We start from the raw sequence: 129,355 nt of genomic DNA, 5'->3' as shown, positions 1-129,355 counted from the left end.
GGAGGGCAGAGAGGCATCGATGGGAGGGCAGGGCCCAGGGAGAGGACAAATTGCTGGAAGGGGAGGGGAGAGAGGATTGCTGGCTATGGATGGAGGAGGGAAGTGCAGAGAGGGACAAGGATGGACATGGGGGCCCAGGGAGAGGACAAATTGCTGGAAATGGAGGGGAGGGGAGAGAGGAGGATTGCTGGCTATGGATGGAGGAGGGAAGGGCAGAGAGGGACAAGAATGGACATGGATGGGAGGGCAGGATCCAGGGAGAGAGGAGAAATTGCTGGAAATGGATATAGAGCAAGAAATGAAGAAGAAAGGAGAAAAGTAAAGAAATAAATGGAAAGGAAGCCCTGGAAATGGAGTTAAGAGGACAGATAGCAGCAGAATCAGATACTGGACCAGCATGATTGAAAAAAGAAAGTCACCAGACAACAAAGGTAGAAAAAAAATCATTTTATTTTCATTTTAGCATTTGGAATATGTCCACTTTGAGAATTTACATCTGCTATCTTATTTTGCAATGTATACCAATTTGTTTCTAAGAATATTGCTGACAATTCCTTTCAGTGTGGCAAGTGGTGAGCGATCATTTTCATGGGGGGGGGGGGGCGTGATCATTTTCACGGGGGGGGGGGGCGCCAATTGATAGTCTGCAGGGGGGCGCCAGAGACCCTAGGCACGGCCCTGTGTGTGTCAGAGAGAGAGAGAGTGTGATTGAGAGAGAGACAGAATGTGTGTGTCTGTGTGAGTGAGAGAGTGTTGTAGTGTGTGTCCCGTGTCCCGCCCTCATTTCCTGTTTCTGCAAGGGTGGGACCACAGCTGAGAGAGAGTGAAGGGCCGAGCTTCCACGCGTTTTACCGCTGCTGCTGGCCGCCGTAACCCTGACTTGGTAAGTTTAGATGACTTTTAAAAATTGGAGGGAGGGAGCCTGGAACTGGGAGGGACAACGACCGTGGAACTGGGAGGGAGGGGAGACCCTGAAACTGGGAGGGAGGGAGGGATGACAACCCTGGAACTGGGAGGGAGGGAGGACCCTGGAACTGGGAGGGAGGGACGGAGAACATTGGAGGAAGGCTGTCAGTGGCGATCGGTGGCTGAATGTCGAGTGCTGTAGCGGCTAACGCGTTCCATGCTCCCACAGTAAGTTTCTGTCACAGTTTGACAGAAGTTTGCTGTAGATCAACGTCTCAGTCCTGTTGTTTTTTGTTTTTTTGGTCACGCGCTTTCCACCTCCTGGCTTGGAATTGTAGCATCTCCTGACATCAGGCATGCAGGGTTCTACTGTGGGAGAGTGACGTCAGGAGATGGTTATGAACGCAGCCAGAGACATTGGAACGTTGCAAGAGCAAATTATTATATTAGATATGTAACTTTTCATGCAGGACAAAAGGATTGACCTGTAGGCCTTATTTCTTACTACTAGCGGTTTCATACATATACTTTTAGCAAGATATAAATGATTTAATGTTGTACTGTGGATTACATCTTATCCTAAAAGCTGTTTTCCCTAACGCGGTCCATGTGTTCATATGCCTCACTAACATTGCGCCCTTCGCTGACATTGGGGTCTATATTGTCATAGAGTTCACTTTCAGCATTGCGTATCAGTCTTTCGTACAGCACATACTGTCCAGCTTTCTTGCTAAGGGCAGTTTCAATCAAGCGTTCAACAAGTCTCCTAACACATGGTTTGATGCAGCAGCCTACAAGCACAAACACAGCAACAACAACGAATATAGTTGTAGCAGCAAAGAGGAAGAAATTTTTCCATTTTCCAAAGGCACTGTCCAGCCACCCTGTCCAAGATGTGTCAATGCCAAAATTTTCTGCAAGTTCATTGGCAAGGGCGGTGAGACCTTCTAGAGCCCTGGTAATGGTACCATCGGGTGCTGTATTATTGGGAATGAAAGCACAACAGTGGGGGCCAATCAAGGCACAGACACCCCAGTTCTCAGCTAGCATCATATCAAGGACTATCCGATTCTCCCAGGCCATCCGGCTCTTGGCATCTAGCTGTTCAGCGATACCCTTAACCACATCTCGAGTGTGGTTGATGAAGCGCTGCTGGTTATAGTAAATATAGTTAATCCAATCAGCATTTTTGTTAATGGTCACCCACCAGAAAATAGACTCAAATCCCGCTGCAATTTGGTTGCGGGCCTTATGCTCATCAGGTACCCCTTTGGCACACCTATAGAGTCCAGGTAAACTGCTTCATCGAATGAACCGGGAATCTCTTCCCTCTGTCGTTTGGCTTGTTTCGGCTTAGGGATAGGTTGTTCAGGATAGGTTTGTCACCACATTGTAACGCAATGGCAATGGGAATTATCAATTGAACTAGGGCACACTGTCCTTGCCATCTTTTTGCAAGGTCGGGTAAAGAGTTCTATTCCCAGCAATACCACCACACATCTGCTCGAGGGTGTGTGAAGTCAGAGAAATCTAGATTGCCACTGGAAGTAATGGGAGGTATGGCATAATAGATCTCCCTTACAAGTAGGGGTGTTAATCTTTTTTTTCTGCAAATGCAGGTTTGGAAGGTGGTTCCGGGAATAGGTGGCTTGAATCTTGGAGGTACCCTCTGGCTGCTTCTGGTATCTCTGGAAACAAAAGCTGAGGGATAGACAAGATTCGTCAGTAGTCTGGGTACCATGGAGTAATTTTAACATACATACAGTGCCCTATTAGTCATTAATAAAATTCAAAGGGACAACTAACGGTTCCGGGCAGGCAAAGCACACGCAATAACACAAAAATAAGGTGGTATGAATACTTGCCATGATTAGTGACTATGTTTTTCTGTATCTGTGTGTTAAGCAGATTGGAGAGATTCTTCTTTGATATGTAAACCAGACACTGTTTTGATTCTTCCAGCGTGATATTTGATGTATGACAATATTTTGGGGATTGATAGTTGTAATTCTGTATTGTCTTGGATCTACACAGCTATATGATGCAATGTGTATGTTTTTGCACCTTAATAAAAAAAAAAAAAAGAAGCACACACATAACAGTCAGTGACATTTTAGACTCTTAATAGTATATCGTACCCAGTCTAATCACAAATTTAATATCACTATAGCCTGTCTCGATGGCAAACGTTTTGCTGAGGTCAGTGATATTCAGAATTTTAATTGGGACTTTAGCTTCTTCAGGGGCTTTAGGTACTAGGGGGTTCTTGGGATCTACTCCTGGTACTAGGGGACGGAGAGTAGGTTGGCCTTTGTGGGTTCGACTACCAGGACTCTGATACAGCCCATGGGGTCTGCATTAGTGCCATCTATCCCAAGGACATAGGTGCCGTCTATTTCATGGGAGACCCCGTAAAAGGTAATGATTACTGGGTTACAGTGTTCTATCTCACAGGTAGCTTTGTGACATATGGCTTGCATATCGAGATCTTATTTCTCACGTCATAGTGCCATGTTGGATGGGATGAGTCCAGTCCTGGGGGTAATCCAGTGTACCACCACACGTCCTGGTCCCACCTACGACAAGGGTGATCAAACCAATGAGGGTGTAATGTTGGGTCAGTGCACATGTACACAGCGAATGCTGAATATGCCTCTGCCATTCTCGGCAATGCTGCAAATGTCCAGCTGGGCTGAGACCATGTCTCTAGTTAATTCGAGCCGTATAGTACTTTGGACTGGGTAGTTAGAATCTGTGTAGAAGGAATCTTTATCCCCCCGGTGTATGGTCACGGCACCATTGACAGGATTGAGCAAGTAGGCAAGGCAAGGGTAAAGTAGAAACGCTGTGTACATTTTGGGCAGTTAGTTTACTAACAGGTTGTCAAGGGATAATTTTTTTTTGTTACATTGTACCCTGCGCTTTCCCACTCATGGCAGGCTCAATGCGGCTTACATGGGGCAATGGAGGGTTAGGTGACTTGCCCAGAGTCACAAGGAATGCCTGTGCCTGAAGTGGGAATCAAACTCAGTTATGTCAGAGTCAAATACTGGGGCTATGGCCCCTGTACTGTAAGAAGGTGGGGTCCCAACCTGAACAAGTTTGAATGGTTCAATGGTTCTGTTTCCTCTTTGCATAGGAGGTACAAAGGCCAAATTCTTCCTGGCGCTTCGTACATCACCAACCAAAAGGTTACTAGTTCCCCTGTGGTAGGTATGGGTATTGGTACACTCCCTTTTTCTAGACATAAGAATGCACCCTCAAATAGGGGGGCTTCAGATATTAGGTCGAGGCCAGGTCCCGTGGTCCAGCTATCTAATAGGGGTTCACACAGAGTATTAATCTGGTCAGAGGGTCCCAGGTAGGATCATCATCATTCATTATTATCACCCCTCATCCATCCAGCATCTGCCTGCTCTCTTCCCCTTCCATCCAGTGTGTGCCCACTCTCTGCTCCTCATCCATCCAACATCTGCCCCCTCTCTTCCTCTTTCATACAGTGTCTTCTCCCTCTTGCCCTGTCATCCATCCAGTGTCTGTCCCTTTTTGCCCTCTCATGCATTCAGCATCTACCCTCTGTCCCACTCCATCCAGTGTCTGTCCACTCTCTCTCCCATCCAGTGTCTCCCTCTTTATCTGCTCCCTTCCATCCACTGTGTGCTCTCTCTCTCTGCTTCCAGCCAGCACCTGTCCCCTCTTCCTCCCCCTTCCATCCAGTGTTTGTCCCTTCTCCCCCCTCATCCATCCAGCATTTTCCCACTCTCTTCCCCTTCCAGTGTGTCATCTGCTCCCGCTTGCCACCTCATCCATCCAGTGTTTGCTCCCTCTTGCCCTCTCACCCATCCAGCATCTACCCACTCTCTCTTCCTTCCATTCAGCATCTGTGCTCTCTCCTCCCCTTCCATCTTCCAACTCTCTTCCCCTCTAGCCAGCATCTGCCCCCTTTCCCATCTTCCATCCAGTCTACCCTATTTCTCTGCTCCCTTCCATTCAGCATCTGTCCTCTTTCTCCGCCCCCTCTCTCCCCCTTCTATCCAGTGTCTGCTCCTTTACTCACCCTCCTCATCCAGCATTTGTCCTCTCTCCCCCTTCCATCCAGCATTACCCTCTCCCATCTAGCATTATCCTCTTTCTCTGATCCCTTCCATCCACCAATGTGCCTTCTCTCTCCCTTCCATCCAGTGTCTGCTCCCCCTCTCTCCCCCTCATCCAGCATCTGTCCCCTGCTTCTCCCTTCCATCTAGTGTCTCCTCTCCCTCTTTCATCCAATCTGCACACTCTCTCCCCCTCATCCATCCAGCATCTTCCCCCTCTCATCCATCATCTGCCCGCTCATCCAGTGTCTGCCCCCTCTTTCCCTTCCATCCAGTGTCTGCCCACTCTCTCCCCCTCTATCAGCATCTGCCCCCTCTCTCACCTATCTACCCTCTTTCTCTGCTCCCTTCCATCTAGCATGTGCCTTCTCTTTCCCCCTCCCATCCAGTGTATGCCCCCTCTCACCCCTATATCCATCCAGTGTCTGCCCACTCTCTCCCCTTCATCCAGCACCTGCCCCTCTCCTATCTTCCATCCAGCATGGGCCCCCATCCCCTCCTCATCCATCCAGCATCTGCACTCTCTCTTGCATCCTCATCTAGCGTCTGTCCCTTCTCACTCCCCTCATCCATCCAGTGTCTCTCTTACCCTTATATCCAGCATCCCATCCTCTGTTCTATCCCCCCCCCCCCCCAAACACCACTGCCATTGCTGCTGCTTTTCCAGAGCAGCAGTGACAAAAGAAATGTAAAATGACTGAAGGGCCATACTGTTCCTACTTGTGGCTGCCAGCTCTGTCCTGAAAGAGGAAGTGATGTTGAAGTGGGTGGGACCAGCAGCGTGAATATTATCAGTGCAGCCCCACGATCACTTTGCTGCTTCTGCTGGTCTGGAAAAGCAGCAGCGAGGATGACTGAAGGGAGTGGGGCAGATCCTGGTGTGGGTGCTGTGCAGCCTAGAGGGAATTTTTTTTGGGGGGTGAGGGGGGTGATATGGCACTCCTCCCCCCGATCTGACACCTATATGTCCGTCTTTGTCTAATCTCCCATAACAAAACAGCAGTTGGAGAGGTTGTAAATATATTGGCACGTACTATCATCTTTGGGGGGAATACCAATCAATACAACAGTTTTGTACTACCTTTACACAGACTATGACTGAACTGCTGGCAGGTTTCCATACTCTTGGATCCTAAGCTGCTCCTACTACAATAGCAACCTCCTGATTTTCCAGATTCCTGAGTTCAGATTTTGTTAGTGTGCTTGGCCATGGCATGTAGGGAGATAGCACAAGCATGGACTACCAAAAAATTGCTCACTATATCTCAAATTAAAAGTTGTGATGGCATATCTACTCTCTTAGCAAGCTATAAGCCATTAATTGAGGCTACCTGGCTGTGTTTGAGTGATGTTGATAACTTTATGAGCTATGGTATGCTTCTGACTTTGGAGTAGGTTTACTAAGGTACGTTAGTGTTTTTAATGCGCCTTTAAAGTTAAGGCGCGTTAAATGCTAACGTGCCTGTACATTTCCATGTGCACGTTAGCATTTAATGCACATAAACCATTAACACATGTTAACCACACTAACACACCTATAGAGCACCTTAGTAAACATAGGCGTTTCTGTTGCTTTTTACGCACCTGTGTTTATTTCTTGATTGGGATTCTGGAGGGCACTATAATGAATAGATTTGTATACTTGATAGAATTATAATGTACGAAAATTGTTGAATCTGGTCTACTTTGTAGTACAGGAGTTACTGATATTTTATTATGGGGTGAGGGGTTGTTTTGATATATTTTGTTTGTTTTGTAAACCTTTTAACCTAGATTTTGTAAATAAAACTCAAATTTATAAACAAAAAGTTCCATCTGGTGATTTTCATTTGCCACCACATCAGAGCTGTGGTTGTCACTTCTTAAATGCTTACAACAAAGCATTTAAACTCCATTTTGTTACTTCTAACCAGACTTGCTGGAACTCCATCTACATCTCTATGGAATGACTTAATCATCTAATTGCAGAAAAAGGCATAAACATCAAGTGCAGACAGATGTTGCCAAGTTTTGTAATTCAGAAATCTTGTTTATTGCAGAATATGTCTCTCTAATTAAACCCTTGACAAGCTTTGGACATTCTTCAATGTGAAAATAAGCATTCGTGACCTACATTGTGCCCACTCTAACATTGCTGACTGAGAAACTACAAGCATTTGAGAAAAACAACAAACTCATTATTAACAGGATTACTAAGTGACATACAGAAGAGCTTTGAAGAGCAGTTAATGAATGAGGAACGTAAAGCAGCTACAATATTACATCCAAAGTTCAAGACTGCAAGGATCAAGGACTCTAGGCAGAAATTGTTAGGAATGGATTTGCTGTTGGAAAAAAAAAAAGCCAAGAGTGGTCACAGTTAACACTACTGCACATGCCACACCTGGACGTGGATGATGATTTCTTCACTTTCAGTACTGCAGTGGCAAAGCTATTCTGTCTGCCTTTGTGAACAGTGTAAATTCTGTGGCAGACCTTTTTGGATATCCTGTTCTCAAAGACATCTTTTCTGAACTAAACACTGCTTTACCAGCCAGTGCTGCATGTGAATGTTTGTTTAGAGCTGCTACACACGTTTAGTTCAAACAGAGGTAAAATGACTGATGCCCATTTTGAACATCAGCTACTGTTGGGCCTTAACTCAGCAATTAATAAAAATAATTAAAGGACTAAAATAATTGTGTGTCTAACTTGTTAAAACGTTTTAATTTGTAATAATAAAGTAGTTTTAAGAGGCTATACTTTATTGCTTGTATTTTACTTATATACTTAAATGTATACCCAGATACACCACTAGAAAACCTCACTAATTGCCTGTGGAGCCAGGCACTGTCATTTTTCAAGATGGCACCACTGTTTGCCTCTTATTTAGGTATGATTTAGGACGGCCTGGGGGAGGAGTCAGGGTGGGGACTGCCACTAGACACTAGGGATTTAAATTTTTACTTCAGGGAAAAAGGGGGGGGGGGCATTAGACACAAAGCATTTTAAAGTTGAAAGATGTTGGAGGTGGGGAGGGTAGACAGACACCAGGGTACATTTTTTTTTTTTTTTTAAATCTTGCCGGGGAGAGGAGGGAGATCAGACCGATGCAGAGCACAGGTAGGTTTTTTTTTTTTTATATATATATCACTCTCCTTGTCACTGCCTGAGCCAATCACAGCTCAGCTACTAACAGGAAAGATGGCATTAGTTTGCATGCTCATAAGCACATAAGCACTGCCATACTGGGAAAAGACCAAGGGTCCATCAAGCCAAGAATCCTGTCTCCAACAGCGGCCAATCCAGGTTTCAAGAACCCTGCAACCCCCCCGCCCAAAAAAAAAAAAAAAAAATTTTTTTTTGAATAATGTTCAATAGACTTTCCCTTCAGGAATCTGTCCAAAACCCCCTTAAACTCCATAAGGCCAGCTGCTGTCACTACATTCTCCGGCAACGAGTTCCAGAGTCCAACTACACACTGAGTAAAGAAAAACCTTCTCCTATTTGTTTTAAATCTACCATATTCTAGCTTCATCTTGTTTCCCCTGGTTCTATTATTGTTTTAAAGTGTAAACAAACGCTTCACATCTGTCCGCTCATTATCTTGTAGACTTCTATCATATCACCCCTCAGCCGCCTTTTCTCCAAGCTGAAAAGCTCTAACCTTCTTAGCCTTTCCTCATAGGGAAATCGTTACATCCCTTTTATAATTTTCGTCGCTCTTCTCTGCACCTTCTCCAATTCCTTTATATTTTTTTTTAGATGCGGCGACCAGAATTGGACACAATATTCGAGGTGCGGTCGCACCATGGAGCAATATAATGGCATTATAACATCCTCGTGTTTGTTTTCCATCCCTTTCCTAATAATACTCAACATTCTGTGCGCTTTCTTAGCCGCCGCAGCACACTGAGAAGTTTTCAACGTCTTATCAATGATGACTCCCAGATCCCTTTCTAGGCCTGTGACTCCTAATGCGGAACCCTGCATGACATAGCTGTAATTCGGGTTCCTCTTACCCACATGCATCACTTTGCACTTGCCAACATTGAACTTCATCTGCCACTTGGACGCCCAATCCCCCAGTCTCGCGAGGTCGTAATCTTTCACACTCCTCCTGCGACTTGACGACCCTGAATAATTTTGTGTCATCTGTGAATTTAATTACCTCACTAGTCACTCCCATCTCTAGGTCATTTATAAATATGTTAAAAAGCAGTTGTCCCAGCACATATACTTCATACATTGGTATGTTTGTCTTGTTAATTTCACAGTAGAAACTGAACATTGATCTGGCTCTACTGTGTGGCTTTCTGCATCAGCCCCCAAATTCTGTTATCTGTGGTAGGTTCTCTTTGCATATATAGTTACTCTATTGTATAATGCAAGACAAAAAGCTTTGAACCGGGATGGGGGTTGGGGGGGTTAAGTCAATGGGAAAAATGTTGATGGGGGAGTTGATTGTCACAAGTTAACATTCATGTTATAAGATTTAATGGACGGCACTATGGCATTTTGTGTGATTGTAGACTGTGTTGAATCATCAATAAAAATTTTATTAAAAAAAAAAAAAGCTTTGAACCAAATCTAAGACAGAAGCTGTGAACAAACTCAACTGATGCATCTAATATACCCCCAAGAAGAAAAAGGCAGCTAGGTTAATGGAGACACTACACAGAAGGAAGTAGGCTGCAGCAGACAAGGGCTTGACAAATTTCCGTTGAATTTAGGAGCCAGCAGGTGAGACCCCTCTTAAAGCTCCCTCCTCACATCTTTGTCTCCACCAAAGCTAAAAGGTAGGAGGGTAGGGGTATCTTCTTTGAGCTCATTAGGTTTGATTTACTAAGGCTGTCTTCCCATTCTATAACAGCTTAGTTCATCAGGCCCTTAATATGCCACTACAAGGCACTGACAGCAACACACAGCACTCTTATCACTCCATAAACATGCTGCCAACTTAAACATCCCCTTGCTAGCTGTGCTTGCAGTGTTTACTTCTTGGCTTCATCTATCAGCATGGCCCAGGCCTCACCAGTTCTTAGTCTCTCTCTCATACCCTCCTGCCCTCAACTAGTCTGTCTGTCTCTCATTCCTTCCCTCCTCCTTCTTACTTAGCAGCCCCTAGTAGTCTCAATCCCATTATTCTCTAGTTGCTCCCAACTAGCTATCCAGCCTGAATCAGCTGATGGCCCACCTGTCTAGAGTTAGGCACCATTCCCCTTACTTTGTTGTTTAGTTGCATTAATGATGCCTGGCTTCCTCCCTACAAAAACACAGTTTCCAGACCTCACCTATGCACTGCACTGCTGTTATAATCCCAGTGACTTGAAGCTGAGCTGTACAGAAACAGTTTTTTTGTGTTTACTGCTTCCAGTTTTGCAAGATTTCAACAAGATCTTTCCACAGTATACAGCTCAAAATCATTCAAAGCTCATTGGCAGAGCAGCTGTCAGGAAAGCACAGAAATAGAGAATAAAGTCTCAGGTGCCAGGTTCAAATTGGCAAGTACCAATGCAACATAACTGATAGGATTTGTCAAGGTCTGAGTCAAAGCAAATAACCAGACAAAAGGTGCCAAAGCCCAAGGATTCTGCATCAAATCTTTATTCCAAAGGCAAAAGAAAAATACTACACTAGCCATTGAGAATCCAGGTTAATCCGATTTGGTGAAGATTCAATCCAAGTGGGAAGGATGATTACCATGACACACTAAGACTAAACATTTGTAGTGAGTGTCTGGTGAGGTGTGTCAATACTTAGGGCTTTTATTTTATTTTCAATAATTAGAGGCACACATAATGCTTTAAGGTGAAGTAGGCTGTTGGCAGCTCCAGCGCTGCAGTATTTCTTCTGCCGCCTCTAGCGTTTTATTCTCCTAAAACCATAAAAGGAGAGAGTCAATATTGCCCTGCAATGTTAAAAGTAAGGAAGTCCACTTATGCTCAAACATAAGTTAAGTGCCCATCTGTAATCTAGGACGTATGTCTCATTATAATGTATATTTAACTTCTGCATAGCCCAGGGGTTCCCAAACCTGGTCCTGGAGGCTCTGCTCACAAAACGCCAGATGCTCCATTGCTCCTGTTGGCGGTTTGCTCTGCTTATGTAGCTGAAAGAACGTTCTTATTACGTTAAACCCCTGATGATGCACTTTTGTGAAACACAGTGACTGCGTTGGGTTTGACGCTAGCTTCAATGGGTGAACTACTAAGCATGGAAATTGAGAAGAGTGATACTTCAAGAGTACAGCAAATGAGTCAAGTTAGCAGACATAAGTTTTTCACATGATCACTAAAGGTTCTAAGGACCGGGATATAATGATGGACATACATGCTGTAAGTATTGACTGAGCTGGTTTTTTTGGGAGTGCACTACATGATAGATATGTCATAATAATGATGACATTTGGATAAGATAGTAATCATCGACATATATTACAGTAGTGCTACAATTGCTAATATATGGAAAATAAAAAAGTAATGAAGCTGAAAGAAAAATATTGTTTAAGTAGAATGCAACTGCTATGGGTATTTCTTTAGTTCTTCAGAAGAATGAGTGTGAAGTTATTTGATGTAAGCAGCAAGGGGAAGCTGATTAGGTTAAAGTTTTGAAAAAATTTTCAATGATAATTTTTGTTTTAATAAAGTTAAATAAGATAACAGTGGCTGTATTTACTTTTGTGAGAGGTATTGATTTTGTAACTAGAGTGAAATAGAGTTACGAATTAGGAAGGGAAGCAATTAATATTAATGAGAGAGATTTGCTGCACTGCCTCTACTGCATGCAAATCTATGTCATGAATATTCATTGTGGGTATCCTGAAAACCTGACTGTTACGGGTGCCTCCAGGACCAGATTTGGGAACCACTGGCATAGCCCCTTCAGGATCACTAATATATCAGAGGCAAAAGGCAATCAGTTCATTTCAGAGAAACCAAGCAAAACATGTTTTTTTAACTTTCCCACAAATCAGCTAGAATGGACATACTTCTTTCTGCTACTGCAGGGTACAATTCTCAGATCCCCTATATTCACCTCAGAGACCCTCACAAACACTATCTTAAGTTCTCAAATCTTCTTCTTCTCTTTTTTTTTTTCTACAAACCTCTAATTCCACCCCCACCCCCGCTACTTTTAACATTTCTCATAAGAAAGTTACACCTCACCTTTACAAAACAAAAGCGAATGAAATGTTCAAACATCTTTTTGTGAGGAGTGCTATAGAAAGCCGACACTGGAATAGCAGCTAAACGCTGTAGAATAAATAATAATGTGTTTCATTAGTCAATCTTCTTACAGCTTCTCATTACTCTACTCCTCCCACAATGTTCTATTATTCTGCAAGCCTGACATGATGATCTCCTTACCCCACTCTCACATACTGCCTTTATAGCCTCCATTATTCTGTTTTCCTGACACACTGTCCCTTTACTTTGCTCCCAACACACTGCTGCATTATTCTACACTCCTGGCCCATTGCCCCCTTGTAGTCTCTTGCCTAACTCCATATACTGCATGCGTTCGTTCTTTCATACACTTCATTTTTAAAAGGAGAGAGCTTCTAGAAATGAAGGTCTCAATGATATAGAAACTTTACCCATATTAATGAAAAGAGGTTACTTAACATGAGGGGTGAAAGACTGAATGAGTGGCATGTTTAAGAAACATGAAGATCCACACTATCTTTGGGATCTTGTTCTTAATTGGTTGCTCCGTTCCTGGGAGGGGCATGGGTAGTGGGGGGTGGGGGGAGGGGAGGTTTTGTTGATTGGCGTTTCTCTTTTTGCTATTAACTGCCTTCATTGCGATCCTGACCGCATTCTTTTGTTATTGTGCTTTACTGCAAACTAAAATAAAAATAAATAAATAAATAAAAAGCCTGAATAAGTTACCTTATGTTTCATCATCCATTTTACAAAATGATGGTCAAATGGCTCGTCAGCATCCTTTGAAGGTGGAACACTTGCTTCTGTAACACACAACAGGGTAACACGTGAACACTAAGAACTGTGATAGATCAAACTTCTCCCATTATCAATCAGAGTGTACACTGCCCCTTTCTCAACCCACCACAATAAACCATTTTCATCTTTCATATGAGCAAATCCTAAATTAAATGTCAAGGGGTCCCTGATATGTATTTTGCACAGTTGGAGACACCACATTCGCCATCTTTATTTATTTATTAGGATTTATTTACCACCTTTTTGAAGGAATTCACTGAAGGCGGTTTATGGAGAAATTAAATGTATCAACTACTGTAATGGGAGAGACTGGATGCAAGGAGGGGTTCAGCGAAGATTTGGAGAACTTTTCAACAGACGCGGCATCCTGTGTGGGAGGAACTACCCCATAGAGCTCGTAGTTATTTGCTAAATTTGTGAGGTCCTGTCCTACAGCAGCAGACAGTGCATGTTTGGGGTGGTTGAGTAGGGGGGAAGGGGTGAAGGGAGAGGGTGGAAGAGTTTCCAATTCTCAGTTGGCAAGGGGATGCAGCTTCTGGTTGGGGTCATCCTGATGAAGGAGTGTGGTTGATCCCAATGCTGTGTTGCAGATTTCGGAGTTGTGGGTGGGGTGTTTGTGGTAGGCAGGAGGTTGTTTTGGTCATGACAGTGGAAGCGGGTACAGGGGAATAATAATATGTAACAAAATGGAAAGCCGAACTATTAGTAACCAATTTTGCTATTTTTTTGTACTGTGTTATATGCGTTTCCTTCTTTCTATAATAAAATAATATATATAAAAAAAATGTCAAGAGGTTAGAGGATTCACCATGCTTCATTTTATCCACCACAGAATGATGCATGATGAATCTTCTAACCCCAAAAGCAATAGAGTTACAAAACAGAGTTATGTTGGGTTGGTGGCTGAACATTGATGGAGAGGAATATGGTTCTTAAGATTAATTTAAAAACCCCAAAACAATAAACAAAAAAGATTAAAGTCAATACTGAACAGTCAAAAAATAAATACATGGTCTATTAAAACTGGTAAACTTGTGACATTATTAATATGGAATGGCATTGGTCTGTTCTTACTGTCACTTTACCTGGATATTTTTTTAATGTATTTTTCTATTTTTACAACAGCATCAGTTAAACAATGAGAATACTGATAACAGATTATATATTGTGTGTCTTTAGTACATTGCAAGGTCTCATAATTCCCACCTACCTTCCCAAGTCCCATCCCATATCTGATATTCTTAATTAATGCTTTTTGAGGGAATGTGTGCAAAGATGTCCTAGCTGGATGAGCCAGTGCTTTTTGAGTTGGCTTTTCTGTGGTTACCAACCTTACAAGGTTTTTCCTGAGTATGGTTTGTGACATTACTGAAAAGCTACTGAAATTTCAAACCCTAAATATTCTAAATGTAATATCTCTTGTTCTGTACATTGTCACAAATACTTTGCAGATTCAGGGCCCTTGGAAGAATCCCCAGTACCTGCTTTATCCTGTTTAAGTCCAGTTATCCTTCAGCAAGGGAATCATAAAGATATTTTTTTGGGATGGAGGTATTGGGAACTCACTGAAACGTGATATGTCAGCCATCATGTAGTAGGATCCCTCAGGGATGATGGGCTCCATGCCCACCTCAGTCAGACACTGAGCCAAGCGATTCCTCTTCTGCTTCAGCTCTTGGGGCAACTGCACAAAATAACTGTCTGGTGTTCCAAAAAGTGACAACTCCCTCTTGAACATGTATGACACTGCTTCCTGGCAAGACAGCATAGCCAATGAAGGAAGGGGAGAGAGAGAAAGAAAAGGGTGGTAAGTGGGGATGAAGCATGATAGAGAACCAGTGGGAAGGGAGAGATCAAAGGCAACAAGAGGACCACCATGTCGGAAGGAGGAGGAAAGTAAGGGATGATGGTAAACAAGAAGAGAAAAAAGCCGTGCAAGTATAACAGAGAGAGGGGCAATTAGCAAAAGAAAAAAAGGAAGGTCAATAGGAAAGTGAGAGCCGAAAGGAGGGGGAAAGAAACAAGGTACAGGGAGGTGAAGGCAACATGAAGAAGAGAGGAGAAAAACAGGGCCTAGTTTAAATCGAGCTGTTTTCTATAGCACATGAGTTAATTTATTTTAATTATAATTTTTATTGGAAATATAGCACTAAACAAAGTATGACAAACAATATTAAAATCAACTCTACAACCTTACATTGTTGTGTTCTTATGTTTCAACCATCAATCTTTATCCATTTATCCCCCTTTTCCTAGTGTCTCCTCCCCACTACCACTCCATTTTCAAGTTAATTAATTCAGTAATTAAACCATTCTAAAAGATATCCTTAAATTGTTTATATATGTTTAACAGCTTTATGCACAATCTATACATATCACAAACATAGCAAACATTTTCTAACACTTCCCACAATGCAAGAACTTGAGATTGTTTCCAACTTGTCAACAATACCAGTCTTGAGGCTGTGTTATGCTTATGTGGACAAACATTTTATACCCGCTTTTTCTGGTGAACAGGTCAAAATGATTCACAATAAATATAGTAATATAAAATAATAAAAAAGTAAAAGAAACAGAACTCCATTAAAAAGTAGGACAGACAAACAAGCAGAAACATTCATCGCAAGTACATTCAGGATACTGGTTTAAGCCAGATTAAAATTTTAAAGGCCAGAGTAAAAAATAAACTGGGTCTTTAAGTAGTACGATCAATGTATTTCTTGGGCCCTCTATCTCTGCAACCTAATATTCAGCAACTTCACATCTATTCTTATGGGGACCCTGCATTTGACTAAAGTCCTCCTGCTCAAGGAACTGCCTCTATCTGTCTCAGATATAAGATTTGTTCTATCTATCCCAAAATGAAACATGGTAGGATCCTCAAATCTCTAAAGCAGCTTGAATGACTGGACCAAATACGTTGAGAGAGTGTAGGTACCAGGGAACTTTTCAGCAGCTATTTAAAACACCATTTTCAATCTCACTATGGTAGAGTACCATCTCATCAAATCATTATAGGCATTTTCCACCATATGGCTGGCTACTGCAGGTTTAGATGTTCTCTCAAAAATTTCTGCCCATTCCTTTGTCCCCAGTTCTCTCCACCAGATTCCATTCCCAATTGTTGACATATAGGAGTTTCCTCTCCTTTCTGGCGTTCGGTATGGCATACAGTCTTAAAATGTTTGCTTTCCTATTCTGAGCTCCCATCAGGGCATCAAAAGGTGATTTCTCTGCCTGTACCCACGGGCAAGTTAAATAATACTCAACCTGGCGATACAGTAGATGTCCCTAGGTGCCGGTTGATTTTTACTTTGCATCTCCAGAAATCCCAGCAATCTTCCTTGTAAAAAAAACAAACAAAAAAACAAACACCAAAAATATCACCCAAAACAGCACAAGTCGGATTCCTCCCAATACTAGAATACTTTATTATGTGTCACCAGGTTAACTGCCTTATTAAATCTATCTAATAGGGATATACTGCCCTGTCACTGCAAAAGCAAGTATGTCTATTCTGGCTGATTTGTGGAAAAATGAAAAAAACACGTTTTGCTCGATTTCCCTGCAATGAACTTACTTGCCTTTTCTTTCTGACATATCGGGGCCATGCAGAAGTCAATCTACATTCTGATGGGACATACTTCCTAGATTACAGATAGGCGCTTAACTTATTTTTTTTTTCACAAAAATGGACTTACTTCCTTCTGTCTCTGAAGGGAAGTATAGCATGAGTAGCTTTGTCCTCCTGGCAAACACTTTTTGAGTAAGGCCCAAATTAGGGCTGTTCACCGATCAACATGTTTAATCAAATAATTAATCACATATTGAGGGGCATTTTCGAACGGGGACGACCATCTCTAAGGGCGCCCAACTATAAGGATGGTGCCGCGAAGGGGCGGGGCAACGCGTATTATCGAAATATGCATGATCTTGATTTGCATACACTGCCTCTATTATATGCAGATCTCTTTCATGCATACTCCATTTTGGATATCCTGAAATCCCGACTGGTTACGTTATGTCGCTGGTATCCCTTGCCAAAGACCGTAATTGGACCTATCTTAATCCTTCCTCTCCCTCTCTAAGTTCCCCCCAATGGTCTTTACCATACATGTACCTCAGTATCACCTTGTTCATACCGGAATCGGCTAACGCTGTTTACGGTACTATATAAGCCACATTGAGCCTGCAAAAAGGTGGGAAAATGTGGGATACAAATGTAATAAAATAAAATAAATAGAAACAAGATGGACGTCCATCTTTCGTTTTGATAATACAGTCGGGGACGCCCAAATCTTGATATTTAGGTCGACCTTAGAGATGATCATCCTCAGTTTTCAGCAATAATGGAAACCAAAGACGTTTATCTCAAAAACGTCCAAATCCAAGCCCTTGGGTCATGGGAGGAGCCAGCATTTGTAGTGCACTGGTCCCCCTCACATGCCAGGACACCAACCGGGCACCCTAGGGAGCACTGCAGTGGACTTCACAAATTGCTCCCAGGTGCATAGCTCCCTTACCTTGGGTGCTGAGTCCCCCCAAACTCCCCCCCCCCCCCCCCAGGTCCGCCTGCCTTGCCTGAAGTACACTGCACCCACTACAACTGCTCCAAGGACCTGTATACTGCTGTGATGGACCAGAGTATGGCATTTGAGGCTGGCAAAAAAGTATTTTTAAACTTGTTTTTTTATGGTGTGAGGGGGTTAGTGACCACTGGGGGAGTAAGGGGAGGTCATCCCCCATTCCCTCCGGTGGTCATCTGGTCAGTTCGGGCACTTTTTTTAGGCTTGGTCGTGAAAAAAACTGGACCAAGTAAAGTCGGCCAAGTGCTCATCAGGGACGCCCTTCTTTTTTCTATTATCGGCTGAAGATGACCATCTCCTAATCATGCGCCAGTCCCACCTTCGCTACCCTGCCGACACCCCCCCGTGAACTTTGGTTGTGCCCGCGAAGGAAAGCAGTCGAGGGTGTAAAAATATATGACGATTTGGATGACCTTGCGAGAACGCCCATGTCCCGATTTGTGTCGAAAGATGGGCGCCCTTCTCTTTCGAAAATAAGCGTGAAAGTGTCCCCCTCACATTTTCACCTGTATAGTGCAAAATATAGACTGCAGATGTAAATTCTCAAAACTGACATATTGTACTTCAGTTATTAAACTGAAAATAAAATCATTTATTTTACCTTTGTTGTCCGGTGATTTTCTAATTATCTTATTCCCTGTCTCTGGTTCTATTCCTCTGTATGTGCTCTGAACTCTATTTTCAGAGCCTCCTCTCGCCTCACTGTTTCTCTTCTCTCTTCCTCTCTTCTTTGCTTCTTTCCCTATAACATCTTTCACATCCATTTTTCTTCCTCCTTATATGTCTTGTTTCTATCACTTCTCTTCATCCATGGGCACTATCTCCTCTCTCCTTCAGTCTCTCCTCCCCTCCCCTCCATGAGCACCATCTCTTCCGGTCTCTCCTCCCACCCCATGGGCACACCATCTCCTCTCTTTTCTCTTTCCCTTCCTCTCTATGGGCACCATCTCTCTTCCCTTCATCTTTGTGGGCACCATCTCATCTCATTCCTTCCCTTCTTCTCCTCTCCACTGGCACAATATAATTTCTCTTCCCCCTGGGAGCTCCTGCAGCTTTTTCTTGCCAGCTGCCCCACATTCTCTCCTAACTCCCCCCTCCCCACATATACACACACTGGCAGACTTTTCTTTCCTACCACCCCGTGACACTCTCAGACTCTTCCCCACTCCTGCATATATTTTTCTCTCCTACCGATGTCCTCCTCCCTCCCCAGTGCTCCTGCATGTTCTTTCCTGTTTGCCGTACACCTGCTCACCGCCAGCCTTTTCTCTGCTGCCACCATGCTCTCTGGCATCTCATCCCACCCCCACCCCTGCCGCACGTGGCCCTCCAAACTTGCCTTGTACACATGGCAGCATTAACGACATGCTCCTCTCTGTAACCGGAGCCCTCTCTCTCTAGCATCCGATCCGACTGCTGCAGCAGGAAAAAGGAAGTTTCAACAGAGTAAGCGGGACGTTAGAAAGGGAGGGCTCCAGTTACAGAGAGAAGTGGAGAAGCATGTGCTTAATGTCACCATGTGGATGAGATGCCAGAGAGCAGGGTGGCAGGAGAGAAAAGTCTGTCAGTGTAGGGCAGAAGGTAGGAGAGAACAAGCTGCAAGAGCACCAGGGGGGGAGGGGGCAGTGGTAGGACAGAGCAGCAAGATGCGATTTATAGCATTAAAATTATTAGCACAAGTTAAAAATTTTAATGTGTTAATCACGTTAAAACGCATGAAATGAACAGCCCTAGTCCAAATATTCAGTGTAACTGAAGAGGGGTTACTTATTCGTTTCACATTTCCACTCCCACTTATAACATAATAACATAGTAGATGACGGCAGAAAAAGACCTGCACGGTCCACCCAGTCTGCCCAACAAGATAAACTCACATGTGCCATTTTTTGTGTATACTTTACCTTGATTTGTACCTGTCTTTTTCATGGCACAGACCGTATAAGTCTGCCCAGCACTATCCCCACCTCCCAACCACCAGCCCCGCCTCCCATCACCGGCTCTGACACAGACCGTAAAAGTCTGCCCAGCACTATCCCCACCTCCCAATCACCAGCCCTGCCTCCCACCACCGGCTAAGCTTCTGGGGATCCCTTCCTTCTGAGCAGGATTCCTTTATGTTTATCCCACGCATGTTTGAATTCCGTTACCGTTTTCCTCTCCACCACCTCCCGCGGGAGGGCATTCCAAGCATCCACCACTCTCTCCGTGAAAAAATACTTCCTGACGTTTTTGTTGAGTCTGCCCCCCTTCAATCTCATTTCATGTCCTCTCGTTCTACTGCCTTCCCATCTCCGGAAAAGGTTTGTTTGTGGATTCAAACCTTTCAAATATTTGAACGTCTGTATCATATCACCCCTGTTTCTCCTTTCCTCCAGGGTATACATGTTCAGGTCAACAAGTCTCTCCTCATACGTCTTGTAACATAAATCCCATACCATTCTCGTAGCTTTTCTTTGCACCGCTTCCATTTTTTTTTAACATCCTCTATACAGCCTAGCAATCTTCTAGCTACGGCCACCGCCTTGTCACACTGTTTCGTCGCCTTCAGGTCCTCAGATACTATCACCCCAAGATCCCTCTCCCCGTCCGTACCTATCAGACTCTCACCGCATAACACATACGTCTCCCGTGGATTTTTACTCCCTAAGTGCACCACTTTGCATTTCTTCGCATTGAATTTTAATTGCCAAACGTTAGACCATTCTTCTAGCTTCCGCAGATCTTTTTTCATGCTTTCCACTCCCTCCGGAGTGTCCACTCTGTTGCAAATCTTGGTGTCATCCGCAAAAAGGCAAACTTTACCTTCTAACCCTTCGGCAATATCACTCACAAATATATTGAATAGAATCGGCCCCAGCACCGATCCCTGAGGCGCTCCACTATGCACCTTTCTCTCCTCCGAGCGAACTCCTTTTACCACCACCCTCTGGCGTCTGCCCGTCAACCAGTTCCTAATCCAGTTCACCACTTCGGGTCCTATCTTCAGCCCGTCTAGTTTATTCAAGAGCCTCCTGTGGGGAACCGTGTCAAAAGCTTTACTGAAATCTAAGTAGATTACGTCCATAGCACGTCCTTGATTTAATTCTCCGGTCACCCAGTCAAAGAGTTCAATGAGATTTGTTTGGCACGATTTCCCTTTGGTAAAACCATGTTGTCGTGGATCTTGCAACTTATTTGCTTCCAAGAAATTCACTATCCTTTCCTTCAGCATCGTTTCCATTACTTTTCCAATAATTGAAGTGAGGCTTACCGGCCTGTAGTTTCCAGCTTCTTCCCTATCACCACTTTTGTGAAGAGGGACCACCTCCGCCGTTCTCCAATCCCATGGAACGTCTCCCGTCTGCAAGGATTTATTAAACAAATCTTTAAGAGGATCCGCCAGAACCTCTCTGAGCTCCCTCAATATCCTGGGGTGGATCCCATCTGGTCCCACTGCTTTGTCCACCTTTAGATTTTTAAGTTGTTCAAACACACTCTCTTCCGTGAACGGTGCTATATCCACTCCATTCTCACATGTACTTTTGCCAGTCCATTGCGGTCCTGCTCCAGGATTTTCTTCTGTGAAAACAGAACAAAAGTATCTATTTAGCAAATTTGCTTTTTCTTCATCATTATCTATATAGTGGTTCTCAGCATCTTTCAGTCTCACAATTCCCTTTTTAGTCTTCCTCCTTTCACTAATATACCTGAAGAAAGTTTTGTCACCCCCTCCTTACATTTCTAGCCATTTGTTCTTTCGCTTGCGCTTTTGCCAGACGTATCTCTCTCTTGGCTTCTTTCAGTTTCCTCCGGTATTCCTCCCTGTGTTCCTCTTCTTGAGTCTTTCTGTATTTCAGGAACGCCAACTCTTTAGCCTTTATTTTCTCAGCCACTTGTTTGGAGAACCATATCGGTTTCCTTTTTCTCTTGCTTTTATTTACTCTCTTTACATAAAGGTTTGTGGCCCTATTTATAGCTTCTTTCAGCTTGGACCACTGTCCTTCCACTTCTCGTTCATCCTCCCATCCCATCAGCTCCTTCCTCAGGTATTCCCCCATTTTACTAAAGTCAGCAAGCTTGAAATCCAGGACTTTGATTTTTGAGTGGCCGCCCTCCACTTCAGCTGTCATATCAAACCAAACCGTTTGATGGTCACTGCCGCCCAAGTGGGCACCCACTCGGACATTTGACACACTACCCCGATTTGTGAGCACCAGATCCTGCGTCGCTCCCTCCCTCGTGGGTTCTGTCACCATTTGTCTGAGCAGAGCACTTTGAAAAGCATCCACGATCTCTCTACTTCTTTCCGATTCCGCAGATGGAACTTTCCAATCTACATCTACAACTCTTATATTTCCAAGTTACTCGCTTTAACGTCCTCCTTTAATCTCCAACTATGCTCCACCTCCCCCACTCATCAAAATGGTCACTGTCTTGATCTCATCTTCTCCTCCAACTGTTCACCTTCTAGTTTCCTTGCCTCTGATCTTCCCTCCTCTGATCACCATCTTATAACTTTCACACTTAAATCTCCTCCCTCCCAGTCCCGTCCTATCTTATCTAATTTATTTAGGAATCTTCACGATATTGACCCTTCATCTCTATCCTCCCATGTTTCAAACCTCCTCTCTACTGTGGCACCATCCACGTCTGTCAATGAGGCTGTTTCTTCTTACAACAATACTCTATCCTCTTCCTTAGACACTCTTGCACCTTTGATGACCCGCCCTGTAAGGCGTACAAAACCCCAACCTTGGCTGACTTCTAATATCCGCTACCTACGTTCCTGTACCCGCTCCGCCGAACGCCTCTGGCGGAAATCTCGGGCCCTTGCTGATTTCTTACACTTTAAGTTCATGCTGACCTCCTTCCAATCTGCTCTTTTACGTGCCAAACAGGATTATTATATCCAACTGACCAACTCTCTTGGCTCTAATCCTCGACTTCTCTTCACCACATTGAACTCTCTCCTCAAGGTGCCCCCTCCCCCAACTCCCCCTTCATTATCTCCTCAGACCCTTGCTGAATTCTTTCACAACAAGGTTCAAAAGATAAACCTTGCTTTCTCTACCTCACCACCTCTCCCTCCACTAGTCCGTTCCCCTCTCTCTCCTTCCCCTCATTCCCTTTCCTCCTTTCCTGAAGTTACTATTGAGGAAACTACACTTCTCCTTTCTTCCTCAAAATGTACCACCTGTTCCTCTGATCCCACTCCCACCCACCTTCTTAATGCCATCTCTCCTGTTCTTATTCCTTTTATCTGTCACATTCTCAACCTCTCACTTTCCACTGCGACTGTCCCTGCTGCCTTTAAACATGCTGTGGTCACACCTCTCCTTAAGAAGCCTTCACTCGACCCTACTTGTCCCTCTAATTACCGACCCATCTCCCTCCTTCCTTTTCTCTCCAAATTACTTGAGTGTGCTGTTCACCGCTGCTGCCTTGATTTTCTTTCCTCACATGCTATTCTTGACCCACTACAATCTGGTTTTCGCCCTCTCCACTCAACCGAAACTGCGCTTACTAAAGTCTCCAATGACCTATTACTGGCTAAATCCAGAGGTCAATATTCCATCCTCATTCTTCTTGATCTTTCCGCTGCTTTTGACACTGTCGATCACAGCATACTTCTCGATACCCTGTCCTCACTTGGATTCCAGGGCTCTGTCCTTTCCTGGTTCTCTTCCTACCTCTCCCTCCGCACCTTTAGTGTTCACTCTGGTGGATCCTCTTCTACTTCTATCCCTCTGCCTGTCGGCGTACCTCAGGGTTCTGTTCTTGGTCCCCTCCTCTTTTCTATCTACACTTCTTCCCTTGGTTCATTAATCTCATCCCATGGCTTTTCCTACCATCTCTATGCTGATGACTCCCAAATCTACCTTTCTACCCCTGATATCTCACCTTGCATCCAAACCAAAGTTTCAGCGTGCTTGTCTGACATTGCTGTCTGGATGTCTCAACGCCACCTGAAATTAAATATGACCAAAACCGAGCTTCTCATTTTCCCCCCCAAACCCACCTCCCCGCTCCCCCCGTTTTCTATTTCTGTTGATGGCTCTCTCATTCTCCCTGACTCCTCAGCTCGAAACCTTGGGGTCATCTTTGACTCTTCTCTCTCCTTCTCTGCTCATATCCAGCAGATTGCCAAGACCTGTTGTTTCTTTCTTTACAACATCCGTAAAATCTGCCCCTTTCTTTCCGAGCACTCTACCAAAACCCTCATCCACACCCTTGTCACCTCTCGTTTAGACTACTGCAATCTGCTTCTTGCTGGCCTCCCACTTAGTCACCTCTCCCCTCTCCAGTCGGTTCAAAACTCTGCTACCCGTCTCATCTTCTGCCAGGGTCGCTTTACTCATACTACCCCCCTCTCCTCAAGATCCTTCACTGGCTCCCTATCCGTTTTCGCATCCTGTTCAAACTTCTTCTACTAACCTATAAACGTACTCACTCTGCTGCTCCCCAGTATCTCTCCACACTCGTCCATCCCTACATCCCTTCCCGTGCACTCCGCTCCATGGATAAATCCTTCTTATCTGTTCCCTTCTCCACTACTGCCAACTCCAGAATTCGCGCCTTTTGTCTCGCTGCACCCTACGCCTGGAATAAACTTCCTGAGCCCCTACGTCTTGCCCCATCCTTGGCCACCTTTAAATCTAGACTGAAAGCCCACCTCTTTAACACTGCTTTTGACTCGTAACCACTCGCCTCCACCTACCCTCCTCTCTTCCTTCCTGTTCACATTAATTGATTTGATTTGCTTACTTTATTTATTTTTTGTCTATTAGATTGTAAGCTCTTTGAGCAGGGACTGTCTTTCTTCTATGTTTGTGCAGCGCTGCGTATGCTTTGTAGCGCTATAGAAATGCTAAATAGTAGTAGTAGTAGTAGTAGTAGTAGTAGATTGAAATCTCCCAGCAACAGCACCTCTCTCTTCTTTCCCAACTTATGGATATCTGCGACCAGATCTTTATCTAGATCCTCCAATTGTGTCGGAGGTCTGTAGACAACACCGACGTGTACAGAGATTTTATCATCACTTTTTAAGGTGATCCATATCGCTTCTTACTTTCCCCAAGTCCCTGACATTTCAGTTGCCTCGATGTCATTTCTCACATAGCTACTCCTCCACCTTTTCGACCCTCTCTATCCTTCCTAAATAGATTATAGCCTGGTATGTTTGCATCCCATTCATGGGAACCATTTAGCTACGTGTCCGTGATTGCAACAATGTCTAAGTCTGCCTCCAACATCAGGGCTTGAAGGTCATGAACTTTATTGCTTAGACTGCGAGCATTTGTGGTCATCCCTTTCCATGTACATTTTCTGGTATGTGTTTCAACATTTGTGATTTGGGGTTGTTTTTTGTCTTTGGGTACCTTCATATCTCTTCCGCATCAGTTCTATTTTGAGGAACATCACAGTGCTGTAATGGAGCAAAAGAATTCTGTAGGAGCAACACTTGTGAGGGTGGATGCCTCTGTGTCACATAATGAAGTCTGCCTGAGCCTACGGTGAACCATCTATTCTTAGGTGGTTTTATCCTTTGAGGTAGTGGTGTGAATTTGGCTTGATTCTGTGCATTATGATGTTGTGCCGTCTTAGATGTTGCTTTAAGTGCATCTAATTCCTGCTTTACTTTACTGAGCTCCTGTTTTAAACTATTGAGCTGATGAAAGATAGGACAAGCCTTAAGGCTCCAGATGATTGGCCTTGAAACTAAAGCACCACAATTATTACAGAGAATAAAAGTCATCCTGATTTGTTGGAATGGGTATGAACAGGTATGCTATAATGGGGTTTAACCGTGTGCAAGATTAATTTTACTCCTCAGCAATCTGAGACAGTTGTAATTAGGGTGAAGTTAATTTGTGATAAGTAATTATTCAGAAAAGCTATTAGGAAGTGTCAGTCTTGGGGTGGGTGGGTTTAAACTTTACCTGTGGAATGTGTTTGCTGTAAAAACTCTCTCTAGGACTGTGTTAAGCCACTATTCTACACAGCTGTTTGGGACAAGGGGAAGACAAGGTTAAGAAATGCACCAGAAATGTGCAGAAACCACAGCTATAGGGTAGGGAAAGCCAGCACAATTCTGATCTGTTTTGAGTTTCCTTCATCCAAGGGAGATGAAATAATGGAAATGGGACCTAATTTTCCTGCTACATTTCCATCCACTATGATCCCTATGATCCTACTAATTCAACACTGCTCGAAGTTGAGATGCATAAAAACGCTTCTTTAACTTAGGTGCTGCAAACCCATCTTCTGTTTTATTATCTCACTTGACACTCTTGAGTGCCTTCTGTTCCCTATAAAATTAAACAATTTTCTATGGAGAATTATAAGGGAATCGTAAGGGAAATTATAGACCGGTGAGTCTGACGTCGGTGCCAGGGAAAATGGTAGAGACTATTATCAAAAACAAAATTACAGAGTACATCCGAGGACATGGATTACTAAGACCAAGTCAGCACGGCTTTTGTGTGGGGAAATCTTGCCTGACCAATTTACTTCAATTCTTTGAAGGAGTAAACAAACATGTGGACAAAGGGGAGCCAGTTGATACTGTGTATCTGGATTTTCAAAAGGCGTTTGACAAGGTATCTCATGAAAGGCTACAGAGGAAATTGGAGGGTCATGGGATAGGAGGAAATGTCCTATTGTGGATTAAAAACTGGTTGAAGGATAGGAAACAGAGAGTGGGGTTAAATGGGCAGTATTCACAATGGAGAAGGGTAGTTAGTGGGGTTCCTCAGGGGTCTGTGCTAGGACCGCTGCTTTTTAACATATTTATAAATGATTTAGATATGGGAGTAACTAGCGAGGTCATTAAATTTGCTGATGACACAAAGTTATTCAAAGTCGTTAACTCGCGACAGGATTGTGAAAAATTACAGAAGGACCTTACGAGACTGGGAGTCTGGGCACCTAAATGGCAGATGACGTTTAATGTGAGCAAGTGCAAGGTGATGCATGTAGGAAAAAAGAACCCGAATTATAGCTACGTCATGCAAGTTTCCACGTTAGGAGTTACGGATCAAGAAAGGGATCTGGGTGTCGTCGTCGATAATACACTGAAACCTTCTGCTCAGTGTGCTGCTGCTGCGGCTAGAAAAGCGAACAGAATGTTGGGTATCATTAGGGAAGGTATGGAAAACAGGTGTGAGAATGTTATAATGCCGTTGTACCGCTCCATAGTGCGACCACACCTTGAGTACTGTGTTCAATTCTGGTCGCCGCATCTCAAGAAAGATATAGTAGAATTGGAAAAGGTGCAGCGAAGGGCGACTAAAATGATAGCGGGGATGGGACAACTTCCCTATGGAGAAAGACTAAGGAGGCTAGGGCTTTTCAGCTTGGAGAAGAGACGGCTGAGGGGAGACATGATAGAGGTATATAAAATATTGAGTGGAGTGGAACAGGTGGATGTCTGTTCACGCTTTCCAAAAATACTAGGACTAGGGGGCATGCGATGAAACTACAGTGTAGTAAATTTAAAACAAATCGGAGAAAATGTTTCTTCACCCAACGCGTAAACTCCGGAATTCGATGCCGGAGAACGTGGTGAAGGCGGTTAGCTTAGCAGAGTTTAAAAAGGGGTTAGACGGTTTCCTAAAGGACAAGTCCATAAACCACTACTAAATGGACTTGGGAAAAATCCACAATTCCAGGAATAACATGTATAGAATGTTTGTACGTTTGCGAAGCTCGCCAGGTGCCCTTGGCCTGGATTGGCCGCTGTCGTGGACAGGATGCTGGGCTCGATGGACCTTTGGTCTTTTCCCAGTGTGGCATTACTTATGTACTTATGATTATTCAATCTGCAGTGATCAGTGGTTTTTAAGACACCAGGAGCCACAGGTTGAATTAAGCTTGGGATATTCAATGTCAGGCCATGTCTGGGCTCCGGAATTGAGTATTCAGGTAAGTGTAGTCACCTGCAAGTTAACCGGGCACCAGCCAACATTCAGACCAGTGCCCAGTTAGCTCGACAGATAAAATTAGGACAGCCTTTTTCGCTGTCCTAACTTAATACCCCATGGAGTCCCCCAGGGATCCCCTCTCTCACCAACATTATTCAACCTAATGATGATACCTCTAGCCAAACTACTAGCCATTCAAAACCTCAACCCCTACATCTATGCAGATGACGTCACAATCTATATCCCATTCAAACATGATCTAAATGAAATCACCAACGAAATCAACCAAAGCCTACAAACAATGCATACTTGGGCAGATGCATTCCAACTAAAACTTAACGCAGAAAAAACACAATGTCTTGTACTCACCTCACAACATAACACAAAGAACTTCACCACCATAATCACACCATACTGTTCCCTTCTGGTCTCACAAAACTTGAAAATTCTTGGAATCACCATTGATTGAAACCTCACTCTTGATACCCACGTGAAAAACACGACGAAAAAGATGTTCTACACCATGTGGAAACTTAAAAGAGTAAAACCTTTCTTCCCGAGATACATCTTCTGTACCCTGGTACAGTCAATGGTAATAAGCCATCTGGACTACTGCAATGCACTGTACGCGGGATGCAGAGAACAGACAATCAAAAAACTCCAAACTGCCCAGAATACGGCCGCCAGACTCATATTTGGAAAAACTAAATATGAAAACGCAAAACCCCTAAGAGAGAAACTTCACTGGCTCCCACTTAAGGAACGCATTGCATTCAAGATCTGCACGATTGTACACAAAATCATTTCATGCAGACGCCCCAATCTACATGCTAAACCTCATGGACCTACCTCCCAGAAATGCCACAAGATCATCCCGCAAATTTCTCAACCTGCACTACCCCAGCTGCAAAGGTCTCAAATACAAAATGATGCATGCCACTACCTTCTCCTACATGAGTACGCAGTTATGGAATGCAATACCTACAGACTTGAAAGCAATCAACGAAACAACTATCTTTCGAAAATCCCTGAAAACATTCTTCTTCAACAAGGCCTACAATTGAGAACCTATCGCCTCACTAAGTCACCTCACCAACCCACTCAATTATGAACGCCCACCTTCTATAACCACCCTAAATCACTCTCTTCCTTCTTCTCTCTTCCCTTCCTTGATCGTTACACATTACTAAATGTATCTGATATCCTGAAATGACAATGTTTACAAATCTATGTAAGCCACATTGAGCCTGCAAATAGGTGGGGGAATGTGGGATATAAATGCAATAAATAATAATAATAATAATACGTTAATTTAACCAGTTAAGTACTAACTTCACCCAAGGAGATAATATACACTCAAATGGGAACTATCTGCTAGTTTTATTATCAGATTTTTATCATTTTTTAACCTATGCACAGCAAACTTTTCTTGTTTTGAGAGTAAAAAGATTGAAAAAGGAGAAGATGAAGATCTTTTACAGGCTTTCCAAGACAGCGGTGAAGGAAAAAGCAAACTTTTTCCAGTTTTAAGTATTTCAGCAAAACATTCCAATTCTTGGCACTGGAGTAGTGGAAAGACGAAGTGAAGATTGACTTGTATTTGACGCCTTTACAATTTGGGAAGTGCAGGTTGAGATACGAACGCGAGGTGGCTATTGCGTTTCTGGGTGGGAGGTCAATAAGGTGAAGCATGTACTCCGGAGCTTGCCCGTAAATGATTTTATGAGTTAGAGAGCAAATTTTGAAAGAGATATGTTCCCTCACTGGCAACCAGTGGAGAAGGAAATGCAGAGGTTGAGCATGCTCAAAACGTGATTTTCCCAGGATTAGTCTAGCCGCAGTGTTTTGTGCAGTCTGGAATTTTTTCAAAAGATATTCATGGCAACCTGCGTAGATCCCGCTGCAGTAATTTAGGTGAGATAGCACTAACCAATGAACAAGGGTGCAAAACAGTTCTCTAGTTAGGCAATATCTAATCTGCCGAAGCCTCCACATTGCATTGAACATTCCTTTAGTGACAACTTGTACATGACCGTCCAGATTCAAATGCTTGTCCAAGTTCACCCCAAGGAGCTTCAGACTGCTAGAATAGGGAGAACGTAGTCTTTTATAATGAAGGTATCTGTTGGGCGTGTGTAGTATACCCATACACATCATTTATCTACAGCGGATAAGCTAGAATCAAGAAGTCTGTGTTCTGATAACCTCCTGGACATCACCAATAATCACACTGAATATCAACAACAAACAAATAAAAAAACCTCAACAAAGCTAGGCTGCATTGGTTAGCTCAGTAACCCTCAAAGTGTATTGAGAATCCCACTTCGAGCTGGCAGATGAAATTTAATGTAGACAAATGCAAGGCAATGCACATTAAGAAGAATAACTCAAATCATAGTTACCTGATGCTAGAGTCCACCTTAGGAGTCAGCACTCAAGAAAAAAAACTAGGTGTCATTGAGGGGCATAATTGAACGCGAACGCCTATCTCCATGGGTGTCTATGTCCGAAAACGGGTACGTGAAGAGGCGGGACAGACCATATTTTTGAAAAAATGGACGTTTTTCAGCTGGGCGTTTGTTTGTTTTTTAGCGATAATGGAAACTAAAAACACCCAGCTCAAAAACGTCCTAATCCGAGCCATTTGGTCATGGGAGGGGCCATGATTCGTAGTACACTGGCCCCCCTGATATGCCAGGACACCAACTGGGCACCCAGAGGTCAGTGCGGTGGACTTCAGAAACAGCTCCCACATGCATAGCTCCCTTATCATGGGTGCTGAGCACCCAACCCCCCTCCCCCAAAACCCACTACCCACAAATGTACAACACTACCATAGCTCTTAGGGGTGAAGGGGGCACCTACATGTGGGTACAGAGGATTTTGGAGACCTCCCATTTACCAGCACAAGTATTACAGGTAGGGGGGTGTAGGAATATGTGAAAGACAAGTGCTGCATGCATTAACTGTCAACAATTCTATGAGCTATGATGTCATTGGATATAGTGTAATGTCTTGTGGGTGTGTCCGAGTCACTCTAGTTGCTCTGAGAGTGAGTCAGTCTGTGTTAGCATAAGATGGTGTTAACAATCTCTCTTCAAGCTGTATGATAACCAACTGACAGAATTTTTGTATTCAGTAGTTTTACCATGTCTACTGCAAGTATGATGTAAATAGTTATCTGAAGAAGCTGTAAGTAAACATCATTTTTTGTTTGGAAGTTAAAGAAGAGAGAGTAATTGAATCTTTTATTCAAGAGTCTGTGTGAAAGAGAGAGAGAGAGAGAAAAAAAAATGGGAGTTTACACTTCTAAAGCTCTGCTGCGTATGGGCTAAATCTGCTGAAGTAAAAGTCTATTTTATCATTTCTCCCCATCATATTGGGTTATGGGCCCAGACCACTAAAATAAAATAAAAAAAGGAAAACATTAAGAAATTTTTTTTTCTCTCTCCACACAAAAGACAAGATGGCAGCTGCACCATTACTATGTTCTCTCAAAGTGCCCCAACTGAATGAATATAACTATATTCAGTGGGAGATGAGATTTAAATGTATTATTGAAGCAAAGAAGCTAAATATATGTTTGGATCAAGTAAGAAATGCTGACAATTTTGAAGAATGGAATACTGCAGACTGTTATGTCAGAAGTATGCTATATGAAGCTCTGACAGAGAAACAGGCAATATTGATTGATGGAACAGACACCTCAAAAGAAATATTGCAAAAATTGAAAATCATGTATGGTACTTCATATACAAAACAACAGCCTATATGGTTATCAGAAATAATTCAATTGAAGTTGAATGACAAGAAAAAATGTAATGATCATATAACACATTTAATGTCATTATTTAAGAAGCTAGAATTATCGGGTATACCTATCTGCGATGCTTTAAAGAGAGCTTTTATGTTTACATCTCTGTCAAAGTTTTGAAGTATTCAGGACAGTGAATGAAGCAATTGAAGGACAATCTTTTGAACAGGCTGTCTCTAAGCTTAGACAAGAATGTATTATAACAGAGGAGATCTGTTCACCAAGAGAGATTAACCAGAATTAAACATTTTTCCCAGCAATGCATAGTAGGAGGAGGAGCTATAATGAAAAAAGCCTGCCCAGAAACAAGCTGATTTGCTATTCATGTGGTAAAGAGGGACATGTATCAAAATACTGTAACAAGAAAAACCACACCCCTTCTAGCTCATTTAAGCCAATGGAGAATAAGCATGGTCAAAGAAAAAAGTATGACCATGACAACAGTAAGAATAAGAGCTGTATAATGACAGAAAAATCTTTTAATATAATGAAGAACACTTCAGATAAAAATAGTTGGATATTAGATTCTGGCAGCACAAAACATATAACCAATAATAAAGAATTTTTCACAGATATGAGACCAGAAGATGGTAGTCTTCACACAACAAATGCTGGCTCAACAATGATCAAAGGAAAAGGAAATGGACATTTAAAATGCATAGTATCAGATGGAGTAAAAAAAAACCTCTTGTAAAAGATGTCTTATATGTTCCACGAGCAGTTTGTAATATGCTCAGTGTATCAGCATTAGACAAGAAAGGTTTTTCAATTAATTTTGAAAATAGTAAATGTACAATTTCTGATGGTAATGAAATTTATGCTGAAGGTTATATGAATAACAATGTCTATAAGTTAAACACTACAGGTGAATCATCACATCTTATAAAAACAAAGAAGAATACAGAATGTGATCTTGAGACCTGGCATCGTCGAATGGGACACAGAGATCCAAAGGTGATCTTGGAGCTGCAAAGTAAGCAACTTGCAACAGGCATAAAAATAAGTGCCAGTAATGGTAAGATGGAAAAATGCATAGATTGTATTACTCAAAAGGGGGTAAGCCCCTCATTTCCATCATATAAAGGAAAAAGAAGTAGTAAAATACTGGACTTGATACATAGTGACTTATGTGGACCATTTAATATTCCATCACTAGGGAATAACAAATATGCATTAATATTTGTGGATGATTTCTCTAGATACTGTATGGCCTATCTATTAAAAGAAAAGAATCAAGTTGCTGATATGTTAAAGAAGTTTGTAGCCTTGGTAAGCAATAAATTTGATAAAAAACCAAAGATTCTACAGACTGACAACGGTGGTGAGTTTACTTCACATACCATACAAACATTTCTAGAACAAGAAGGTATTCAGCACATAAAGACAGTTGCATATACACCAGAACAAAATTCTGTAGCTGAAAGAAAGTTCAGATCGCTTGTAGAAATGACAAGATGTATGCTATCTGATAGTAATCTTCCAAAGAGATTATGGGGAGAAGCAATTCTCACAGCAGTATACCTACAGAACAGACTACCTACAAAAGGGACTGATCGCACCCCACATGAAATGTGGCATAGTAAAAAGCCAAATCTGTCACATATAAGAATATTTGGAAGTACAGCATATGCTCATGTGCCGAAACAGAAGAGACATAAGCTGGATTCCACAACAGAAAAAGGAATGCTAGTGGGCTATGATTCAGGTCACAAAGGTTATAGAATTCTGAATCTAAACACTGGATTTGTTGGTGTAAAACACATCACATATTTTGATGAAAATAAAAAAATTGATAAAGACTGGAAAATTCCAAATGAACCTTATCATCCAGAATATGAAAAGAAACCAATAATCAATATCCCGGTGATTATAAACACTAACATACCAGAATTGTCTGATAATCATTTTTCTGATTCTAATGAGGAACAGGAAAATGAAATAGATACAGAAAGTGTTTATACTGAAGACAGTACCACTGATGAAGGGGAAATGATTGGAGATAGAATCTCGATCTCAGATGACACGGAGAGGTCAGACCAACAAAATGTCAGACGCTCATCCAGAGAAAATCGAGGTAATCCACCCCAAAGACTATCTTATTTAACAACTTCTGATGATGCACAAGAACCTTTAACTTGGGATGAAATTGATCAAATGTCTGAAAAAGAAGCAGAAGAATGGAAAAAAGCTGCACAAGATGAAATCGACGCGTTGCATAAAAACAAAACATGGAACTTAACTGAATTACCCCATGGCAAAAAGGCCATAGGATGCAAGTGGGTATTTAAGTTGAAAAGAAATGCACAAGGACAAGTAGAAAGATATAAAGCCAGACTGGTAGCAAAAGGTTATCTTCAAAAATATGGTGAAGATTATGATGAAGTATTTGCACCAGTAGTGAAACACACAACAATCAGAACTCTCCTAAGCATAGCTGAATCAAAGAAAATGCAAGTGAAACACATAGATGTTAAAACAGCATTTCTTCATGGAGATATATCTGAAGACTTGTATATGAAACAACCAGAAGGTTTCATAGATACAAATAACAGTCATTTAGTGTGTAAACTGAACAAAGGTTTATATGGTTTAAAGCAAAGTGCAAAATGCTGGAATGAGAAAATGCATGAAATGTTAACTGATTTAGATTTTAAGCAAGGAGAAGTAGATAAATGCTTGTATACTAGACAAAAGGAAGGTCATTGTGTGTACATTTTAGCATTTGTAGATGATTTGCTTATAGCAAGTGAAAGTGAAAAAGAGTATAAAGACATTGTAAAGTGTTTAAATCAGAATGTTGAAATAACTGAACTTGGAAATGTGTCATACTATTTAGGTATGAATATTGAAAAAACAGAAAGATGGTTCTTATTTAATAAGTCAGAAACAAAAGATTAATGATCTTATTGAAAGTATGGGTATGCAGGAAGCACACTCAGTAGGTTCACCTATGACCACAGATTTTCAGAGGGATGAAACTGAAAGGGAACCATTACCAGATAACATTCTATACAGATCTGCAATAGGAAAACTTTTGTATCTAACTACCACTTACAGAGTTGATATAGCGAATGCTGTAGGAATTTTAAGTAGAAGAGTGAACAAGCCTACTAAGACTGACTGGACTGCTGTAAAAAGAGTGGTAAGATATTTGAAAGGTACAATTGACTGTAAATTGGTGATTCCGGTAAATAGTAATCAGAAATTGATTTGTTACTGTGATTCTGATTGGGCTGGAGATCATTCAGATTACAAATCCACAAGTGCATATGTGTTTATGTATGTAAAAACATCTATTTCATGGGCAAGTCATAAACAACCCATTGTAAGTTTATCATCCACAGAAGCAGAATATGTTGCTGTGTCTGAAGCATGTCGTGAACTAATGTGGATAGAAAAACTGTGTACAGATTTTGGTATAGAACAGCAGAGACCGATACAGATTTTTGAAGACAATCAAAGCTGTATAAGGTTGTCAATAAATGACAGGGTACAGTCTAGAACAAAACATATTGCAACAAAATTCCATAATGTCAGAGAATTGTCAAGGCAAGGAGTAATAAGTTTGCAATATAAACAAACTGACCAAATGATTGCTGATATCTTGATGAAACCGCTAGCTGTAAGAAATTTTGAAAATCTACGAGAAAAGCTAGGACTGTATGTATATAAATAAATATATAAGAATTGAATTGTTGGACAATAATGCATGTGAAGGGGTATGTAGGAATATGTGAAAGACAAGTGCTGCATGCATTAACTGTCAACAATTCTATGAGCTATGATGTCATTGGATATAGTGTAATGTCTTGTGAGTGTGTCCGAGTCACTCTAGTTGCTCTGAGAGTGAGTCAGTCTGTGTCAGCATAAGATGGTGTTAACAATCTCTCTTCAAGCTGTATGATAACCAACTGACAGAATTTTTGTATTCAGTAGTTTTACCATGTCTACTGCAAGTATGATGTAAATAGTTATCTGAAGAAACTGTAAGTAAACATCATTTTTTGTTTGGAAGTAAAAGAAGAGAGAGTAATTGAATCTTTTATTCAAGAGTCTGTGTGAAAGAGAGAGAGAAAAAAAAATGGGAGTTAACACTTCTAAAGCTCTGCTGCGTATGGGCTAAATCTGCTGAAGTAAAAGTCTATTTTATCATTTCTCCCCATCAGGGGGGATGGGCCTGGGTCCACCTGGCTGAAGTGCACTGCGGTACCCACTAAAAGTGCTCCAGGGACCTGCATACACGCAGGCCTCTAGGACTTGTTGCTGCTATATAACATTGGCACACCAGTTGACACCTGAAGACTAATCTCTCTGAAAACGTCCTTTATTGGAATAAGCACGCTTACTCACAGTTAACTACAGATCAGAGGTTGTGCCCCACTGGCAACGAGTCTCCCTGGTACTGAGATGAGCAGTAGGTCAGAGCTGGCAGAATGGTGTACAATGCTCTCTTTCAGCCACATTCAAGGTAAGAACTAAGTTCTGTAACGTGGCTAACACGTGAAATGGATCTAAAACTGGCTTACAAAAATGGCCACTACCTCATGGACTACCGGAAACAAAACAGGGCACACTCTGACCCAGTAAGCAGGGGGAAAAGTACCATGGGAGCAGAGCCTACCAACTACCAACATCGTGAGCATTTGCCACAAGCTAGTGGAATCACGGAGCCCAATACCCTACACCCACCACAATGCATTGCTGATGTGACTCTGCAGTGCGCATAACAGAAAAGGTGTCACACTCACCCAAGAGCCACATCAGAACCAGGGAAAGGCTGTCACAGGATAGAACACATTCTGTTGTCATGGAGGTGGGTACGGCATTTGAGGCTGGCATAGAGGCTGGAAAAAAAGTTTGTAAAGTGGGGGGTTTTTTGGTGGGAGGGGGTTAGTGACCACTGGGGGAGTCCGGGGAGGTCATCCCCGATTCCCTCCAGTGGTCATCTGGGCAGTTGGGGCACTTTTTTGGGACTTGTTTGTGAAAAAAAAAAAAGGGTCCAAAAAAGTGACCCAAAATCGCAGTAAAAACGCCTTTTTTTTTTTTTCGATTATCAGCTAAAGATGCCCATCTCTCCTCGGCCGATAACCACGCCCCAGTTCAGCCTTCACCACGCCTCCGACACGCCCCCGTCTACTTTACCCGTTTCTGTGACGGATTGCAGTTGGAAACGCCCAAAATCGGCTTTCGATTATACCGATTTGGGCGCCCACGGGAGAAAGATGCCCATCTCCCGATTTGGGTCGCAATATAGGCGTTTTTCTCTTTCGATTATAAGCAGGATTATAGACAATACACTGAAATCTTCTGCCCAGTGTGAGGTGGCGGCCAAAAAAGCAAACAGGTTGCTAGGAATTAAGAAAGGGATGCAAAATAAACTAAGAATATTATATTGTCTCTGTATTGCTCCACTGTGTGACCTCACCTTGTGTATTGTGTTCAATTCTGGTTGCCATGTCTCAAAAAAGATATAGCAGAATTAGAAAAGGTTCAAAGAAGAACTACAAGAACTCCTCCCGTATGAGGAAAGGCTTAAAAAGGTTAGGGTTCTTCAGCTTGGAAAAGAGACAGCTGAGAGGGGATATGATTGAGGTCTATAAAATCCTGAGTGGTGTGGAATGGGTAGAAGTGAATAGATTTTTCACTCTTTCAAAAAGTACAAGGCCCAGGGGACACTCAATGAAATTACATGGAAATACTTTTAAAACAAATAGGAGGAAATATTTTTTCGCTCAAAGAATAGTTAAGCTCTATAACTCGTTGACGGAGGATGAGGTAACAGCTGTTGGCGTATCTGGGTTTAAAAAAAAGGTTCGGACAAATTCCTGGAGGAAAAGTCCATGGTTTGTTGAGATGGACATGCGGGAAGCCACTGCTTGACCTGGGATTGGTAGCAGGGAATGATGCTATTAATTGGGTTTCTGCCAAGTACTTGTGACTTGGATTGGCCACTGCTGAAAGCAGGATACTGGGCTACATGGACCATTGGTCTGCTCCAGTATGGCTATTCTTATGTTCTTACCTGAATTTTCTTCCCATTAGTCCTTCCCACTATTCCAGAACCTGTGGGATGGTTGTGACCATCAACCAGAAGGTGCAGATAGAGAAATGGAAACTGAACCGAGAAATATCTCTCTTAGCACCTAGACCAGCTCCTCAGTATTTACTTAGACAAGCAGTACGGAGAAACTCAGAATAAACACAATTTAAACAACTCACTAACATAATTCTAACCAGACAAGAAAACATGTGTGGACCACTCTTATCTCTGGACAACTTATAGAGAGCAAAAGATATGCAGGAAGCAACATGTAAGGTGACAGTTGTTATTTCACCTATTACTTTGCCCCGGCTAAACAGCTCAGAAACCTCAGGCGGATCTCTGGAATACTGCGAAGGACTAATGGAAAGAAAATTATCAGTTAAGACCTAATTTCTCTATTATGTAGCTTCTCACTAAAAGCAATCCCTAGAGTGGGTGGGATCCTGGCACCGCTGCCCTGACGACTGAAGCCCCAAAACTGTCTTCCAAGCGTGCCGTAACGTTCACACCCTGTAGTGCTTGGCATGGGTATGCAGCGTCGACCACATTGCCACTTTGCAAATATCTGCCGGAGACAGTAAGGTTAGGTTAGTCTTTGCCCAGGATGTCACTGTATGCATCGTCGAATGAGCCCACAAGGCATGAGGAGCCTGCTTCTCCACAAGCAAATAAGCTGACGTGATAGTCTCCTTCAGCTATCTAGCAATTGTGAGCTTGGAAGCCATGAGGCCAAATCTATGCTTACCAAAAAGCACAAACAGTCTGTTTCATTTGTGAAACTCACTCATGACATCCACACATCAAATGAGGACTGATCGAGAAACTTCAAGGTAAAATACTGAGCCTCTTTGTCTTGTCTGTGAAAGAAGCTCCACAGATTGGCTGAGATGAAATTCTGATACCACTTTAAGAAGAAAGGAAGGAATCATGTGCAGTGAGACCCCCTACCTCTGAAAAGCAAAGAAAGGGATCCTGACAAGACAGCCTGATGCTCTGACCCTAAGTGACAATGCAACAGCCATCAAGAACTCTGTCCCATGCTCTCCAACAAACCTCTTTCCTTCTTCTTTTTTTTAAAGTTGGTGTGTTGCAAAACGAGAGTTCCACAGGAAACGGGAGAGGTGAAGGGAGGGAAGAAGTAAATTCCCGGAGCACCAGAGACAGGGATCTGAAGACCTCCAGATATGACCTGCAGACTTAAGCCACCCACAAAGCTCAACTAGTGACCAACTGGACCAGGAGCAAAGCAGTCAGAACCAGAGGCTACAAAGTGTTTCTATCCACCTGCTGGAGACAGAAAATACTAAGGAGCTGGACTGGATGCTAAGAGAGATTGGTCTCAGCTCAGTTCTCTTTCTCCACCTGCTGGTTGATGGACACAACTATCCCACAGGTTCTGGAATAATAGGAAGCTACGCAATGGAAGCAACCTTCAAGAACTGCTTCCGTCATTTACAACAACTACGCTGCCTCCCTCCTTACATTGAAAAGGCAACTCTTGTCTCAGTTATGCCTGCCATATCATCATCAAGACTGGATTATTGTAATGCCCTCTACACTGGTCTGACTACAAAGGGTCTGAACCAGCTCCAATTGATACAGAATGCTGCAGCAAGACTAGTAGAAGGTTGTAAGTGACGTGACCACATCACACCATTTTTGCAAAATCTTCACTGGCTACTAGTACAATATAGGGCTAAATTTAAAATTATGTCTTGAAGGGAGAGGAAGTGACGTCACCGTCGGAGATGGCCGCTTGATGTTTGAGCTCCGTCGGGGCAGCAGTGAAAGCAGCGATTTTCCCCCAGCGAAACCGCGATCGCGAATTTAGGCGGTCAGAGTCCGGAGATTGATGGCGACCCGAAAGCGCCTAGAGAAAATTAAATATAGCGCCGATCAGCGGGACGGAGCGGCAACATCGAGTCGCACCCCGCGCAAGGCGTGAGACAAAATGGTGGACGTGGACTCGGGCTCTGATACGGAGGGGCTGATGGAGCAGCAAGAAAGTGAAAATGAACTCACAAAGCAGGAGGTAACGCGCTGGTTTAAAGCGCTTAAAGCTGAAATGGCAGCAGTGAGGAAAACAATCAAGGATGCAGTGGTGGACATCCAGAAAGAGGTGAGGGAAATTGGCAGCAGGGTGGAACAGGCTGAGGAAGCACTGGAGCATGTGGAGGGAGACATCTTGGAGTTGAAAAATGAGATTGGCTCTCTGCGTGCAGAGAAAGATAAAATGCAGCTGGATCTTGAGGACTTAGAAAATAGATCCAGAAGAAATAATTTAAGATTCAAGGGGGTCTCAGAAACGGACCAAAATATGGACTGTACTAAGGTGGTAAAAGCAATTTGTGCCTTTATCCTGGCATCTGAAGGAGACGAGCACATGCTTGGAGATGGGACTGAGATACAATTTGATGGGGTACACAGAAGCCTGGGACCCCGAAGAGATAAGCAGCCCAGAGATATAGTGGCATGCTTTAAGGATTATAAGACTAAAGATCTGGTCTGGCGTAAGGCACGATTGTCCCAGGGAATTTCACCCATCAATCAAACAGTGCTAGTATTTCAAGACCTGGCCCTGGGCACGCTGCAACGAAGACGTGAGTTTCGGGACTTGACCAAGTTTCTTCAACAGGCTAAATACAGGTACAGATGGGTTTTCCCATTTGGCTTGCAGCTTACAGTAGAGGGCCAAACGAGGCGGGTGACCTCGCTGGCTGAAGCGTGGAAAGTGCTGAAGGAGCTAGGCTGTAAAAATTTGCCTCCTGAAGGAGATACAGGAAAACCAGGAAAAGCAGCAACCGAGAAGAGAGGATCGTCATGGCAAAAGGCGGGTTCTCGTAAAGGGCCGGGCTCCCACAGGCCAGAAATGGACAGAGTACCCTGAAGGAAAGTATGAGACACTACTGGTTTTAGTTCACCACAGTTATAGGTTGTTGAGCAGCCCTGGAGGGTTGCCAGACAGGGTTTGCAATAGTTTTCTTCTGTTATGAGTTCAGAGAATGGATGTCTATTACACTGTTATAATGTAATGAGTTTGGGAAAGGTGGAGTGGAGGGAGAGGGAATACGAATTTGGGGGGAGGGGGGGAAAACAGAGGGGGAGAAGGGGGTGCCAGCTCTGGCGAGGGGTTATTTCCTTACAGTATTAGGCTGGCGGCAAATGGTACCGCTCAGCAATAGGGGGGAGGGAGGGGGGTGCAGGGAGGGAAAGGGTTGAGGTTGGGAACTAGGAATGTGAACGGGTTAAATTCGCAGAGGAAGAGAAATTTGGTGTATCGGGAGTTACAGAGGAGTAGATGGGATATAGTCCTGCTGCAGGAGACACATATTAGGCGCCGAGAGGCACATTTATTACATCAGAGGGCTTACAGTGAATGTATTGCACACTTTGATAAAAGAGGGGGAAAGGTGGGCGGTCTAGTCATTTATATTCGGAAAGGGATTCCATTTGTAACTGATGACATTTATAGAGATGAATTGGGGCGCTGTTTAGCGATCAGAGGGCTCTTATATGGGAAATCTGTGACAATTGTGAATATCTATGCACCTAATTCAGGACAGGGAGAGTTCTTTGAGCATATAAGGGAGGAGCTTCTTCAATTTCAAAGAGGTGGGATGATTATGGGGGGAGATTTTAATTTATGGAATACATCTATGGATCACTCTAAGGGACACATTACAGTACACAAGCCTTATGCTCGGAGTTTGAGGGCACTGGCCTCGAGATTAGATCTCCTAGAGGTTTGGCGACTTAAACATCCGACCCAGAAGGCATATACATTTTTTTCTCACTCTCAGAACTCATATACACGAATCGATATGATTTGGTGTAGCCGTGTCTTATGGGAACATGTTGTGGATGCAGATGTGGGGTCTATCTCAGTCACTGACCATGCCCCAGTGGAACTTGACTTGAAGGGGTTGGGAGAAGAGGATAAACAGAGATTTTGGAGGCTTAATGAGGGAATTTTGGGCGATAAACAGGTATGTGAGGATTTACGCAAGGTAATTCAAGATTACTGTAGTATGAATGACATGGGGGTGGTATCGGAGGGAACACTCTGGGATGCCTTAAAGGCGGTGGTACGGGGTCACTTAATTAAATGGGGCGCCCGGAAAAAACGAGAACGCGAGGCAAAAGAACTGGAAGCCAGGGAGAGGCTAGCCTACTGGGAGCGTAAGCATCAGGAAGGGGGGTTAGGAGAGGAGTTGCGGGAGGTACGTAAATGGAGGGCGGCCTTGGATCAAATACAGGTTGAACGGGTGGAGTTCCTGAGGAAACGTCTCCAGCATAAGTTTTTTGAATTTGGCAATAAGTCGGGAAGATGCTGGCTAATTGTTTGAGACACCATCAACGGGACTCGCTGATTACCAAAATTAAAGAGCAGGGGGATCACATACTTTATAAGGATAGAAATATTAGGGATCAATTTTTGAGATTTTATAGTACACTATATACTAGCACTATTGGGGTGGAGGGAGGTGAAATTAGAAAGGAATTGTGCTCTCTTTGGTTGCCCAAGTTATCTCGCGAGGATTGTGAAAAGCTAGCGGCCCCCTTTCATTTACATAGTAACATAGTAGATGACGGCAGAAAAAGACCTGCAAGGTCCATCCAGTCTGCCCAACAAGACAACTCATGTGTGCTACTTTTGTGTATACCCTACTTTGATTTGTACCTGTGCTCTTCAGGGCACAGACCGTATAAGTCTGCCCAGCACTAGCCCCGCCTCCCAACCACCAGCCCCGCCTCCCAACCACCGGCTCTGGCACAGACCGTATAAGTCTGCCCAGCACTATCCCCGCCTCCCACCACCGGCTCTGGCACAGACCGTATAAGTCTGCCCAGCGCTATCCCTGCCTCCCAACCTCCAGTCCCGCCTCCCACCACTGGCTCTGGCACAGACCGTATAAGTCTGCCCCGCACTATCCCCGCCTCTCAACCTCCAGCCCCGCTATCCAATCTCGGTTAAGCTCCTGAGGACCCCTTAGTAATCCTCACATTGGAGTATTATAGAAAGTATTCTTTAAAGCTTTATTTCCAACATCTTAATGAACAGTTTCTTGGCTCTACTACTCGTATATTTCCTGATTTGTGCCAAGTGACACAGAAATGTAGGAAGGAATTCTTGGCCTTTAGGCCAAGGGTCCTGGCCTTAGGTGCCGCATTTATTTTGAAATTACAAGTGTTGTATTTTGTATCAGACTAACCTCTCTGTTTACTAATCGGCTGTGTCGGGACTAACCCATAGCAGCCGCTGGAGTGGCTTAGTAAGGGGGGGGGGGATAATTATTTTCTTTTTTTGAGTCTAAACAACTAATAGACTTTATTGTGGCTAGAGAAGAAATCGGTGTCATTATTAACTCCGATACACCTTCCTAAGGTTTAGCATGACCGGCTGTAGGTCAATGTGCTGCTCTTGGTTGTTAGTTCATTTCTTTCTTGGATCTATGATATTTTTTCCTTGCTTGACCCCTGTCATTATTGTGGGCTATGCAATTAGTATATATATTTTTTTCTGTTTGGTAGGGGTTTTTTTTCTTTCAATTTGTTTCTGTGATTTTTTTTTTTTCAAGATATAGATAAATGTATACTTGATATTGTTGGAAAATATGCATAAATAAAAAGTACAAAAAAAAAAACAATGAAAAAGGATTCTCCCATATACTCATTTTGGTACATCAAGAACTAAGGGGTCTTTAGTAAGCTGCAGGAAAAAGGGCCCTGCGGTAGCGGTGGGGGGGGCCATTTTTCCCATGCGCCAGGGCCTTTTTTACTGCAGTGGGTAAAATGACCCCCCCCCCCCCCCCAAAAAAAAAAAGCAGCCATGTGGCAAGATAAGTCTTACAGCATGGACATGCAGCGGGAAGAACTTACCACCAGCCATTGAGGTGGCTATAAGGGCTCCCATGGTAACCCAGCAGTAACTGGTCAGCACTCAGCGGTGCCTAATTACTACCAGGTTGGAGGAAATTAGGCAGGTTATAAAAGGGCTTAAAGGAGGGAAGGCCCCAGGAGTAGATGGATATTCTGCAAAGTTTTATAAAATCTTTGCTGGGGAGGTAGGGCCGTTGTTGGTAAGGGTGGGCAATGCTTGTTTTCAAGGCAGCTCCCTCCCTTCTAGTATGCATCAAGCTGGTATATCGCTTATACTGAAACCAGGCAAAGATCCTTCCGCATGTGGGTCCTATAGACCAATTTCATTAATTAATTTGGATGTTAAGATTCTCTCCAAGGTCCTTGCGAACAGATTAGGGGGTAAGCTCTCTTGAGCAGGGACTGTCCCTCCCCGTGTTTAAACTTGTACAGCGCTGCGTAACCCTGGCAGCGCTATAGAAATGCTAAGTAGTAGTAGTAGTATATTGCCCAAATTAATCCACCCAGATCAATCAGGGTTTGTGGCGGGGAGACAAGTAGCCGATAATATATGTCGTACACTGCATATTATCTGGGAGACTCAACAGAAGGGTCGACCTATGGCTTTGCTAAGCACAGATGCTGAAAAAGCCTTTGATAGGGTGGAGTGGCCCTATCTATGGGAGGTACTGAGGCATCTGGGTTTTGGAGAGGGGTTGATAGGATGGTTGCAAAGGTTATATGAAGGACCCTCGGAGCGGATCAAGGTAAACGGGGGGTATTCCAATGCATTTAAGATAGGGAGAGGTACGAGGCAAGGCTGCCCACTATCTCCCTTGTTATTTGCGATATCGATTGAACAGCTGGCGCAGAGGATAAGGGAGATGGGTGACATAAAAGGGATCGTAGTAGCGGGCAGGGAACATAAGCTGGCATTATTTGCTGATGATATTCTGTTTTTTGTCACGAGTCCCCTGACGACTTTACCAAACTTGGTGAAAGAGCTCAATCAATTTGGTAGGATTTCAGGTTTTAAGATAAATTATGACAAGTCTGAAGTTCTGGGGGTGTCAATCCCATATGGTCGACTGGTAGAAGTGCTCCAGGGGTTCTCATTTCGACTAAAGAAGGGAAATATCAAATACTTAGGGGTCCAGATACCCTCTGAGTTGAATCAGCTATATCCACTAAATTATGGGCCGTTGTTTCAACAAGTACATAGAGATATGGCAGGATGGCAGGGTAAATGGCTATCCTGGTGGGGGAGAATAGCCACAGTACGAATGAATATCTTACCCCGGATTTTGTTCCTGTTCCAGACTTTGCCCATACAGGTACCTAAAAGGGAAATAAATAAGCTTCAGGGGGAGATTATGAAATTTATATGGGGGGGTAAAGCTCCGAGAATACACAGGAAATTGATGTGGAAGTCGGTAGACCTGGGGGGAAGGGGGGTGCCCAATTTGGAATGGTATTTTTGGGCTGCACAGGTAAAGTTTGTAGTGGCATGGAGTCAGGAGGCTCCATCGGTGGTGGCTAGTTTAGACCAAGAGATGGTGCAGGGTTATAAGTTGAAGTCGGTTATATGGGCTTCAATAGAACCGAGGGTATACGGTCAAATGACAACAAACCCATTTGTGAACCATCTGTTGACCTTGTGGGCTTCTTTCAGAACAAGGTTCTGGCTGAAGAGGAAAACTTCCACACTGGCAGGTATAGGTGGGGAACCGACTTTTCAAGTGGGAATGGGTCACCAGGTTGCAGGGTGGTGGGAAGAGGAGGGATGATTTGTTTCAGGGATCTCCTGGATGACGGGGAGCTAAGACCGTTAGAGGAGATCCGGGAACAGTGTGGGGGAGGTGCGGGAGATACTTATTTTTATATACAAGTCAAGCATTATATGAGCCAACAAGGGTGGTTGAGGAGGGACCTGGAAGAATATGAGGAACTTGAAAATTTGTGGGGATCATTGGGGAAAATGAGAAGAGTTATATCTATGTTGTACAAATTGATTAGAGGTAGATCTTTTGAGAAATGTGCTTATATGATAAAATGGGAACAGGATCTGCAACGGGAGTTTACAGTAAATGAGTGGAAGGCTATAGTAGTAGAAGCCAAAAAAGCTTCGAATTGTGTGTTGTTAAAAGAAATTGCCTTTAAGATATTGTTGCGGTGGTATTATACCCCGCATCGAATACATGCTATGTTTTCCTCTGCATCCCCACTGTGTTGGAGGTGTGGAGATGAGGAGGGGACTTTCTTGCATATTTGGTGGTCGTGCCGGACTCTACAACCATTTTGGAAAACTGTAACGACAAAAATTTCAGAAAGCACGAATAAGCCGTTCCAATGCACGCCGCAATGGTGTCTTTTGGGTCTCGGTAACAGAAGAGGAACTAAATGGCAAAGACGCCGTAAGAGGATTTGTTTAACAGCAGCTAAGAGTGTCATTGCAATGCACTGGAAGAAACAGATGGCTCCCTCAGAGCTGGACTGGACTCTGAAACTTTCCCTGGTCGGGGAACTGGAGCAGCTAATGGACAAAAGAATGGGAAGGTACAACCCATCTTCTGAACTGTGGTCTCGATTTCAGCGATTAACCCAATAAGGACAGTTGAAATAGAGCTGGGAGGGGGAGGAGGGAGGGGAGGGGGAAAGGGGGGGGGAAACGTGGGGAAAATGAATAAGTTTACATTGTTGTATTGTGATGATGGTTAATAAAAATATTTAAACATTAAAAAAAAAAATAATTATGTCTTGAAGGCCCTCAAAGGAAATGGCCCAGAGTACTTGAACAGGATCTCCCTCGACACAACTCCAAGGTCACTAAGGTTCTCCCAAGGAGCATACCTAACCACACCATCTCCAAAGAACATCACACAATGTGAAACCCGCCAGCAAGCCTTCTCCAGAGTAGGCCCCACACTTTGGAATGCACTCCCTGAAAGGCTTTGCTTAACACAAGACTATCTCTACTTCAGGAAGCAAGCGAATGATTGGCTCTTCAACCAGGCCTTTAATGGAAGAAATAACTTGATAGTCACACACACAAGGTGCAACACTGGCTGTACATACTACAGCAGGACATGTTTATCTACTTTTATCCTAGCTAAGATAATTTTCAAGCACCATTCTGACATCATGTGCATCTTTCTTTAAGTTAGTCCCCTTATTTTCTTACTCCTGTTACTCTATATGTACCATCTTTGCTTACACCTTATGCTACCTATTAAAATGTTTTATCACATATTGTGTTGACACTGTAATGTAGCATACATACTATGCCATACTTTGTATTGTAATTTGAATATCTTTACTGCTGTAATTGTCTATTGCTTATGTGTTCTCTTGCTGTACACCGCCTGAGAGAATTCCTTCAAAAACACAGTAAATAAATCCTAATAATAAATAAAATTCAAAATTGGCTTGAAGATTGACACTAGAGAGCTGGAACAACACATTTAGGCAGCTATCTTGTTGTGTGATTTATCAGCCACCATAATGGGTTAATTCTCCACTGAAGATGGGATGCGCCACCTTACCTGAGCTGCTGTTGCACAGTGATACACTGAGTTCTGATGAACGGTTCTGAGGTGTTTGAGAAGATGATCAGGACCCAAAGCCCAGCCAACCTAAATGAGAAAGAAAACATATGATTTATCACACTTTAAGTGAAACATTTGGTAGCACACTGTATGTCCTGTGTATAAATGGGCAGACTGGATGGACCATACTGATCTTTATCTGCTGTCATCTGCTATGTTATGTTACATCCAGTCACAGTCAGTTGTGTCAGGGAGACAAGCCCTAAGGCAAGGAGTTATGAAAAAACAAACAAACTTGTTTTTGTCACCTTCCAGCCCGTTGCACTGAAGGATTTTCCAGCACTTCCAATGGTGATTGAGCGATCCCACATTCCAGGCAAGCTAGCTGCAAACAAAGAAAAGAAGCACTGAAGGTCTGTAGATAAGAGAGCCAGAGAAAGTTAGGAGGAGAAAGAGGAAGTACTATGCAACTGAATACAATTTTGGGTTTAATTATTCAAGTTCAAAGCAAATTAAATTCAAGTACAGTAAATATTTTCATGTCCCAGAGGACTTACAAACTAAATTAGGACTTGAGGCAAAGGAAGATTAAGTAACTTGCCCCAGGTCACAAGGAGTGTCAGTAAGTGGAGTGGGATTTGAACTCTGGTTTCCCTAGTTTTCAACTCACTGTTCAGTCATCAGACTACTCCTCAGCTCTCTGTGCTGCTCTATCCAAATTTATGCACACTACTAAAAGCAGAACACAAGGAAACTAGGGTAATGAGGATGGAGGGTAATGGGTGGTTAAAAAAAAAAAAGGATCATGTATTACCCAGTCTTTTGCTATAAGTTGTTTTTGCCTACTATTTGTTATGCTTGAGCATTGTCATGTATTTGCTTGATGTCTTTGTCATGACTTGCTGTTTAGTTGTTCACTGTTGAGTTTGTTTGATCCTGAATAAAAACCGTTAAACCATAAAAAAGCACACCACAAAGCTGAATGAATGGCAGCAAGACAGAGGTTCATTATATCAAACACCCATCCCTAACTACAATGCACTTTAACTTGCTGCATATAAGTTGGAAAAATTTGTATAGCAGGGTGTAGAAAACTGTTTGTTTTTTCCCCCCTGTGAATAATGGATAATTGAAATCCCCTCCAGTTCAAGTAATCTTGACACACGCATTTCCTCTCTATCTGTAGGTATTCTGAATATATTTTTCATATTCAGTTTTCAACTTTAAAACTAAATGGCACAATAAATTTTCTCCTTCTTCTAAGGACATTTTTTTCTAATAATGTAGGCAGGCATCATTTATAATTTTATGTTTCAACTATTTTTATTATTAAAGGTATCGCAAAACAGCTCATCAGCACATTTCATTTACAACATAATTTCAAAACACTCTCTCTAAACAGGTAGAGCGCAACACTGTTAATCTAATTTTTCTGTAACATTATACTTCCCAACCCCTCCCTACCCCCCGCCTCCTCTGCTCCCAACATTATTCCAAGAACTCTATGCGGTACATCTGTTTACTGCACAAGCCAGCATGTTTGAAAATATAAATGAGATTAAATTAAAAAATGCTACCAACAATAAAGAATGACAACGTGTATACAGCAGCTCATAGGTTTGCTTGCTTTGTTTTGAAGGGGAAACAGATAAAAACTAACCTATTGGCTTCAACTTGTTTCATTTCATTAGTCTCCCTCCTGTTTCCATGCAATCTCTGCAGCAGCTGCGACAAAAATAAAAAAAAAAGTGTGGGGCCGCAGCAGCCTTCAGGCATGCGCTGTTGGCTCTGATGTGCCCCCGCTGACGTCAACTTCAAGTTCCGGGGGCACAAAACCAGCAGAGCCGACAGCGCATGCCTGAAGGCTGCTGCAGCCCCATGCTTTTTTATTTTTTGTTATTTGCCAGGAGAAGCAGCAGCGGCGATGAGAAAAACAGTGATTCAATCTCGGCGGGAGATGACCCACCAAAGCGGGAATCTCCCGCTGAATGCAAGAGACTTGGCAGGTCTGCTCTTCCCAGAATATGAGTAATTGCAGCCCAGAATATTTGTATATGACCATAGGACCACAAGAGGTGATAAAAAGTACTGCACTCCAGGAGGCATCTCCAGCATATGTCTGATACACTAGCAAGGCGCATCGCTTTCAGTTTCACAGGTGTATAATACTTGTAGAAGATTTTTTAACCTCCAAGAAAACCCATTTTCATCCTCCCTTAGTAAGCATCATTCCTAAATCCCGCTCCCACTAGGCCATGTAGTTAAACTTAGTAAACTCAGTTCCACAGAGAAACTTGTAAGGAATCGAAATGAATCCACCCTTTTCAGTTCACTTTTTCTGCTGCTGTTGGGTCTGTTTGAAGAATATTGCTGCAAGGTTTTGTGGGTGGTTGGTTTCTTTTAAGCTTTGCCTTTCAGGTTAAGTGTTCACATTCTGCGCTTCTACTTGGATTACATCTCTGTGAGGAAGGGAAGTCTTGGATTTCTATGTGATTCAACTGCTCTGAAGAGATATACTGTCTAGCCAGGAAGCATGACATCCACGAGGAACTGGACAAATCAGTGTTCTCTGTCTCCACCTGCTGGTAGATGGACAACTCATGTCTCTGGATTCAACTACTGCGACTAAAGGAAAGAAAATTATCAAGTATGAACATAGTTTTTCATTCCACAGCGTCAGCAGATGAATCCAGAGACATGTGTGATGTAGCAAAGCAGTATCAAACAGGGGAGGGCAGATGCAAATCCACCTGAAAGGACTGCGGTCCCAAACAAGAATTCCTCCTGGGCTGCAAAGTCTACACAGTAGTGTTTGACAAAGGAATGAGAGGACGACCAAGTCACCGCCCTGCAAATCTCATCAAGAGTGGAAACCTGTGTCTCTGTCCAGGAAGACGCCAAAGCCCAAGCAGAATGGGCCCGGAAGAGGGCCGGAGGAGACCAATCAGCGAGGACGTACACCAAAGAAATAGCCTCCCAAAGCCAACGGGCAATTCTGGGTTTGGAAGCAGCCTCACCTTTCCGAGGCCCTGCAAAAAGGATAAAAAGATGGACTGACTGGCGGAAGTTATTAGTAGCCTCTAAGTACTGCAGAAGAGTACGTTGGATATCCAGAAGCGCCGGTAGTCCTTATCAAAAGCCGGTAAAAACGACTGATTGAGATGAAAGGAGGAAACCACCTTCAGCAAAAATGAAGGTACAGTTCAAACAGTCACTCCTGCCTCCGAAAAATGGGTCCCTGCAAGAGAGCCTGCAATTCTGAAACCCTGAGAACAGAAGAAATAGCTATCAAAAACACTACCTTAAGAGTGAGATCCCTCACTGTAGCCGCCCATAGAGGCTCAAATGGAGGAGCCGCCCTGAATAAAACAAACTCTGGGGAAAAGGGCAAATTGGAGCAGACAAAAGGAGAACCAGCTGGCATGTCCCCTTCTCCACCCATGCAAGTCAAGGGAGCAGGAAAAGTCTAAGAAATATTCAAACATGTTGCGGCAGGAACCGCGGAAATCAGCGACGGTGAGTTCAAAATGGCTACCGGGTCCTCAGAACAGGAGCAGAACGTGTTTCCCGCGCATAGGAAGAGCCAGCTTCAACCTCCCCACCGGGGATCTCAAGGGAGTCAGAGCCAGAGTACCCTCTGGGACAAAGCCTCACCGCTGTTCTCCGCTTTGCACAGCACTTCACCAATTCTGTCACCATAAAAGGCCGAAGTAGAGCTGTTGCAAGGCAGAAAGTAAGAGGCACACTCACCGCAGCTGGTAACAGGAACTCGCCATTCAGCAGGAAGGGAATCTTCGGCTCACTCAACTCTCCCAAGTCGGGCCAGCACCTTGAGAGTGTAAGGCCAGAACAGACAGCCACTTTTTTTGCTGTTTTTTTTTTAAACAAAGTAAATCTATGAGGATTAGAGAGCTGGAGAATAACCCCCCCCCCCCCCCCCCCGGCAGGGGAGTAGGGGTAGAGGAGGAACTTGGGGTGACCAGGTGTACTCTCTAAAGCTGGCATCGTTCAGCTAAAAAAAAAACCCCCAGCTCTACTGAACCAACAAAGCCAGAACAGGAGCAAACCAAGCCAGGAGTCAGTGGAATACATCCTTTCACCTGCTGGAGATAGAGAATACTGACTAGCCAGGAAGTTTGTTTTTGTTACATTTGTACCCCACGCTTTCCCACTCATGGCAGGCTCAATGCAGCTTACATATTATATACAGGTACTTATTTGTACCTGGGGCAATGGAGGGTTAAGTGACTTGTCCAGAGTCAATAAAGGAGCTGCCTGTGCCTGAGTGCAATGTCCAGTAGGCACTGGATCAATCAGTGCTCTCTATCTCCACCTGCTGGTAGATGGAAACTACCCACATGTCTCTGGATTCATCTGCTGCTGACGCTAAGGAAAGGACCTTTCAACTTTCCCAATGCCACCCATAGATTTTCAAGGTTTCTATTTTCTTGGTCCTCCCTAAGCCAACCTCGTGTACCAACAAAATTCTTAACTTGTTAATAAGGAAAAAAGTCACAAGCAGGTAGATCGTACATCTCCTGCAAATCTGAAAATGTACATAACTTCCCAAAATCCAGAAGCTGTCGAAAATGGACTAAGCCATTCTCCTCCCACCTAATAAAAGGCCTCCCTTCACACCCTGCAGTAAAGGAAAGCTTATGTTGAATAGAAACCAATGAGGAGACCATGAGGCCTTCCATACCGTGCAAGAATTACGCCCTAAGTGTCCAACAAATGCCTCATCAAGGGTTATAAATCTGCCCTTAGACTCCTTAAGGAGCCTGAGATCCATAGTAGATGCTTCGATGCAAAACTGGGAAAATGATCCTGCTCCAACATGACTCTGGATTTTCCAGGATTAACTTCCCACTCTAACAGCTGATGTAATTGGGCCGCCCGATAACACAAACATATTTGGAACAGCTCTACCCCTCAATGTTGTACACTGCCACATAATAGTCCTTGACAATATTGGAAAGTGAACTCCCAAGATAAATCTATTTAGATCCATTTGGACCTTTAGTAAAACTCCTTTTGGTATCTCTAAAGGCAAAATCTGAAATAAAAATAAATAACTTTGGAAGAATATTCATTTTAATGGCCACAATACACCTCCCACCAGGATATCCTTTCCATCACCCCAAATCCATGCTAGTTTGCTGAAAAGGTTTTGCATAATTCTGCTCATATATACACTTCAAATCTCTGAGCATCTGTACACCTAAATATCACATCCCCTGACTCACCCACCTAAAAAAAAAAAAATTATCCCACAAAAATTCCTCCTCAACAGGGTCTGTGGTAATACCCAGCATCTTTGTTTTACCAAAATTGACTTTATCAAATTCTTACAATTCCTGAATTATAGGCAATGTCAAACTAACATGGATTCTACTGCAAAGCACTTTGGGCTTCTGACAATACAGCCTGTTCCATCCTACCTGTGTGTGAGAAGAATCAAGGACAATATGTTTATTTCTGAGTGTACGGGATAAAACCAGTGCCTAGGCTTCCAGTTTATTTTTGCCTAAGAAAGCCTTGAAGTGGTGACTATGATTTATCTAATATAATAATTTGCTCCTCCAACATTTCAATGTGTCTCACTGGGATCGTAACCACCTGCTGACATCACTCCTCCAACGTTCTCCTCCAACGTTCCAATGTGTGTCATGGGGATTGTAACCACCTGCTGACGTCACTCCTCCAATGTTCTCCGTGCCCCCTCCCTCCCAGTTCCATGGGACCCTGGAACTGGGAGGGAGGGGGGAGGGAGGGAGGCCTGAAACTCAGAGGGAGGTGGAGGGGGCAGGGGAGAGATGCTGCACATGGATGGATAGAGGGGGCAGGGCAGAGGACGTTGCCTGCATATGGATGAATGCAGGGGAGAGAGCATAATGAAGGGGAGGGGAGGGGACCCTGAAACTCAGAGGCAGGGAGGGAGGGGACGACCTTGGAACTCGGAGGGAGGGAGGGGGGGGACGACCCTGGAACTCGGAGGGAGGGAGGGAGGGGGAACCTGGAACTGGGAGGGAGGGGGGCACACACTCTCATGCTCACACACACACTCTCTCTCACAGACACACTCGCACCCAGTCTCACTCTCTCTCTGTCACACACACACTCGCACATTCACTCTCTCTCTCTCACATAGTCACTCTCACACACACTCTCTCAAACATACACACTCCGAGGAAAACCTTGCTAGCGCCCGTTTCATTTTTGTCAGAAACGGGCCTTTTTTAACTAGTTTATTTATAACATTCTTCAGCTGTTTGTCTACATTGAAGATACTGTACATATTATGTCTGTGTGAACACAGGACTTTGTTTATCTTTCCTTCCAGGTTTGCCCAGGTCAACGAGAACAGAAATACCCTGTTCTGCCTTCCTAAGCAACAACAAGATTTAAAAACTTATTGAACACAGGACTTTGTTTATCTATACATCCGGATACTGCATATGTTGCTCACCATCTGAAAAGAGCTAGAACTTGCATAAAGAGAATTGTATCAGCTGTGCAAAAGCTTTCCTGAAATGACATTATCTGCCACAAAAGGCTATATGGCTGTTTAATTCATGCTTCTCCATACAGGAAGTCGTATAGATAAATTATCCTGTGTTTACTTTAAATAGACAAAAAATAATTTTGGGTAGCATTTATGCTCCTAATACGCTAGATTTAAAATTCTATAAGAGGTTGCTTAAGCAGATCACACAGCTAGAAACATTGCCCATATTGCTGGGAGGAGATTTCCCCAACTGATTTACGACAGATAAGCACTAGGGGTTTGCCGGATCTATGCACAACACTCGAGCTAATTGATATTTGGAGGACACTGCATCCACTAGACAAAGAATATACACATCAATCTAGAGCACATGGCACCTCTGCCAGAACGGACTACTTGCTAGCCTCCCACACACTATTAACAGACATTACTGAGGCACATATAGATCCTTGTGTTAAATCGGATCATTCGGTGATCAGAATGTGCTGGACCCGGGGAGAGGAAGAAGAGAAATTAAACAGTTGGACGTTTCCAGCATACTTGCTTAGAGACACACGGTTTTGGGAATATTTACAAGCTAAGTCGACCGAGTATAAACACTTTAACAAGGGTTCAGTTGCTAGTACCACTAACTTCTGGGAAGCTGTGAAAGCAGTATTAAGAGGTGAAATAATAAGTTATGTGACCAGTGCTTTTTTTGTGCTGGTACGAAACGGTACGGCGTACCGGCACCTTTTTTTGCCTGCCCCGCCCCCCGCGACACTCCGGGCGAGTCCTGCACTTAGTTGTTTTTTTTTAAGACTCAGAACGCGCGAACGATGCAGCCGGCAGCGATTGAAAGAGGCTGTTTGGGCTGGTGTCTGCGTCGGAGCTTCCCTCACCCTCTGCGAGTCCCGCCTTCGTTGTTACAACTTCCTGTTTCGCGGGACTCGCAGAGGGTGAGGGAAGCTCCGACGCAGACGCCAGCCCAGACAGCCTCTTTCAATCGCTGCCGGCTGCATCGTTCGCATGTTCTGAGTCTTTAAAAAAAAAAACTAAGTGCAGGACTCGCCAGGAGTGTCGCGGGGGGGGGGGGGGGGGAAGGATTGGGGAGAGAAAAAGAGAAACCAACAGAGGGAAGGATTGGGGAGAGAGGGAAACCAACAGAGGGAAGGATTGGGGAGAGAGGGAAAGAGGGAAACCAACAGAGGGAAGGATTGGGGAGAGAGGGAAAGAGGGAAACCAACAGAGGGAAGGATTGGGGAGAGAGGGAAACCAACAGAGGGAAGGATTGGGGAGAGAGGGAAACCAACAGAGGGAAGGATTGGAGAGAGAGAGAGAAAGAGGGAAACCAACAGAGGGAAGGATTGGGGAGAGAGAGAGAGAAAGAGGGAAACCAACAGAGGGAAGGATTGGGGAGAGAGGGAAAGATTGGGGGGAGAGAGGGAAACCAACAGAGGGAAGGATGGGGGAGAGAGAGGGAAACCAACAGAGGGAAGGATTGGGGAGAGAGAGGGAAACCAACAGAGGGAAGGATGGGGGAGAGAGAGGGAAACCAACAGAGGGAAGGATGGGGGAGAGAGGGGAAAAACAGAGGGAAGGATTGGGGAGAGAGGGGAAAAACAGATGGAAGGATGGGGAGAGAGGGGAAAAACAGATGGAAGGATGGGGAGAGAGGGGAAAAACAGATGGAAGGATGGGGAGAGAGAGGGAAAAACAGATGGAAGGATGGGGAGAGAGAGGGAAAACACAGATGGAAGGATTGGGGAGAGAGAGGGGAAAAACAGATGGAAGGATGGGGAGACACAGAGGAAAAACGGAAGGATGGGGAGAGAAAGAGGGAAGACGCTGGATGGAAGAATGCAGAAAGAAATAGGGGAGACACTGGAAGGATGGGGAGAGAAAGCAGAGCTGCTGGATGGAAAAGGGGAATAGAGAAAGACTGGAGAATAAGAGGAAGGGGCATGGGGAGAACAAGGGTGAGGAAAAGATGAAAAGCCACAGGTAGATGAAGGAAATTAAAGAATGGATAGTAAGAATGAATTAAATCTGGACAGAGAGCGAGCCTGAAAAATATTGAAGAAAGCAAAGAAAAAGGAGACAAAAATGACAAATGACACAGAAGAGTTAAGCGAAAATAAAGGAAAGCAGAATCACAGAGTGGGACCAATATGGAAAGAAAAACAGTCACCAGACAAGAAAGGTAGAAAAAAATCATTTTATTTTCATTTTAGTGTTTGTAATATGTCCAATTTGAGAATTTACATTGGCTGTCTTATTTTGCACTGGGTATACTGGAGCTGTAAGAGCTTACAGAGATTATTTATCATGAAAAAAAATCACGTTATTTTTTTCTCCTATAGTACTATAATATTTCCAATGATGTCTGTTTATATGCGCCATGGCTGGTATAGGGGGTGTGGCTATCATAGGGGTGGAGCCATATGTGGTGACCCCGCCCATAATGAGTACCGGCACCTTTTTTTCTACAAAAAAAGCACTGTATGTGACACAATATAAACGTGCAAGAGACAGGGAAATTGTGCGGCTTGAAAAGCGACTAGTTAAATTGAATAGACAATATGGTATAACCCCATGTAATAAGATTAGACAAGAGGTGATGGAACTACAAACAACTTTGAACTCCCTACTACATGATAGAGAACTCAAATCCCAAGCCTACTATCGGTTCCAACTATGTAGGCATGGAAACAAAGGAGGCAAATACCTAGCTAGACTTATAGCATCTAAATATACTTCCAAAAATGTAACAGCTATTAAAAACACGGAGGGGACTTATCTTCACTCTAACCGAGAGATTAGATTAGCGTTCCAGACATATTATCAAAGCCTTTATAAGGCGTCAGAACAAGAGGGACTTCCGGGGGAGCTATATTTAGACGGGGTTCAGGCCCCTAAATTACAAACTGGGGATTGTGCCCAACTGAATGCTAGAATTAGTGCTGAAGAGGTGGCCTGGGTAATAACTCAGAGCAAATCGGGTAAAGCCCCTGGACCAGATGGAGATAAAGCAGAATTTTACAAGTTGATGGGAGACTCGGTGGTCCCTACCTTGGTTGAAGTGTTTAACGAATGGATGGAGAATGGTAGGATGCCAGAACACTTAAATTTGGCCAGAATAGTGGTGTTTCCTAAACCTAAAAGGGATGAAAAACTGGTAACCTCTTATAGACTCATCTCATTGATTAACCAAGAAGCAAAATTATTTGCAAAAATTTTAGCAAATAGACTGGGACAGGTACTACCTCATCTTATCCATACAGCTCAGGTAGGATTTGTACAAGGTAGATCTGTCACCAAAAATTTGAGGAGTATTTTAGCAACATTGGAAGGATTGGGCCACTCCCACACACAGGCATTAATGATAAGTTTTGACGCTGAAAAAACATTTGATAGAGTGGAGTGGAATGGCCCTTTCTGTACTCGGTGCTAGAAAAATATGGATTCCAGGGTAACTTTGTGCAAGCAATCAGAACATTGTATTACTTACCTAGAGAGCACAGGTGCTGGTAAATGGAAATATATCGGGGGAAATCCAGATTAGTAGAGGTACTAGACAAGGGTGCCCACTGTCACCTCTACTTTTTGCGCTGCAATTAGACCCTTTAATTAGAGACATATATGATTGTGCAGCGATTCCTGAGGTACAACTTAGAAATCAAGAATTTAAGCTTGCCGCATTTGCGGATGACCTACTGGTGGTCATCATGAAACTGAAGGAGACCCTGCAGAATCTATTAGAGATATTTCGTGAATATGGAGACTATTCTGGCTTTAAACTAAACACAGACAAATCCGAAGCTTTTGCGATAAATCTCAACATCCAAACTATTTGGCCGGATGGATTTCCTTTGAAACGGGCGAGTAAGTTTTTTACATACCTGGGGATTATGCTACCGGCTACACCGAGGGAGCTCTATACTTTAAATGTCACTAAACTGCTGGAACAGACAACTCAGCAGTTAGATTCATGGGGCACCTTAACACTGTCTTTAGTGGGGAGGATAAGTCTTATTAAAATGGTGATATTGCCAAGATGGCTTTACACATTACAGATCCTGCCCATAGTGTTACTGCAAAAAGATATCAAACGCTTATATCGATTGATGTCCAGATTTTGTTGGGCAAAAAAAACGAGCTAAGATGCAGTTGAAATATATGCTGGGTGGATGGAGGCAAGGGGGCTTGGGAATACCTAATATTAAATTTTACAATATGGCATGCCTCCTATGCCAGACGCGAGATTGGCTATTCCAATCCCAGGAAAAACACACCTCTAGAGATGGAAGAAGCGCTGTATAGTCCATATCATGGGATAACATTAGCACATTTACAGAAAAAGGAGATCCCACATAGACTTAGACACAATGTCCTGATTTTATCACTTAGAGCAGCGTGGAGATTCTTAGGGGAACTACTGGGTGGAGATCCGAGAGTAACTGAGTATCTAAACATCAGGGGAAATCCGTCCTTTGTGCCCGGGCTGGAAAATAAAACTTTTGATAGGTGGGCACAGGCAGGAGTGACTTGTATAGCAGATGTACTGGGAGAGAGCGGGGATATACTACCGCTGACACAATTATTGGTTCAAGGGGAGCAGGGTTGGGGTGATATGTACGCCAACTTAAACACTATATAAAAACATTAGATAAAGCAGCATTGCATTGTAAATTGGGTAACAAAATCAAAAAATTCTTTGATGAGATCTCTGAAACTGCTCCATCCATATCCCAGATGCATCAGAAGCTGTGGGGGCTGGCTCCGATGAGGGAGATGACTATGATTAGACAGACATGAGAAAAGGATGTGAGCCGTAATTTGGAATCTTGGGATATTACAGCGCAGACAAAAGATATACCAAGAATAATTGGGGGTGCAGATTACAGGGAATGCGCGTACAGGATGATCCATAGAGCTTATCAGGGGGCATAGAGACAGCGCTCTGCTTGAAATGTAATAGACATGATAATTCTTTATATCATGCGGTGTGAGGATGTGTAGTACTACAGAGATACTGGAGACAAATAGTTACTTACCTGTCTTGTGTTTTGTGTAGTAGAATAGACATGAATCCATTGCAGTTGGTACTAGATCTGAAAGAAGCACCATTAAGACTCAACGCTGACAAAGCATTATTGTATCGAAAATTATGCTTGGTAGCGAAGAAATGTATTATGCAATATTGGACTGTAGCCACTCCGCCATCTTATTGGCACTGGCCTAACAGGGTACACCAATTGCTGGTGTGGGAGGCGAAAGAGGCAAAAGGACATTGCAAAAGGAAAATACGGTTTCTTAAAATATGGGGATGCTACCTGGAAAAAATGACACAGAAAGGCCGAAGTTTGGTTGTTAATACCTTATAATTGTGCCAGGTTTCTTCATAATACTGTGATGTGTCAGACATGAGTTAATCAAGGGGGGAGGGTTTAAAATGGAGTAGAGGGGGGGAGGGTGAGGGAGAAGGAAATGGGGAGTAGGGTAGGTAATTAGGTATGGAACTCTATATTTACTTGGGGAGGTTAGTTGTTCACTCTGCACCACAGTAGAATACTGGTTGTTTTACAATTGTACACCTAACAGTTATGAATGTTCTTTTGTATGTTACGCTTTAATTTTAACAATCGCTGAAATATAAAAAGTAGTAAGCAGGGGAGGGGGCAGGGGAGGAGAAAATGGAAAAAGTGATTGACGATGTTGAATATGTTGTTGGAATGTCGATTTGTATACTGATCCATGCTGTATGAATACTCCAAGTTGAATTGTATTATGCATAACGTCAATAAAAAAGTTTAAACATAAATTATCCTGTGTTGGAAGTGTGTCAGACTGGTATTTTGGTCTGTGTACTATTAGGTATTCCTAAATTGTTAGATGTTAAAATGAAACTACTGATAAGAGAACATTTCTGATTTGCCTTATTAGTTGTCTAACAGTTCATAATAAATCGTTGCTAGCAAGAAATTTTTCCTGCCAGAGTGTTTATTACTAGTTTAACAGAGAATGAATTCAGGACCTGGGATTTATGTACATAATACCCTAGATCAGTGATTCCCAAACCTGTCCTGGGAACTCTGCAGCCAGTCAGGTTTTCATGATATCCACAATGAATATTCATGAGAAACTAAAATCTACCAATTTCGGATACCCTAAAAATCCTTGTAGTTACCATCGATCGACACCTAACACTTGAAAATCACGTGAAAAAAAAACAACCAAAAAGATGTTCCATTCAATGTGGAAATGAAAAAGAATAAGACCATTCTTCCCAAGGACCGTCTTCCGTAATCTGGTACAATCATTAGTACTCAGTCATCTAGACTACTGCAACTCACTCTACGCTGGCTGCAAAGAGCAAATACTCAAAAAACTCCAAACAGCCCAGAACACGGCAGCCAGACTCATATTCGGAAAATCAAAATACGAAAGTGCCAGACTCATATTCGGAAAATCAAAATACGAAAGTGCAAAACCCCTACGAGAGAAGCTACACTGGCTCCCACTCAAAGAACGCATCACGTTCAAAGTATGTACCCTAATTCACAAAATCATCTATGGCGATGCCCCAGCCTACATGTCAGACCTGATAGACCTTCCACCCAGGAATGCTAAAAAATCATCTCGGACATTCCTTAATCTCCATTTCCCCAATTGCAAAGGTGTAAAATACAAATTAATGCACGCATCAACCTTTTCCTATATGTGCACGCATTTCTGGAACGCGTTGCCACGCAACCTAAAAGCGATCTATGAACTGACCAACTTCCGAAAACAACTGAAGACCCATCTCTTTGACAAGATATACCACAGAGATCAACACATATGAAGCTCCCCACATATATCCAGAAATGTTTAATAATGCCTTCTGTTATATTACTATCATGTATTCCATTACTATGGAACCCAAAATCCTTCTGTAAACCAAATATCTATTCTCTTCTTACTTCCACTATCCATGATGTATTGTAAGCCACATTGAGCCTGCAAAGAGGTGGGAAAATGTGGGATACAAATGCAATAAATAAAAATAATAAAATACAAATATGAGAACCTTTTGGAGGAATCCTTTACTCCCCCCTCCCCACCGGATGAAGGTGAAAATTTTCCCCAGAGCAGCTTTCCTTTCATTTTTATCAGTAATAGCTAAGTCCATTCCATTTGATTTAGAGACTTAGGATGAGCCCAGGGTGTCCTTTAGTCAATGACCCCCCCCCCCCCCAAGTAAGCTGTAACAGTGCCTGTGCACAGAATGTTCAGATGAAGCAGTGAAAGACCCCCTTAGAGCAGGTGAGCATCCCCCCTCTTTCTAATTACCTTTTTCTTATCTTTTTACTCTTTCCTAAATTATTATTTGAAATTATTTGAAAAGTATTAATCCGCAAACGAACCTTTTCCGGAGGTGCGAAGGCGGTAGAACGAGAGGACATGAAATGAGATTGAAGGGGCAGACTCAAGAAAAATGTCAGGAAGTATTTTTTCACGGAGAGAGTAGTGGATGCTTGGAATGCCCTCCCGCGGGAGGTGGTGGAAATGAAAACGGTAACAGAATTCAAACACGCGTGGGATAAACATAAAGGAATCCTGTTCAGAAGGAATGGATCCCAAGGAGCTTAGCCGAGATTGGAGGCAGAGCCAGCCGGTGGTGGGAGGCGAGGATAGTGCTGGGCAGACTTATACGGTCTGTGCCAGAGCCAGTGGTGGGAGGCGGGGCTGGTGGTTGGGAGGCGGGGATAGTGCTGGGCAGACTTATACGGTCTGTGCCCTGAAGAGGACAGGTACAAATCAAAGTAGGGTATACACAAAAAGTAGCACATATGAGTTTGTCTTGTTGGGCAGACTGGATGGACCATGCAGGTCTTTTTCTGCCGTCATTTACTATGTTACTATGAGAGAAATTTGCATGCACTGCCTCCACTGCATGCAAATTTTTCTCATGAATATTCATTGAACATATGATGTAATTGAGGTTGCCCAAAAATACTGAAACATATTTGGAACAGCTCTACCCCTCAACGCTGTACACTGCCCAGTGAACAAGTTCTCAGGGACATGTGTAGGGAGAAGTAAGTGTGGAGAGATACTGAAGAGTTGCAGAACGAATGTAAGTCGATAAGAGACATTTGAACTGTATACAGATCTAAAGAAGTGACTTGAGAAGAGGGCTAATGTGAACGTAGGGACACTGGCAGAATATAAATCGTGCAGCAGAATTTTGAATAGACTGAAGGGGAGAGAGATGGTTTAGTGGGAAATCTGTGACAATCAAGTTGCAGTAATCTAAGCATGAGATGATAAGAGTGTGGATAAGGACTTTGGTAGTGTATTCAAAAACGAAGGGACAAATTTTGGTGGCACTACAGAGACAGAAACGACAGGTTTTAGCATTTAACGTGGGTATACTTGCATGCAATTTTACAAGTGTTTCCATGCATGAACATGCTATACACATGTAAAAAAATTTATGAAATTATCTCCTTAATGTTATTGTGTGCTGTTGCTTACTCACCAATCCGAACATGTTTGCTTCCATCATAGACCAGCCATTCGTACACCTCATCACTGAAGCAAAAGAGATTGTGTTTCACACAGAGATCTGAGATTACCTTCAGTTCCTCCCTCTTAAACACCTACAGCAAAACAAAGGGAGGGAGAGGCTGAGAGACTGGAAAAAGGAGAGGCTAAAGGTGAGGAAGATCAAGAAAAGAAACAGAAGAAGGTGAGACATGAACAGGAGTAGACAATGAGGAAGGAAGAAACAGGATGACAGGGATAGGCTGAATGAGAGACACATATAGGGGAGAAAGATAAATACAGAGAAAGACGCTTTAGAATGAAGGAAAGATGTTGACAGAGGGTTATGGTAGGCTGTTAGAGGGCAAAAAAGGGAAACAGGGGGCAGTGGAGGAATGAAGTGGTTGTACTAGAGGGGAAACAGATGAAGAGATGCAACATACCAGAGAGAGGGAGAAAAAAAGAAGATAAAACAGAAAAGGAGCTAGGAAAAGAAATGTAGGAGCAGAAGAAACTAGTATGAATAAGTACAGTGGACAAAAATTAGAAATTATGATTAGTCATTTATTTTCAAAATGTTTTAAGGAAATTATTTTTTATGTTGAACCCCCCAACCCTTCCCCAAATATTTTAAACCACTGATTATGCTCAATGAACATGCTTGCATGTCTTTCATCTATCACACTGACTTACAAGCCTCTCCTTGGCCTTTCTGCCCCCTGAATTTTTCTGATGTTTGGGTTCTCAATATTAGGGCACCTACTCCCTTTTTCTTAGCTTTGTTTTATCATCCACTCTACTCTCTTCCATATCTTTAGAAGACCTTACTATTACATTAGCTGATGTGAGCCTGCTCCCCGTTATTGGTCTTGGGGGATTTTAAATTTGCCATCATCAGAAACTTCCCTAGACTTTTTGACCCTCTGCATTTCTATATTTCAATAATTTTTATTAACGGTACAACAAGATTAACAGGCAACAATTACAACTTCAAGATAATAAGTACACCATCAAAATTTTAACTTTCCCCCCTTCCTCCCACCCATCTACCCAACTCCGCACTCATCCCCCTTCCTCAGCTTATTTCAATAATTTATTGATGACCCAAATCACAGTACATCTTTCAACTTCCAATATAAATAGGAACATTATCCTCTGTCATTTGAATTTTTATACCTGAACTTCCCACCCCCCACTCAGATGATAAATACACGTATTTGCTACTAATACCTATATGGTAATTATCAAACAGCAAACCTCTAATTAGGAACAGTGTGTCAAACCAACTGACTCTAGTCAGAAAAAAACAAAAAAACCTTGAAGTCTCTATCAATCAGGATCAAGTGGTCATCATAAACTTTACCCCCATCCATCCCCCCTCCTTAGTCCTCCCATCCATTCTCAGCCAACCCTCCCACCCCACCAGGAACTCGAGACAACCTCCAGAAAAGAGGTAAGCCCCTATGAGGTCAGCCTTGATTAAGCAGCATGTTACGACCCCGGGAGTGCAATATCTGTACATAAGGACCCCAAATGGCCAAAAAGTGTTTCCTTTTCTTTGGCGAAAAATGAGACTCCCTTGCCTCCCATGTCGCTAGTAGATGTACCTGATTCCTCCAATGCCAATATGCTGGGATATTCGGCGGCGTCCAATATTGTAGAATACACTTTCGAGTAATCAGGCACATTTTGCGAAGAAGCAGTATTACATATTTATTGTACCCCCTGAAGGCTCCTGGCACATCCAATATCATTTGTTTTACTGTTCCCACTACCCTTATATGTAGCTCTGCCTCCCAAAAGCTGCGAATGCGACGCCAGTAAACTTTTATTGTTGAACAACTTCAAAACATATGGGACAAAGTCCCACTAGTGTCCCCACACTTTAAATATGCTGATTCCCACAGCCCCCCATATGGCATTACAGTGAGGGTGAGATATAATCCCTATGTATCTCCCTGTAAGCGCATTCTCTTAAACGTGCATCTGTAACTAAAGTGGGTATGCATGCAACTGAAATTGATACGTCCCAGTGTGTCAAAGTAGCTCCCATCGCATGTTCCCACCTACCTTTCAACGCTGAATAATCTTTGTGTTGTTTCCACTTGTTCAAGGCTTTGTATAATAACGATATTGAGATCTCATCCTCCCTCAATGACTGAAAAAATTCTCTGGTCTTTCCCTCCATTCTGCAGCTCAACTGCTCACAGGGAAGCATTAGGATATAGTGCGAAATCTGCCCGTACGCAAATCTCGCTCCCCAAGAGTCTCCTGTTTGTCGTAACACATTTCTCATCGAAATGGGCCTCCCTTCCCCTGTGAATTAGTGTTCCAGACAAGTAATACCTTGCTCCGCCCAATGCGTATAAACTTTATTCGTAAGCTCTGGTTGAAATTCACAATTACCTCGGATTGTGAGTAGATCCGTAACACCTGGATCACCCCCCAGATTTGAAAGCCCTTTTCCCCCCTGGTAGGTCGATGCCTTCACTGGGTGGGATTTATCTATCGTGGGATCTAAAACTGCATTAAAGTCTCTTCCTATCAATATTGACATCGCCTCAATAGCTAACAACTTTGACGTAATCATTTTGTAAAAACAGCGGTCATATTGATTAGGTGCATATACATTCCCTAGTACAAATTCCTGGCATGCAATTATAACCTTACAAAGTAAAAATCTACCTCCAGGGTCTATAAAAGTGGGCTAATTTTGTCTACTACTCCTTTCCTGAACAAAATGGCTACTCCTCCCTTTTTCCTATGAGCCGCCGCCGCTAAACAATACCCCACCCACCAAGTTTTTAATTTGGCATGTTCAGATTCAGATAAGTTGGTTTCTTGTAGTAATGCAATGTCTATTCTATGGCGTTGCAGGTGTTGCAGAATTTTTGATCTTTTGATAGGGGAACTAATACCCCCTACATTGCAAGTTACCACCTTCAGGGTCTCCCCACCCCCCAGTTAATTCTAATTCTCATCTGATATAACATGTCTAAATGAGAGAGGTGGTGCCCCAGCTTACACCCCCCCCCCCTCATATTATCTCTGTCGAAATACATGCTTGCCCAACTTCCTTTGTGCAGACTGGTTATTATACAACCCCAAGCACCTTAATTTTACGTCCCAAGTTCCTAAATCCCCTCCTCGAATACTCCTCTCCCCTTCCTCTCCGTATGCCCAACTACCCTCCCACCACCCCTAACCCCTCCCCCCCAAACCATTCCTGGAGTTCCCTACATGGAACCATCACGTATAACACCTCCCACCACTCGTCCCTCTATTTCCCAACAACAATAGCAGATGTGTCAGCCATTAACCATAAACACAAAATAGGAGAAAGAAAAAAAAACATCCTTATGTACATACACCGCTTGTTTCATGTTGGAGCTCAGTTATTCAAAGCAGTGCATTGTCTCATTTTGAGCATCTCCAGGCTCCTCTAGTTATATGAAAGACACTCCTCTACCCAGTCATTGTAGTCCATTCTTATGTGGGTGCCTCTGTGTACGATCCCCACTGCTGCAGATCCCTTTCTTTAGTATCCAGCCAAAATACCTCTCTGGTTCATCGCTGTTGTAAGGAGTGTAGAAATCCCTGTGCCTGTTCTACTGTATTGTAAATCTTTGTTTCATCTTTATATGTCACTCTCAATTTGGCTGGATACTGCAGTGCGAATCAAATTTTCTGTTCAAAAAGACTGGAGCATATCGGCGAAAATCTTCTGCGCCGTGCAGCCACTGCTGCCGAATAATCCTGAAAACACAGTATTTTGTTGTTTTCATAACGAAGTTTCCGACCTCCTCTCAATATTTGTAATAGTGCCACTTTTTGCACAAAGTTCAGGAGCCTACATATCACCACTCTAGGTCACGCATTAGGCTGGGATCGTGGGCCTATCCGGTGTGCTCTTTCTATTTGCAATGCCCCAAGTGCAGCCGGTGGCTTTAACTGCTGTGTTAACCAGGTTTCCATGAATCCACGCAAGTCGTTTTCTCCTAATGTCTCCGGAAGGTCCACAAATCTTATGTTGTTCCTTCTGGATCTATTTTCTAGATCCTCAAGTTTCTCCTCATATCCAGCCACCATTTTCTGCCAGCGTGCTTGTTCCTCCTCCATCTTTGCGACCCTATCCTCCAGGATCCTGTGTCTTTGTTGATAAGCCATTAAATCTTTACTCATTTGCCTCATATCGTCTTGTAGCTGCTCTAGTTAGCTGTCAATCGGGCTTAGTCTTTTGTCCAGCAGAATTTCCATGGCCCCTGTGACCTCCGCTGCCACCTCTGCCACCCAGGCCGATCCGATGGAGGTGGTGGACAGGCTCGCCAGAACCATCTTGTCTTCATATGGCCGGATCTTTCCTCTCTCCTTTCTCACCCCTTTCGCAGCCATAAGATCGATATAAGAGTGCGATGATAGCTGCAGGTAATCTCCAGGATCTCCACGAACCTAAAGCTGCCAAAATTATCAAGCTGAATCCACGTTATACGAGGGATTAGTGGTAAGATGGCAGGAGCGGGGTTTTCAGCAACCGCTCCTGAATATGGCGTCACATGATCTCCCCTCTGCATTTCTATTGGGTTCACTCATCAAGTGACCTGCCCTATGCACTCTAAAGGTAATACTCTCGACTTTAGTTTCTCACACTGTGAAAGAAGAGAAGCAAGTAGAGCAATCACTGTGTTCTCTATGCCCTGCTCTAATCACTCTCTACTCTTCTTCATTCCCTCCAATCCTCCCCCCATTGTTTCTCACAGTTGGACCCAAATGACCTTACACTGCAAATTTCAACACTTCACACTTCCAATCCTTCTGGGCACATCAATTCTTGTGTTGCCATCATCAACTCTTCCTTATCTGACATTCTCAATGACCTAGCTTCTCAGCAACCTAGGACCCATCGTCCCTCCAGATGTTCTCCTTGGTTTCATCCCAGCCTGAAGCTACTCAAGCAGCAGCTAAGCCACGCGGAACATATCTGATGGAAGTACCACTTTCCAACACTTGGCATCTTCCGCACCACTTATCAACATTAGAGGGCAACTGAAACCATTTCTTTTTTTGTTTCACCAAAACTAAATCTGCAGCTGAAAATTTGCTGCTTGGGTTTGGATGAAACTGAAGAAGAAACCAGCACAGCCCCAACAGGTAATAGCTCCCACTCCCTCCTTCCTCCCCTGAACAGATGGAGCTCCCACTTACTTCCTCCATCCCTCCCTCACAAACAGAGGTTGCTCCTGCCTCTGCCCCCACCCCCAGGTCTACCTTACCAGCCTAGTGGTTTAGCGACTAGTTGGGGAAGAAGCAATTCTCATTCCAGTCACAATGGCTGCCATGACTTCCAGTGGCAGTCTTACGAGATGGCTCTCAACATACAGCGGTGGAGCAGCGCTCAACATGCAGCGATGGAGCTGTGCTCAACAAGCAAAATGCATAGATGGAGTCCCGGGGAACAGCCATTTAAGAAGGTGTGCCAGGAGGCCAACAGGAAAGGAGCACAACTTGAGGAAATGCAGACCTGGCGCTGCATTCCCCTGGCCCAGAGGGACTAAAACTATAAGAAGAGAAAGCCCCGTGCCCCAAGAGACACTCTCAGCCATCAAGTGGTCTCTGAGCCACAATGACCGCCCTCCTAGGCAACCGATATGGAGCAACAGTCAACGTAGAGAAAGAACTCCCGCCAAGAAGGAGGTAAGCATCACGGAGCTGGAATCCTCAGACCATAGGGAGCAAAATGCAGCCGTAAGGCAGTGAGGAAGAAACAACTCTCACCAGGCCAGGAACAAAGAGGAAGCTGGCCACTAACACCAAACTGAGGAAAAACCAGCTAAGGGAGAGTCAAACTCCAGACCTAGAACAAAGCCACTTCCCTGCAGAAAAGAAGAGAAAAGCGCAGAGCTAAGAGGCGATAATCCAGATGCACAGCAATAGGTCTGCTCAGCAGGAAAGAACTGCGCCCCTTACAGAAAAAGGAAGGAATGCTAAAATGTGCCAGGAGAGAGGCGCCTGAAACTAGAAAAGGCACAATCCACCTATGCCAGGCTAAAACTCCTGCACGAAAGCAAGGGAAGCAAGGAAGAGCTGTGGCAAACTAGTCCTAAAAAGGCACATTCCCGTAAAGAGACACTGAACTGAGTCCAAGCAAAAGTCTGGCAAGAATGGCGCTCCTGAGGGTACTCAGAAGAGGGATTTGAGCTAGCAGTTGTAAACCAAGGGCAACTCGGACCCCCACCAGAAGGAAACTACCCTGTAGACAAACCAGAGCAGACAGGAGGGATCCACGGGGACGAAAGAACCAGAACCTCTCATTACCTCTCGCCTCGACTACTGCAACTTACTCCTCACTGGCCTCCCACTCAGCCATCTATCCCCCCTTCAATCCGTTCAGAACTCTGCTGCACGTCTTATATTCCGCCAAAACCGTTATTCTCATATCACCCCTCTCCTCAGGTCACTTCACTGGCTTCCGATCAGATACCGCATACAATTCAAGCTTCTCCTCCTTACTTACAAATGCACTCAGTCTGCTGCTCCTCTCTACCCTCATCTCCCCCTACGTTCCTGCCCGTAACCTCCGCTCACATGACAAATCCCTCCTCTCAGTACCCTTCTCCACCACTGCCAACTCCAGGCTCCACTCATTTTGCCTTGCCTCACCCTATGCCTGGAACAATCTTCCTGAACCCCTACGCCAAGCCCCCTCCCTACCCATCTTCAAATCCTTGCTTAAAGCTCACCTCTTCAATGCTGCTTTCGGAACCTAACCTTTCGAACATATAGGCTGCCCCAATCTGTCTGACCTATCAGATTGACTGTATATTTGTCTTTTAGATTGTAAGCTCCTTGAGCAGGGACTGTCCTTCCATGTTAAATTGTACAGCGTTGCGTAACCCTAGTAGCGCTTTAGAAATGTTAAGTAGTAGTAGAACCTCCCTAAGGAAGGGAGGAAAAACTGCTGCCAAAACAAGAATCAAATAGCAGGGGTGTCTCAAGCAAGTTGCCAGAAGCAGCAGAGACCGGACGGTATGAAAAAGAACTGACCAACAGCCGCGTAAGGCTGACAGGAATGAAAAAATAGCCCTGGACTAAAAAGACCGGGCTAGCAGCCAAACGGAGCCAGTGAGAGACTTCCCCCACTTTGGAAATGGCAGACTAAGACCTCCAAACTGTAAAGGTACAAGTTCCAGCAATGGGGCCGCCCTCTGAACCAGCCGCCGTCTAGGACCGTGAAGAGGAGAAAAACAACTGAGTTTCGTGATCCAGACACGAGCCATGCCCCACAAAAAAAAATCAAAGCAACTAGTACCAGCTCAGAAGGGTCCAAGATCAGAATCAGACGCCGGCCAGCGAAATTCAAAGAAACTTCACAAGCGGCCTCCTTGAATACATTGCCAAAGGCGGGAAAATAAATCAGGTAACAGGCAAGAGAAAGAAGAAAAAACTAAGTTTCTTTTTTTTTGTTTGTTTAAATAACCTTCTTTACTAGTGACAGGAATAAATAAAGGTTTATCTAAGAGGCAGAAAAGGAGGGAAAAAGTTTCCTTTTTTTTTTTTTTAAACAACCTTCTTCACTAGTGACAGAAATTAATAAAGGTTTACCTCTGAGGCAGAAAAGGAGGGAAAAAACAAAGTTTCCTTTTTTTTTTATTTTTATGAACAACCTTCTTCACTAGTGTCAGCAGGAATAAATAAAGGCTTACCTCAGAGGCAGAAATTCAGGTATACCTACCACCACAGAAGAGAAGAACCCCACAGGGGAGACAAGGTACTCCATGCCACAATCAACCATCACCCTGCTAGAAAGACAGCCAAGGGAGGTAGGGGAAGGGAGGGAACTAGGGTCACTGGATATCACTCTAGTTGGCAGATAAGGAACTCAGGACCACTGAGTATCATCTAAAACTAGCCCCAACACGGCTACAAGCAAACCCATGGCTCCACTGTCACCAGAAGAATCTGGGACAGGAGCTACCAGCCAGCAATCCAGAGCAGCTGCACAATCCGTCCACCATCCGCTAGGAGACAGAGAAAATACTGAACATTCCAGGCTGCACGATACCCTTAAGGGGCAGTTTACTTGGAACTATTTTCTCTGTCTCCTTCCACTGGTAGATGGACACAACCCATTAGTCTGGACTGGTCTGGTATAGATGACAAGGAACAGCATTTACATATTCTTTCCCTTTACCTTGACTCTAACAAAATCACTTTTGCACTTTCTCTGATCACTGACATATAAAAATAAAGAGGGGCATTTTCAAAAGAATGTCCTCAGAATTGGGATGGTCTGCTCATAACATCCAAAAAACAATCCATCTCACAGTCATTTTTGAACAGGAAAAAAACATTGGCATTTTTTATTCAAAAATACAGGAGGAGGACATTCTTATGCTGAAAACATCCAAAACGAACAGCCATTTTCCAAAATGAAACGTCCAAAATATGAACGCCAAAAAAGCAGGCACAAAAACATCTGTTTGGCATCATTTGTACAAAAATGGCCACACGGACATACCTGCAGAGCAGAGAAGAGGCCTAATGGTCAGTGCAATGGACTTTAAACAAATGGGATCCAGATATATTATTGTGAGCTCTCCTGGAACAGATTAAAAAAAAAAGAACCTAAAGGTAAACCACTACAATAGCCATAATGCTTGCAGGAGTTACATAAATTCAGGTACAGTAGGTATTTCTATGTTCCAGGAGGGCTCACATATTTGTACAGAAATGAAAGAGTTAAAGTGAGATTTACACCTGGGTCATGTTGTTCAAAGTCCACTGCACAGACTCCTTATATTTGCTTGCTGCTCTGTTAGGAATGGCCATAATACCTGAAGCTGTCATAAAGCCTGGTATCCATTGTCACTTTCAATTCTTAGGGGCATGGGAGGGGGGGTCAGTAACTACTGGAAGATGAAGGAAGAGTCATGCCTTCATCCCTCTAGTGGTCAGCTGTTCAACCATCAGGGCACCTTTTGGACATCTCAAAGCGGTTAAAAAAAAAAAAAAAAAAACATTGATCTGCTTCGAAAATGAGCACCAAAGTCTTCTCCCCTTCCCCATTTTACCATAATGTGTTTGTTTTTTTTAATTTACATCCCTCCTAATTACTTTATCAGTTTCTCTTAGCTTTTACAGCTATTATTTCCCGTCTCCCTTTTTGCCCTCTCTTGTAGGGTAAGAAGGGTAAAAGTTTTTTTTGTTGTTTTAGTTTAGAGCAGAAGGAACCTTTTAACAGTTTGTTTTTATGAGCTCTAGGAGAGCAAATCCATTCCTTGCTCTGTTGGATGGCATCACTATTGTGTGGCTGACTCATCCTACTTGTCCATAGAGAAATGCTGCTTCACCTGCCAAAAAAGTGGAGCAGATGTAGCTAGACCACTTTCACAGAAATAGACTGTGTTTAACATTGACAGGAAGAGGGAAGGCAGATAGCAGGAAGGGAGGGTCTTAAGCTTGATTTATGATCAGCCCACTCATGATTATGTCAAAATACTTGCACCTACTCCCAGAGTTCTTACCTTGCCCAAAGGGTTGTTGGGTGAATTCACCACGATAGCTTTGGTTCGAGCAGTGACTTTGTCTTCCAGTTCTGATGGGTCCAACTGCCAGTTTCCACTAAATAATGGATTTCCCTTCTGGAACAGGCAGAATGAGAACAATATATCATATCTCTCCTTCTCCTATATCTGACTTAGCATCTACAAAGCAGCATTCAGATACACCCCAGGAGCATAGGAGGGGTGCTGAGACAGGACCCGTCTTTGCTGGTGAGGAATCTGCACTTGTGAGTGTTGGCTTGCTGGAAAAATTATGTCTTAAATCTTCGGTAGAAGGGTGAATGTAGGTTAAACTGATAATTTTGTGTACAAGGTAGAAAGCAGCTTAGTTGTAAAAGAATGTGTTTGTTTCCTACCCCCTTAAAACTCCAACCCAGGCACTGTCTTTGATGCTTAATTTGTTGCCATAGTTAGGAAGGAAGAGAAGACATTTTTTTCACAAGAGTTAAATTTGAAATGTTCATCATGTGGGTACCCCTGATCTTACCAATAGATTAAATGTAGTTCCTTTGCACAAACAAATACAAAACATAACAAAAAAAAAAAACTTAAGGGACTTTATCAGTGTAAGCATCCCTATTCACTTAGCAATTTTAAACAACAACTCAACAATTCTAAGATACAGACAGCAGCCCGAAAACAAGATTTAGCTTACACCTTTTAAGTAGTAGATCAGAGCGCGTTACAATCTGATTCAGTTGGAGCCTTTCCAGTCTTCTGTACTGTATTGGATGGTATACATCCAAGAGTACTGATAGAAATGACAACAATTAACTTGCAGAGCTATTATTAATAATACATATTTTATCTTTAAAATGTAGCATGATACAGGAAGATTAGAGGGTGGCCAATATAACGCCAATTTTTACAAAGGGTTCTCAGAGGAGATCTGAGAAATTATAAACTGGTGAGCCTGACGTTGGTGCTGGGCAAAATAGTAGAGACTACTATAAAAAACAAAATTAAAGCATATACACAGGCATGGATTAATGAGACAAAGCCAAAATTAATTTAGTCAAGGGAAAATCTTGTCTCACCCAATCTACTACATTTGTGGATAAAGATGAGCCAGTTGATACGGTGTATCTGGATTTTCAAAAGGCATTTGACAAAGTACCTCATGAAAGACTTCAGACGAAATTGGAGAGTCATGGGATAGGAGGTAGTGGACTATTGTGGATTAAAAACTGGTTAAAAGATAGAAAACAGAGTAGGGTGAAATGGTCAGTATTCTCAATGAAGAAGGGTAGATAATGGGGTTTCACAGAGGTCTGTGTGCGACTGCTGCTTTTTAACATATTTATAAAGGATCAAGAGATGGGAATAAATAGTAAGGGAATTGAATAATTTTGTGTCATCAGCAAATTTAAAGTAGTTAAATTGTAAGAGGACATTACGAGACTAGGAGACTGGGCAAACAAATAGCAGATGACGTTTAATGTGAGCAAGTGCAAAGTGATGCATGTGGTAGAGAGGAACCCAAACTACAGATATGTGATGCAAGGTTCCACATTAGGAGTCACTGCCCAGGAAAAAGATCTAGGTGCAATCAATGATACACTGAAATCCTCTGCTCACTGAGCAGCGGCAGCTAAGTAAGCAAGAATTATTAGGAAAGAAATGGAAAACAAAAATGAGAATGTTATAATGACTTTGAATCACTCCATGGTGCGACTGCACCTCAAATAATGTGTGCAATTTTGATCAGCGCATCTCAAAAGGGATATAGCGGAATTAGAAAAGGTACAGAGAAGGACGATGAAAATGATAAAGTGGATGGGACAACTTCCCTATGAGGAAAGGCTAAAGATGCTAAGGCTCTTCAGCTTGGAGAACAGACAGCTGAGGGGAGATATGATATAAATATCTATAAAATACTGAGTGGAGTGGAACAGGTAGACATGAATTGCATGTTTACTCTTTCCAAAAAGACTAGAACTAGGGGAGACGCATAATGAAGCTACTAAGCAGTAAAATTTAAAACAAACCGGAGAAAAAAATATTTCTACACATAATGTGCTATTAAACTCTGGAATTCATTGTCAGAGAATGTGTTAAAAGCAGTTAGCTTAGCAGGGTTTAAAAAAGGTTTTGATACTTTCCTAAAAGATGGGCTTGAGAAAATCTACTGCTTATTTCTAGGATAAGCAACATAAAATCTGTTTTGCTCTTTTTGGATCTTGCCAGGTAGTTGTGACCAGGATTGGCCACTGTTGGAAACAGGACACTGGGCTTGATGGACCTCCGGTCTGTCCCAGTATGGCAACACTTATGTTCTTATGATCATCTGCATGGGGTGACAAAATGGCCACCATTACTTTAGTTTCTATGAAGACACCACAGGCTGAAAATGAAGCTAAAGTGCTAGCAACCTGAGCATCAGAGACTTTCTCTCCAGCACTCCTAACAATTGCAGGAAGTTATCTCCTTGTCTCGACTGAGGTGACATGGCAACCATGCATCAAGTGGAGCATTGTCCCCAAGCCCCCTATAGCAAACTACAATGGAAGCAACACTTCACAGCCACTGCCATCAAGAGGAAGACTCGCCACCAAAGGGAGCTGCCAGAAACAAAAAAACACAAAGAGCAGACAGTAGCAATTAAGTTTCAAGTTTATCAAGTTTCAAGTATATTAGTTATTTACTATCCCGCCCAATGGGAGACCTTCTGGGTGGCTTACAATCTAAGATAAGGAGAGAAAAGCAAGAAGCAAAAATAGTAAAAAGGTAGATAGTTAGACATGACTTGAAGGAGAGGTGGTAGAACTACAATATTAAATAGGACAGATGGGGGGGGGGGGGGGGGAGGTAAAAACATGAGGAAAAATACATTGTATCTTTGAGAGTTTTCCAAGGTGCCATCTGAAAGATGTTTAATGGTATACATTATTGAACAGATAAGTCTTTCTTAAATTTCTCAAGCGATGTTTGTAAGCGAAGGGAAGCTGAAAGAGTGTTTCAAAGTTGGGAGCCTTGTAAACTGAAAATACTGTGTCTTTTGTGCCCTCGATAGTTTGGGATGACTAATTAGTTTTGTTGTGCTGATCTTAGAGTTTGAGCCAGGCAGTAAGGAACAAGGTGGCGGAAGAGATAAAGGGGTTGTTCTGTCTGTAATGTTTTGAAGACAAGTAGTAAAAGTTTATAGGTAATACAGTGGTTTACTGGACGCCAGTGGGCTTCCTTAAGATATGGAGTAACGTGGTCATATTTAAGTGAATTGATGATTAGTTGAATAGCAGTGTTCTGAACGTTCTGAAGGTGGAAGATGTTTTTGACTCGAGGGCTTTTTAAAGGGAGTTACAGTAATCGATTTGAGAAACGACTAATGAATGAATCAGTATATTCAGTGCAGTTGGGAGAATTAGAGTACGTATAGAGCAAATTAATCACCTCTTGAAGAAGCAACGTCTAATGATCTGAGAGATTTGTGGACCGAATGATAATTTCTAGTCTATAAGTATTCCAAGAATGTGGATGGTTTCGACCTGGGGTACGGAAATATTAATTAGAAGAATCGGTGTAGGTAAAGTAGGCCCATGTTTAGATTGAAAAAAGTATGGTTTGGGATTTAATCGGGTTAAGAGCTAATTTGTGTTGTGTAAGCCAGTCAGTGATATGAACAATTTTATGATTGACAGCGGAAATTTCAGTCGTTGAGCCGGTGTCAAGAGGAACAAGCACCTGAATGTCATCAGCGTATACGAATGCAGTCATGTCAAGGGATTGAATAAGCATCAAAAGAGGAGCCAAAAAAATGTGGAATAGTGTTGGGGATAAAATAGACCCTTGTGGTACTCCTGAAGTAGGACTGAAAAGGTTAGAAAGAGAGTTTTCATGCAATACTATATAGTGACGATTTTGCAAGCATGAGATAAACCAATCTAGCACTGTACCTGAGATCCCAATAGATCGAAGACTGAGCAAAAGAATTTGGTGATCTACAAGGTCAAAAGCTGCAGAGAGATCAAGGGATAGAAGTAGGATAGGGGAGGGGGTCATGTGATGGCTACTTCCTGAACGGGCGCCTCGCATCTGCTCTCCTCTATTATCCCCTATAAATCTGCTACATTCAGTTTGCTGCATTAACAATACTTTTCTATTTTGCACTATAAGAGTCTCTCTCATACCATCTAGCCTTCCTTGCAGGGGCTCTGTTGGAGATTGGCTGGTGGAGATCGGTGGAATGCCAAGCAAAATGCTGAGACTGCAGAAGGAGCGCTCTAACTTCAAGATGGCGGCAGAATCGATGGTGTCTCCCATTCCTGGGCCCACTCTGGTCGTGGAGCTCCTGGAAGCGGCTATCAAAGAGATGACATATGTCGGAATCCTTGACGCTTGGCTGCATGCGGCAATCGAAGATGTTAAATAGTAGTGTGGATGCCCAGGCGTGTCGTCTGCAGCAAGCGGAGGATCAGACTTCTCACCAACAGGATCATACGCAGGAAACTGTCGGCCGGGTCCTGGAGTTGGAAAAGCATTGCAAGGCCCTCGGGGACCAGGTAGAGGAGCAAGAGAACCAGGGACGAAGCAATAACATCCGCTTAATTGGGGTGCCTGAGTCGGTGAAGGATAAAGAACTGTGGGATTTGGTAGAACTTTGGCTGCCCCAGGAACTGGGCTTGGAGCTGGATGGGCCACACTTGAAAGCAGAGTGGGTGCAACCACATTAGTGTCTTCAAGGAGGATCGGATTAAGCCCAGGCCAGTTATCGCCCAAATTTTTAACTTTGCAGAGAAGGCCCAGTTGCTGAAACGCTACAAAGCTAAGCGGGTGGTATCTTTTAAAGGTTCTCAGCTACTGATGTTCCAAGACTTTTCCGCCAAAGTCAGTAAGCAGTGTAGGCTGCTGTCCCCCTATTGTACACAGTTATTCCAGAGGGGCATATGCTTCGCTCTACAATAACCTGCGAAGGTTTGGATCAATCCTGATAATAAATCTTTCACGTTGGAATCCCCAGAGGCCATGAAAGCTTTTTTGGATGAACACCCTGCTTGAGAATTCTGTGTGGTCAAGCCTTTGCCAAAGTCTGGGTGGTCTCATTGGGGTTAGTACGTCCCCCTCACCTGGATCCGGGGAGCCTTCACCAGTATACATCTATGGCGCACTCCTGTTGACAGCTTCTGTTTGGGCTTTCTGTGACCTTATGAGTAGGCCGACTTCACATTGGGATTTGAAGACCAAGCTTCGTTCATCGAAATCTCTATTAGTGCCTGTTGAATGCATGTTTTATTGTACTTTTGAGCACTTTGCCTCTTTGCAGCAAGTTTCAATGTTTTTCTTTTGCATAAACTACTGCTTTTGTGGGTTTGGGGGGGGGGGTGGGGGAGGAGGGGACGATATCAATTTTGTGAGGTTTGGGTGGGTATAGAATGAATGTGGAGTGTGTATGCAATTTGTTTGTTGGTTTCTGGTTGCGCTAGAGTGTGTATGATTTGTTTGAGGGGTGGAGGTTGCAGGGGTGAGGAGGGGGGTAGGGGGCCTTACCAGGCAGACGGGCTTCACTCATACTCAGATGCGTATTGAGGGTGGCACACACTTTTCGGGTGTGTTTAGCTGGGATGTCCACTCGACTGCTTGTTTTTATGATATTGGTGCTTTGGACTGGATTGCTTTGGTGTGTATTACTGGTGTCACATAAGCTGAAAATTATTACTTTGAATGTGGATGGCATTCGTTCCCCTGTAAAGAGAACCCGTATAATGCAATCCCTTACGAGGGATCATGTGGACATTGCTTTGCTGCAGTAAACGTATCTGAATGCCTCAGAACACCTGAAGCTTAAGAGAGATTGGGGTAGGCGACCTCTACTACTCTGCATTTAAAAAAGGCAGAGGGGTACAGCCATTTTTGCTCCATAAGAGGCTAGCCTTTATCAAGATCCGGAGGACAGATGTGTACTGGTAGTTATTCGCCCCCCCCCCCCCCCCCCCCACACACTTTTTTTGTTATATTTTTCTCTCATTGTTGATTGGGTTGTTCTTGACAGCATAGCTATTATTTGTACTAGTATGGTGCTTTACATGGTGCTACTGGTGTTAATAAAGATATAAAAAAAAATAGGATGGATTTGGTTTCACCTAAAAAATTATATATAAAAGGATGTAATTCCTAATAGAGTTGTCTCAATACTGTGATGGCGACGGAAAGCAGTTTGGTTAGGATGCAAAACTTCTGTTTTAGTAATGAAATTGACCAATTGTGTGTGTACTACAAATTCGAGAATCTTAGCAGTGAAGGGAAGGTTAGAAATTGGACGATGGTTATTAGGATCCATAGAAGAGGCAGATGGATCTTTGATTTTTGGAAGTTGAATGGCTGATTTCCAGTAGTCTGAGACTGTGCCTATAGATAGGCCGAGGCAGAGCTTCTCCTGCAGAGCTTAAAGAATCATTACACAAATTAATACCACATCACCACCAAATGACCCCATTCCATCTAGCATTCTTAAATGTTCCTTGGATTCCTTCCTTCCATTCATTCAGTGATGTTGTAGTATTAATTTGTGTAATTATTCTTTTAAGCTCTACAGGAGAAGGTTGGGTAAATTGGGTCATCGTACTGCAAGAAATAGATGAGAGATGCAAACTTGGGGATGTGGGTAGGGATCGGTGAGTTGTCATTCCTACTGGAAAGCTGCTGCGAAGAGTATCTATTTTATTGGTGAAATGTAGTGATAACGACTGAGCAGTTGATTTTTGTTCAGTGGCAGTGGAACTGAGTCGATAAGTGGTTAGTGCTTTCAGGGTTTTGTAAAAAATAGAAGTATTGGATGCCTTAGTAATTTTGGTGGTAAAATATTTCTTCTTGGCCGTTTGTACAGCTGTTTTATATGAATGTGCTGTATGTTTAAAAATAGAAAGATGAATACTGGATGGATGGCTACGCCATTTTCTGTTTGGCGAAGTTGTCTTTTGTGTGAATGTAAATCCTGTGTGAACCATGGATTATACTTCTTACGTCATTGCAAGAGTAAGTGTGGTGTGTTTAAAGAAAGCGTGAAATGAATGAGAGAATGGTCTGACCATGGCACTGTAAGAATGGAATTCACATAGATGGAGTGTGTGCAAGTCGGGATAGATATGAAAAGATCTATTATGTACCCTCCATGATGAGTGGGAGCAGTAACATGTTGTGTCAATCTATGATCTAGCAAAAAGGTTAGAAGCAAAATTAGAAGGTTACATAAGTATTGCCATACTGGGAAAGACCAAAGGTCCATCAAGCCCAGCATCCTGTTTCCAACAGTGGCCAATCCAGATCACAAATACCTGGCAAGATCCCAAAAAAGTACAAAACATTTTATACTGCTTATCCCAGAAATAGTGGATTTTCCCCAAGTCCATTTAACAACGGTCTATGGACTTTTCCTTTAGGAAGCCGTCCAAACCTTTTTTTAAACTCCGCTAAGCTAACCGCCTTTACCACATTCTCTGGCAACGAATTCCAGAGTTTAATTACACGTTGAGTGAAGAAACATTTTCTCCGATTCGTTTTAAATTTACTACATTGTAGCTTCATCGCATGCCCCCTAGTCCTAGTATTTTTGGAAAGCTTCACATCTACCCGTTCAAGGCTAAAGGCTGAAGAAGTAAAACACCAACCCGGGCTCCCTCAGGAAGGACAATAGGAAGGTAATAGAAAACACCAACTTACCAGGAAGGCTCTTCTGCCCACATTTACTCTCTTCCTGCAGTTCTCTGCTAAACGTACAGTGATTCACTCCTTTATTTGTTTATTTTTTTGCTTTTTTCCCAAATGCCAAAAGGAGGGACCCAGATCCCTTTGGGTATGCCCCAAATAGTTTCAATCCTGCAACAGCTACCTTGGCTTAATTGGAACAAATCAATTTACGGGACGCTGACTCAGCATGGCATATCTTATACCCTTCTATCAGGAGAAATAACTCCTGACTTTACAACAGGAGCTCACATTTCCCTTGTTAATTTTGAAATCTTCTGTTAAAGTATATAAATATATAAATAAGCAATGAAGAAAATATACAACATAATATGATTACAAGCTCTCACATGTACAAGATACAAATCTAAGTAGAGAGCTTTGATTCTTATAGCTATCTAGAACAAATGAAGTATGCTGAAAATCACCCTCCCTCCCCCAACACATAAAATATAAAATAATCCACAATAGAAAGGAGCCAAAAGATCTTTCATTCACAACTGTAAATCACTGAGAACAAAGCTACGACCTTGAGAGGGAAGGGGACTTGTATGACTCCCAAATAGACCAATATCGTTTATGTTTGAGTGTAAGATAGGCATCACAAGCCTCCAACATCATTAAGGTATGAAGAGCATTTCTCTTTTTATATAGGACAGACCTATCCCTATTTGTTATAGGGCAGGTCTTCAGTCTTTGTAATGCAATGAGCCCATTCTACTCACCGGACGTAGTGGTATGAAGACAGCTGTTCCTCCAGCCATTTTAACCATTGGCTCATAGCAGTCAAAAAAGGGCTCAATGAGGATAACCTAAGAAAAACAAGAGGATCCAACAATCAAGCAAGCCAGTAGCAGACTTGAAGAACCCATGCCAAAAGGTCTGTTGCTCTTAGAATGCACTCCAAATAATACCCTTTTACAGATAAGCTGCAGTACCTCATCACCCTCATCCACTAGGGCCTGAAAAGCACAGAAGAGTGCTTCATAGGCTCCCACCGTCACCAGCACATTGCAGTAAGGGTCCAGGTCCTGTCCAAGAAGTTTCCCATAAAACTCAGCCAAAATCTTTACTAGAGGGGGGTGTCCCTGTAGACAGAAAATATGACAGTGAAAGGAGATGATAGGGCGGAAATCAGGCAGGTGCAGGTGTCACGAAAGACAGGAGATGCACAGATTACTGCAGAATCAACAGCACCAGCTGAAGAAGCACACAAGCAAGTCTCATTCATTATAAACACAGTGAACATGTAGTTCCATGTCCAGAGGAATAAGATGAAACAGTCCTGGTTTCACCCCACAGCATGCCTGAAGATGGAGCCCTGCTTTTCTTAAGGAACTCAGTCGGGAGGGGCTGATCCAATGGGTCAGGTGGCAAGTCCTGTGCACTGCAATAAGGAAGATGCCTGGTTCAATCCCTGCATCAAGCATTCTGCTCTCCAGGTTGGCTGGTGAATATAATTGGGTCTGCCAGAACGGTTTGGGCAGCGGAAGCCATGGGCTTTCTACTATCCTGAAAAGGATTGCATGTTCCCTCTAAATACTTAGTTACTCTCACCTTGTATCTGCTCATGACTGGTTTACACGGTCTGGGCAGTAGCAAGCTCCATAATTAGAAAGAAGCCCAATAGTCAGTAGATACAATAATATAGTTTATTAGCATCAGTATCTTACCCAAAGGCAGTATAGGCAACCAGGTATTCACATAGTGGAACAGCACTTCACGACATGTCCTCTCTCTCCAGCCTTCTCCCCCGATACCCTTCAGACTGCCCTTTTTATACCCTTCTGACTCTATTCATTCTAATGGACCCTAGCTTTCTCACCAGAACTCTTTGGCCCGTATCAGTTGATAAGAATGACTTCACGTTCCCAAACCTTCCTCTAGCCCCCACCCCCCAGATGTTCTCATCCTACTTGCATCTGACCCACTGCTATCTTCCATTAGCCAAAACATCTTCGCTCATGACTTCTCGCAGGTGCCAGTCCCATCATTGTTGACAAGAGCAAATTCCCCCTCCCTTGTCAGCTCTCTGAGAACTCACTTCAGCATTTGCTGCCGTGAAATGTATTTTGTGTCAGAGATGATCTTTGATTTTAAGAGGCCTAGCTCTTAGCCTGAGCCATTGGCCTGTATTTCACTGCGAGCAAGGGACAGCATATTTCTACACTGGGGAGCTGCAGAGTCAGTACTCATAGCCCCCCAGATGAGAGAAAATCATGATTATTGCTAGTGGCTGGATTCAATGACCCATAACTGCATGGTTGGGGGGAGGAGGGAGGGGCTGAAGACCATCACTGTGGTGAGTCGAATCGTTGTAAGAGTGGTAGATATGACATGGGAAAAAATAAAACCATCACTAGGCGGTTATCAGTCGGGACTTCTTGATGACAGATCCCAGTACTGGTTCCAACTGGACTTGGGAAATAGAGGAGGAAACCTGCCAGGTCAAAAAATATATATAGAATCAAACTGTATCAGCAGGCATCCAATGGGATAAGAACTAGTACTGGATTAGCTTATCTATTGCCCTAATTATATAAGGGCCAATAATCAAAGAAACTTACACGCGTAAACTGGCAGACTGATTACTGGCCTCCTCTTTCTGTAGGAAAAAAAATATATACCTGCAGACAAACTGGGTGAGGACAGGTGGGGAGGGAAATCACAAGCAAAAATCATAAAATCAAACCTCCACAGGTACAGTGTATTCACAAGACTGCTTTGATGCAGGCATTAAATGTGCATGTACTGTAAGTCTACACTGTGTGCATCAGTTCAAATGAGTTTGCAGTCCACACACTAATTATTGCCCTTAATAATGACTCAAGTGGACAAGGCTGATATCAGACGCTAGAGGCTATGCCTAATTCAGCTACAGGCAGGTTTGGGGGCTCCTGTGGAATTTGCCATGGCTGGACCTGCCTAACACTGGCTCAGTAAGTGGGAAAAAAAAACTTGCCTAAATTTTCCTTGTAAGTTCCTTGCTGGTTTGCTGAGGTTAACTTATTTATTATTTACATCTTGTTTCTTTTCTAGCAGGAAATGAAAAAAAAAAAAAAAGCCCTTTCTCCAGATTCTCAGGTCAAGTATATGTGGGAAATATCCTTTGGCACAATCAGTGGAAGATCTAGTAATTTCTCTCATGTCCTAGTTGTGTCAGCAATGAAATGTGCATAATTCAGATTCATAGGAATCTGACAGGAGCCATAATGTGAGTGCTTCTGCTGTAGTCCTTTAACTGGTCTAAGACCGTTATCACTTTTCACACATGCTGTGGCCTAAGCTGGATTTGGTGACCTTTAGATGAAAGGCATGAAAACTGTGGCAATTCCTTGGCGTCATCTGATGTCCACTGCTTACTAATTAGAATCATTAACTGGAAACCAGGAGATCTAGGTTCAAATTCTACTTGAATATGTCACTTTGGGGCTCATTTTCAAAAGAGAAAAAAAACATTTAAAAAGTGGCATTAAAAAAAACTACTTATCTTCTTACTCCAGCTGACTAGTTTGCTTATTCACAATTAAGTAATTACACTGTACTCTATAGCTGTGGCCAAGTGGTTACATCACTGGGCTTGTAATACAGAGGTGGCTGGTTCAAATCCCACTGTTACACTGTACTCTATTACGTCATTACCCAGGGGAGTTTTCAGAATCTAATACAATAAAGACTGAATAACAGCCCAATACAATCCAACAGGTTGTGTAGAATGAATATAACAAAAATGGGAAATACCCTCAGAAACCAAGGCTCCTGCCAAGGTCTGATCAACAAGACACTATTATCTAAGAAAGATTTTGTGTCCGTGATCTGATTTTTTCATGGGGTATATATTCCCTGTTTATTTCATTTAAACTGCCAATACTTAAACATTATTCTTAAAATAACTGAGTCAAAAACATTTCAAGCAACAGCATGGTCTACTTTCACTTAGCTCAATAAATGCTGGCTTGACTACCCCACAGCATAACTACTGATTTTCTCTCTCTTTCAACGGGGCTGGATTTGTTTCACCCACAGCAGGGCTTCATCAGGAACCATTCAACTAAATCATAATATCAGGGGTATTAGTCTGTAATTTGTTTTTCGTGTACAGAGTTTTGGAGGGCTCGCTGTTTCCTCTACAAACGTAACAGGTAGGGGGGGATGGATATGGGTCCGCCTGTCTGAAGTGCACTCACCCACTAAAACTGTTCCATGGACCTGCATAGTGCTGTCATGGACATGGGTATGACATCTGAGGCTGACACGAAATATTTTTAAAGATGTTTTTTGAGGGTGGGACCACTGGGGGAGTAAAAAGAGGTCATCCCCGATTCTCTCCGTTGGTCATCTGTTCAGTTCGGGCACCTTTTTGTGCCTTAGTCGTAATAAAAACAGGTCCAGGTGAAAACGTCCAAGTGTTTATCAGGGACGTCCTTGTTTTTTTTTCGATTATGGGTCAAGGACGTTCAAGTGTTAGGCACGCCCAAGTCCCGCCTTTGCTACGCCTCCAACACGCCCCCTTGAACTTTGGCCGTCCCTATGACGGAGTGCAGTTGGGGACATCCAAAATCGGCTTTCGATTAAACCGATTTGGACGACCCTGGGAGAAGGACGTCCATCTTCCGATTTATGTTGAAAGATGGGCATCCTTCTCGTTCAAAAATGAGCCCAACAGGGGTGGTTCATTAGTGAAAGCTTTTGCAAGTGGGGGAAGGGAGGTTGGGTGGGGGTATGATGATGTCTCTGTTAAATGTTGTGCATTTTGCCATGCTTTTTTTTCTTATTTGAAACTAACAAACATACATAAATGCAAAAAGTGGCATAAACCAGTAGATGGATATTTTTCTTGCCAAAACATCCAAAATCGGTATTTTTGAAACCCATTTTCCAGTCTTTTCTATGCTGTTCGTCTGCAGTGCATCTAAATCTCAAGGGGGCATGTTACGGGTGGAATCTGGGCATTCCTAAGACTTGGACGTTTTTCTGCCATATAATGGAACAAAACAAAAAACGTCCAGGACTAAAACTAAGACATTTTGAGCTGTAACTGTTTTAATAACAACTAAGCCACAAAAAGTGCCCTAAATGACCAGATGACCACTGGAGGGATAAACGAATGACCCCCTCTTCCTCCCCCAGTGGTCACTGACCCCTCTTCCTCCCCCAGTGGTCACTGACCCCCACTCTCACCCCCCAAAGATGTGAAAGAAACAGTACATACCAACCTCTACGACAGCCTCAGATGTTATTGCCAGTTCTATTAGAGCAGCAAGCAGGTCCCATATCGGCGTCTCGATGTTTACCGCCAGATGATTTCTACCACAAGCTAAAATCATTACTGCAACTTAGTAAAAAAACAAAACCCTAAGCTCCGAGACAGGGTCTCACTACATCTCTATGTGTAAGTAATGTGTCGTAAAACCACCTGATTTAAGGCCCTATATAAAATGGAGCAAATTGATCTTACCTGCTAATTGGCTTTCGTTTAGTCCCTCCAGACCGGCACAGATAGGTTATGCACTCTGACCAGCAGATGGAGACTGAAAACAAACTAAGCTTCAATTAAGCCTTTAAGTGGGCTGTGCAGTCCTCAGGAAACCAGCCTAGGCCTAAAAAAAAAGAAGATGCCCACAAGAGTAAACAACAAAGAGAAAACACTTCAAAAGGAAATCAAAATCTCTATCGAATTTTGCCACCTTGATCCCCTGACCGAGGCTGTCTGCAGTACTGCTGCCAAACAGAAGGAACAGGATGCATTAACCCCAACCGCCTGCAAGGCTGGTACGACGCTGAATCCTGACACTCCCCTGTGTGTGTGTTTTTTTTTGTAGAGTCCCAAAAAAGAACAGACAAAAACTTCACGAGAATGCAAGCTACAAAAAAAAAAAAAAAAAAAACGATGAAACTAACGTCCACTGGGAGGGCTCTGTGCCAGTCTAGAGGGACTAAAGGAAAACTAATTAGCAGGTAAGATCTAATTGCTCCTTCCATAGTGTCCCTCTAGACCTGCATAGATGAGAAGTACCAGAGCAGTGGGACCCATGGAGCCCTGCTGTCAGCATCCTGACTCCAAACCACGCATCCTGATGAGCAACACTAAGGAGGCTAGGGCTTTTCAGCTTGGAGAAGAGATGGCTGAGGGGAGACATGATAGAGGTATATAAAATAATGAGTGGAGTGGAACAGGTGGATGTGAAGCGTCTGTTCACGCTTTCCAAAAATACTAGGACTAGGGGGCATGCAATGAAACTACAGTGTAGTAAATTTAAAACAAATCGGAGAAAATGTTTCTTCACCCAACGCGTAATTAAACTCTGGAATTCGTTGCTGGAGAACGTGGTGAAGGCGGTTAGCTTAGCAGAGTTTTAAAAGGGGTTAGACGATTTCCTAAAGAACAAGTCCATAAACCGCTACTAAATTGACTTGGGAAAAATCCACAATTCCAGGAATAACATGTATAGAATGTTTGTATGTTTGGGAAGCTCGCCAGGTGCCCTTGGCCTGGATTGGCCGCTGTCGTGGACAGGATGCTGGGCTCGATGGACCCTTGGTCTTTTCCCAGTGTGGCATTACTTATGTACTTATGAGCAAACACATCGAGGCAATAGTGGTGCGTAAAGTAACGAAGAGAAGACCAGGATCCAGCCTTACAAATTTCCATCAGAGAAACTAATGAATGCTCCATCCACAAAGCCGCCAAAGCTCGAGTAGAATGGGCCTTCAAGGAGGGAATTGGCAGTTTCCAAATTCCAAGGCAACCACCTCCAACGGGCAATAGTGGCCTTCGACGACGCCTCACCCTTTTGTGAACGCCCCCCCCCCCCCCCCCCAACAACACAAATAGGTGATCCAAATGGTGAAATTCGTGAGTCACCCTCAAATAGCAAAGCAGGGCTCTGCGGACATCTAAACAGCGCAAGCACTTATGCTCCTCCGAGCCATACCTGTCCCCGAAGATGGGAAGAAACCTGCTGATTGACATGAAACAGAGAAAACACTTTAGGCAGAAAGGAAGGAACCGCCTGGAGAACCACTTTCTCCTGAAAAAACTGGAGGAAAGGCTCTCTAGGAAAAATAATGCTGACATGAGCCTGTTAGCTAGCAAAGAAACATACCACAAAGAATTCAGAGGAATTAATGATAAGATGTGAAGGCAATCTAATAAAATTGAGCTGTAAAAATATCAGGCAAAAAAGAGCCTATAATTTGGAAATTAAAAATTATATTGCATTTTAAATAATCCTCTGTTTTCTGGATCAGGGCCCTTGAAACAGAAAGCAGTTGGATTTAAATGCAAAATGAAATTAAATCATGCTGCACAGCTAAAATAAAGCATTAAAAGGCATGAAAAACAGTGTATTGAAAGGAAAACACCCACATAGAAAACTGGCCAGTCTGCACTCACGCACACACACAGTGATGACAGACAGCAACAGAAAGAAGAAAGAAAAAAAAAACGTTGCTTGAAATAACAGCACCACCTCTGCCAGAACTTTAGGGAAGAAAAAAAAGTACGGCTATCTTTTATGCAAGTGAATCAAGTAACACAGACTGCAACTATGAAAACAAATTCCTCTTTTTTTTCTACTAAATGAGAAAGTCTCGCTGTCTGCAAAGCCACCCCAACACACTTTTTTTTCTCTCACTGCATTCCAAAGCAAACAGTAACAAAATGCCGTGACAAGCTGTTAACCCTTTCACAAATAGCCAAGTACAAGGGAAGAACAGTACCTAAGCAAACTACAGATACTGAGTTGTTATCCTGCTCCAACATTAACAATTACTTACAAGGACTTTCTGCACTAAGGAATCACTGGCGCACACTATTTTAAAAGACACAATCTATTTCCATAGTTGAGAACTCAAAATCAACATTTAAAAAATAATAATACTTACAGACGTCTATCAAAATTCCAGACATGCACCCCTTGTGCAGCCGACACATCCACACCCAGCTCACCTGCACTGTATGCTAGTGACCACAGCCACCACCTAGCCCTTTGCAGTGAGATTCTCCAACCCTGCAGGCTCTTCACTCAACTCCGGAGTAAAAAAAACCCAAAACTTCCACAGTCCAGCTGCAGAAATAGCTCAGACATCTTGTTTTATTTTTTTCTTTTCCTTGATTAGTTTAGAGGGCTATTAAGGCTAATTACAGGGCAATCAGTCCCTGTTCGGGCGCCATAATGTGTATTTCTGTCCCTTAGCCCCCACAGGGAGAGAAAGCACTATAGCCCCAACAGCTGGAAAAATAAGAAAGAGAACTTAGACTCCGTTAGGCACAGCCAGTAAATTCCTTTTATTAGCATCTCACAGAGCCAAAAATACAAACAATAGTTCTCTTCCCTGGAGCTGGTTGTCAGTCAGTAATGCACATCCTGAAAGACAAGAGACTGCTCAGCTAACACCTCCCGGAAATCACATATATACTGTTGCAAATTACATTTCTCATAAATCATGTGATTTCCCATAAATTAGAACCATTAGGTAGCCTTATACCATATATGGATTGTTCCTGTATTCTATCAGTCTCTCCTGATGGGAGTTCACCTGCAAATTCGGTAGCCATTGGCTAGTCGGTTATCTGTTCTGCGTGCAGAGTCAGAATACCCTTGTGTCCTCTTTCTGTCTCTCTCCACAAATGCAACACACTGGTAGGCTTCACTATGTCCTCAGTCTCTTAGCAACTGCCAAGGTTACATCCACCTTATATGAAAAACATACTAAGCTGCAAACAAATGTTATGAAGTGTCAGTTCTCAGCTCCTGAGAAAGAAATGATTGTTACACAAGATGCTGAGTTAGTAGGCTAACATGTGAGAACCAAACTGACAGTACAGGCCTTAGGCCTAGCCCTTAGTAACAGGCCAAGCATAGGAAGGCATATACACACGCCAATGCCAAGCCAAGGCCACAAGAACCGTCTTCAATGTCAAATCCTTCAGAATAAAGGACCCAAGGGCTCAAAATGCGGCTCCATGAGAGCGAGCACCAGGTTAAGATCCCAAGGTGGAACAGGCCTATGAACCAGAAAACAAATAAGATCTATGCCCCGAAAGAAACAAATTGCATCAGTAAGGGGCCCCCAAAGGACGCCCCTGAATCAGGCCCCGAAAGCAGGCCACAGCTGCCAGCTGCACCCTCAAGGATGACAAAACAAGACCTTTATCTAGTCCAGCCTGTAAAAAATTAAGAATCTAGGGAACTGCAGCGGCACAATGGAATGGTCCCCACACCAGACGCGAATATAGGCGAGAGAAGTCGCATGCTTCTTCGAACGAAGCATAGTGGCAACCACTGGGGCAGAAAGTCCTTTCTTCAACAAATGCACCCTCTCAAAAGCCAAGCCATAAGAACAAGCTAGATCTAACATGAGCACTGGACCCGAGACAAAAGATCCGTCACCAGTGGAAGTTGAAAAGGCTCCGCCACAAGAAACCAAATGAGGTCCCCATACCACAGCCTGCGTGGCCAATACGGCACCATCAAAGCCACCTGACTGGGATGACACTGAATTCAAAGCACAACTCTGCCTATCAAGGGCCAAGGGGAGGGGGAAATACATAAAGCAGGCTGATGCTAGGCCAATGCTTTACCAGAGCATCGAGACACAGTCTTTCCACTGTCTGAAAAAGAGATGAATCTGAGTTTTGATGGCGGATACCATGAGGTCCATCACCGGGAGGGCCCCAGTGGTCCACTATCTGAGAGAAGGCCTCTGGACTGAGCTTCCATTCTCCTGGGTCCAGGAGATGTTTGAGAAAGTCCGCTTGCACGTTGTCCACTCTGGTGTGAACTGCGGAGAGACCTACCAGATGAACTTCTGCCCACACGAGGAGAAGAGACGCTTCCCCTGCCATGGACCAGCTCTTCGTGCCTCCCTGTTGATTGACGTAAGTGACTGTCATGGCATTGGTCAGACATGACTCGTACCGCCGCTCTGACCAGATGAGGTTGAAAGGCTAGGAGGGCCAGCCGGATAGCTCTCAATTCCAACACATTTATTAACAAACTTGCCTCTAGAGGAGACCACTCCCCTTGAGCCACTCTTCCAAAACAATGCACCCCCCCCAGCCGGACAGGTTTGCGTCCGTCGTCACCACAGTTCACTCTGAGGAATCCAGACTCGTGCCTCCTGAGAGAGGACTCAACACCATCCACCAACACAGACTGTCTTACCAGGCCATGTAGAGGTAGGTGATCCTCCAGGGTGTGCAAATGGGGAGACCAGTGGGATAGAAGTACTCACTGCAAGGACTGCATGTGAGCCCTGGCCCATTGTACCACCTCCAACGAGGGTGCCATGGAGCCAAGCACTTGCAAGTAATCTTTTGCCCTTGAGCACTGGGAATCCAAGAGAGACCAGAACTGCGACTGAAGTTAGCGAATCCTGGCCTCCAGGAGAAAAAAAAACTCTGCCCGCACTGGTATCAAAATGAACTCCCAAATACTCCAAGGTCTGGGACGGCTGAAAATGACTTATCCAGATTGACTACCCAGCCCAAGGACTGGAGCATGTGCACCACCTGGGCCGTAGCCCACACACTCTCCTGGTGAGACTTTTTTCAGATGAACCATTTGTCCACATACGGATGTATCAAATGCCCTCTTTGCACACAGCAGCTGCCACTGCCACCATCACTTTGGAAAAGGTATGGGGAACCATTGCCAGACCAAAGGGGAATGCACAAAATTGATAATGCCTCCCCAAAACAGCGAAGCGAAGGAAATGCTGAAGAGCCAAGCGAATAGGGATATTAAGGTATACCTCCATCAGATCCAAAGATGACACGAACTCCCCGAGGTGCACCGCTAAAATGACCAAAACACAAGATTTCCATGTGAAAGGAAAGGACCTGAAGAGCGTGATTTACCCCTTTGAGATCCAGAATAGGCCGGTAGGAACCCTCTTTCTTGGGGACCACAAAATAGATGGGATGGGAACCACTGCCTTTAAGGCCACCAGCCAACGCAGGGTCTGCCGAACTGCCTATACTTTCCAAGGGACCCTGCAAGGAGACACTACAAAGGCGTCCGGCAAGGGGCAGGTGAACTCCTGCGCATAGCCATCGCGAACCACCTCGAGCACCCACAGATCTGGGGTAATCCGGGTCCACTGCTGGTAGAATTCCTGCAGCCTTGCCCCTACGGGAACCAAGGACTGGACCCAGACACCTTCGTTGTGCAGGTCTGCCGGAAACAGCCACCGAAAGTCAGGACTCCTGGCCCACCCGAAAGTACTGTACTCTCTGAAATAAATGGCTACGCTGAGGACCATCTCTTCTATCTGGCCTATAGCGATGAGTCTCCCTAAACCTAGATTTCCCAGACATACCTCTGCCTACTGGATGAGGCCTATCGTCCGGAAGCCGAAGAACCTTAGTCTCCCTTAGACTTCTGACCAACTTATCCAGATCCTCGTCAAAATAGAGAGCCTCGGAAGGGAAACTTGCTCAATTTAGACTTGGACACCAAGTCTGCCGACCAGCCCCAGAATCACAATGACCACTGGGCCGCTATACCAAGAGTCATAGAGGACGCATGGATAAGATCACACAAGACATCCAACAAGAAGGAGGCGCCCATCTCCAATTTGGCGTCCTCCTGATCCATTATGGGTCAATCATCCGATTCTCTGTCCAAAATGTGCTGTGCCTAATTAAAACACGTCCTGGCTACTAAACAGCCGAAAAACAGCCACCTGAACAGCTAAGGCAGCCAACCCTACTTAAGCAGCACTTTCAGTTGATGATCCTGGGGGCCCCTAAGGGCAGAGCCACCATCCAAAGGCACCATATTCTTCTTGGTGACAGTCAGAAGTACAGCGTCCACCATGGGGGAACGCAAGGACTCCCGAGCCTGCTCCGGAATGGGATAAAGGCGAACCATGGACTTCGCAACCCGAAAAGGGGTGTCAGGAGGAGCCCAGTGTGCATGGATGACATCCCAATGTCCTGGTACATGGGGAAAGAGTGGGAGAATCTGTGAACCCCCTTAAGCAAGGGCTATCCACCATCCAAGGAGCCTCCAGGGGAGACTCCTTGATCCGCAGCACAGAAGACACCTGGGAAATCAGTTACTGCAGCTCCTTCCGATGGAAAATGTGGACAACCAAGGCGTCCTCCCCTGAAGGCAGCTCCTCCTGCCAAGAGTCGTCCCCCACAGACTGCTCATGGTCCTCCTCCTCAGACCAGCCAGGTAAAGTCTCCGAACCCTGAGAAGCACAGTCCAGGAGTTCCTCCTCCTTCTCCCATTCCCCATGAATGCGTTTAGAAGGGGGAAAAGAAAAGGACCTCCCTTCTGCAGAGCAGCCCCAGCCTGCTTCAGGCAAAAGACCTTGTACATGGCCAAAACAAATTCTGGGGGAAAAATCAACCCCTGAAGCACCTGTCGGTGTTGGCCCAAAGGGCAGAGACCCCGGGGCAGGAAAGGGTTCCAAGCGTGGAGGGAGATCAAAGCCAGACATCGGGGGACAAAATGGAGGCAACAAGGCAACCACCTCAACGGGCTCCCCCAAGGAGGATAATCCCACTGAAAGTCTGGACACTGGAGTCACCTGCCCAGACTTCCCATATCCCAACTCGGTGCGCTTCGGAGCTGCATAGAGGCCACAATGCCTTGCCACATCCACCCCTGGCGATGGCAAACCACTTAAGGCGCTGAGATATTGCTGCCAAGAAAGAAAAAAAAAAAACGTGGGCACTCAGCAGCTCCCCGGAGAAGCCCAGGGCAGCAGAAAAACAACCTCCGAAGGGGGAAAAAAAAACTCGAGTCTACTACTCTCTTTGTTTTTTTCTTACGTGCAGCTTCACCGTGGTAAATCACCGGTGCCACTTGTGTCTTTTTTGTTATTTTTACTGACACTCAGGCCACAAAGAAATAGCAAGGAAGCCCCCACAGAACTCCAAACTGACGGTCTGCCCGAAGACAGAGCCAGACAGCTAAGGTTCACAAATCAACAGGTACCCACAGCAGAGTCCAAGTGGGGGGAGGGGAGAGGGACCCAGCCACCGAGGTTTAACACCCCTGGAGAGAGACTCCCCGCAGGTCTCAACCCCTATCCAGCTGGCAGACAAGAGGAAAGCAAAACTCGAAACTACCTCTGGAATTTTTATTTTCTCTGGGGGTTGTTTTTTTTTTTTTTTTTCATAAAGAGAGTGTTTTCTCTTACCCAGTAGCCCCAAGAAGAAAACTCGAGACAAAAAAGAAATCCCAGGGCCCACAAGTAAGCGACTGCACAAGCTTACCTCTCCTCCAACTGCTGAGAACCGACTGTTTTCCTGAGGACTGCACAGCTCACTTATAGCTCAGTTTGTTCTCATTTTCCATCTGCTGGTCGGAGTGCATAACCCATCTGTGCCGGTCTAGAGAAACGCTATGGAAACTGAATATTGCTTATATACTGCACTTTGTAGCTGGCAGGTTTTCCTGAGGCTGCATGAATTTTATCCTTGAGAAGGAATAATACTTAGAATAATGCAATCATACAGCAGCAAACATCTCTGAGGGTGCAGCAGAAGGCAACAGGAAGGAAGAGGAGAAAGGAAAACACGCACAAAGGCCCGTGTGTACTGGTTCAGCATGGGCTGCTCCCCACTGACAGCATGGATAAATGCTTCTTTCACAAAGGGCGGAGGGCAGAAGTCTGGGAAACCTTGGCCCAGATTCACAGTCATGTACTTGGCAGCCAGGTTAACAAATTCCACCCTGCAGAGGAGAGAAAGGCAGAACCAGTTGAGAGAGTGGGTATGTGCCTTGTGCCTCCCATCTCTCCACAGTTCTATGGTAAACAACTATTCCTTTCCCTATAAAGAAAACAGCACACACAAATCAAACCCTTATTTTACAACTTTTTGGCAAGTAATGGCACTTCCCTATTCTCAGATGTCATTCTTAAAAGCGCCACATGTGGAGTGAGTTGCTCCTCTAGACAGCAATTGGGGGGGGGGGGGTGTTAGTATTGATTGCAATTAGCTGGTAGGAGACAAAGATTAGGAGGAATGAAGGTCTGTTAACATAGGAGGCTTTGAATATGGACTGGCTTTCCTCCCTGGTGGTTTGGGCCTCAGTGTGCTAGTAAGATCATATATTTATGTATTTTATGTTGACATATTTTAATTATGTATTGAACTATGTTGTATTGTTATGTATTGCTATTATTATATATATATATATATATATATATATATATATATATATATATATATATATATATAATGATTATAAAAAATGCTATGATGAATTATTTTTTTTTTATCATCATTGTCACAAAACACCTAGCCACACGCCTGGGGCTATCCCGTGGCCACTTAGAGAGTCTATCCCCAGCACAGCTGAGGTCTGTCTGCATCTGCCGCTTGTGCTCTACACGAGCACCCTACTTCCACCGACAAGGTCCCAAACGCCTCTGGGTGAGTCTCCCACTCTCAAAGTGTTCCCCAGCGATTTCTAGGTTACTGAGGCCACACTCCCAGTGGTCCCACAGTTCCTAGAAAGCACTCACAGACCCAACATACAAACCACCAGGATTCTTAGTCAGTCCAGACAAGTAGAGGCAATAAAATAAAAATGTTTATTGTCATGAAAAACTAGAACAATGAACAGAAGAGGTGCAATCAGCAAACAATAACAGGTAACTGAAATATGGATCAATTATAATACTATCTAAACATTTGTTTACTATCTAAATAGTACCTGGGGAGTTCAGGACACATAGCTGCTCCCAGGTTATCACATATAACTGTTCACAGGGCCTCAGCAAAGAGATCTTTCTCACTCTTCTCCCTGGCTAAGACTGGAGAAAAAGCCAGCACATCCTAGCTGAATTTGAGCTCCTGGGCCAATCAGAGCACAGAGCTGGCCACATCACTGCAGGTTAACTTTTTCTCTGTGTTAAACTAAAGAAGGAACAGTCATTTCTCTGTAACAGCTTTAATCATAAACATGCACCACCTGCTGGCCAAAGTAGAGAAATACACTTCATGAAATATTCTTGTAATACAGATGCTGGAAAATTCACCATTTCACCACACCTCCCCCCTTAAGAGAGAGACCCCAGACTACGGCCTCTACAGACCACTGTTCGGGTCTCAACAGTGCAGTGTCAGGGTGGTTCTGGCTCTTCCTTTCTGGAGAGTCCATCAGCATTACCATGTTCACTGCCTTTCCAGTGCATATAACAGAAGCTTTTACCACACTCAGCACATGCTAATGGTTTTAATCCTGTATGATTCATTTTGTGAATAGTGAGTATCATCTTCTGACAGAAGCTTTTACCACACTCAGCACATGTGAATCGCTTTACTCCTGTGTGGATTCTCTGGTGCTTTGTTAGCTGTGATTTATAAATAAAGCTTTTTCTACATTCAGTGCATGTAAATAGTTTCATCCTGAAGGGGATTCTGTTTTGACAATTTCCTTTTCGATGGATGCTGCTCTGAGACAGAACAGGGATATAATCTTTCATCTTTCTGAACTTTCCGATATTTTGATAGTTTTCTCTGCCGACAAAAGAATTTTTCAGCTTTAGAAGAGATTGACTGTTTTAACATGTTCTGTGAATAAATTTCCAGCAACTGAAACCTGTAAAATGTGTCTCTTTTATACATCTTTTCTGTTATCCTTGTAGTTCTCTCCCCTTTGACTGAAGGTTTTTCCACAGTCTGTACATTTAGATTGTCTTTCTCTAGTGTCAGATCTCTCTGGTAATATCTCTGCTAGAAGGTCAGGTATGGGTTCACTATCCTGACACTCTTCTGGTGGGCTACACATAGCTAGTACCATGGCTGTGTGATCTGCATAGGCCTTTAACATATATTTACATAAAAGGTACGCTGCTTTCTGTCTGAGTCTATAGATATAACAGTTTGCATCATTCAGGTGCCTTACGACCTTGTACGGTCCTGCCTTAAGTTTAGACTGACGGACTTGGACTAAAACAAGTACCTGCTGGCCCTAATAAAATTCTCTATTTTGAGCCTTATGATCATACCAGGTCTTTTGCTTAGTCTAGGCTGCCTGCAAGTTATCTCTGACAAAGCCCACAAGGTCTTCTAATTTCTGCTGCATGTTAACTACATATTACAAGGGCGTCAGGGGTGTTAACTTTCTCCTCCCAATGTTCTCTTATTAGGTCAAGGGGTCCTCTCACCCTCCAGCCATAAAGCAGCTCAAATGGGGAGAACCCAGTGGACTCCTGAAGTACTTCTCTGTATGTAAACAGTAGGTAGGGCAAGTATTTTTGCCAGTCCTGGTCTCCAGGCTCCACAAAAGTGTTTAACATATGCTTTAATGTCCCATTAAATCTCTCCACCAACCCATTAGTTTCAGGGTGATATGGAATGGTACATACAGATTTCACTCCACAATCTAGTGCACGTGTGGGTCACCCCGATGTCCTGATAGTGGGATATCATGTGTAATCTGTAGTAGTTGTTCTCTGTAAGCCCCGGGCACTATAAGCTGCTTGCCTGTTGTCCACAGCCTATTAAGATCAACAGGACCAGTCTCTCTGTACAACAAGCCCCCTTTCCGTAGGATATGATCTTTACAAGTCTCATTGGTTGGTTAACCAGCCCTCTGCCTCGGGGCTTCTAGGTCAGGGTAAGCGCGCTGTGCTGCCTGTAAAGCCTGTCTCTCTGTCCTGTATCCATATCTGGAAGGGTCTCTGCTGATGACTCTGACAAATCAGGGTCAAAAATCTGATCAATAGCTGTGTCAGTTAAGTCAGGCTGTTCCATACTCACAGCCCCGGTCACCTCAGGAATTGGTGCTGCTGGAAGAGCTGGAGCACCCCCTCCTGCCGCTTGGTCAGCTGGTTCCACCTGGACTGACTCAGGATCTGGAATTAGAGAGGTGGTCTCTGCTGCTTCCGCTTGTTGGGCCGCCCAGGCCTGACTATGGGTCACCATTGAGGAAATGCTGACTCCACTATCAAGGGTAATGATCATTGGACCCATGTCGGTTCCACACAGCATCGGTACCAGCATGTTTTTCATTATTCCTATTTCTCTGTATCCAGGCTTGGTACCCCAATCCAGGAATACTTGAGCAATGGGTACAGTCTCTCTGGATAAATTGGCTAACACTACCTCCGTAATGCGCTATGGAAAAACAGCATCTTCCAACACTAGCTCTGGTCGTAATAAAGTCATGCTAGAGCCAGTGTCCACAAGCCCAGCTACCTGGGTCCAATTCAGAGAGTTACTGGGGTGATGTAGTTTTGTGAAAACCCATCTGTTTCCTTGCTTGATGAATGACCAGTAACTTTATGTGCTGCAGCAACTGTGTGGGCCTCTTTATGAAACTGGAGCCACCCATGAAAGCTGCCAGCTTTGGTGCAGAACTGAAATGCTCTTTAGTGCAGGCTTTGGATTATCTGGGCAATCCACTTTGAAATGTTCTGTACACCCACACTGGAAACAAGGATGTCCGTGCCTAAAGTCTTTAGGTTTCTGGGGAACATTGGAGGGTTTGTCGACTATTTCTGAGGTTGCAGGGATATTTGGCTTAGGGCCCTGGCTGCCCTTAGATCCCGACTGCTGCGGATAAGGACGGCTTCTCTTTGCCAACCTGGGATAGATAGCCTTATAAAGATGTCAGACAATTCAGCCCCCTTTTCTGGAGAACGGGGCTAGTAATCTTGAACATGTTTCCTCACCTCTGGATGACAATGCTGAAGAAACTGCTCCAGGACCATTAGGTTTTGGCAGTCCTCCAGGGTTTTAACTTCAGTTCCACTGAGCCATCGCTGATGCTAGTATCTTAGCTAGATCAAAAACTCACTGTATCATCCGCCCCCTTTTGCAAAGTCCGGAACTTTAGTCTATAGGTCCTGGGGGTAATGGCATAATGGTTCAACAAAGCTTTGTGCACCTCCTCAAACTGGGAGCACGACTCCACAGACAGTCCTTGGCACGCCTCAAGTGCTCTACCAGTGAGCTTTCCTCCCAGATAACACACCCAGTCTTTCTGAGGAATCTTATTGAGGCGGCAAATATTTTCAAAGACAGTTAGATATCCATCAATGTCACCTTGGGTATCAACAAACTGCAGAAACAAGATGGGCCAGATCTGGGCTGTGGATCCTACTTCTGGCCTTGGTGCAGGGGTTGGCCAGGAGCTTTGGATACGAGCCATTTCCAGCTGGAATTCCCGTTCTTCATGCCACAAATGGAATTCACGCTCCTCTCACCACTGCTGCTGTTGGTCTAGCCACTGTTGCTCTAGCATGTAGATCTGCTGGATCTCAGCTGGTGTGGCATCTGGCCCTACCAACTCACAGGCCTCTGCCCATAAGGGGTCTGCTCTCACCCCAAGAGAACTCTGCATAGGCAAGTCTTGCAGTTCCTCCCGCTGAGGTTATCCAGTTGCTCTTGTGTTAGGTTAAGCATATCCAGTGTCTGAGGTCTGCTATCAGTCGCCATCAGTACACTGCTAAACTAACACTACATTAAAAAAAAACCCAACTGAACAGGAAAGGGACCCTGTTACTGCTACATTCATTCACTGTGCTCTGTGTCTGGAGGTAACAGGTAAAGAAAAAAAAACCTCTGAATCACTCAGTGGACGGTGACCCTCACATCACACACTGAGCCTGACAATCCCACCACGTTGCCACCAAAAAAGGACAAGGTCTGTCATGAAATACCTAGCCACTCGCCTGGGGCTACTCGCAGCCACTTGGAGGGTCTATCCCCAGCAGAGTTCAGGTCTGTCTGCATTTGCCACGTGCTCTACACTAGAACCCTCCTCCCACCAATTGGGTCTCAACCACCTCTGGGCGAGTCTCCCGCTCTCAAAGTGTTCCCCAGCGATTTCTACATCACTGGGGCCACACTCCCAGTGGTCCCACAGTTCCTAGAAATCACTCACAGACCCAACACACAAACCACCAGGATTCTTAGTCCAGGCAAGTAAAGGCAATAAAATACAAATGTTTATCGTCATGAAAAATTATAATAATGAACAGAAAAGGTGCAATCAAGAAACAATAGATAACTGAAATATGGATCAATTATAATACTATCTAAACATACACAATCATAATGTAACATATATTGCATATGGGTTTAACCATAGAACGGTGTGAAACTGATATTACATTAGGATGGGAAAACTGTAAAAAGATTCCAAAAGTAGCCATTGCTGCTTTTACTGTAAGTTTAATTATTTACTGTAAATTTAATTATGAACACCTGAAATTTCTAGCTGCATCTTAGAACAGGAATTATTCCATAAGTGCTATATATTAGGATAGTAGTAGCACTCCTTATACTCCCTTATGCCTCAAATAAGCTCCATCTTCTCAGATACAGAGGGGAGAGAAGGGTAACTTCCTTTTGTTGCTTTCTGTCACCCATCTTTTTCCCTGGTACCCTCAGCTCCCTCCGCTAGATAAGACTTACCAGATATTCTTGTCAACTCCTTGCAGCCGTTGAGCTTGTATATGCCGGGACATTTCCACCTGCAAAGAAAGCAGAGTGCTAAGACTCTTTAAGGAGAAAAGTATAAAGTGAGCACTTTTTCCTGGTCAACAATATAAGAATTGCCAGAAGTACCATACTGGGTCAGACCAAAGGTCTATCCGGCCCAGCATTCTGTTTCCAACAATGGTCAATCTAGGTCACAAGTATCTGGCAGGATCCCAAAATGTAACAAGATTCCATGCAGCTTACCCCCAGGATAAGCAGTGGCTTTTACCTTAGGAGTTAATGTATTTTTTTCTCCAGTTATTTGCCAAAACCTCTTTGAGCTACTCTGGTTTTCTATCACATCCTCTGTCAACGAGTTTAGAGCTTAACTATCTATTCAGTGAAAATATTTTGTCACACAACAGAAATGACAAAGAGTTTGAATAAAATACTGAAAAAGAACAGGGAAAAGGGAACTCCAGTAAGACCCGTTTTCTCCTCATATATGCCACTAAATCCAGGCCCTCTTGTAGCTCTCTGCATCTCTCTGCCATATTGGTGTTTGAGTAGTATAGAGGGACCCCTAATAAACAACATAAATGGGAAAAGACCTTCAGTACATTAGGCTCATCGACATACAATTTTGTACACAACTCTTGGTTCTCCCTCCCTCCGCTATTCTTTAGCATCCCTTCTAACCTTGGGAACCTAGATCAGGTACAAAACTTACATCTTCTTAGTAGTTTACACAAAGTTTTAATCGCCAGGTCCCCAAGCTGATCGTAGTTCGTCCCTACAACGAGGGGCAAAGTGTAATGAGCAGCACTAAAAGCAAGGGTAATGTTCACCTAAAGGAGCCAACTCCACCTACTGCACTTTGCAACAAAGTTACAATCCAACACTCTGATTCTGTTTGGTTTACTAGATTTGGAGCTAATCTTCAACAAGAAGATATCGATACATTTTCCCCAGTGGCTATATATATTCAGCAGTGGCACTTACATGTTTAAACTGTATACCAACCTCTTATCTGTAAAACGTTCTATTTGTGTGGCAGCACTTATAAACATATAACACTGCCATTTTCCATATAGTTTTTCGCTCTGTCCCTGGCCTGCCCCAATTCCTGCACAATTTAACTTAATAGAGATGTATACAGCCATATTTGATATATTATCCAGGCCATTAAATTGAAAGCAAAACAGTTCCTAACACACAGCCACTTGTGAATATTAGTCCCCTTGATTTTCAAGTTTTCTATTAGCAATTTGCAGGGTCTTAAGGAACGCTGTGCTCTCAAAACAGATTAGTTTCCTATCTACTTCTACTCTTTCTCCTTCAATATCCTCTTCCATTTTCACCATCAACTACCTCCTATATCTTGAATACTTTCCTCACTCACATTACACCTTATTCTGCACTCTCTGTTCCTCTCTGAGTTGCAGAGAAAGACCAGTATTGTATGTCCAGGAGAGGAACTCATGAAACCAGCTGACTGGAGAGGGACCCTGCAAACTGTATTTGTGTTACAAGTTGCACAAGGACTGTAGAAAATGATATTATTCACTCTTTATTTAGAAATTCATTTTACCCCCAAAATGGGCTGCCATCTCCTACAATAAAGTCAGCATCCAACCTCCCTTTCCTTCCACAATGTTCACCATAATGTGGGTGGGTTTCTCTGCTTTCCATCCACCTCTTTCTCTAGGTCCACACCAAGGCATGCCTGCCACCAGCAACAGAATGTGATCTGTCACTGCCTACAGTTCACAATGGGGCTCATTTTCAAAACAATTAGACTTACAAAGTTCCACAGGTTACAATGTCATTCATAAGAGATTCTTTCTAAATGTTTTAGTTTTCAACATTTTTATTGATGACAATCAGAGTTAGAACATATTCCACATCTGGCCTTAATAACATGGCCACAACATAACATACTTAACAAAAGGCTAGTGCTTAAGTCTGTCATCAATTTTTTTCTTTTTCCCTTTTCATCCCCCCCCCCCCACACCCTCCCCCCCTCCCCTCCGCCCCTCCCTCTCGTGCCCCAGGGCTTGGACTCTGATAGTCCTAGGGCACCCCCCCCCTCCCCCCCTAGTGAAAGCCATATATATATCGTTTGGACGCTCTCTGGGATTCCTTATATTATCCTCTTACCCTTTATTCAGAAGCAAGCCTTCGCCCCCTTAGAACTCAATGTCTGTAAATAGGGGCCCCCAAATCTGTGTGAACCGTGCTAAGCTCTTCGGGGACCCCTTAGCCCCCCTGGCTTCCCAAGTAGCCAACAAATGTACTTGATTTCTCCAATGCCAGTAGGCTGCACCTCCGGTACCGTCCAGTATTGTAAAATGCTTTTCTGGGCCACCAAGCACATTTTTACGGCTCCGGATCCGAAGCTGTCTTGGAGCACCTACCAAATGCCCCTTGCGTGTTCAGCACAAAGTGTTCCCAGGATCCTATCACAGGGTCCCCAATATTGAGTTAAGAATTTAGTAATCTCCCCCCAGAAAGCCTTCACTCCGGGGCATGCCCAGAAGGCATGATATAATGTGTGTGGGTAATGGCCGCACTTAACACATGTGGCCCCTTGCAGAAAATCTACATGAGCCAGTTGTTGACCCGAACATATAGGCCCGTAGAACAACTCTATACCCACTTTCCCGGAGTCTCTCGTCCTGGGTGATGGCTGGGATTCCCTGCAATGTGAGACCCACATTCCATCCCGTTAATGTGTCCCCGATTCCTGTTCCCATTTTTGCTTGATTTCTGTAAAGTTTTTAGGGGGCTTGCGCCTAAGCAAAGCTCTATAGAGCGCTGACACTGACAGTCCCGTGGCTTCCATTTCGCCGAAAAATCTTGTAGTTTGCTTCCCAATCGTTGCCGTAGCAGGTCTGGATCTAATGCTGAAAATGTAATTGCTTAACTTGGACATACGCAAACCTAGCCCCCCAAGCCACCCCGATCCGAGACTGTAGTTCCTCGTACCCTATTAAATTCCCCTCTTCACTTAATAGGTGTTCAATCTTGGTTATTCCCATCCGCTCCCACTCCAAGAACGTTGGGTTATCTAGGCCTGGTAGGAAAGCTGGATTCCCCCTGAGAGTCAGCTGATCTGAAGTCGAGGGACTCCCCCCCACTGCCTGTGTTAGTCCCTTCCATGCCTCTCGGATGGACTGTAGCATCACACTTTTCCTCAGGCAAAGTGGGAGTTGCTTACGGTGCAAGATGTAATAACGAAAAAGGTTCATATGGAGCAAAGAATTCCACTTTCCATTTTTATGGGGGTGTAATGCAAGTTTGTGTGAACCAGTCCCTAAGTGTCGGGCCAGGCAAGCCTGATTATATAAAGACAAATCCGGTATCCCCCATACCACCCCGTCTCCATCCTCCTATCATGTATTTATATCGCAGTTTAGGTTTCTTCCCCGCCCAGCAGAATTTACTGAAAGACTTATGTATATTTTTCAAGTCTTTGCTTGTCAGTCGAATTGGTAATGTCTGTAACAGATACAGCCATTGTGGAAGAGGACCATCTGTATCAGATTCACCCTTCCCCTCAGCGATAGTGGAAGAGGGCCCCACTTCTCCAGCTGCTTCTTAGTACCCTCCATAAAAGCCGTATAATTTATAACATGCAACTTCCTCAAGTCCAGGGTCAGCCTAATTCCCAGATATTTAAACGCTTCCTCCGCCCAACTCAAGGGAAAGTCTCCCACCCATCTTGCGCTTCACTTCGCGGATGATGCTAGTGCCTCTGATTTAGTTAGATTTAAACGTAGGCCTGCAAATCACCATATTCCTTTATAATTTCCATTAAGGCCACAAAAGAGGCCTGTGGATCTGTTAACAGTACCCAGTTAGATCATCCGCAAAAGCCGCTATTTTAAATTGAGACGACCCTACCTCTATCCCCTTACCGATGGTATATCTATAATATCCCGAATCAGTGGGTCTAGAGTCAGTACAAATAAAAGGGGGGACAGCGGACATCCTTGTCTCGTTCCCCTGAATATCGGAAAGGTCTTGATTCCATCCCATTTACCAAAATCCTGGCCTGAGGGGAATGGTATAGGGCCCGTATCGCTGACATAAACCGCCCGGTAAAGCCATATGCCTCAAGTGTGGCAAACAGGAAATCCCAATGGACCCTGTCGAACGCCTTTTCAGCGTCGAAGCTTATAAGTAAGGACGGTGTCCCTTTCCTACCCCTTGTCTCCAATGCTGTTAAGATTTCCTTAGGTTTTTTGCCACTGTTCGCCCCTCCACGAAACCCACCTGCGTCTCATGTACCAGCTCGGCAACACCCTTGCCATACGGTTAGCCATGAGCTTAGCCAGTATTTTAGCCTCTACATTTACGCAGAGAGATGGCCGGTACGATCCTGGTTGCTCTGGGTCTTACCTGTTTTTGGCAGCACCAATCTGCGCCAACGCCAAATGAGGCGGCAGTTCCTCCTTGTCGATTATTCTGTTAAAATACTGAGTCAGGGTTGGTATATGTCCTCCCCATCATTTTATAAAATTCTATCCGTAATCCCGTCCGGGACCGGGCGCTTGAGTAATGGCTCCTCGCCTATTACCACCGCTACCTCTTCCTCCGCACAGGACGATTTAACTCCTGCACATCTTGCTATCTCAGGGAGGGCAATAAGATTGTTCAGATAATTAATCCCTTGGAGCCCCTGGTCCAAAGGGCGATCATACAACCTGCCTATTAAACCCAAGGAAAACCTCACAAATAGCCTCATCTGTCCGCACTTCCCTCCTTGACCATCTTTAAACTGGAGCACCCTACCTCCCCCCCCCTTTTGGGCGCGCCAATCTGGCCAATAAGCGACCTGTCTTATTTCCATACTTGTACAGCTGGTATTTATAATAGGTTAAGGATTTGGTGGCTCTTTGGTGTAACAGCTCATTGAGTGCCACTTGTAATTCCAGTAGTCGCATTCTATGCTCCCTCTTATGCGTTCGACCAAACAGTTGCCTGGCCCTACACATCTGGGTGCTTAATCTCAGTATTTCCCTGTTCCGCGCTGATGCTGCGCGTAATGTGTGTAGCTAATACTTCCCCACGGAGCACCGCTTTCGCGGCATCCCAGAACAATACCGGACTATCCCTATGTTCCCTATTTGATGACTCATTATACCGCCAGCACTCCCTAAGCTTCTCTCTCAACCCCACATCTCTATACATCTCCACTGGGAATCTCCACGAACCATGTCTATGAGCCCTGGGTCCCATCTCCCAGTCCATGCTCACCCAGGCATGATCTGAGATTGTATAAGGTCCAATTTCCGTTTTAGTTATTTTGCCAAATAAATCTTGTGAAGTAGGATGTAATCGATTCGTGCCTGGGTGTCATGTGCACGGGAGAGGTGCGTATAGTCCCGTTCCATGGGGTGCAGAGTTCGCCAGATATCAATCAAATCTAATAGGTTCCCCAATCTTTTTAAGCCTTTGTTTGATGCCCCCAAGTCGCTGCGAGCCCCTTGAGAACAATCAAGCTGGGGGTCCCACACCGTATTAAAGTCTCCGCCCACTACTACCGGTACTCCTGGGTGATCGCTAGGTGTCCCATTACCTCTTGATAAAACTTCTTATCGTATTGGTTGGGGGCATAAATATTCCCGAGTAAGATTTTTTGACCCTTGCTCTCCATTTCCACCACTACATATCTCCCCCCCTGATCCACATATATGGGTTTGATCGCTGCTGCTACCCCCTTACGAATTAACACCGCCACCCCCTTTTCTTCCCTTGGGCCGCCGCTGCCACGCATTCCCACCCACCCACGTTTTTAATTTAGCATGTTCCGCCTGACTGAGATGGGTTTCTTGTAATAGAGCTATATCAACCTTATGCCTCTGTAAATGCTGTAAAATTTTTGTTCTTTTTATTGGGGAGTTAATGCCTCCCACATTCCATGTTACCAACTTTACCATATGTGTGATGTTTGAGACACTCAAATATATCATCCCTATAACGAGACTCGAGCAGGCGTCCCAGCCTCCGCCCCCCCCAAGCCCACGTTCGTCTTCCCAGATATAGTCCACTTGCCTCTTAGCCTTCTGCAGATTTGTTTGCCCCCTTAAACGTCCGTCTTCATATCGTGTTAAATCTTGATAAACTCCACTATTCCCCGGACTCCCCTTCCCCCTCCCTCCCCCCCTCCCCCCACCCCCTTTCTGTACCCTACCCCCCAGTTCCCTTGCTCCCTGTGTGGGAACCATCACGTGTAGACACCCCCTCCCCCCCTTCCCATTTTCTCAGATTCCCCCATAGGCTCCTAACTTCCCCCTCCAATTTTATATCCCTATTCCTCATCACATCCCCCAACCGTAATCAGTTTTTATCCCTCTTATACAACAAAACATTGTCAACTGATCAACACTTAAACATTAATGCTTCCAAAACCCATCATTAACTCATTATCCCCATTTCGTGGCTTACACTTCCCAAACCTATGCATTCAGGTCACTGTCCTCCATTTTGATTGTAGTTCCTGCCAGCACGTGTTCCACCCTCCATTCAGGTCTCCGCGCCTTCTTCTGCTTTATCCGCAAGCTCTGTTTCTAGTTGGGTCACAAAGTCCTTCGCCTCCTCAGCTGACCCAAATGACCTTGTTGTCCCCTTATATGTTACCCTCAGAGTAGCCGGATCGTTAAAGTAAACCGCACCTTCATGGCATACAGTTTAGTACACAGGCTTGAAAACGCTCTCCTCTTCCCTGAGACTCCAGCTGAATAGTCTTGAAAACACAGGACTTTTTTATTTTCATATGTTAGGGCACCCTCGGATCTTGAGGCCTGAAGGATATATTGCTTGTGTGCAAAGTTCACACTTTCATTATAATCACTCGCGATCTGGAGCCCTCTGCCTGGCGGGGACCTATGCGATGTGCTCTCTCTATTCTGAGGGGCCCATACTGGCTGGAAAATCAATTTTGTCTGTCAGCCATTGTTCCATCGTCATTGCCAGATCTTTTCCCCCCAGGGCCTCTGGGATTCCCCACCAAGCGCAAGTTATTTCTCCTGGATCGATTCTCCAGGTCTTCTACTTTTGCTCCAGGTCCAACAGCCTTTCTTGAGGCTTTTCTGCTCTCCCTCCACTTCGTTACTCTGTCCTCCACCTGGCTGGTCTGGTCTGAATTGCCACACACTCTCGGGTCAAGTCATCCATGTGCGCCTGCAGCCTCTCCAGTTTTGTATCTAGCGGTTGTCAGCCGCCTCTCCAACATCTCCTCCAACACCGCGGTCATCTCCGAGGTTATCTCCGCGACACACGCGGAGGCAAACAGAAGAACCGGCGCTTTGCATCGGAGACGCCATCTTGGCTTCCGCCGGTTATTTCTGAGCTTTCTCTTTTTGCGCCGCTTTCGATGCCATTTCGTGGCTACCCGCTTCTCCCGCTTGACTGCACGGCGTTCCGCTCGTTGCCCGCTTTCAAATTATTGGTTTTGGGGTTTTTTATGTTCGGTTCGATGCGCATGGGGAGAGTTCAGGGGCCGGAGAGTTCTTTACATGCGACCTCTCTCCGGCATGGCGTCACGTGATCCCCCCTTTCTAAATGTTTTAAGCAAAGACAAGTATACCATACCTTCTGGAACAACCTGACAGCTGTTATCTTCTGCTGCCACTCTCAGAAAATGACGATTCAGACTCAATCCTATTCTAACTAGACTAACACAAGCTAGTGCTCCAGTAGATCACCTTAATCCTTCAAAAGAGAAAAACAAGAGGAGGATATGATAATCTTTAGCTCTCATGCTAAAAACCCAAGAAAACCTCATCCTTACATTGGAGGGAGAGACTGCAGGAGGGACAGAGGAGACTGGATTGGGGGTTGGGGTGGAGGAAGATATGCTGGACTGCTATAAATGCAGACTTTTAATATCAAAACTAAAAAAATAATAATAATAATGGGGGGCAGGGGGTGGCTTGGTGAAGGTTTGCCTAGGGCATCAGATACCCTTAGGTCAGCCCTAGATTCTACAGCCTGTTATCAGTACTGGCTCATGGATTATTAAATTCAAGTACAGAAGGTATTTTCCTCTCCCCAGAGGGATTGCATTCTTAGTTTGTACCTGAGCAATGGAGTCATGTCAAGTGTGTTCGATCTAGTAGACCATACAACACTGATGACCCTGCTCGATTATATGGGAGTCAGTGGCTGCACAGTTCAACGGCTTCCTAAACACTAGATCCTACGTTATAAAGATATCCAACCAGCTATCACCCTCCTGGATCTCCAAATGTGGGGTACCACAGGGCTCACCAATATCACCAACACTGTTCAATGTATTGATGGCTCTACTCGGAAAGGGTTTTAACCCATTCATTTACGCAGATGATGTACCATTTACATACCTTTCAACAATAATATCACAGATATAATTAAAGCCAAAACAGGTCTGCTGGACCTTATTGAAAACTGGCCAGAAACTTTCAAACTCAAATTAAATAGAGACAAAACCAAATTCCTAGTTCTGTCAAGCCCGCATAACCCCACAGCCCACCAAAACGTCACAATAAACCACCAAACATACCAAATTTATTTATTTGTATCCCACATTTTCCCACCAATTTGCAGGCTCAATGTGGCTTACAATTGCTGTAATGGCGGTTGCCATTACCGGATAGCAGAATTACAAAAGGCGTTGCATCAAGGTGCATACATACATGGTAAAGAAGAATACGTTATGGTGGTGCATATTGGTTCCTAAGTGATAGATTGGATTGTAACATACATTAGGTCATCGACTATACTTAAACACAGTTAAAAATACTGGGAATCATTCTTGACAAACACTTGACAGCCAAATAGCAGTAACAACAAAATGCTTCAGAACACTACAGAAAATGAGAAAGATCACTTTCCTAGACAATCATTCTGAATAGTAGTACAATCGACGATACTTTCACAACTAGATTACTGCAATGTAGATTACTGCAATGCAGTATACGTTAGTTGCAAGGAAAGCACACTGAAATCACTGCAAACCATCCAAAACACGGCAGCAAGGCTAATTTTCAAGCAGTCGAAATATGAAACAGCTACCCCACTACTCGAAACACTGTACTGGCTGCCAATCACAGCAACACTGATCTTCAAAGCGAGCACCATCATCTAAAAATATTATGGTTTGTCTCCAGAATACACGATAAGACTTGGTAGAACTGCAACCCCAGAAACCAGAAGCTACCTACTTCTTCACCTACCCAACTGTAGAAACATAACATACAAATCTATGTGCATGGCCAGATTTAGCTACCTGGGCTCCAAACAGTGGAACTCAATATCAAAGATCACAAGAAGAATCACAAACTATCTTCAGTTTAGGAAAGAACTAAAAACATACCTCTTTAAAAAAATTCTACAACAAGGGGGGAGGGTAAGGGAAAGTCAACTACGGATGTGGAATAGTAACAACACGGAGAATGTTTAGTTAACATGCTTTGGATGGGGGAACAAATAAATTGAGGGTTGGGGGGGAGAAGGAATCCTGGGGGAGTGGGAATAAAAACAAAAAAATTATTGAGTTGTTGAATTGTATTTGGCTGGTGTGAACTAATCTAAAGCTCATATTTGTCTCTTCTAAATGGTATAAGCTGTTTGCACTGTGTTATTTTGATCTCAATAAAAAACGTTGAAACATAAAAAATTCTACAACAAATAACCCACCTATCGATGTCCATTCCAATTACTAATCATAAACTATCCTATAAATCCCGACCAAAGGTAAACTGTAAGCACCACCAAAAGTCTCAACTGAACTACAGTGGGGGAAATAAGTATTTGATCCCTTGCTGATTTTGTAAGTTTGCCCACTGACAAAGACATGAGCAGCCCATAATTGAAGGGTAGGTTATTGGTAACAGTGAGAGATAGCACATCACAAAAATCCGGAAAATCACATTGTGGAAAGTATATGAATTTATTTGCATTCTGCAGAGGGAAATAAGTATTTGATCCCCCACCAACCAGTAAGAGATCTGGCCCCTACAGACCAGGTAGATGCTCCAAATCAACTCGTTACCTGCATGACAGACAGCTGTCGGCAATGGTCACCTGTATGAAAGACACCTGTCCACAGACTCAGTGAATCAGTCAGACTCTAACCTCTACAAAATGGCCAAGAGCAAGGAGCTGTCTAAGGATGTCAGGGACAAGATCATACACCTGCACAAGGCTGGAATGGGCTACAAAACCATCAGTAAGACGCTGGGCAAGAAGGAGACAACTGTTGGTGCCATAGTAAGAAAATGGAAGAAGTACAAAATGACTGTCAATCGACAAAGATCTGGGGCTCCACGCAAAATCTCACCTCGTGGGGTATCCTTGATCATGAGGAAGGTTAGAAATCAGCCTACAACTACAAGGGGGGAACTTGTCAATGATCTCAAGGCAGCTGGGACCACTGTCACCACGAAAACAATTGGTAACACATTACGACATAACGGATTGCAATCCTGCAGTGCCCGCAAGGTCCCCCTGCTCCGGAAGGCACATGTGACGGCCCGTCTGAAGTTTGCCAGTGAACACCTGGATGATGCCAAGAGTGATTGGGAGAAGGTGCTGTGGTCAGATGAGACAAAAATTGAGCTCTTTGGCATGAACTCAACTCGCCGTGTTTGGAGGAAGAGAAATGCTGCCTATGACCCAAAGAACACCGTCCCCACTGTCAAGCATGGAGGTGGAAATGTTATGTTTTGGGGGTGTTTCTCTGCTAAGGGCACAGGACTACTTCACCGCATCAATGGGAGAATGGATGGGGCCATGTACCGTACAATTCTGAGTGACAACCTCCTTCCCTCCGCCAGGGCCTTAAAAATGGGTCGTGGCTGGGTCTTCCAGCACGACAATGACCCAAAACATACAGCCAAGGCAACAAAGGAGTGGCTCAGGAAGAAGCACATTAGGGTCATGGAGTGGCCTAGCCAGTCACCAGACCTTAATCCCATTGAAAACTTATGGAGGGAGCTGAAGCTGCGAGTTGCCAAGCGACAGCCCAGAACTCTTAATGATTTAGAGATGATCTGCAAAGAGGAGTGGACCAAAATTCCTCCTGACATGTGTGCAAACCTCATCATCAACTACAGAAGACGTCTGACCGCTGTGCTTGCCAACAAGGGTTTTGCCACCAAGTATTAGGTCTTGTTTGCCAGAGGGATTAAATACTTATTTCCCTCTGCAGAATGCAAAAAATTCATATACTTTCCACAATGTGATTTTCCGGATTTAATTTGTGATGTGCTATCTCTCACTGTTACCAATAACCTACCCTTCAATTATGGGCTGCTCATGTCTTTGTCAGTGGGCAAACTTACAAAATCAGCAAGGGATCAAATACTTATTTCCCCCACTGTATATAATGTAAAAGCAATACTGCTACTGTAAATCAGAATGTAATTTGTAAGCCACTTTAAACCGAAACTTGTTTTTGGGTAACAGTGGGTTACAAGAACTTCCCTTATTCTCAGCCCTAACCACTAGCCCCCCCCCCCCCCCCCCCACACACACACACACACACCATTGCATGCATTAGTTATAGAATACCAACACTTACATATGTAAAATGTGTACTCATGCACAGTGAAATGTGAGATGCAACCAACTAGACCACCCTCTCCTAAAAATAAAGGTATTAATCCAGAAATGATTTGTGTGGATAGCCACCCTACACAGACAGTTCAAAAGCAGGTACATGAAAGCAGGCAATAACACTTTAACCTGGTATTATTATGCCAACTATTTGGTTACATACAGTCTCCTCATGGGCTAGTGTTTCCAAATTGCTTAGTTTTGCAGATGATATGACTGGACCAGGTTCCATGAAGGAGATTTTAGGCCAGTCATATTTCTAACAAGCCAATCTGATACATCATGAGTTCAGTGGGTAGAATCAGGGACTACAAATATCACACTGCATTATTCTGTGAGTTCTAAACTAGGATTGGGTAGACTAGCACCTATACCATGAAAGGAATGAATCAGAGTACACTGGATACTGTCTCAGCTAGCGCTCTTATTATTTGTATTATGCCAAAGCCAACTTGTTTCTGGAGTCACCTCACTGTGATCTTCCTCAAGGCATTGAAGAAGAATCCTCGCATGGACTTTGGAGAACTAAATTTTTTTGAATGTGTTACCATGAGGCATATTTTCAAAGCACTTAGACTTACGTTACATAGGAACCTATCGAACTCTGTAAGTGCTTTGAAAATAAGCCCCTATACTACCTACCACCTTATTGAGTTGAATAGTGTTAAAATCACTTATATGAACTGTGCTTGTATATTAGATGTCCAGAAGACTTGTATCTTAACATAGATAAGAATGTCAGTTATAAAACATACCTTCCACCATTTGTGACTGCTAAAACCTCTGCCATCTGTACAGATCAAGTGACTTGAATACAATAGCTATCAATTGGGCAGACTTATTCAGTCTGTGCCCTGAAGAGCACAGGTACAAATCAAAGTAGGGTATACACAAAAGTAGCACATATGAGTTTATCTTGTTGGGCAGACTGGATGGACCGTGCAGGTCTTTTTCTGCCGTCATCTATTATGTTACTATGTAATTCTTCATTATTTCAACAGTTATTGTAAAACTTTATAATGTTGTTCCCAGAGTACAAATGATACCAATGCAGGTCCTTTGGTGGCAAGCTTGAAACCCTGAGACCATATATCAAAGGTACACTGAAAAGCCTACCTTGGCCCCTAATATCTTTTGTTTTTCACTTTAAAATATGGATAGTAGTCTTTAAAGCTTTCCACAAAATTGGGACCCTCTGCCTGTCAAAGAAACACCACATTTAAGACCTTTTCAGGAAATCTTGCTTAAATTAAGAGCATCCAGTGAAACTAAAGGTTTTTGGTGTCTAAACAGATTCTTTTCATTATAGGTCCCAGTTTACTGGCAAAAATCAATGCTTTAGATAATTACTAGTTCTTTAGAGGAAAAAAAAAAAAAAAAGAAAGCAAAAATCTATTTTTGTCAGCATGTCATCAGTGAAAGGGTAATATGCCCTCCTACTAGCAGACGGGGAGACAGAGCTACTACAGGCTTTAATATATTACTCCCTGTGAAATCCTGCCCCTCTTCAGTAGTTCTATTGACAAAGCTAAGATAAAGGTAAGCAAACAGAGCCCCCTGCTACGAAAGGAAAACAAGGCACAACCAGTACACAAATAAATTGTCTGCCTGGAAGTTAGCCTGGGACCAGGTCACAGAATGCCATGAACTGCAGGGGCACCTTGCACTAGTGCAGCAAACCCCGCTTCTACCTCCTTTGTTTCCACGTTTGTGCGTAGCATGTATTTTTTTGTGTGTGTGTATGAATCTCTTCTTGTCTCATTCATCTTATTAGTCATATAGAGAGATCCCCCTAGCATCCAGATTCCACCATGGGGAAACAGCCGGACCCCCACAAACAGGATTAGACTCAGAATCAGGAAGGTTTGGGAATGGTCTGGAGAAACTAAAGGAAAGAAAATTAGCAGGCAAGATCTAATTTCTCCTTCCTTAGTATATGCTCCAGACCATTCCCAATAAGTGGGAAGTTCCAGAGCAGTACCCAACGAGGGTGGGAAACAGACAAACCCTGAGTCAACACTGTAGCCCCAAAGTCTGCCTCCCGATGTGCATGCACATCCAACCTGTAATGCTTCACAAAAGAAAGCAAATATCTGGAATCGGAACAAATGAACGCTCTACCCACAATGTGGACTGAGTCCAAATAGAATGTGATGTCAATCGCACTGGAGTCCGCTTACCAGTGGCAAGAAAAAATGGCTTCCTTGAACCAGCAAGCCAGTGTTGCTTTAGAAGCAGCCTCACCTCGCCACTGTACGGCAAACAAGACAAATAGACAATCCAACCTACAAAACTCCTTAGTGCGGTGCAGATACTGTAACAGCACAGCTCAAAGGTACCCTTCTGCTGTCCGTTTTTTTTTTCCTGTACAAACACAAGCTGTTCCAAGTCTGCCCAGGGAAGCCTTAAGAGCCCCCTCAAAGGGGAAAGGAGGCCAAGGCAGTCACACCCCAGAGGCCGGATAGGAGGGGAGGGACCCGCTGCATGGACCTCCTGGGCCTAAAAGGACCAGGGCTCACAGATAGGCACCAAGAACACAGTTGCTTTTTTTTTTGTTTGTTTTTTTAAGAAATACAGAAAAGTGTTCAGCTGGTTTGTTGTTCAAAGAGGACCTACACAAAACCCCAATGGGCCCCAAGGGCCAGCACTGCACAGACCTACTGACTATCTGCTGAGAAGACTGAGAAGTACTGAAGGGGGGGGGGGCAGGCTTGCACAGGGAGTAATATGTGAGCCTTTAGTAGTTCTCAGTCTCCCCTATCTGTTGGTAGGACAGCAAATTAGCAGGACATGTTTATCCACTCCTACCCTAGCCAAGATAATGTTCAAGCATCTTTCTGACCTCATTTCCAAGTCTCTTTAACTAGTTCCTTTTTCTTACTCTATCTTATCTATCTATATGTTCCTTCTTTGCTTACACCCTATGCTGTATATTAAAATGTTTGTGTGGGCATTGTAATGTAGCATACTATGCCATACTTTGCATTGTTGTTTGAATATCTTTACTGCTGTAACTATTACTTATGTTTGACTTCTTCTTGCTGTACACCACCTTGAGAGAATTCCTTCAAAACGGCAGTAAATAAATCCTAATAAATATTATCCACTTGTTAGGAATGGCCTGGAGCAGACGCTAAGGAATATATATAATTTGCTCCACATAGTAGTCCACCTTTATCCCATTAATATTTATAAACATTATTAAATTGCATTCTGTAATAATTTGCCAATAATTTGGAGGAAGAGTGGCCTAGTGGTTAGAGCACTGGTCTTGTAATCCAGAGGTGGATGGTTCAAATCCCACTGCTGCTCCTTGTGATCTTGGGCAAGTCACAACCCTCCATTGCCTCAGGTACAAACTTAGATTGTGAGCCCTCCTGGGACAGAGAAATATCCAGTGTACTTGAATGTAACTCACCTTGAGCTACTACTGAAAAGGTGTGAGCAAATCTAAATAAAATATGCAATGTATTAAAATATTTTCTGTACTTTGTTTAGAGATTTGAATGTGAGGGAGAGGACGCAGAGACCAATAGCGTAAAAACATAACATGAGTTTAAAGCTTGGGATCTCCTAGAGTATAATAGGAAAAAGCTGTGATTCGCTTCTTCCATTCTTTGGCCCATTCTCTGTAGCTATCAACCACTGTGACACAAATAGTAGTATTCCTCCTACTGTAAGGAAATCAGATTTTAAATTCTTTCTAATCTATAGGACACAAACTTGCTCTGAAGAAAGGTAGAGATAGGCTGGTGTAAGGCATGTCACTGGTGTCAGGAGTGCTGGAAGTCAAAATTATTGCTGGACATAAACCAGCTTGACAATATTAAACCAGCTTCTGACCTCTGATAAACTCTCCCCCTCCCCTTCAGGAACCACTGAGGATGGCACCAAATGGTGGTCAGAGGCCTGATAGCCCTTTGGTTTCTCAATTACTCTTGAACATACCTTTTGTTCCATCTGGGAGCAGGGCTTGAGAGCAACCAAGGCCAGACATAGAGGCTCCATCACTAGGGATTTCAAAGAGGGACAACCTATGAAATTTGTCACCTTTCTTCCTGACTTCAGAGAAGCTTTCCTGACTTAAAAATGTAATCTGGAGTTCTGTAAAGGAAATAACTGGGAAGGAGAGAAGTTATTTGATCTTTCTGCTCCTGTTCCCTCTCAGTTCTTATTAGGTATAAAGCAGAGCTCAGAGTCAGGGCACTACAGGGGCACTTCTTGCTCTGTCTCTCGGCAGCAGAGCACAGGCCTTTGTTTCTTCTTTTCTTTCTCTGCACACCTCCATCTTTAGCCACCAGAGCACCTGGCTCTGCTCCCTCCATTCTCAGACGGCCCTATTCCAAGGTTTCTTTCTTCCTCTGAACAAACATCCTATCCTTTTTTTCTCTCCCTAAACACACACAGATACAGCCCTGTACCAGTTACCTGTACTAAGTGCTGTGAGCCAATGCATATATGAAAATATAATATACTTTATAATCCGTGTGGATTGCGTATTCTTTGGGAACCCACTGCCTCTGTGAAGTGGACCCCGGGACCATAGGCGGTCGGGTGGCCCAACTGTTTGGGGAGGCTAAAGGGGGCGGGGTGGAGCTTAAATCCATAATTGTCTGATAACACACAAAAAATAAATAAAAAAGTCACAATTAATACCTTTTATTAAATTTAGACATTAGATATGTATCATATGTCAAAGAATAAAGTGGTTGCTCAAAGCATATTCTAACCACAATTGCTCAACTGCAAAACACTATGCACAACTTTGTCCAAAAACACACTCAGTACCATAAATATTACACAGGGCAGACCTAATACACCAATATACCACCCATACGAAAAATGCAGACTGTCAACAATATGAAACAAGGGATCATATCATCACAATTCTCATGTAGAGCCACAAACATCCTAATTCATGTTTAATGTGGGATAAAATGTCATACATAAGTAAATAAATATAAACTTTTAATGTTGAGCACCTGATTCTCAAAGTGGACATATTCCAAACACTATAATGAAATAAAATGATCTTTCAAATACTTTTAAAACTTATTTTTAGCACTTTTAAAATTTCAGGGGTCAGTGCAAATCTCTTTGGTATGCAGTGCTCATGTGCAGGAATTCAGCCTAGTTAAATATCTCCTTGGCAACCCAGGACAAGTCCAGCCAACCCCCCTGCTCTGCTCTCCCAGCAGGTAATCAAATTACAACTGGTTACAAAAGGCTAGAGACGGCTTTCACTGTAGCTGCTGCTATTTAAACCCCCCAGAGCAGCGGGACTCGCCAGAGAACTACTACTACTATTTAGCATTTCTATAGAAACAGCTGATCCATCCTGCTGTGGCTGGGGAGGCATAGCCTCCCCAAGCCTTTATACCGGGTGCCTACGCCCGGGACGAACCCTAGACAACGATAGCTGACATCTTGGGTGCTCGTCTCGGTTTCAAAAAGAGGATCTCCAGCTGGGTAAGTAAGACATTGTTTTGCTTTCTGCATGTTTGCATATGTACTTCTAGGCTTGTTAAGGGGGATTGAAAGTTGAAGTAATTTAATGCTGTGTTTGGGGCTGCTCAGAAAAGACTGATAGATCTTCCAACTTTATTGGAAGGGGTACCAAGTGAAACAGTCCCACATTTTTAAACACTACATATCTGTCTTTGGTAATGACTTAATTTTCTGTCACTTTGAACTATTTCTCTATATCCGGCCAGTCTCTGTCTTGGTGAAAAGTCAGCTCTGCCTGACAGGAACCAACAGTTGGCATATCTAATTTAACACCTGCCTTGCTTAATCTATATTCATTCTAAACTGTCTCTCCAGCTCCTCTACTTTATAAAGAGGGCCTTTCCAAATCCAAGAGCTACACAGACCTAGTTCCATGTATATCTATTACGAAACTAGCCAGGCCCCGGTACCAATTAAAGTATTCTTCAGCAGCCTCAACCATGGACGCTTTTGATCTTAAAGAACTAAAAGTTATGGTACAGACTTATTGTAACAAAAAGGGAGGGCTATTTGAAGGGGAATTCCCAGAGGATTCCTGGTATGACATTCAAAAACAAATGGTACACCATTCCCAAGAGTTCAAAAAGAAAACTAATAAACGGAAATGCCTTTTTATACAAGGCCTGTGTAGGGGACTAATTACTTTGAAACAGCAAAATGCAGACCTGACCACTCAGTTAACCAGGGGCCTTGAGGACACACAAGTGTGCATCCCAACCCTAGACAATGATAGCTGACAACTGGCACCACATCAAAAAGCAAGCACTTGTTAACCATCTCCTCCAGATAAGGGTGTGGATATAGCAGAGGTTCCTAGTATACTGTTAACATATGTAAAATGATTTGCCCAAAGGCATAAGGAGTGTTATGTATAATTTTAGGTCCTTATTTATTAACTAGTAAAAAAGGCCCGTTTCTGACACAAATGAAACGGGCGCTAGCAAGGTTTTCCTCGGAGTGTGTATGTTTGGGAGAGTGTATGTGAGAGTGACTGTTTGAGAGTCGGAGTGAAAGTGTGATTGTGTGAGAGAGAGCGTGAGTCTGGGTGTGAGTGTGTTTGTGAGAGAGTGTGTGTGTGAGAATGAGAGTGTGTGCAAGTGTGTATGTGAGACACAGTGTGAGTGAGAGTGTGTGTGTGGGCGAGAGAGAGAGTGTGTGTGAGACACAGATTCTCTGTTTGAGTGAGTGTATGAGACCAAGCGAGTGTGTGAGTGACTGTGTGGCACATAGAGAGTGAATGTGAGACAGAGTGTGTGAGAGTGAGAAAGACATTGTATATGAGAGAGAGAGTGTGAGCCGTGCCCTCCCAATCCATGGCCATCTGTCCCCTGCCCCCTCCATTCATCCTTTTCCAGCAATACCCTCTGTCCGTGAGCCCTGCCCTCCCAATCCATGGCCATCCATGTTTGTCTGTCACCTGCCCCCTCCATTCATCCCTATCCAGCATTTCCCCTCTCTGTTTGAGGCCTGCCCTGCAATCCATATCCATCCATGCCCATCTGTCCCCTCCATTCATCCCTATGCAGCAATTCCCCTCTCCTGAGTCCTGCCCTCCCAATCCATGCCCATCCATGCTCCTCTGTCACCTGGCCCCTCCATTTTTCCCTATCCAGCATTTCCCCTCTCTGCCTGAGGCCTGCCCTGCAATCCATATCCATCCATGCCCATCTGTCCCCTCCATTCATCCCTATGTAGCAATTCCCCTCTCCCTGAGTCCTGCCCTTCCAATCCATGCCCATCCATGCTCCTCTGTCAACTGGCCCCTGCATTTTCCCTATCCAGCATTTCCCCTCTCTGCCTGAGGCCTGCTCTGCAATCCATATCCATCCATGCCCATCTGTCCCCTCCATTCATCCCTATCCAGCAATTCCCCTCTCCCTGAGTCCTGCCCTTCCAATCCATGCCCATCCATGCTCCTCTTGTCACCTGGCCCTTCCATTTTTCCCTATCCAGCATTTCCCCTCTCTGCCTGAGGCCTGCTCTGCAATCCATATCCATCCATGCCCATCTGTCCCCTCCATTCATCCCTATCCAGCAATTCCCCTCTCCCTGAGTCCTGCCCTTCCAATCCATGCCCATCCATGCTCCTCTGTCACCTGGCCCCTCCATTTTTCCCTATCCTGCATTTCCCCTCTCTGCCTGAGGCCTGCTCTGTAATCCATATCCATCCATGCCCATCTGTCCCCTCCATTCATCCCTATCCAGCAATTCCCCTCTCCCTGAGTCCTGCCCTTCCAATCCATGCCCATCCATGCTCATCTGTCACCTGGCCCCTCCATTTTTCCCTATCCAGCATTTCCCCTCTCTGCCTGAGGCCTGCTCTGTAATCCATGCTCCTCTGTCCCCTGCCCCCTCCATTCATCCATTTCCAGTAATTCCCCTCTCTCCCTGTGCCCTGCCCTCCTAATCCATACCCATCCATGCCCTCTGTCCCCTGCCGCCTCCATTCATCCTTTTCCAGCAAATCCCCTCTCGCCCTTCCATGACCCCTCCCCCCTCGCATCCATGCTACGCTCTCTCCCATGTCCCAGCCTGGCCCGCCCTCTTCTTCCCCCCCCCCCCCCCCCTTCGCACCCATGCCCCCCCCCCCACCCCTTCGCATCCATGCCCCCCTTTTTTTTTTTTTAATTCTTTTTAACTTTACCTCCGTGGCGGTTCGTGCAGCGAAGCGTCAGGGAAAGAGGCGGCGCTCCCGACGTCTAGCTTTCCCTTCGCTGTGTTCCGCCTTGTTTTGAAGGCGGAACACAGCGAAGGGAAGGCTAGACGTCGGGAGCGCCGCCTCCTTCCCTGACGTTTCGCTTCCGGATTTGTTTGTTTTGTCGCGAGGGCGGGCCAGAGACGGCTGGCTGGCTTGAAGGCTTCACACCACGAATCCCCGAACCCTTCAGCCTCAGCCTGGGAGTGACGTCAGATGGCTTCAAGGCTTCAAGGCTTCAGGGTTTGAAGCTTCCGGCTTCACAGAACGTTGTCTTCAGAACGTTCACGGTGCGTTTTATTATATTAGATATACATTAACACAATTTAATACATGCTAAATACATGCTCAACCCTTGTTATTCTCAAGAGAAAGTATGCCCATGTTTATATACTGTTAGTAAATGAAGCCATTAAACTGTAAGCCCTCTGGAGACAGGAAAATAATGCAAATCACCTTTACAAATAATGAAAAAGTGTGCGCTAACTAATCGTATTCAGAAGGAGGCAAAGATGTTAAACTATATGGCCAAAAGGATGTAGGAAAAAGAGGAGTTGATGGCTATGGAGGAGGGGCTGACTCCATGGCCCACTTCACCCTTATCTGCTGTCATTCTGTATAATACATGCCTCCAGCTGTGAACTTAGTGGCAGGTACATATTCCAGTATAGCATCTTTTAAGCACTGGTAAGTGGTGCAAGGATCTAAGGCAAATGGCCTTTTTGTTTTTCCAGTCGCTGGTTTATAGCTATAAGCACTTGCTGCTGCTAACACAACATCCCACATGCCCTGGGTTAGGAGCAAGGTTAACGGAGTAGAGGACTGGCCCAGTGGTTAGAGCACCGTTCTTGAAATCCAGAGGTAGCCGGTTCAAACCCCACTGCCCCTCCCTGTGATCTTGAGCAAGTCACCTAACCCTCCGATTGCCTCAGGTACAAACCTAGATTGTGAGCCCGTCTGGGACAGCGAAATATCCAGAGTAACTGAATATAACTCACCTAGAGCTACTACTGAAAAGGTGTGCGCAAAATCTAAATAATAATAAATAAGTATTCTTTGCTTTTTAGGTGGCAGGGCCCCGGGTCAGGTTGCAGACAAGCAGTCAAAGGTCAGTCAGTGCAGAACAGACAAAACAGAGAAAATTTTAGTCTATCTATCTACCTCCTAATCCTCCTCGGAACCCACGAATGTTCCCTTCGGCAGGAAGTGAGGTCAACGGGGAGGAGTCAAACTGGTCGGTCCGGCGTCTCCTCGGCGTAGGCCAAGGAAGTCTATAAACCTCTTTGCTTCGCACCGACCTAACGAGTCTGAAACGTAACTTCCGGGGTGTGGTTCTGTCAGTGGTGCAGTGAGGGGCAGAGCGAAGAGGTGGAAAAGGAGTAGTAGCGGTGGTGGCTTGGATAATGTACGGTAGAGGTGTGGGTCTGCGGCGCAGGTACATTTCTGTGTAAGAAAGGAGCCTGTGTATTAGGGGTTAACATGCGTCGCTAAAGCATTCCTGCATGGAAGGACGGAACCTCGAAGAAAACGTACTTCGGATGATGTTATGTTATGTATTGGAAAATGAGGCCCAGGCTTCACCGATTTCCGTGAGACAAAGCCTAGAGTGTAAAATCCTCCTCTTGGTATGTGATTTGTTGTTCTAGAGCAGGAGCAGAACTTCGGTCATTACCCGAATGCATTGTGTCCACATCCCGAGTAGGGTGTGGAGGGCTGGTGGTGCAAGGCGCTTTCAGTGAGTCATTTCCCACAGCGAAATTTTGATAACTAAATCAGGATTATCCCAACGTCACTTATTCGAAAGCACTCGTAAAACGTATGGATGGAGTCGAGGGGAAGTTTTGCCTCATCAATTTGCTACTTTTTCTAAAGTAATAAACATCTGGATAAAGATGAGCCTGTTGATGTAGATTTTTCAAATATCTTTCGACAAAACCCTCTTCAGAGACTCCTGTGCAAAATTAAAAAATCACGGGATAAGAAAAAATGTTCTGTTATGAATTGCGAACTTGTTAAAAGGGTTAAATAGCCAAGTCGCTCAGTGGAGGAAAGTGAATAGTAGAGGATCTACTGGAAGTGGTGCTTTTTAAGTTCAAAGATTTGTTAATTTTATAAAAAATTAACAATAAGATGAGAATGACAAAAACTAAATTCCAGTTAAATTCAATTGTCTCAATAAAATAATATGAGTACCTAATGAAATTATAGCAGACCTGTAGTAGCAAGAACAATATAATAACACATTTTATAATGTTATTTGATACATTTTATGTCAGTGGGAATCAATTGGGCTAAAAAATAATTCTATTTTTTCCAAATCTTTGATTTTCTTATTTATTTTATTTCTCAGCTGATTTTAGTCAAATTTAAAGATTTGATAGGTAGAATGCCACCATGTGGAATTGAAGGGACCCTTATACTAAGCTGTTTAAGCACTAACATGCCTAATGCTGCTTAAAATGACATACCGTGGGACACACTCGGGCATCCTGTGATAACTGGTGTGTTAATCTGGGCACTAAAATGTTTATTTTTGGGGGAGGGCAAACTGGGGTGCTCCTGCACTAAACAGCATATCCACATTAGGTCATGCTAATGGGTTAGCATAGGATTATTTTTATTTATTTATTTGCGGCATTTATATCCCACATTTTCCCACCTATTTGCAGGCTCTTACCACCTACAAAATGGTTGCGTGCTAATTGCAATATTAGTTCAAATTTTAAAAAAACAACAACCAGGGGAAACGCAATGCATATATAACATAAAAAAGCTCACTCTAAGTGTGCACAAGATAAAATAATGTCAATAATATGAGAATAACAGGGGCAAATATTCAGTTTTAAGAACCAACACCAGTGGTTCATTGAGAAAATATCTACTGGTGCAGTGGACTTTGATCCTGGGGAACTGAGTTTGATTCCCACTGCAGCTCCTTGTGACTCTGTGCAAGTCACTTAACCCTCCATTGCCCCTGGTACAAAATAAGTACCTGAATATATGTAAACCGCTTTGAATGTAGTTGCAAAAAACTCAGAAAGGCAGTATATCAATCCCATTTCCCTTCCCTACTGTAACTACCATATAGGCTAATTATATTAGCTCTGATAACATCACAAATCTGCACCGGATGTGTGTAAATCGCTTTAGATTATAACTCAAACAAAATTACGCTCACATGCTGCATATGTGACAATCAAATGGAAGTAAGTCCATTGTCTCTAAAATGTAGAAGATGCATCTCAGTTTGACATATTTCAAGTACCAGTTCTGTAATGTCAATAAGATATAAATGAAACTGCACTTATTTCATATATGTAGGCTTCCCCTTTAGCTGCATTCATTACTGAATTGGAACTTGCAATATGATGGTATTTCACATATGCAGCAGCTGAGAACAATTTTGTTATATTTGCAAATGAGACAAAATATTCAAAGTTGTTAAATTGCACATGGACTGTGTGAAATTGCAGAAGGGTGCTGGGTGGCTTGAAGACAGAGCATCCAAATGTCAGATGAAATTTAATGTGGACAAGTCCAAAGTGATGTAGATTGAGAAGAATAATCCATAGTGCAAAGATGCTAGTTCCACATTAGGAGTCACCTCTGGTGAGAAAGATTTAGGTGTCATCATGGACACTACATTGAAGTCTGCTCAGTGTGTGGTAGCTGACAGAAAAGCAAATAGAATGTTAAGAATTATTAGTAAAGGAATAGAGAATAAAAGAAAACATCATAATGCTTCTATATCGTGAGACTGCATCTCAAGTATTCTGGTTTCTGCATCTGAAAGATGTAGTGGAACTGGAAAAAGCCACAAAGAAAGGCAGCCAAAACAATTAAGAGGATCAATGCAAAAGCTAAAGAGGTTAGGGCTCTACAGCTTGGAAAAGAGATGGCTGAGAGGAGATATGATAGAATTTATAAAATCCTGAATGGAGTGGAACAGGTAAATGTGAATAAATTGCTTACTCTTTCAAAAGTACACAGACTAGGGACACTGTGAAGTTACATAGTAGCACATTTAAAAAAATAGGATATATATATATTTTTTTTCCACTTAATGTAGTTTAAGCTCTGGAACTCATTGCAGAAACAAGTGGTGAAAGTGTTTAATATAATTGGATAAAAAAAATGTGGACTAATTCCTGGAGAAAGAGTCCATAAACTGTTTTAAAGTGGACCTGGGAAAAGCCAGTGCTTATCCCTGAGGTTAAGTAGCATGAAATCTCTACCTTTTGGGACTTTGCCAGTCGCTCATGATCTGGAGTGGTCACCTTTGGAAACAAGGATACTGGACTAGGTAAATCTTTGATCTAACCCAATACGGCAACTCTTTCTATTCGTATGTTTTATGTAAATGTTAAACTTTGCCCTCATTAAGTATGTACATACAAACAATTTCTAAAATCCATTTACCTGGCTATTTGACAATTACCTACCCTCCCTGCAGCGGGTAAAATGATGTGCTATTGTTTGTTTAGTTTGACTGCATCTGTGCCTTATTGCCCACCAGAAATTGTTGCCTCCTAGTTGGCCTATAGTTATGCTTGTCCCTTCACCCTCACCAAAGGCATAGTGCACCTAGGAACAGTACAGAGAAGGGTTTAAAAGATGCTTAGTATAGAAGTGGTTTTCTGTCCTAACCAAAAGATTCAAATACTTCAGACTCTCCAGATTGCAACAGAGTAGTCTGAGGGGAGGTATGATAGAAGTGTGTAAAATCATGAACACTGTTAAGCAAATAAGCAGGCAACTTTATTATGCCTCAGAACTTGGGGCAGGATTCAAGGCATCTAACATAACTGGGTTTAAAAGGGGTATGGACAAAATGCTAGCGTAAAGTCAGTAAACAGCAGTTAACCAAGTAGATTTTGGAAGGCTATATCTCACCCCTGATTGTAAATTGCAAGAAATGGATTATATTTTGGATACTTCTAGCGGCTTGAATTAGCCATTTTTCAGAGAGAAGATACTGGACTTGATCTCATTTCTCATAGCCCAGAGTTAGTGAGAAGTCTATGATGGATTCCAAAAGAAGACCTATTAATCTGTTTAACAGAAGAGTCAGGGTGACACGCTAATCAGAAAGTATGGGGGTAACTTGCATGGAGTGTCAGTTGCAAACCTAAACACCTTGTTCAGCAGACTGGATGGGCCATTTTGGGCTTTTGTCGCCATCATTTGCTATGTTACTATGGGGCTCATTTTCAAAGCACTATGTCACTGAGTTCAGTACACCTGTAAACCATGAAAGGCGGTAACTGGAACTGCATGACAGCAGAAAGGCAACTTCACATATGTGCTGATTCTTGTATGCTTCCTTCAAGTGCCTGCTGTGCACCACTGTCGGCAGCAGGATATTGGTGCGACTTAGTTTGGTAGTTTCTATGCATTATAATAATACATTTCCCTATGAAGTAATTTGGTAAAGGAAGTAATTTTTTTTTTAATTCTCTGCCTTTTTCCTTCAGACTATCATTGAAATGCTTTTCATGGTTCACATATATTTTCTGGTACTACCATCATGTCGTTCTGCCCTGACCTAAGGAGAGAGTGTTAGTTCTTGAAAATTAGTCAATAAATAATATGGCTGTACCTTTTTAATGGAGTAATTATAATTTTATTCATCTTTTTCAGGAATCACAATTTCAAACTTAATTTCTCAGTATTGCAGATAGCCTCAGGGGACTTTGTGGCATTCCTGACAGCTGGTCCTGAGACCCTTCATTTCTAAAGCTCTTTCCTTGTGGCTTCATCTGTTTTTCCAGTAGAATCATCTTAATGAAAAAATCTTAAATTTGTCAGGAGAGTGCGCCCAAAAAAAGAGGTAAATCAGAGATCAAGTCAGTGGTATTGTAGCAGGAAGAGAAAATGGACAGAGAGTGAAGGGCCTGGAGGCTTTCATCTCCATCAATTTCTTTATTATAAATGCAGTTGTATTCTACAGGGGTACATTGGAAGGAGATTTACTGTACTGGGGAATCTTTACATCAGTTGAGTTTTGTCACAGTATACAGTTTAATCTGACTTTTTATCCTTTTGTACTGTGAGACTGAATTCATGCAGTGTTGCATGAGCTTTTTGTTAACAGAGGCAATGTTCACACATGAAATAAGCTGTAAGAATTTGATTTTAATTCTTTGGGCTCTGCTGGATATTTGTCTCCTATATTGACCATTGTCAGAGTCAGAATGCTATTTTCAGTGGACTTGGCCTGATTCAGCATGGCTTTTCTTATGGTCTTAGTTGCAGAGGCTCTATGAGAGGATGTCTGCAGGTGTTTTAAGAGGAGGTAGATTCATGCTTTCTGACAGGGTGTCTGTGTACATGGTGTCATTTGAACTTGGGGACATGTATGTGTGCATCATTAAACTTGGTATTCTACCTGTCTGGTATGTGCTGTCTTTATTAGCTCAGTAGTTAAAAATATTTGAATATTATGCTGGGGGTGTGGTGTATAGATAACATACATAATATTCATGTGCACCCCCTTATAGTCTGACCTCATCTTTCTCTGTCTGCTTTCAGTGTGCCTGCACCCATGGCCCTAAGGGGAGTTTCTGCAGATCAGAGCTGGTCTCATCTTCTGCTGCAGTGCACAGACCTCAAGTACAGATAGCAGAAACCACACACAGGTAAGAAGTATCCAACGTACCCTGGCTTAGGAGTGAATTTATTACTGTCATTGGATGTCTTGGCAGAATACAAAGATTGAATGAATGAATGAATAAATACGCAAAATTAACTCACTTGAAGACATTGCCCCCGTAAGAACTGTACAAGACCCATCTTTTCCCCAAGGGTACATAAGGGACTACGGAAGATACTGCAGTGGGTGTGTAAGGGGCCACAAGAGACCCCCCCCAAGAGGCCATATCACAATTAATTGTCTCTTATCTTTTCTTACAAGAATTCAGTACCTTGCTCCAGAAACTGAGCTACTCCATAGTAAGAGGTGATATGAGCAGTCGTAGTTCATTATTTTAAAATACAACACATTTTGAAGCCTGGGCTATTTAGCTGTCACCAACATAGATACTTCAAAGTCTATTCGCCACAAAATTCAGAGACATAGGTGCTCATTTTCAAAGCACATAGATTTACAAAGTTACGTGGAGGAGCATAATCGAAAGGGGCGCCCAAGTTTTCATGAGGACATTCTCGCAGGACGTCCCGGCGAAGGGCGGGGAAACCCGTATTATCGAAACAAGATGGGCGTCCACCTTTCATTTCGATAATACGGTCGGGGACGCCCAAATTGTGAAATTTAGGTCGACCTTACAGATGGTCATCCATGATTTTCGGTGATAATGAAAACCAAGGACGCCCGTCTCAGAAACGACCAAATGCAAGCCCTTTGGTCGTGGGAGGAGTCGGCATTCGTAGTGCACTGGTCCCTTGACATGCCAAGACACCAACCGGGCACCCTAGGGGCACTTCAGTGGACTTCTTAAATTGCTCCCAGGTGCATAGCTCCCTTTCCTTGTGTGCTGAGCCCCCCCCAAACCCACTCCCCACAACTGTACACCACTACCATAGCCCTAAGGGGTGAAGGGGGGCACCTACATGTGGGTACAGTGGGTTTTGAAGGGCTCACATTTACTACCAAAAGTGTAACAGTGGGGGGGGATGGGCCTGGGTCTGCCTGCCTGAAGTGCACTGCACCCACTAAAACTGCTCCAGGGACCTGCATACTGCTGTCATGGAGCTGGATATGACATTTGAGGCTGGCATAGAGGCTGGCAAAAAATATTTTAAAAGGTTTTTTTTTGAGGGTGGGAGGGGGTTAGTGACCACTGGGGGAGTAAGGGGAGGTCATCCCCGATTCCCTCCGGTGGTCATCTGGTCAGTTCAGGCACTTTTTTGAGGCTTGGTCGTAACAAAAAAGGACCAAGTAAAGTCACCCAAGCGCTCGCCAGGGGCGCCCTTCTTTTTTCCATTATCGGTTGAGGACGCCCATGCGTTAGGCCCGCCCCAGTCTCATCTTCGCTACGCTTCCGACACGCCCCCGTGAACTTTGGTCATCCCCATGACGGAAAGCAGTTGAGGACGCCCAAAATTGGCTTTCAATTATGCCGATTTGGGCACCCTGGAGAAGGATGCCCATCTCCCGATTTGTGTCGAAAGATGGGCGTCCTTCTCTTTCGAAAATAAGCCTGATAGTAACCTATGTAACTTTGTAAGTGTATATGCTTTGAAAATGAGCCTCATAGTCCTACAGTGTCTCCAGTTTGTGATTTTATATTGAATCTCTTCACAGTCCACACATTTAGGGAAAATGCTTCTCTAAACGAAATTATCTCTCACTCCCTTTGTCTCGCTCTGTTCAACAGATGTAGCAGCTGGTTAATTCTTCTGATTCCTAGTAGGAGCCAAGCCAGACCCAAGTACATTAATTGTTAGTCCTTCTAGGAAGGTGGGTCATCCACCTTGTAAGTCCATTCCAACAGGAATACTAATATTGTTTAGATGTAGCCAGCGGTGGCTTGGCATGTTTTAGGTAGGAAGCTATTAAGTGAAAGAAATCTGCTGATTTACTAACATTTTAACCCAGAAATTATTTACATAGGTAACCAACAATACAGTTCAAAAGCAGGTACATGTAAAAACTAAAGTTAGAATATAAATAAGAGTATAAAATTTTATTCTGGCAAGATATCGGCTTAGTATGCTGCTTACCTGGTTTCTGTGCAGTTAGCCCAGTATCAGGGACAAGGTAATCAGCAAACAGTATCCCAGCTTCTTCATGAAAACTTCACAGAGTGCATTTTCCTTTGAAGTGTTCTACACATTACATCGACATGTCACTTAGCTGTATTTTGTTTCATTCGGTCTGTACTATGCTAGATAGAGGACATTGGAAGGGATTTTATAGCCAAAGCACAAGGAACAGCAGCTCCCATCTCTAGCCACTCCTACTGTCTCACAACCACTGGCAAACTAGTGAAATCCCTTTTTCTCGTTTTCACCAAACACCTATCTCAAAATAGTGATATACTACATCTGCTGTTGGTAATTTCTGCAAAAGATTCAAATGTACTATAAAACAGAATAGAATCCAAAAGAATACAAATAGAGACTAAAGAGACACAGTGCACAAAGGATACCAGCAGCTGCTAGCAGAGGCAAAGGAAGCCACAGAAGTGAAGTACAAAAAAGGACTGAAAATTAACTCTTCTTCCTACATAGGACAGGGTGTGTAAAAAGATTTCCTGTTCCCTGTGGGCATGAGGGGCTGTGATATGGACAGGCACCTTTGATTATAGATCTGGTGAATGAATGCTTGGTGCAAGCAAAGGAATCTGGGACAATGTGTGAGATATTCTTTTACAAATAGACAAGGACCACAAGGCACATGTAGTCCATTCATTCTTGATGTTGCTCACCCAATCACAGGTTTTACCCTCACACTCCCAGGTTTTTGTAAATTTTGTTACTGGGAGGCTGTTTTCTGAATCCTATATCCTTCCAGTGAACAAAATTTTCCTGATGTTAGTTCTGGGTTTATCCCTTTTAGTCTCTTGTTCTAGAACTTCCGTGGAAATGCATCTTATGCTTTCAAGCTTCTCCTAATTCTGAGCAGTGAGTAGGTAGAAGGGCTTTAGACAGTTTTACTGATCTCTTCTGCACTTCCTCCTTCTGAACATAGGTGCTCTGTATGTTGGGAGTTTTGCCTTCATTTTTAGGATTTAGCTCACACCTTTTCACTGGCAGTCTGTTACTTTCAGATACAGCAGTTATTCCCCTGTCTCTATGGGGCTTACAATCTAAATTTGTACCCAGGCAATGGATGGTTAAGTGATTTGCCCAAGATCACAAGGAGCTGATGTAGGATTTGAACCCCTCCTTTCCTGCTTTAAACACACTAGGCTGCTTCTCTACTTAGGTCACTTACTATGTAGATCTTGTAATTCTGAGTAAGTTAGACCACCCGATGATAGAATGTTCTCTTCTGTGAAAGATACTATCGCTAGGGGAAGACTTGATGAGTTTCTGCTTTGTGATGATTGGAGCCCAAGCAGGGGCAGGAAGAAAACAGACCTTAAGAAGGGACAGGTCCTTCCTTTGGAATGTGAGTCATAGGAGGTAGATATGATAGATTTCTTTCAGCAGTTGACACACATTGTTGCAAGGTGAGGGTTTGTGCAAGTGAAAGTGACCTGAGCACTTGGCCTTTTTAGAAAGGGATGGGTAGAGTTGTAATTTTAAAAACGGAGCCTTAGCGGGAGAAGGAGAAAAAGCTTTTAAAATTTTTGATGATGATATGCCATAGCTGCAACTTGTTAGAATAATGCCGTATCAGGTTTGATGTTTGGTTTATGTCAAACTGCTGTTGAAGTGTACTTTCATCAATAAAAAATTATTAAATCTTAAAAAAAAACTGGAGCCTTATCACATCTCTTCAGCTGTGTGGTAATAGAAGCTGAAGCCCCTGAAATGCAAACAGCTGTGAGAATGGAACAGCTTAGGACACACATCGGGCTTCATGCAGCTATGAGCCAATAGAACTTTCTGCCTTTGAACAAGTTGGCATCTCGTGCATCCTGGGGAATCACAATTGCTCCTTATGGTTTTTTACTTTTGATAATTGCTGTTCATGCTGTTTAAGCCTGACCAGAGCTTTTAAAATTGAACCCGGAAAGTGTGGAGTATGCCTTGGGGTAGTATTGCTTCCCTAGTGCTTTGCTGCCTTGTGCTTGGCTCTTTGAATCTCAGCTTTTCCACTGCCCTGAATTCTCTTTTTTGTATCCATCAAGTACTTTGGTATCTCAATTAGCTTGGTATAATTACACCTCAAACATTTGCTATTTTTTAATTGAGATTTTCCCAGTGTAGTAATGACAATCAAAGGGCCACAGCCCCCTTTTGAATCTGGTCTGTGGTACTCATAGGTGATGTAGTTATTGGGACTGTCCCCTGGAAATCACAGGTACTGCTTCTCTAAAGCATACTCAAGCATGTGGCATTCCGGGGTGCACTCTAGTGGGCTTGAAGCTTGCAAGACATCCTGTTGTCTTGGAGCACAGGTCTCTAGCGCATTAGAGGGATACATTTCCAACCCTTTTCTTCTGTCTCACTCTTCTGGTGTTTTGGTATTCTTAGACTTACTGTGCCCTGAGGCTGTTAAAGATTGATGTTTTTTTGGAGATCCTCAGAAGGTATATTATCTACTTGCATTAGAATCTATGAGT

The 129,355-nt window shown here is 43.6% G+C and overlaps 1 protein-coding gene across 6 annotated transcripts; it reads right to left on the bottom strand.

Annotated features, from left to right (window-relative positions):
• Positions 1-10,568: 10,568 nt before the first annotated feature.
• On the bottom strand, positions 10,569-119,340 carry LOC115473161 (kynurenine--oxoglutarate transaminase 1-like). 6 transcript variants are annotated; one of them, XM_030207890.1, is made up of 13 exons: positions 119,322-119,340; positions 98,348-98,406; positions 92,498-92,648; positions 79,890-80,039; positions 79,677-79,763; positions 71,236-71,352; positions 61,710-61,830; positions 47,004-47,080; positions 46,693-46,782; positions 14,513-14,699; positions 12,875-12,951; positions 12,149-12,235; positions 10,569-10,857 (listed from the first exon to the last, which is right to left on the bottom strand). In XM_030207890.1, exons 2-13 carry the CDS (start codon positions 98,398-98,400, stop codon positions 10,786-10,788), a joined length of 1,269 nt encoding a protein of 422 aa, XP_030063750.1. In that variant the 5' UTR covers positions 98,401-98,406; positions 119,322-119,340; the 3' UTR covers positions 10,569-10,785. The 6 variants fall into 6 exon arrangements, with proteins under 6 accessions (XP_030063750.1, XP_030063751.1, XP_030063748.1 ...); XM_030207891.1 differs by lacking the exon at positions 119,322-119,340 and adding an exon at positions 118,110-118,128; XM_030207888.1 differs by lacking the exon at positions 119,322-119,340 and adding an exon at positions 105,953-105,961.
• Positions 119,341-129,355: the final 10,015 nt, after the last annotated feature.

This window comes from Microcaecilia unicolor, chromosome 6 (assembly GCF_901765095.1).
Source record: "Microcaecilia unicolor chromosome 6, aMicUni1.1, whole genome shotgun sequence".
Lineage (NCBI taxonomy): Eukaryota > Metazoa > Chordata > Amphibia > Gymnophiona > Siphonopidae > Microcaecilia > Microcaecilia unicolor.
Note: the sequence above shows the minus strand (reverse complement) of the source record. Positions and strands in the feature narration are given on the sequence as shown.

What these genes read in the sequence shown, in the direction of transcription:
- LOC115473161 (XM_030207890.1), bottom strand. Translation starts at nt 98,400, where the DNA reads ATGTCCCGGCATATACAAGCTCAACGGCTGCAAGGAGTTGACAAGAAT. An exon ending in GGAGTTGACAAGAATATCTG is followed by an intron (nt 92,649 to 98,347) that starts GTAAGTCTTATC and finishes TCTCCTCTGCAG; the next exon opens with GGTGGAATTTGTTAACCTGG. An exon ending in TAGTGGATGAGGGTGATGAG is followed by an intron (nt 79,764 to 79,889) that starts GTACTGCAGCTT and finishes TGTTTTTCTTAG; the next exon opens with GTTATCCTCATTGAGCCCTT.